General features: G+C 39.7%; 6 protein-coding genes across 9 annotated transcripts; all 6 read left to right on the top strand.

Moving 5' to 3' along the window:
• The first annotated feature begins 567 nt into the window (after nt 1-567).
• Nucleotides 568-25253, top strand: LOC130163800 (mucin-2-like). Its single transcript, XM_056368190.1, has 48 exons — nt 568-823; nt 1286-1353; nt 2009-2113; nt 2847-3000; nt 3203-5655; nt 6854-7034; nt 7850-7894; nt 8266-8491; nt 8934-9063; nt 9221-9284; nt 9584-9666; nt 9904-10099; nt 10202-10327; nt 10419-10539; nt 10639-10774; nt 10867-10944; nt 11042-11111; nt 11231-11368; nt 11489-11638; nt 11846-11940; nt 12035-12167; nt 12485-12728; nt 12892-12932; nt 13313-13401; nt 13730-13884; nt 13972-14110; nt 15020-15124; nt 15264-15458; nt 15585-15657; nt 15741-15910; nt 16214-16370; nt 16614-16724; nt 16887-17028; nt 17132-17160; nt 17311-19404; nt 19700-19941; nt 20111-20297; nt 21199-21406; nt 21823-21995; nt 22187-22256; nt 22388-22497; nt 22601-22632; nt 22730-22883; nt 23487-23524; nt 23674-23781; nt 24109-24148; nt 24601-24709; nt 24908-25253. The coding sequence occupies exons 6-48, from the start codon at nt 6986-6988 to the stop codon at nt 25080-25082; spliced, it is 7230 nt and encodes a 2409-aa protein (XP_056224165.1). The 5' UTR covers nt 568-823; nt 1286-1353; nt 2009-2113; nt 2847-3000; nt 3203-5655; nt 6854-6985; the 3' UTR covers nt 25083-25253.
• Nucleotides 25254-26326: 1073 nt separating this feature from the next.
• LOC130163766 (solute carrier organic anion transporter family member 1C1-like) lies at nt 26327-39963 on the top strand. 2 transcript variants are annotated; one of them, XR_008826520.1, is made up of 16 exons: nt 26327-26551; nt 26870-26976; nt 28938-29079; nt 29777-29909; nt 31046-31170; nt 31324-31470; nt 31680-31778; nt 32705-32965; nt 33779-33943; nt 35201-35396; nt 35519-35684; nt 36327-36511; nt 36677-36741; nt 36823-36940; nt 37791-39098; nt 39530-39963. XR_008826520.1 is itself a non-coding variant. In XM_056368131.1 (15 exons), exons 2-15 carry the CDS (start codon nt 26926-26928, stop codon nt 38002-38004), a joined length of 2067 nt encoding a protein of 688 aa, XP_056224106.1. In that variant the 5' UTR covers nt 26327-26551; nt 26870-26925; the 3' UTR covers nt 38005-39963. The 2 variants fall into 2 exon arrangements, 1 of the variants encoding a protein (XP_056224106.1); XM_056368131.1 differs by having other exon boundaries at nt 37791-39963.
• Nucleotides 39964-42245: 2282 nt separating this feature from the next.
• LOC130163865 (solute carrier organic anion transporter family member 1C1-like) lies at nt 42246-53043 on the top strand. 2 transcript variants are annotated; one of them, XM_056368301.1, is made up of 16 exons: nt 42246-42379; nt 42559-42682; nt 43608-43769; nt 44552-44693; nt 44831-44963; nt 45051-45178; nt 47020-47166; nt 47363-47461; nt 48454-48687; nt 48803-48967; nt 49691-49886; nt 50067-50232; nt 50510-50694; nt 50902-50966; nt 51182-51299; nt 51461-53043. In XM_056368301.1, the coding sequence occupies exons 3-16, from the start codon at nt 43668-43670 to the stop codon at nt 52020-52022; spliced, it is 2442 nt and encodes an 813-aa protein (XP_056224276.1). In that variant the 5' UTR covers nt 42246-42379; nt 42559-42682; nt 43608-43667; the 3' UTR covers nt 52023-53043. The 2 variants fall into 2 exon arrangements, with proteins under 2 accessions (XP_056224276.1, XP_056224277.1); XM_056368302.1 differs by having other exon boundaries at nt 51182-51361; nt 51461-51598.
• Nucleotides 53044-55831: 2788 nt separating this feature from the next.
• Nucleotides 55832-58399, top strand: LOC130163726 (calcitonin gene-related peptide 2). The gene is made up of 4 exons (XM_056368081.1): nt 55832-55906; nt 57022-57117; nt 57577-57717; nt 57815-58399. The coding sequence occupies exons 2-4, from the start codon at nt 57038-57040 to the stop codon at nt 57987-57989; spliced, it is 396 nt and encodes a 131-aa protein (XP_056224056.1). The 5' UTR covers nt 55832-55906; nt 57022-57037; the 3' UTR covers nt 57990-58399.
• Nucleotides 58400-61984: 3585 nt separating this feature from the next.
• pyroxd1 (pyridine nucleotide-disulphide oxidoreductase domain 1) lies at nt 61985-68884 on the top strand. Of its 2 annotated transcripts, none has more exons than XM_056367012.1 (13): nt 61985-62289; nt 62424-62504; nt 62670-62789; nt 63273-63401; nt 64277-64350; nt 64614-64810; nt 64938-65035; nt 65192-65294; nt 65412-65524; nt 65961-66083; nt 66750-66887; nt 67083-67172; nt 67671-68884. In XM_056367012.1, exons 1-13 carry the CDS (start codon nt 62212-62214, stop codon nt 67827-67829), a joined length of 1503 nt encoding a protein of 500 aa, XP_056222987.1. In that variant the 5' UTR covers nt 61985-62211; the 3' UTR covers nt 67830-68884. The 2 variants fall into 2 exon arrangements, with proteins under 2 accessions (XP_056222987.1, XP_056222985.1); XM_056367010.1 differs by having other exon boundaries at nt 65409-65524.
• A 1242-nt stretch (nt 68885-70126) lies between these two features.
• On the top strand, nt 70127-85818 carry etnk1 (ethanolamine kinase 1). The gene is made up of 8 exons (XM_056367150.1): nt 70127-70421; nt 71930-72189; nt 72841-72981; nt 74809-74951; nt 81210-81293; nt 81385-81545; nt 82443-82516; nt 82781-85818. The coding sequence occupies exons 1-8, from the start codon at nt 70275-70277 to the stop codon at nt 82851-82853; spliced, it is 1083 nt and encodes a 360-aa protein (XP_056223125.1). The 5' UTR covers nt 70127-70274; the 3' UTR covers nt 82854-85818.
• Nucleotides 85819-121896: the final 36078 nt, after the last annotated feature.

Genomic DNA, 121896 nt, shown 5'->3' with positions numbered 1-121896 from the left:
TCAGACCAACGTTTCCACATAATCATACCCAAGGAATATGTAAATTATATTGGCAGGTTTCCATAAAATTTGTTGATCAGATTCATACTCCTCAAATGATGAAAGCAAACTCTTTACACTTTAACGGTGTCACTTGATATCCCATTGCCTCATAACCTTTCATTGCTAGGAAATTTACTGAGCACATTTTATTTTTAAGATGATAAAAAAAAAATAGTATAGGCCTATTGGAGGAGGAGGTGCTGCTCTATGGCTTCATACACTTGCCCATGAAACACGAACAGATCTGTGACTGCCCCCTACTGGCTATCTCTGGTAGTATACATGTTTCAACAGGTAAATTCACATCTGCCAATTTGAAAATTTACCCTATGCAACAATGTAGGGCAGACGTCCCTATAGCACGGACCCAGACTATAAACTAAAACTTATTGAGAATTATTCAATTCTGTTTGTTTTTTATTTTGTTTTTAAAATAATATATTTTAATTATTGAAGGAAGGTTTTAGGATATAATTGGAAAATATCTTTTTTCAGATTGTGTCATGAATTTAAATAAAATAATACCTCCTTAAAGAAATACTTAAATTAATTAATTACTTAAATGCTCAAATTGCCAGTCCCGTTTGGATTGGCAGCTGGTCTTGGTGTTGACGTATGAAGCTGGTTGCGTTCTCAATCCGCCATTTCACTCTGAGACCCTGGAGGGGAAACACCGAAAAACTTTCACTCGACGATTTCTGGAAAAGGCAAGAAGACAACAACGATTAAAGGAGCCACGCGCACGACAGTTGACCTCTGTCACCTTTTTATCTTGGAAAATGTGAGAATACGAGGAGTTTAATATAATTTAAACCACTTTTTTCAAACCGTTTTTTTTTTCGACGCCTCGACGAATTTGAGGCATCGATTGTTCGAGACATCCATGTAAAACCTTCAGTATTAAAGTCTTCGGTTCAAACTTGTTTAATTAACAAAATATTGCAAATTGCACATGTTTGCATACAGCCTCAATTGCTCGTTTAAGATAAAGTAGTTCCCACTTTGAGTTTTTTTCAAGTCATACCCCACATTAATTACTCTATTTACCAGTACAGTGATCCCTTCTTTGTTATTGGTGTTTCAGTACTGTCAAGTTTAACGTGATATTACAGCAATAAATACATAAGTACATAAATTATAAACGCAGGTTGAAAGAATTAACCAGTTTGTTCAATGTTCACTCAAATATGGTTGTGTTGGTTTAAGCAGAGTCCCATCCTAAACTGTATGTTAATGGTTACAGATGGGTGTTGTGCCACCTCAGCTCCACGACCATAACCACTGGAGAGAGCCCAGCACGACACCTACAGGGTAAAGCACCTTTCTTTTGCTATCTTGGGATGCAGACAGTGAAAGTGTGTCCAGTTACATTTTGAGTTTGCAGTGATCTGACATATTATTTGGGAATTGTGTCTAGAGTTATGTAGTGTTTTTATACCTGTTTTTTTTAAATGACTATAAATGTGAATGCCCATAACCTCAGCGATTACAGCAGCTAAGTATATTTTATCAATTGTTAATGTAGGATTGAAATAAAATCAACACTCACAACCACATGTGGCAGAGAACTGTCATGTTTGTGGTGCTGGGACAAAGATGACATGACAAGTAACAGTGTACAACAGTTGGAAAAGTTTAATGTAGAAACATTATAAAAAATATAATGTAAATAATTATAAAAACTAATGAAAATGTACCTGGGAAGATCTAAAGTCTTAAAGGATTTGTTTAAGGTGCATCAGTGGCCTCTTGATTTCAAGTCTGATTTTAATTATGAACAAATGGTCAGACTAGAGAATTAAAAAAAAAAAAAAGATCTTTCCTTGTTTCTATACATAAAATAGTTTATTTGTATTTGGCCTGAAGGGCATCAGCTGTAGTTGTACTGTGGAAGTCAGGGGAGATCGGAGATAGTAGAAATTCTGAAAAAGAAATTCTGAAAAACTGATTGTTTGTCTTCTTGCAGGTCTTCATGTGCGCCCGGCTGACGATTTCTCGTTCCGCACCTCGGTCCGTGCGATCAGTCCGGTCTGATCAGTGAATTTGACGTGTGGCTGGCGTTCAGAGACCGGTGGGTGCGGTTGTATGATGAGAGCTGTGGATAGAAGTGTGGAGTGGAGGTGTGTGCTGGAGCGTTACATGTCTGATTACCTTTATTACTGCTGTCAGTGGTAGTTTTGTAGAGTGGGCTGTAGCAGCTCACTGTTGGGCCGAGGTGATAACTCTGACACATCTCATGATCAAGTGAGTCAGTATCTGACGTCCTAAACTTAATACTATCATTAATCACTGGATGTGCTATTTCCTGTATGTAATAGTTTTTATTTTTATGATGCAACAGAAGTGGTCTATGATTGATAATGTTGTCCACCTCCTCCATAAAACAGTGGGAAACCCTGCAGCTCTTGAATGTCCACCAAGTGGCTCTGAATATTTTAGTAGGTTATGTTGGGATGTGCGGCAGTGGACTACCTACAAATGATTTCAATTTAAACTGTTTATTTCTTCTAACTCACTAAATGTCAGTTTCTACCAGTATATATTATGGAGTTGTAGTATTCCTGTAATAATGCTGTGTATAGTAATCATTAAGTAACTACTGTGACCGGTGTTCACACTTTGATGGCGCTGTTTTAAAGCAGAGAAGCGTTACACCCAGGTCAGTAACAGAAGCCATTTTGGATGAAATGCAATGATCCATTCTGTGAGACAGGAAACACAGACTGAATCCACTGATGTTACAGCAGCAGTCTGAGAGTCTGAGCTGGTCCTTCACTTCATCCCTCTGTGCATCTCTTTAACAGGCTGCTGAGAGCAGGAAGAGGAAGAGAAAGCAGGAGAGCAGCTCCGGAGCCCTCCAGGAGCCTGCAGAGAGAAGACTCCGTCAGACTGCTGCTGCTGCCCCGTCAGACCGGAGCCTCAGCCCCACAGGCCAGACTGGAAGATGTCCAGCTGGAGGTGAGTACTCCAAATGTATACACAAGTGGTTGTTTTCACCTTCCGCCGGTTTTTCTATCGGTCAGAACCGCTCTTATTTGAGCTCAGTGGTCACCACACACATTTCTCCCGCTCTGCTGCATCAGTCTAAAGGGTGCAGCTGAACCAGTCTTACATTCCTTCTCCTCCCCTCTCTGTGTCTCTGAAATGTTCCGGAGACAAGGCTCTTTCAGACTGCTGCTGCCCCGTCAGACCGGAGCCCTGTGGATGACGATGATGTTCATGGCCTGGTTAAATGACTGTCCGTACAGCCTGGAGATGTAATCAGTGAGATGCAGAGCTCCATGGCTGGACCAGCCAGTAGTTGAAACAGTAACACACACACACACACACACACACACACAATTTTTATTAGTTGATAAGTTTCCTTTTAGTTGGTTGATAACTTTTATTTCCTCTTTTTTCTCAGTCGGTAAACCTTTTTTATTATGTAGATAAGAAGTTGACAAGAAGTTTCCTTGTTAAAAAGAAAAAAAATATCTTCTAATTGGTAGATAACTCCTTTAACCCTTTTTTTTCTTTTCAGTTTTTTAAAAATATTTTTTAATTCTGTATGCCTCCTTGTTCTCTTAACTCCTTCATTTCTTCTTGGAAAAGTTTTAAGTCATTTCTTTTTAATTTGCAGGTAAGTTTTAACTCTTTGCTTTCTTATTAGTTGGTTAAGTTTCCTTCTTAAAAAAAAAAAAAAAAAGAATTAGTTGGTAGATAATTCTTTCATTTCCCATTAGTTTGTAGATACATTTGAACTCGTCTCAGTTTGTAGATAAGTTTGATAATGACAGACTACAACTGAATTTCCCAATTTTTGCACTAAATTGATATTTTTAATGAAGTGTGTTTCATTGAATCCTGCCACTAGAGGTCAGGAGTGCACAGTTTCAAAGTGCTCTGATGATGTTAGTTTACTGTATGAATCTCACAGCCTCTACTTAAGCAACCAAACTTTCATATCTCCTGAGGCTGAAACCAGTGGATCTCACTTTCAGTGTAGTCCCTGAAAATTATGTCATGGGTTCACAAGTGTAGAACACATAAATAAATAAATAAATGTAACATTTGAGAATAAAACAGTTGTTAAGTCTTAACATTGTAATATAAGTAGGAAACATAAATGTTGAGGGAACATTGTCAAAGGGTTTGGGTTAGGGAGGGTTAGACCCTCCTAAATGGAGGAAGTCAGACATCATCAGTTTTATTATTTACACCTGTACTTTTTCTTCTGTTACATGTCAAAGTGTATTTTGTAATACAGGCCTAATGAATGAGACTTGGATGTGCTAAGCCCCACCCCCCCAAAGGCCACTATTCATTTTGCTTTTCTGATATTCAATATAATATTCTATATGTTTGTTTGTCGTGTTGAATTTTATCATTTCATACATGATGACTAAAAGTGAGGCTGATATTAGAAGTACACATAGCAGCATACGCACAGCAAAAACTGTTCGGGTGTGTTTCTTTATTGATCTGCTGTAAAGCAACAGCTCCCATTGTCCGACGGATTGATTTAGCCTCTGTATTATTTGCAGCCGGATATAAGTGATTAAGAGAGGCACACCTTAAAAAAAAAAACCAGAGTAGAAATAACAAATCCTGATGCATTGTCAGATTGCCAGGCCGCAGGTTGCAGCAGCTAGTGGAGTCACAAGGACAGGTCTACACTGTGTTTTTTCTTTTTTTATTGGGTTGTTTATGACATTAGAACAGGATCATTTCTTCCTTTTAACCAGGACTCCACAATCTGATGTAACTTGTGAAATCGAACACATCACCACCAGGACCATTCCAAGGAAATATCAAAATCAGAGTGTCAGGGCAGCTGATTCACGCATTACAGGGCGAAAGTACATAAGGAAGCCCTGGTTTGTGAGGAGCATAAAAGCAATTAATATTATTAGATCAACCTGTGTTTTTTCTTCTAATTGGGTAGGTCAGTTCTATAAAGCTTTTGAGCCCATTTCAGCTCATTGTTTTGATTTTAGAGCACTTTAATACTACAGTTTTACACAGTTATCCCTGATAAACCTTCAGTATGCTTCCTGTCCAGCACAAAATGGTGGACAATTTTTGCAACTAGCTAGCAGGTGAAAAAAAATTTAACAGCCAGCAGCAAATAACCCAAATATTTTTATAAGGAATTTGCCAAAGCAGAGCAAAAACGAGAGTGAATATTGTACTTACTTGCTCCATGTCTGCTGTTTGTGTCAGTAGACATTAGCCATAATGTTTTGAAGAAATAAAATGTGTCTCCTAGTAACCAAAAAATATCAATCTAGCATGAAGACATTAAAGTCTAATAGGTTTTGCAATGTTCAAAATGGTAAAATGGCTCTCTCCATCCTAAAATCAAAGTATGTAGTAGATTTTAGCCCCTTTTAGCTCATTGTTGAAATCTCTTTAACTCTTACTAACTCCATCTCCAGCTGCAACAGGCAGCTGTTTACACAAACAAACCTCTGATAAACCCAGTGTGCTACCCGACCAGCAGCCAACAGAAGGCTGACAAAGTTGTTGGCAAGTTGGTGAAGAAATACGAACAGCTAGCAGGCAAAGGACTCAGATTTTGTCTTTGTTTGTTTTTTCAGGAGTTGGTGGAGACCAAACCGGTGTTAAAAGGTGAGTGAATATTATAAACATGTATTTGCCAGTGCCCAGACACATGACCACAAAGGAATGATCATCATGCTCCATGTCTGTTGGAGGAGTAAGAACACAGTTGTTTGCTAACAATACCAGCAATGGACAGGTTTGATACACTACATGTGTATCAAACCACTTAAAACACCACTTCAATTTGAATTTAGTTTTATCTTAAAGCAGTACCAAGTTCCTACAGTTATAGTTTAGTGATATGCTGTGAATGTACTCTTTAGTACACACACTAAGAATTTTATTCAGAAAGTGTCTTGACTGACAGGTGGTGAGTTAGGAGATCTCAGGTTCAATATAGCCAGCTGATGTGTTGATAATTGCCACTTAATCCTTTTACCACCTCACTGATTTAAGCTCATAAAGCTAATTTGGCTCAGTTGTCGGCTCTGAATAAAATATTTGCATGAAATGAAATCAAAACAGCTGCAGGACGTATTTAAGTCATCTCACACGTCCCCTTACTCAAAAATAACTAACTACATCCTGGTTCATGCACCCTGAGCTTTTACCAAGCCTCATTAATTATTGCTCAATTCACCTCCCTTTGCCTGCAAGACATTATCTAATTCACCAGTGTTTGCCAAAAGTAAGCATCCCTCTTTCTCAATACAGGACTTAATATTTTAGCCATTAGGGTGAGGTCGGTGACACTTGACATATTGCCTTTCTCTGGCTGTCTCACTTATTACTACACAGTATTTTGGTTCCTTCTAAAAACCAATATAAGAACTCCCAGATATTAACCAGGTGCCATTTCTGGTGTTTATTGTATCACAAAACAAGAGGTTTAAAGAAATAAGAGCGCAGGCTCAAGTTTCAAACTCTCCTCTAGCAGTTGTTTTGATTTTGAGTTTTTTAGACTGTGTTTGTGCATCCATTCGTGTGTGGATTTCTATTGAGAGGTTTTCTGACCTCATGCAGCTTGAGGTCTCCCTTTGTCCTTCACACACACATATAGACACACTCACAATTTCCCACGGGAGTATATAGCACAGGGACTGTTGTTACCATGAAATAGTGTAACTAAATGCAACATGATAAGCAGGATATACTTTAAAAAATAAGCTGGTTTTCCAGCATTGTGTGATCTTTATCGTGTTTCTGCCCAATCTTCATTTAGATTAATGTTTAATCTGTTTTTTGTTTCCTGGTATTTGCTCAGAAAGAAGTTCAAGTGTGTTTCGGGCAGTGTGTGTGTGTGTATGGACACTGCATATATAGCCCCTGTGGTGGGGTGGTTGCACAGTGCCACTTGGTTCACCTGCTCTCCTGCAGTAAGGGAGCATCAGGCAGCATGTCCTCGCAGAGATGGATGCTGGCTGTCTACTTCTCACTGGCCTCAGGTACCATGCAATATTTCATTTAACCATTTGAATATGAAATACTTCTTTTTAGTAGAAAATGTGCCATGAGACATGGATTTAGCAAAATCAAATTTCTACAAGGTGGACAGAAATTACTATCAGATTTTTCCACCTTTTCATTTTTTATCTATTTCATGAGTTAAATCAGAGAAAATGTCTTTCATAGCATTTGGCTGACAAGTAAGAAAATGAATTTGCTTTGTTGTTACTTTGAATGGTGGTTTTATGGTGCATTTATGTAGTACGAATTTGAGGTACGAGTAACTTATTTCTACTACAAATAATCTTTTCTGTTTTATTCCACTACATTTTTTTTGACAATTTTAGTTTCAAACTTTCAAAAGATTTTAGACACAAAACATGATGAGCTTAAAAAATATGATGCACTGTTGTAGATTATACAGTACAATGCTACTTACACTTTAATGCATCATACATATTGTCATATAGAGTAATCATCATATAATCATATATGACACAATAATATAAAATTTGAGTCATGTGGATATTACAAAGGCAGTTTTTTTCTGAATCCCTGAGTGCTTTACTTTTGATACTCAAAGTATAATTTACTAATAACACTTTTGTACTTTTACTGAAGTAACATTTCCATTGCAGTTTTTATATTGCAGTATTCCTAGTTTTACTTTTGCCCCGCTTATGTGTATCATGTATATTTGATCAAATGCTGTATTTCCCGTATAATTATAGGATTCCTGCAATATCCAGGTATTATGTGGTACTAGGTGTTATTATTCATAGTTTTAATTATTTCTATTGTATTTCTGTCCTAGTTTTAGGGACAGTTGAATCAGTCACAACAACAGAAACTCAGAAATGTGAGTATTAGACAATCAATGTTAATTTTGATTTTTGATATGATTTTTACATATCTTGAAATAATAATTGGTCTGTATGTTTATTGATTTATTGATTTTAAAATGGCTTATATTAAAAAAAAAAACCTAAAATCACATACTAATCTGTAAAGTAGATTTAACTGATTTTGTTTGCATTGTTCCAGCGTAATGGGTGCATTAGTGAATTTAAGTTGTGGGCTGTACTGATGATTACATTTTACACTAACATTTCAAAGCATAAATCAAAATTAATGAATCATTATTTGATTATGATTAACCATTAATGAATTCAGTCATGTCTTCAGCCATTGTCCATCATGAATCAGTAAAAAGACTTTTGTTGTGATCAGACACTTGCAGGACGTTTGGCAGCGGGGTTGTCCAGCCTTTCAACGGATCAGGTTACTATGTGAGATCCAATTGCCCGTTCACCCTCACCCGCTTCACCCACAACCGGGTTGAATGTGACATCACCACACGGCGAGGTGACAGCGGGCTGCTGGTCCAAGTCGAGATCATCATCAACAAAGTCAGGACTGTTGTGCAGAATGGAAGCATCCAGGTGGAGAAGAAAAGGTTTGGCCCTGAATCCTAACCCACCATGATACTCCTGACACTCCAGGAAAATTGCAGCTACACAAACTAAATAATGATTAGTGCAAATCTGATCAAGTATCTTCTTAGTCTGTATTTGTTTTAACACTTCACATCAGTCAACCTGCTTCATATTCAGCCGCACAGCCTGGTGGTTGGAAGCTTTATGCATTCTTAATGGCCTCATTGTTAGTTTATTATTAGCTCTGATTCTGGGACACTGTGCATTATTAATTGAAAACAAACAATGGTAGGATCACTGGAGGTGGTCACAATCTGTAAGGTGACTTTCAGGCTGTTTTGTAGGAAGTAGACGGTGAAATATTTTACCAGTGTTATCATTTAGTATTTATTTATAAACTTTTTTTTTTTTTTAACTGTATGATCTCTGTACTGATGCCTCTGTATGTTTATTTGTGGACAGTGTTTCCCTTCCATATGACCACACCTACCAGCACATTTTTCAGTATGGCATCTACACTAAACTGAAGAGCTCGCTGCTTCCTCTGTCTGTCACCTGGCACAATGTACCTGGAGGAATAGACACACTGAGGGTGAGAGGACACTAATGCTGCACATCTTACACAGGAGAGCATAAAATCAGGCACACAAATGCAAACAAAGCGCGCATACACATCATATGACACATTTATTGGAATATTTACAGCTAGTTAAGCGCCAACATCAACCCTTTTCTCATGACTTGTTAAGGTGGAGCTGGAGCAGGAGCTGAGCACTGACATGACCGGACTGTGTGGAAAACACAATGTTCCAGGTACGACGGCGATATCAGTAGTTCTTGTATTGTAGTAATAGTAGTAACATTAGTGGCAGTACTACTACTAGTGGCAAAAACTGTGGGTAATAAATAAGTGTTACATGTAATTGGTAAACTTTTGCTTAGTGATTATTTGATGTTAAAATGAGATGTTCCTTACAAAGGTTCTTAAAATGTCAGTTTCACTTGTAATTTTTAGAATGTAGATGATAATACAAACAACTTTTGCTTTTGTAAATTTTGATAATCGTGCACATGCAGTTTGCTATAACAGTGTAGCTTTTCTATGAAATTAGGCAACAAGGAGCAGTTTATTACAGAGAGCGTGCTTTCTGAGGACACATGTCAAACCAGAGATCCTGGCTCTGTCATGAATCCAGTAAGTCGAATGATTTAATCACTGTTTCAGTTTCAAACCGAACCGAAGGATTGTTGTATGTAGGATGTACACACCATATAAGTTTTAAAGTACTGTACGGTAGTTCTACATTTCTTTCACTAAACTTACATTTTAGATCTCAATCCATTCAGCTGTCTTTACATTTCAAACATAAAATGAAACTAAACACACGTCAGAGCCTAGTTCCAGATGTTCAGATGGATTCTCTGATTGCAGAAATGCGGACTGTTCTTTTCCTACGCCTTGGACTGTCTGCAAGCCAGGTTGCCTCATTATGTCCAACTCTGTGAAGAGAACATCTACAGCTATGAAAACAGCGAATACATCAGCTGTGCTTTCTTCAAAGAAGTTGTCCAGCAGTGTGGAAACAACAGCTACATCTGGAACATCTGGAGATCTTCAACCGGATGCAGTAGGTGACATTTTTATATTAAATAAAGATTTCATAGACTTCACTCGACTGTCTGTCCGTTAGTTACATTGGAGTAATGTGTGTTTCTGTGGGTGAATGCAGCTCCACATAGTTGTCCAGGAGACCTGCTTTATGTAGAACAGGGTGACGCCTTTGTTCCCAGCTGCTCCAACCCAAACCCCAGATTCTCCAACCAGGAACTCACGAGCTCCTGTGTCTGCCCGAAGGGTGAGCACTGTCTGATTGTACGATCTAGTTCCTCACTGTGTAAATCTGCTGTTAAGCTGCTGGTTAAGGCTGCACTGAATTTTGTGTGTAGGTACGGTGCTTAATGATCACGCAGATGGCTTCCACTGTGTGACTGTGTCCAGCTGCCCCTGTGTGTTTGCCGGCAGCAGCTACGTAACTGGAGACACACGTAACACCAAGTGTCAGTCGTGGTGAGGAGGCAGAAACGAAGCTGATCATACTAATTGAATTGGGAATTTCCATATGAAGTTTTTTAATACGAATTTCTTTTCTCATATCTGTTTTCTCAGCGTGTGTGAGGGTGGGAAGTGGCGTTGCTCTGACAACTTCTGCCCAGCCAGATGTCTCATTGAAGGGCATTTTGTGACGACATTTGATGGCAAACAATATGTCGTCCCTGGTAAATGTACATATGTGGTGTCACAGGTAAAGCTTTCCCACTACACCAACATCTAACATTAACCAACATATGTTGCCTTTTTTGTGATACTGACCGTCCTTTAAAATTCCTTTCCAAGGGTCTCAACTGGACAATAACTATTCAGTTTTCTGAGAAGGCGGTGTCTCTGAAAACAGTTGTCCTTCAGCTTTTTCAGGTACAGACAGTCTTTGAGGATTAACTTTGAAACCATATAATCTATCAAACAAATGTCAATATCATAAGTGAATATAAATGTCCTTTGGGATTTGTAGGATGTGTATACATTCTCATACAACAGAGTTAAAGTGGGAGAGGAGGAGATTACTGAACTTCATCAGTCTGGTAAGAAGTAATTGAGAGAAAAGACAAAAACAGACAAAGAGATTAAACTTTTAGGTCAGATTTAACAAAGTGTTGTCCATCATCTACCGAGTCACTTGCTAATCTCTGCCACTTGTCAGATCATGCCCTGGTTTTCTGGCAGTCCTCCATGTACGTCCAAGTCCAGACATCCTTTGGTATGAAGATCCAAGTCCAGATGTCTCCTGAGATTCAGCTCTACATCACTCCACCAAGAAACCACACTGGCATAATCTCAGGTGAGGATCTCAGTCTACAAACACACATGTCAAATATGTTCAATTGATTTTTTTTTGTTTTGTTTTGTTTTATGAGCATGGTCCAGTTGGATGTGTTCTTAGAGTCAGTCTGTCTTTCAGGTCTTTGTGGCAACAGCAACAATGACACCACAGACGACTTCACCACCAGCAGCGGGATCATCGAGAACTCGCCACAGCAGTTCGCTCTGTCCTGGACCGTGGGCACATGTGCAGTGAACATACCCCCCACCTGCAGCAACACAGACAACGGTACCAATGAATGATATAAATGTACCTGTTAAATGTGTGGCTGCCTTTTAAAAATAGACATCACATAGAAAACAATGTTTGGATAATAAAACACTGGCTTGATTGCTTCTCCGTGATATTCGTCAAATACTTCAACTGCAAGGAAAATACTTTACCTCCAGAGGGTTTTGCAAACAGATTTCATTATCTTAATATGTATTTTTGCAGAAATATTTGCTGATGAGAAGTGTTCTGTGTTGAACCACCCAACTGGGATATTTGCCAAATGCCATAGTCATATCCCAACAGATCAGTTCCACACCGTAAGAAGACTTTCACACACCAACCAAATCGTTAAATAAATCGTTTTCAGCTATGATGGACTCCTGGTAACCTGAAACTGACTATTATTTTCAGGCTTGCATCCAAAGAACTTGTAACTGTGGCAGCAATCTGCAGCAGTGTTTGTGTGTTGCTCTGGGCAGCTACGCCAAAGCCTGCGCCGTCCTGGGTGTTGCAGTTGGTGACTGGAGGAAAACTACCAACTGCAGTGAGTCCAGCTTTCATAAATGTGCAAATATATACAGTAAATAAATATAGAAAGCTCATCCCACCACTGGACTAATGATCAAACTGTCTGAAGCTTAAATTAGATCATTACTGCTTCCAACAATGTCTTATTGTTTTTGTTTTGGCAGTAGTGATAAGAGGTCATTTCTATGGGATGTTTGCGTTGTGTAAACACCTCTCAGATACTCTACAGTAAATATAAAGCAGCAAAAGTATATGTGTGTTTATGAAAATGTCAAAAATTACTTTAAGAAGACCAAAATTTAATTGTATGTTAATCACAATGTTGTGTCACAGCTCTTAAATGTCAGAAGAACCAAGAGTTCTCCTACGACATGCTGGCCTGCAACCACACATGTCGTTCCCTGTCTGGCCCTGACCCTCGCTGTTGGGTGGATGATGCTCCTGTGGAGGGCTGTGGTTGTCCGGAAGGAACACACCTGAACCAAGGAAACCTCTGTACCCCAAAAGGAGAGTGTTCATGTCACCACTATGGTGGGACAACGCCGCCGGGGCGCATTGTTATCGACGGACGACAGTGGTGAGCTGATCATCGACGTGTTTGTAACTATTTAAGATGCTCAAACACCTTTTTGTATTAACATTTTTGCTTTTGTAGATGACCACATCTATCATGTAGATATATTGTGTGTCAGCAAAAGTGATTGTTTTGAATCTCAAATCCAGCATCGTGTCTTCTACAGCCTCTGTGAGAATGGAGAACTGCACTGTTCCAAGGATTGTGGTAACTAAATATTCTTTTATCATAAAGTATTTTGTATATATTTTCAAAAACACTGACAATCTGCAACTAACAACCTTTATTATCTCTGGAGAATTAACCAAAGCTAATGTTTCAACTACATAAATTTGAATTTTTCCTGTAATACAGGAAAATCTAATGGAAAAACAGGCCCATCTCACACAACTTTGTTACTGTCTTTTTTTATACAACCACCAATTTTCTAATTTTATCTACAATATAGGTTGAGTTTGTTTCTCAGAAAATGTATTTACAGTAATAAACAAAACTAACTAAAAATATTTATGCTAATATCATGTCAAATTGTCAGATATAGTTAGCACACTAATATGTTTTGTGTATTTAATGATTGTTTGCATCAGGCTGCAGAAACGGGAAGGTTTGTGTTCACTGCTCCGAGTTCCCAGTTAACACGGCTCAGAAAACCTGTGACAGTCTCAGGAAACCACTGGTAGGTCAACAGATTATACGTTTATTCACAGGGCTCAACATTATTCATGTGTTAGTGTTATTCATTCTTCAGTTGAATTCAGTAGCTAACGAACTGTCTGCCATAATTGTAAGATTAATCATATGGCCTGTTCTATTTTGTTAACGTTAAGGGAATATATTTCTTGTTCTTGTGTATTTCTTCTTCAAATCTGTCATTTTATTTTAAAATCTTTCTGTCACTGAATTGCAGCGCTATAACTTCCACTTTGTACAAAACAGATTTCTTTCATAGTGATCGGTCAAATGTGTAGTTGAGCTAAAAGACTTTGCTTTGGTGTGATCTCCAGAGTGCCAGTATGACCTGTGAGAGTGGCTGTTACTGCCCACATGACCAGTATCAGGATCACCGTGGAAACTGCGTTTCTCTGGACAACTGCACCTGTGTGTACAGTGGCAAAGTGTTCAGCGCAGGACAGCATGTGAAAACCAACTGTAAAACATGGTAACTTCTGCATTACTGCTGCTTTACTACTTGTCGATTCAATGTCTTATTCATCCATGAGCTAAAATACTTCCCTGTGTCTCCCAGTGTCTGTGGTCAGGGTCAGTGGCACTGCAGAGACGAGCCATGCCCTGGGAAGTGTCAAGTGTATGGAAATGGACATTATCAGACCTTTGACTCTAAGTGGTTCCGCTTTGACGGACACTGCCAGTACACACTTGTAGAGGTGAGACCAAACTGGTGTAAAGATATGACAAAATACAGGAAACATATACAATTATTATTGTTCATTTGTTATTAACTGTTTTTATTATTATTAACAATGAGCTAATGGACACATGGATTTCCTCTAAGGGATAATAAAGTATCTATCTATCTATCTATCTATCTATCTATCTATCTACAGTATCAATTAGTATTGTGTATAATACACAAATATTATATTTTTGAAGTCCACAGATCACATATATTTTTGTTGTGTTTCTGTGATGTCTGACAAATAAGCAACTAAGCTCTGTCCCACATTATGGGGAGGACAAACCGTACATGCACTTTGGTGGACTGATCAGTAGTTATTCTTAAGCACCTCAGAGATTTATTACACTTACTCTGGTTTACATAGCTAATTCTTTTAAAAATCTTAATCTAATAACAATCATTTACTTACAGATGTCTTTGCTAAGGCTTTGTAGACCTCGAACATTTTGTCTTCATGAGACATGGTACATTACCCAATTACCTGATCCATAGTATAGTGCATTTTTACGCCTCTGTACCGGCGACAGCCAAGGCCACCATTCTTGTGAACACGATATCTCTGTAACGCTTTGAGGGAATTTCTTCAAATTTGGCACAAATGTCCACTGGGACTCAAGGATGAACTGATTAGATTTTGCTGGTTGAACGTCAAAGGTCAAGGACACTGTGACCATACAAAACACTTTTTAGACATAACACATGACTTCATGCAGCAGTTATGGTAAAATTTCACACAAATGGTTCATATTTTATATGAGTCTGGATAAACAGGGATGTAATCTGAAACTAGTCTGAGTGGCAGAGCCTAACAACTTAGTTGTAGTTTAAAAATAGGCTTTTGTTTGTCACATTTTGAACTCTGCTGATTTTACCTCAGGATTACTGTGGAAATAGAAACGGCACCTTTTCTGTCAGAGTGGAGAGCGTACCCTGCTGCGATGAGGCATTGACCTGCTCTCGCTCCATCGTCCTGGACCTGCAGGTGGGTGACTCTTCACAAAGACCCTCAGCTGTTGACCATGTCGCTGTATTCTTTTCATTCATTCATTTGCTTATTTATTCTATCTTGTTCATCAAAATGTTTAAATAATCTTGTAACTGTCCTGTATTGTCCCATCCAGGGCTTAGTCACCCTGACCTTGAGTGATATGAGAGTGACGAGACGCCTCCAAAAAGGCTGGACTCTGCAAGAAGATTCACTTTACACCACACACACAGTGGGACTCTACATCATAATCTCAGTGCCAAGCAGAGGGATAACTCTCATCTGGGACAAACACACCAGGATCACCATGGAGCTGCATCCAAACTGGAGGGTGAGTGATTGGGATGTTTTTGGCATGATTTTGAAATGCACATTTTGTAGAAATATTTATTATACATTATACTTTTTATACATTTTAAATAAATTTAAAAAAAAAAATTTAAATTCTCTCCTTTAGAACAAAGTGTGTGGCCTCTGTGGTAATTTTGACTCCAATGAGATGAATGACCTACAGATAAGTGGCTCAGCTGGTAAATTAGCTTTGTCTTTATTTCAAGATGCACAAATACTTCTGTCATGATGGTCAAAATAACCCCAGAAACGCTGTGTTTAGTGGTTTCCAGTCCCATGGCCTTTGGCAACAGCTGGAGGGCCGCCACACCTCCTTGTTCTGATGTGACCACTGAGATATTTCCATGTGAACGCAACTCCTACTGCTCAGCCTGGGCCCAGCGCCGCTGCCTGATCATTGCAGCAGACACCTTCAAAGACTGCCACTTAAAAGTATGTTTTTTTTTTTTTTTTTTTTTTTTTTTTTTTTTTTTTTTACACATATTTAGCAAACCACTAAGACCAGGGTCTGGATTTCTGTTCAGGCCCCCTACTCATTTGGTAGGAAGGGTGGCATAGAGTGTAGGGGTGATCAACCATAAGCTTAAACAGTCATCACTGAAGATTGTTTTATCCAAGTCTGCTGCAATATAAGACCCTACAGTATCTATTTGCATTAATGGACATCAATAAATTCCTGAGCCCTTAAACATGTTGATAAAAGCCCTATTCTGCTGGATGATCTACAATCCCCAGGTGGACCCAGAACCGTACTACCATGCCTGTGTGCAGGAGTCTTGCTCCTGTGAGTTTGAAGGCAAGTTCCTGGGCTTCTGCACAGCAGTGGCAGCCTACGCAGAGGCCTGCAGCGACCAGGATGTGTGTGTCAAATGGAGAACACCTGATTTGTGTCGTAAGTTAAGACCACCCTTTTTCCCATGTAACATTAGTTTTACTTAACTCTTTTTTTCAGATGGTTTGCGGTAAGGTAGTATTTCTTTGTCATTATGCTGAAAACTGACACTAGACGTGAGGTAATCAATCATTATAGCCAACAATCCTTATGATGAAAAGTGTTCATTATTATTGGAAATTTACAAAACATAAGGCGTAAGTAAGACTACATTGACTTAATCTGTGATCATTTCACCTTTAGCGGTCTATTGTGACTACTACAACGAGCAGGGCCAGTGTAGCTGGCACTATGAGCCCTGTGGTGAGATGCTAACCTGTGGCAAAGGCAACTACTTCACTCACAAGCTGGAAGGTATCCAGGTTTTCTGAGTTTCATTCAAATATAGCAGCTTCACTTAATTCTTACTCAGTTGAATCTGTAAATATAAATAATGCATTAATGTAAATTAATTAGGCATTGTTAACATAAACTGTAACCCTGTGAAAATATACATTCAATTTGCTCTTGGATAAGGTTGCTTCCCCAGATGTCCAAAAGATGCACCATACTATGATGAAAACACTGGGGAATGCACCAAATTGAGGAACTGCTCCTGTTATTTCAATGACACAATTATTCAGCCTGGGGCAGTGGTGATGATACAGTCTAATAAGTGGTAAGATGAGCCATTGGTAATGTACACTGTCAACACATTGTAACATCGTGAAATGTAAAGTCATCACATTCATAACTGGATATTTCTTTATTATTCTTGTTAGCCCCTGTGAAAATGGAACAATTAAGTGTCGTAAGTATGAATTCTATTCACATCCCACTACATTTACTGCTAGATTCACAATTGTACAAGAAAGTTTGAAAAAGTTGTAGATTATTTCTTAGTGTTTTACAGAACCAATTGTGAAAACACCAGAACTTACTACCACTTCTACCCCAACAGCACCTCCACTTACAACTACAACTATACCTGCCACCACCTCTACATCAAGCACTATCATCCCAACTGCTTCAACTGTGCCCTCCACTACCCTAACAACTACATCTGTTTCAACTACCTCTGAAACATGGTCAACAACGCCTTCCACTACCACCACACCGTTGACGACCATTACCAATGTTTCAACTACATCTGAAACATGGTCAACAACGCCTTCCACTACCACCACACCGTTGAGGACCATTACCAATGTTTCAACTACATCTGAAACATGGTCAACAACGCCTTCCACTACCACCACACCACTGACGACCATTACCAATGTTTCAACTACATCTGAAACATGGTCAACAACGCCTTCCACTACCACCACACCACTGACGACCATTAACAATGTTTCAACTACATCTGAAACATGGTCAACAACGCCTTCCACTACCACCACACCACTGACGACCATTACCAATGTTTCAACTACATCTGAAACATGGTCAACAACGCCTTCCACTACCACCACACCACTGACGACCATTACCAATGTTTCAGCTACCTCTGAAACATGGTCAACAACGCCTTCCACTACCACCACACCACTGACGACCATTAACAATGTTTCAACTACATCTGAAACATGGTCAACAACGCCTTCCACTACCACCACACCACTGACGACCATTACCAATGTTTCAACTACCTCTGAAACATGGTCAACAACGCCTTCCACTACCACCACACCACTGACGACCATTACCAATGTCTCAGCTACCTCTGAAACATGGTCAACAACTTCTTCCACTACCACCACACCACTGACGACCATTACCAATGTCTCAGCTACCTCTGAAACATGGTCAACAACTTCTTCCACTACCACCACACCGTTGACGACCATTACCAATGTCTCAACTACCTCTGAAACATGGTCAACAACTTCTTCCACTACCACCACACCGTTGACGACCATTACCAATGTTTCAGCTACCTCTGAAACATGGTCAACAACGCCTTCCACTACCACCACACCGTTGACGACCATTACCAATGTTTCAGCTACCTCTGAAACATGGTCAACAACGCCTTCCACTACCACCACACCGTTGACGACCATTACCAATGTTTCAGCTACCTCTGAAACATGGTCAACAACGCCTTCCACTACCACCACACCGTTGACGACCATTACCAATGTTTCAGCTACATCTGAAACATGGTCAACAACGCCTTCCACTACCACCACACCGTTGACGACCATTACCAATGTTTCAACTACATCTGAAACATGGTCAACAACGCCTTCCACTACCACCACACCGTTGACGACCATTACCAATGTTTCAACTACATCTGAAACATGGTCAACAACGCCTTCCACTACCACCACACCGTTGACGACCATTACCAATGTTTCAACTACCTCTGAAACATGGTCAAAAATGCCTTCCACCACCTCTACACCAACGCCTACAACTACCTCAACTACCACTGTAACCTCAGTAAACCATACAGAGCTGACTTACACAACAGGTGTTACCAGCTCACCCACCACATCATCAACAACTAGAATGAATACCACATATACAATGACAGCTGCTACCTCAGCACAACCTACAACAATAACAAATACCACTGGATACACCGTGGTTATCGTAACAGGGCCAACGTCGACACAAATATCACAATCCCATGTAGTAGATACATCCACACTTACTTCCTCAACTCAGCCAACAACAAAACGTACAGAGCCAACAGTAACACTTCAATCAGCAACCACCTTTGCGTCAAATGCTACGCCTGCTGAAACCCCAGGTCCAACTAAAGTTCCTTCAGTCCCTACAGCCTCATCACAGTCCACCATCATAACAGTCAGTACAGCATTGACAACTCACACAACAGTGTGCAATGAGTGTACAGACCTGAAGAGGAAAAAAACCTGGACTTGTGGTGAGATGTGGACAGAGGACTGTTTCCATAAGACCTGTACAAATGGGAAGATAGAGTTGACTCCAGTGGTTTGTCCAGAGCCTAAAGTTCCCATCTGCCCAAGAAATCAGGTCGCAAAAGTGTCGGATGGATGCTGTGAAACATGGAAATGTGACTGTAAGTGTATCCTGTCTCTCTGCCACAGCTCTTTAGCCCTCAGTTATCCATCCCATTTTCTCTTCATTTATGTTTTCAGTAACATTTAGTTCTACACATTTATAGTTTGTTTTTTATGTGGTTAGGCAGTATATTGTATTCTGATTCTTAGTTATCTTGGTGGTTTGACCTAAATGCTAACATGCTAACAATGACAACGATACCATGCTGATGTGTAGCAGGTAATGTTCCGATGTCTTGTTTTCTGTCCATATCTACTAAAATCATCTTTCATCCTTTCCCACATCCTCCCTAGGTCGCTGTGAGCTATATGGGGATCCCCACTACATCTCTTTCGATGGTGTAAGCTTTGATTTCCTGGACGAATGCACCTCCATCCTGGTGGAGGAGCGGTCACCACAACATCATCTTTCTATTACTGTGGATAACTTCTACTGTGTGCCGGGCCTCCACGGCTCCTGTGTTAAAGGCATCATCCTTAATTATCAAAACAACATGGCTACACTCAATATCATTCCAGAGTTGTTTGCAGTTCAGGTAGGATATCGTACAACTCTATATATTACTTACACCGTAATACCATGCCTCATTACATATTAAGGATGCTGATAATCATTGTCCGTGATATAGGATATTTTTACTCAAGTATTTTGGTACCATACTAAGATTGTGACAGTGGGTTTGATACTGATCTAATTTGCCTTAGGCCACTCTGAACAATGTGACCATACTGCCGCCATACGAGGAGCATGGGTTGAGGTTTGAGACCACAGGGTACATGGTGTCAATCTATCTCCCAGAGATCCGCTCTTATATCTCCCTCAGTCCGTCTTATACCCTGGTGGTCAATCTGGCCATGGAGCACTTCCACAACAACACCCAGGGACAATGTGGTGAGTAACAGATTAAAGGGAATGCTCTTCAGGTGTGGTTAAGTGCATACTGTACTGTCTATCTGTTTCCACAGTGTGTATTTGTGTGTAGAGTGGATTTCAGGTAAGGCAAAAACCACAAACCTCTATGAATTTATTAGCTTAATCTTGTCTGTCAATCCTCTGTCACTGATAAAGGAGACAACATGTTAGGTGCTTCACTAAATTAGCTTTCAGGCTAGTTATCTAGCTAACAAAACTTAATAGTATGTGTGTTGCTTAGTGTTATAAACAATTTCTGACTGCCAGACAACAGAAAGACTCAACAGTCCCAAAGAAACAGTTCTGTGATACAAAACTACAATGCAGCAGACATAAGGTGACGTGAGCATCCAGATGTTTTGTGTTTGGCTACCTGGTAAATTAATGTTTGGTTTCCCCTATTTTTTTTATTTATCTACCATCTCCTGACAAAGATATGCTAGGCTGGATCTTCAGCTCACCTCATGCACTATTATTTTCACCAGCCGGAAATGTCTATATACCACTACTACTGCTACTACTACTGTATGTGTGGGCCAGAGAACCAAAAGAATGTGCTGAAAGTGGCTAAAGCTGTGCATAGAGTTGGGTTTTAATACATACAGGTCTCTGACATCTCTCCTCTCAGACATGAGGCTACTAAAAAACTAAAGAAGACCAGCTAACTGTGTGGCATTACCTTAAATCTGGTAACAACCTTTAGGTTACTTTTATCAAGTTGTTTTTGTCATATAATGCCAAAATATTGGAGATACAACTACAAACCTGCCTGTTTAATGTAGTCAGTCCTTAGGATGGATGTTTATGTCCATTATAATGTGTATTAGATATCAGATCACACATCTTCTTAACTGACCTCACCTCTCCATCTTCTTTCCAGGTGTTTGTGGTGGCGGATCATGCATCCGTAGAGGGGGGCAGATCGAGGACAACAGCTGCTGTGATAAGACAGCCTATGACTGGGTGTACGCAGACCCTCTGAAGCCAGCCTGTGTTTCTGCACCAAAGGACATACCCTGTCATTCTGGTACAACTCCAGCACCCACCAGCTGCCCTGCAAGCCCACTGTGTGAGCTGCTAGATCACCCGTAAGCTCCACACACTAACACACACTACTGTTGAGGGAATTGGTGAAGGAGTTGGTAATTAGTGCGTTTGCTACGTATTGCTATCACACTATATGTCATAAAAGTGAGGCACAATGGTTTTACTTTACTTAGGAACTACTGTACCTTTACTGACCCATAGTAGCAACCACCCAATGTCACCATAGCTTATCATCTCATATACTCTAGCTGCTATTGCTCAAGCTGTCATCCACAACAGTGATCGAGCAACCGTGTGCAACACTTCAGCTAGTTTTCTCTGTATCTAGAGTCTGTGTTTTTATTTTTCAATATTTCAATGGTGTATAACCTCAGCTGTTTATCTTTAAGTGTATGTTTTACTTGAGAGTATCTTCTTTAACTATTAACTAAAAATCTAATCTATTCTGTTTCCTCAGAGCATTTTTAAACTGCAGTGATTATGTCGATCTGAAGCTTAAAAAGAAGAACTGTGAGTTTGATTCATGCTGGAACAAAAACAGCTCTTGCCCTTCTCTAGAACAAGCTGCTGAGGAATGCAAGCATGTTGGTATCTGCATTGAGTGGAGGAAACTGACTAATGGAAGCTGTGGTATGTTTTTTTTTTTTACTACACTCAGCAAAACAAAGTCAATCAAACCAAGGATGAATTATTGTCCTAAAGTATTTGCACACTGATTTATGAACCTGACTGTAATGATGTTTTTGGTTAAAAATGTTGTTGATAAATTGTTCTTTAAACCGATATTTAATTTAATAACCTTGTCCTCGTTCATGTTTCAGATGTGCCATGTCCAAAAGAATTGGTTCACAGAGAATGTCATCCTAAGATGGATGACTTCTGCTTTGGAGGGTTTGGAGACTTTACTTTAACAAATAATGTCTTTACATGTTTTTTTCACATCTTTCTAAATCCAGAATAATCATGACTGTCAGGATGTTCATCATTTCCATCCTCACCATTCATCTGCTTTGGTTACACAGAGTGCGCTATCTAGGGGCCTCCCTCGAAAAAAACACTTCAGGTTGTTTCTGTCCCAACGGCCAGTTCAGGGCAGGAAATCACTCGAACAGCTGCGTGTTTGACTGTCCCTGTGAGTGACATGGTCTATAAGGGTGACAATGACTCCTAGAAGACTTTTGTCTGACCTCTTACATGGATAAATTGTCAGTTTCTTTACTTTTCTTTCCACACAGACTGTAAAGGACCACTTGGAGAGCCCAAAATGGTAATAGTTGTCTCATCAATGTAAAAAAAAAAGAGTAATATTTGTAACTGTAGATTTAACTCTAGATTTAAAACTTATATCTATACCTGTTTTCCAGCCTGGTGATGTGTGGGAGTCCAACTGTAACCTGTGTACGTGTAACAACCAGACTCAGACAGAGGAGTGTTTTCCAAACCCCCCTCAGTCAGCTCCTGTCTGTAGCCCCACTGGTGTTTTGGTAAACACCTCGTGCTGTGGTCATCAGATTTGTGGTAAGCACTGGCATTTCATCATATTTTAAAATGGTGGTTTAAAGGTACTATATGTAAGTCACAGCCAACTTTAGCATTAACAGCTGTTTACTTACCAGTCTAGAAGAAATGTTGCAAGTTCAGCATCAAACTTCATTCCTGTACTCACAGCAGCTGCCTCCAGAGGTGGAAAGTAACGCCAGCGTTAACTTTTTGGTTTGTTTGTATTTCTATCACTTCTTTTATTTGTCACTGAATGTGGTTTCCTGCCCTCTGGGCAGTGTAACCTCTTCATCCTCTCATGTTGGACTGAGAGCAGACTGGACACTACAGTCACTCACTATCGCCTCTTGAGGTACAAAGTGGTATTGCAAGACAGGACAGGCTAGCTGGTTAGCAGGCTAACTTATCTAAATATCGCTGCAACACAATACATAAATGTCTTTTGAATGTTATTTCATCACATTCTGGTGATTATTTTACTTAATTTTGGAAGGTTTTAAAATCCTAACATATAGCACCTTTAAGTACTATCTCAGAGACTTTCCTTTTCCTCACATGAATACTAATACATATTTGGCCTTTTGTACCAGGACACTTTTTACTTACTGTGTTATTTTTCAGTTGAGAAGAACTGCAGTTATAATGAAAAGACATACAAGGTATGTTGTGTGGATCTCACATTAATATAGGTACAAGATGATAAAGAAAATAGTTTATTCTTCCTTGGGGAAGAATTCGATTTTTGTATAATGTGAATCAATACATTGTGTTTATACATATCTTGATGGTAGTACCTTTGTCTGTGTAGGTGGGAGACACATGGAAAGATGCCACCCATCCCTGCATGTCGTTCAGCTGCAGCAAAGAGGGCATTCAGACTGAGACTAGAGTGTGTCCCAAGGAAAACTGTCCTGAGGTACAGGACACCCCTCCTCTACTCTTTAAACTAATAAATCTAACATCTCATGAGCTTTATTCTAGTGTGTGTTACTGCATTTTTCCCCAGCTTTAGATTTGTCTTATTATGAAAATGTATTGGTGGTACTACTGAAATAACTGCACAGCAAGGTTAGCTTTTCATGTAAAAGTAAACCTGTTGTATATAAATGAAAAAATAAACTCAAAAGAAATTCACATTTCATTGTGACTTTAAGATTTCAGACAATACACCTCCAAAGCTGATGCACTTGGATCTTAATTAAGTATTTCTTTAATCATGAGCTCTTGTGGATTTGTTCTCCAGGAGGACAGGATTTGGGATAACCAGCACTGCTGCTTTACATGTAAGTTGAGAACCAATAATGTGCTGTTAGTCAAAACCAATCAGCTGGCTGGAGAAAGGTCATTTCACTATTTGTTTTTTTTAATTTCAACCTTTCAGCTCATATACCTTTCTGCATTCAAAATAAATGGGACAACTCAGCTGACAATGTTATTTTTAAAAGCTATCATAAACCTAAATTTGGCCAAGTGACTTCTTTGATCTGGCAATTTAGATGATATTAAAATGATGCTGTGAAAAGCAAAGGACCCCAAGAAGCCTTGGCTTCAACTCTGTGTCAACATTAACATTACCCAAACAATACACTAACAATACACTTGTCCAAACCCTGACGCAGTACATGTATATGGTCCTATTGGACAATTAGTAGCTGTACATTCAAATTGTACAAATTAACAGCCATGACTGTTTAAAATTTCAACTTTACCTCCTATACATCTCCTTCACCTTTAGGTAATCAGAGCTGTGCTCCCGAGGTGTCCAGCTTCAACATCACCATAGACAACTGTACCACCATCATAGAAATGCCTGTGTGTCAGGGCCAGTGTGTGTCTCAGCCCAGGTGAGAAGAAATCTATCACTGGTCAATAGAAATAGTTATCACAGAGTAAGTGAACACATTCTCAGGTCTGTTATGAGTGTCCACACTAAGGACTCAGCAGGAGATGTGTCATTCCTGATTAAGTCTGATTAAGCTTACAATAACACATTTCTCCCCTCCTTCTTGCTTCCCTTCCTTTCCTCCCCACTCGGTCCACAGCATCAGAGTGGTGTTGCATGGTGACCTACAGGTGGAGCAGAAGAGCAGATCCTGTCAAGAGCGGCGCTCAGAGAGGAGATCAGTGACCCTGCAGTGCTCCGACCACACTACCAGACACTACGCTTACAAGCATATCACCAGCTGTGAGTGCAGAAGCTGTGGTATACTGCGCTGACAGCACAGACCAAAGACAAGAATATATGATTATGTAACGTATCCATTACATTTCTAAATCAAAAACGAATGTATCTAAATTTAGTAGATTATGAATTGATATTTGATGGTTTTTGTTCTCGATTCAAAACTAATAGTATCAAATAAAGTGAATCATTAGCTAATCACCAAAGGTTGTAGTAAGCATCTTCTGTCAGTGCAGTAAGTTCAACTTCATAAAACACAATGTGCCTCCCTAAAGTAAATTTACTTTACTCTCACTTTTTCACCGGTCGGCAGCAACGCTGCTGTAGCTTTGATCACTTCTGTGCCAATGACATTTCGTCTGGAAGTTAGGGTCGTTTCATTCAAGTGACAAAAAATAGCTTCTTGATAGTGGTGATATTTAGCCAAGCAGACAGGTTTTGGTTTTATCTATGCAGGTTTTGAAATACTCTTGTTACTCTAAATAATCCAGAACTTCACTGTAAACAGATTTCCATGGAAGACGCAATCTGTTAAAACCATTAACATTGTGGTCCCTGGATTATCTGCAGTAACAGGGACTCTCTTCTGTCAAAAATCTGTATTGACAAAGAAAATAAAAAAAAAATAACATTTAAAAAAAACAGTTTGGTGAACTGGCTCTTTCAGATTCAACTCTAAATTTGTCTTTATTTCAATGAATTTATGAATTACAAAAAATAATTTACACAAAAATGATGACTAACAATTTGGCGGGCAAAGAATCCCACATTGTGGAGCTGCTGCAGCTGTAATGTCAAAATGAGTATTTATAATGAATATCTTATATACTGTGTTTATATTTTGATGTGTGTTTCTCGGGCATTGGGACACACAGAGAAAGCCATTGTTTGCGGCTATCAATAGGACAGGAAGACTTTGATCAAGCCAAGGAAACACCCAGTCTTACAAAAGCTGAGTTTCTCTGGAAGAGGAAAGCATTTCACTCTTTGAAAACAGCAAACGAACAGAAACAGCAGGCTTGTAAAATAAGCTTTGGCCAGCTTCACGCTGCTGCTGTTTGTTGTGCATTCAAAAGGATGGATACTCAGGAGGCTTATGATGTTCACAGAGGAGGATGTGCGAGTGTGCGCAAACTGTGAATGCCTCTGTGTGTGTTTGCATTCAGTGAACCTCTGAACCTTCCGGTGCTGGTCAGACATGCATCCTACTGGACCTTACCCAACCAGTTCAGTCACGTTTGGGTTTGTGACTGTGTGTGTGTGTGTGTGTGTGTGTGTGTGTGTGTGTGTGTGCATGTGTGTGTGAGGACTGGAGGGGTTTCAGGGTTTTTTATTGACATGATCAACAAGTGCACGAGTAGATGGGTTACTGATTACAGGTGATGTTGTAGTTTGTTTGTGATAAGGCGCTTGCTTTAAGCACAAAGTCCTGCCAGGTACAACAAGCCCTCAGCTACTTTACCACATCCCTCCCATCCATCGTAGGACCACCGCTGCCTCTCAGGTAATTACTTTTACTGGTTTTTGAACTCTTCTAATTCTACACAAAGTTCTTATTTAAGATGAAACTTTTTAGTATTTACTGGTGCTGTAGTGTAAATTACTGGTATATTTTGCCTAAAAGAAAGCTGGGGACTACATTTTGTTATTATTTACAGTGCTACACTGAGATTTGAGTCTTTATGCATATCCAGTAACCTCATTTAAGAGTAAATCTAGTAGATTGGTAATAAGACATTAGTTTTTTTCAGTTTTGCAAATTTGAATCAGTTGAATTGAACGTAATTTTCCCCAAACTCATAATCTTGGTGTCCGTTTGCAGGTCCTTCGGTGCTGTGTTTTCTGCGTCTTTGCATCTGTCAAGCACACAGCAGCATCATGAGTGTAGAGTCCAAAAAACCACGTGAAGCTTGCTGCTCCAAGCTCAAGGTTGGTCAAATGTTTTTATTTTTCCCAGTATTTAAATGTTTGAGAATATCACTTATTGCTCCATACATATCCAAGTCTTAATGACTGTGTTGTGACCATGGCATGACTTAGTCTTAGCCAAACATCCAAAAGCCAAGTCAAATGTGTTTCTTTCACATTACCTCTACACATTTGTCTTGGTATGGCATTTTTATGTCAGTATTATCTGTGTCCTACAAATGCTTACCCTAATTGGGCTGTAAAAAGGTAAAGCATTAAGGGATAACTTCATGACTTTTGAACTTTGGGCTTATTTTCCCATGATTTTGGGTGTAAATGATTGATATGTTTATATTATTATTATTATTATTATTATTATTATTATTATTATTATAAGTGGCAACATTATTAATTGGATTCCTAGAGAGATAGACCTTTTTTGTTAGAGAAAGATCATTTTTGTTTAACCAGAGGCAACTGTTACATCACTACCAGACTCCATTGACAAAAACAGTAATTTTACCTTGCAGATCACCGGACTTGCTGGAATATCGCTGCCTTGATCAGTTAGTTAGTTTGTGTTATTCTTCGGTACTTTCACTTAACTGACTTTCACTTGATCTGAAAACTTCTTCCACCACGGAAAGTCACGCAATAACACTAACAAACTAACTAACTACAACTTTAAGTACCTATATCATTCTTGCTTAACAAATTGTTCTCTTGACCAGATAAAACTATTGAGGCTTTGACACCAAATGAGACATTCAGTCCATGAAAAGTGGGTTTGCTTCCTCATGCAATGGGAATAGTGGTATGGTTGCAGTGACCTGTGTACATACAATGTAAGAGCTGTGTTTATTGGTTCACTTTGTCAGGATGTTTGCTGATAACAGACTAACCATACTAGAAAGTGGGGCATTATCAGCTCTACTTAGCAAGTAATATTGGTTTGACGATTTTGATTTCTTGCAAAATGTTACAGGAAAGTACGAAACCTCTCTTCTTGTTAAAAAGTAGAAACAAGTTGAACTCTAGAGGAGCTTTAATGTCACCTGTGGAGCTGTTAGACAAGTGGGTGCAGTTATCTAAGAGTATTCACAGAATCGTCTGTGACCTGCAGCCCAGTGTGAATCCCTTTAATCTTTAACTGTCTTTGGAACAATTTGAAGGCTGCACACAAGTAGGATTTGTACTGGTAAAGCAAACAAACTCCAAAAAAGTACTAGAATTTTTTTTATTCATTACAAGGTGTGATAAGATATATGTCTTTCTTTGTCCTTCACAAACAGGATGTGGAAATGAAGATAAGATTGAAACATCTATGTGTTGCTAATGTAAAATTGTATTTTTGTGTAGTAGGTTAATATTTTACTCATTAGTTTTTTCATAATAGTTTTTAATTAAAATGAATATGCTTGTCAAGCTTTCCATTCCTGACAGGAACATATGCAGTTTACAAAGATAACGGTGGCAGATGTGCCACTCAAGTCAAAAGCAGGATGCAGCATGCTAGGCTGTGATTGGACAGTCGCTGATCAAGGGAGGGATTTAGTAAATGAGTAACTACTCTGTTCTTATTCAAATCTTTAAAAAAGCTGTAATCTAATGTAAATTAATGTAATCAAATCAACGTTGAAGGCTGGTGTGAAGTACTGTAGGTCTTTAAATGTTAAGTGTTGTGTGTGTGAGCCTACTCTATCATGGGAGTCTGTGTGATAATATGGTCATTCACACTTTCCCTGTGCAAGGTGCAATTACATCCTTTTAGCTTTGTTGAGAAAAAAGGCCTCATCCAAAAACCTTTTATTGCATTACTGGAAGTGCAAGAAAAAAAAAGGAAAAAAAAAAAAGAAGCTTAATCCTCTAACTCAAAAACCTTTGAGGAGAGCCAACACGCCTAATCAAATCAACATCCCCTAACCGAACCTGTTTCTCTGAAGAATGGCTTCAGCCAAAAACTTCTTGTTTGTGTTTTCCAGCTCTTCCTGGCCTCTCTGGCATTTGTATATTTTTCCAAAGCCTTTGGTGGGGCCTACATGAAGAGCTCCATCACCCAGATCGAGAGGCGCTTTGACATCCCCAGCTCCCTCATTGGGGTCATAGATGGCAGCTTTGAAATGGGTATGTGAAGTTTTTGGATATTGGATCCAATCCTCCCTATTAAAAGAATTAACTTGATTTGGGGACATGCGCTTACTTGCTTTCTTGCACTTGGACCTATACCACTTTTATGTCTGCATGGTAGCTAAATATCAAGCTACCATAAAATGGTTAGCTTAGCATAAAGACAGAAGCAGTTGGCTGGAGGTAATGAAATCTGCCCACCACGACTAACTATATTTAGTATGTTAAGAAAAAGCCCCACAGTTTTTTTTCTGTTGGAAGTGGAAACACAAGATTTGCTGTTGAAACTGTTGAAACACATGGCTACACATGACAAAATCAATATGTTTTTTCATGCCTTAATTGTTAGACAAAGTTGATTTTCTTTTATACACACAAAGAAAAAAAACACAAAAATAATTTTAACATTCATTTGACATATTAAATATCAGATTTACACATTATTGAAATTGAATTGAATCCAGTGGCACCAACAATTTGATATAATTCCTTGTAGTTTTTGAGATACAGCCATTTCTGTATCATACTACATGTAGCCGTTAGTTACAAAGGGTTACTCGTTTTATCATTTCTCACAAAAACACCAGTTTTTAGAAGTGGTGGTTGGCAGGTTGTGTTACCTTTGAACATAGCTCCACTTGCAACAATTCATTAATTCATTCATTCAGTCATTTTTCATCTTTCTGCTTCCCAGGAAACCTCTTGGTAATAGCCTTTGTGAGCTACTTTGGTGCAAAGCTCCATCGTCCCAGGCTGATTGGTATTGGCTGCTTGATCATGGCTGCTGGGTCTTTCCTCATAGCCCTGCCTCACTTCTTCCAGGGACCGTTAGTACACAGTTTTCTTTGTATTATCAATACTCAACTTTTTCTTATCTTACACTGTGGCCTTGTTAAGGTATATCCTGCATCAATTATAATTGGAGTAATACAGTTATAGAAGTTTTAATATTGAACTGAACCTCAGTGGCCTGAATCAAATAACAATTAATTCTGTGAACGTTATATTAAACTGAATTTCCCCCTTGCAAAATACAAGTAAAAGAAGAGGTATAAAATATCATTAAAACTGTGGCTAATTGTTCTAATGTGTACACTGCAGGATTAATCTGTTTGGGGCCCCGGGGCAAAGATTAGGGCCCAATTTGAGCCCCCTACCCAGTTTGTATATGCTTCAGTTTATATGCCCAATGACCCAAATTAAACCCCCTACCAGAGGCTGGCATAATACAACCAGGCCTCAGGGTTTTTATGTGTCAAAGGTAATTTGATTTAACAGAACTTAATTTAGGCAAATGTCCCATATGAAAGCAATGTAAATTAAAATAAAACTAAAATTTGACATAAAGCTCCTCTAGAAGGCAGGGCCAGACGTAATGCAGGCCCCACTTTAGTTGTTATTGTCCTTTTGTGGAACAAATTCCTGAACAAGCTTCATTAAATTCCCCTAAACCATCTGATACACAGTAAACCTCGGCTTCTGGGTCATTTGCCCGTTTGATAGTCAGCCATGGAAGTGTATCTTGCAGGTCATTTTGAAAGTTGATGTTAAAAAGACATTAGCACTTTACTTAGACACTTACATTTGGTGGCATGTTTTCCTGGATTGACATAGGTCATGCCACTTGCTCAGCCCAGCTAAACTCCAGCTAGTCTCTGCCCTGTAATCCACATTTGAATTATCTGGCGTCGGTCGAGGGCTGGAGGATGGGAAACCCAACACTGGCCCCTTTTTTAAACATTTTCTAAAACTATACTACATCTATGTTTTTCTGCCTCCATGACATAAATATGTAGTCTATAACAATGGGCATTTGTAACATGCGAGATACAGTATAAACAATGATGCTTTAAAATTAGTTGAAAGCTTCTTTAGTGTGGTAGATACTTGGCAATTTTTAGAGAGGACATAGCTGTGTAATTTTGGACAGGAGAGTCCTGTAATAATTTGTGATGTTTTCCAGGTATAAATACGAGACGAGTGTGTCTCACAGCAAAGACGTCAACAGCACTGAGAGCATCCTGCCCTGTCTCTCCAACCACAGCATGACTGACGCAGAGGAGACACCTGATTTAGAGGCTATAACAGGTAAATAGCAAATCAATTCAAACCTAAGATCCCTCAGGTTTGAAAACCACTTCTGTCACTGTAGGCAGCCTGTTGTCCATATTAAATATAATATCAAATCAATACATTTAGAGGAGCAGAAGTTCACATTCTAAGTCTATTTCCCCCTTTTAGCTTGTGAAAAGGCGACTGGCTCGTCCATGTGGATCTATGTATTCCTGGGCAACATGCTGCGTGGGATTGGAGAGACTCCCATCATGCCTCTGGGAGTGTCCTACCTGGATGATTTCTCCAGAGAGGAGAACACTCCTTTCTATTTGGGTCAGTCAGTTTACAGCCGGCGGTCTCTGGTTTTTATGGCGTGTTTCACGCTTTCCTCCTGCTTCGGTTACTTAATGCTGCTTTGGAGCTTAACTACATTATCCTCCATCTCAGATCACTTTGATCTTTAATTTTTACCATTTGTACGGCTCGATTAATGTCACAGCACTCGAATATGTAACCGTTCTTTCTGTTTCTACATTTGCCAGCTTGTATCCATACAGTGGGGATCCTAGGACCTATGTTTGGGTTCATGCTTGGGTCCTTCCTTGCCAAGATCTATGTGGACATTGGATCTGTGGATTTAGGTAACGTACCAAATGTCTTAAAGGAGCTATTTGTAAGTTTTGCTATTGCTACATGGCCAACGTTAGCATTAGCAGCAGTTTACTTATCACTGTTGGTAAGAGCTTCAGCCACTGTTGCAGGTTATAACACGCCGTCTGAGCAGCACTACTTCTTCAGGGCAGACTGGACGCTACAGTGACTTGGTATCAGAAAGTGATGAGGCAGGGCTAGCTGGTTAACATGCCAACTTCAGTAGAGGAAAAGAAGTGATAGAAATAGAAGCGAAACAAGAGAAGACCCCTGGAGACATATCTGGGCGAGTAAAGGAATAAAATTTAATGCTGAAGTCACAATGTTTCTTCTAGACTGGTAAGTAATCAACTGTTAATGCTAATGCTGGCTATGTAGCGATAGCCACATTAATAGTGCCTTTAACGTGGCACTGCAACACTGCACATCACTCATACTAAACTGTACTTTGGTTAATTTTGAGTAAAAATCCCACTTTGCACCAGTAAGGTTTACATGTTCATTTCATACAAGTGTTATCCTTGATTGATAATAATTATACTGATAAATTGGCAGTGTACAGACCTATTTTTTACAGAGGCAACACCTGGTTGATATGAGCAACACAATCTCCCTTCTGTTAAAATCTGCCATCAAAGTGCCCTTCTGCAGAACAGTTAACCATTCCTCCCTTTGAACCTTCAAGGAAAAGGTTGTAGTTAAAGAGCAAAACAGTTTGTCATTGAGTGATTGCAGGTCTTCCAGAGTCCACAGAATTTCCCAACGTCTCATCTTGTTGACATAGTTGGAGTATTTCAGTATTTACTGCATGGATTAGAGTTTATGACACTCCCCAAGCAAGTGGACTGAATGCTCCCATCTTGCTAAAAACTATCCCCTTCAAAACCTGTTGTCTTCACCTTTCTCCTTCTCACAGACACTATCACCATTAACCATAGGGACTCCCGCTGGGTGGGGGCCTGGTGGTTGGGCTTCATAGCAACTGGCACTGTGATCCTGCTGTCCAGTATCCCATTCTGGTTCCTGCCTAAGTCCCTGCCCAAGCAGGGACAAGAGCAGAGCCAGAGTAAGAGCACAGAACTCACCACAGTGGCAGAGCAGGAGAACTTCCTCCCAGAGGAAAACCAGGACCACGAGGAGAAAGAGGGGCCAGTCACGTTCAAGCAACTGGCTAAAGGTACCACGCAGCCTGTTGCATTATTATTTCATGCACCACAGTTAATCACAGAAATTTAGCATCAAGCTTACTCTGAAGATCAATGTCCACAATTCAACTACTTGTTAAAATACTCAAAAGGGCTTCACCTACTCTGGGACTTTAAACACCAAGAAATGTGTCAGACAGGTTTTAGAGTGAAAACGTGTAATCATTAACTCGGTATACCCCAGAAAAACCTGAGCCAAGACCAGTAACACTGATTCCTGAACTTACCAACATGCGATCTGGAAAAGAGGTGAATGACATATCAGGAGAGAGAAACATGTGGAAACAGTTACCTAAGCAGAGGCCCACTCATGCCATAGTTCATTACACAACATTGCATAATAACAAAATGTTCGCTTCCAGCAAAACATAACTAAAAGAAGTTTATAACAAACAAAAATGACAGAAATTTAGCAATACAAAAAATATGAGGTAGGTGGACGACATGAACATGTCCAGCAGTTAAACTAGAGACGTGTAATAAATGTAAACATAAATGGGCATAAGCATTTCTTATTGAATCTATGTGTGTAAACATTTGCCTTGTCAATGTCTATAGATATACTATAGGTATATGAAATTGAAAAGTTTATTAATATTACCATCTCAAATATACAGTAATGTTATTGAAACTGCTGCTATTTTGTCAGCAAAGACCTGAGGATACTAAATTAGTTAATGAGTTTGACTGTTTATTTTTACATTCGCTCATTATAAGGAAGCCATTGTGTATGTCAGTAAAGCTGTTGAGCCATAATCTCTCTTTGTGTTTCTGCCTTTCACCAGATTTCATCCCGTCTCTGAGACGACTCTTCAAAAACAGCATCTTCTCACTGATGATCCTCACCTACCTGGTGGCCGTCAACGGCTTCATTGGAATGATCACCTTCAAGCCAAAGTTCTTGGAGCAAATTTACGGTCAATCAGCCTCCAAGGCCATTTTCCTCATAGGTACTGAGCCCCTGAGTGTACTGCACTTTGTTGCCAAAAGCAACTGAAACAATGATGTTGTTGAAGAAGGAAGGAAGTGTGATTGTGAGAGATAAAGTTAACTTGAATGTGAGCACTAAGTAGCCCACTGTGGGCTGTCCTTTTGTTTGTGTGTGTCTGTAAAGTAGCACCTTGAGCTATGATTAACTTTTTATGACTGTTTACCTGCATGGCGTGATACCAGGGTTATTGTTCTAGTTCTACCTCCCAACCAGGATTACTTGTACTCCCTGGGGTATTTCTGCAGTTCCAAGAGGTACATGGGAAGATTATGTAGGTGATCAACTAATTTGAAAAACAACCAACCAATCAACCATCAAACAAACATACAAACAAACAAACAAACAAACGAAGACAACAACAAAATATTTTTTTTTAAATCCACAAACTGAGTTAACAAGTGAGCAGAGAATTCTAAATAGTTTGCTGAAAAGCAATCAATGAACTATTCAAATAACATAATTTTGTAATTGTTAAAATAGTTAAATAATAAAATAGTATTGGATAAATGGTTGAAGAGTTAAGTTAGTGTAATATTTATATTTGAAATAGATGTAATGGTAGGAAGAAGTAATGGAAAACTGCTAAACAAGATGGCTAAAGGTTAAAATGGCTAAAGGATCAATAGTTAAAATGTATTGATAAAAGTGTTGGATCAATGGTTAAAATAGTAAGCTAAAAGGAATGAAAAAATATCAACAAGAGTTAGTTAAAAGTAATGATTAAACAGTTAAAACGGTTTGATAAAACTTGCTAAAATAGTTGTACAATGTAAGTATTGCAACTAACCAATAAATTGATAAATTGCTGAAACATCTAGCTTTTGCTTTTCCAGCTGGTAACAGTATGAATTCAAACTAGATCAAACTGACCTTGTCATTGACATTTCAATTGTATGGGGAAAAATAGTGTTAAATAACTTCGCATTTGGAATATGACAGGTGGTGCTGATGGTGCACCTCAGTTCCATCTGAAAGGACTGTGGGAGTACGTCTGGGGAATTGTGGCACAATATAATGGATTTCTTTGAAGATATGTTATTTTAGCTTAGGTTCCAACTTTTCCTGTCAGTCTCCTTTGTATTTCTGCTCTCCAACAGCTCCTATGCTTATGTGCTACCCAGTGTAAATAACATTTTTATTACAGTTTGGCCAAAAAGTGTGACCAAAATAATAATGTCAAAATAATTCCAGCGTATTGATCCACCCATTCCTCCAGGTATACTGAACCTGCCAGCTGTGGCTTTGGGCATCATCACCGGTGGTTTTGTGTTGAAACGTTTCAAGCTGGGCGTCGTCGGAGCCGCCAGGGTGTCGATCGCTGCCTCTCTCGGGTCCTTTTGTTTGCTTTCCATTCAGGTCTTCATCCACTGTGAAAATGCAGATGTGGCCGGTCTCACCGTCTCATATCAGGGGTGAGTGGCATGCAAACCATCCTTTTTACTTAGATACTATGTAAAGGTCACTGAAGGTGTTTGTGCATTGCAAAGATTCCTATCACTATGTCTGATTTGATATCTGTTGATGTGTGCACCAGAGCTCGTCAGGTGTCCTACAACCAGCAGACTTTGGTGTCACAGTGCAATATGGGCTGCTCCTGCTCAATGAAGCACTGGGACCCGGTGTGCGCCTACAACGGCATGACATACGCCTCGCCCTGCCTGGCTGGCTGTCAGACCTCCACCGGTATCGGCAAGGAAACGGTGAGGCAGCAGCTGGCGGGCCCTGACGGAGACAATAAAGCTGGTAGATTAAATTGGCCAAGATGTAGATAACGTGGTCACAGTTACAAGACAGATACGTTTGACAGCTTTACTTGTCAATGACACTGAGTAATCATAGTGGAAAAAGAGAGGGAAAAAGGACAGAGAGCACAGATACCCCTTTCTGCACTAACAGTACTTTCAAAGACCAGAATGCAATGTAACCAGACCGAGGACATGTTTATACTTGATGTCTGGTTATATTTTTGTAAAGCATATGGTCGTCAGCCCACCTTTGATTGACAGTTACAAATTTAAGCACACTCTCTGCTACATTTAGAAAACTACATCTTCAAGCATTAACCTGTGAAACAAGCAGAGTCAGAGCACTGACACTGATAAAGTCCCACTCACATCTCCTACAGACCGTTCATTGCCCCACCCACAACATCAAACCGTTAGATTGAACTCATAACATGCTGAAAAAAGGCAATGGGATCATTAAAATCAACAAGTTTTGTCCATTTGGAAGCATGAATTTACTCATGAACCCATATCAGACAAACCTAAATGGAAAATGAGCACTTTAATTTTAGAAACCAAAGTCTTGATTTTCACATTTTTTCTCCTCTGGCTCTTTAGGTGTTTCATAACTGCACTTGCATTGGGGATATGATGACTCCAGGCATGAACATGTCTGCAGTGCTGGGGCAGTGCCCCAGGAAGAGTGACTGTGAACGCATATTTAAAATCTACATGGCTTTATCCGTAGTGGGCTCCTTCATTTCTGCCTGCGGGGGCACGCCAGGATACATTGTACTGCTCAGGTCAGAAACACTAAAACTACTAAAAACACTGGCTCCACTTACATTTGTTCAAAGAGTTAATCTCTGGTTTTCATGGTGGCTTAGTTTCAAGAAGCTACTATAGTGTAATATTGCATCTTATGCTCATATTAACATCTAATACGATATCTTCTGATCCATGTTCAGGTCCATACAGCAGGACCTGAAGTCACTGGCTCTGGGTATGCAGACGCTGATAGTAAGAACTCTGGGTGAGTACTGGACTACAGACAGACCAGGCCTCTAATGAGACCACTGACACTATTTACACATGTGACTGTGTTTGTTTTCAGGTGGGATACCTCCGCCTATTTATTTTGGGGCACTCATTGACCGGACCTGTTTGAAGTGGGGCACCAAGCAGTGTGGAGGCCGAGGAGCGTGTAGACTCTATGACGCTGATGCCTTTAGGTACAGTGAAACAAGTCTAGCCTACTTGTAGTACTCCACAGCATGTCTAATTAAAACATTTAAGCAGGATATTTAGATTCAAAAAGTGTCTCTAAAAGTTGAAAATCAAATTACGTCAACACATCTAATGGAACTATATTATTTTATTGCAGTCTGATTTGGTTTTATGCCTCCATGCCAGCAACAGTCAGAGCTGGAGGCATTTTGTTTTCGGATATCAGTCCGTCCGTACGTACGTCCCATTCTTTTGGACACGATATCTCAGTAACGCCTTGACGGAACTAATTCATAAGGATAGACTGATTAGATTTTGGTGGGCAAAGCTCAAAGGTCACGGTCATGCTCACCATACAAAACGTGGTTTTGGCCTTGTGAACGCCATGTCTCCATAACGCCTCGAGGGCATTTCTTCAAATTTGGTAGAAACGTTCACTTGGAATCAAGGTTGAACTGATTAGATTTTGGTGGTCAAAGGTCAAAGGTCAAGGTTAGTGTAACCTCGCAAAACACTTTTTAGCCATAACTCAAGACTTCACACAGCAGTTATGACAGAATTTCACATGAATGGTTCATATTTTGTATGACTCTGGATAAACAGGCATGTAATCTGAAACTAGTCTGAGTGGCAGAGGCATACAACCGTGAGGCGGTAATTTGAGTTTTACATTGATAACTATGAAAATATTAAATTATGTACATGTTTAACAACCACATGAGTGACAGAAATGTTGAGGACTTTGTGCAGCAGTTCAAAGTAAATTTAGACATGAACATAGCCTATATTCTAATACACTTTCTGCACATAGAGTAAATGTTTCACCTAACCTGCTCCAATATACTGTACTTCCAGAATGACATTCATGGGGCTGATTACTGGACTCTACTTCCTGTCCAACATGCTGTGGGGAGGTCTCTACCTCAAAATTGTCAAGAGACAGAAGAAGTTAGCGCTGAGGAATCAGGCCAAAGAAAATGAACTAGAGAATAACGGAGCGGTCAATGGACATGCCAACATCAGCATTGCCAAAAACAAAGAAGACGTGGACAGGGAGAGCACAATCTAAGGTGTTTTTGGAGGGAAACACTATTGTATAATGCAGGTGAAATGACACATACACCATTTTTCATTGCCTGACTACTGTGCTGCACCCATACTGGACCAAATGTGGTAATGGTACAGTGTCAATGCTCTTTGGTCTTCAAGCAGTATACCTCTTGTTTTTTAACACAGATATTGTTCCGAAATTGTCAGTTTCTTTTTTGTTCACTTCAAAGGTCAAAGGTCCTGATAAAGCAACAGATCAGCCCAGATTCAGATGTGAGAATATGTCAGATATTTGGAGAACGTTTGGCTTGTGTTCACTATTTATACTTGAATAGCATTAGGTCAGGAAATGATTGTAATGTCTCACCCTACAGCTTTACATTCAGAGTGATGGTGCAGTGACAGTCTGGCAAACACGTATACAATATATGTACAGTATATAGTTTCAAATTCTTGTACAAGACAACTTAAGTGTTGTTTTCAGTTATTGACAATGTTTTCTTTCACTTTTTTCAGTTATAGGTGAGAGTTTGTGAGATAATACAGCTATCCTCATTGTCCTCAATGAAGTGTGTTATGATGAAGACACTGAGGATGGTTAAGGTATGGAGAGAGAGTGTAATAGGTTATAAAAATTTAAAAAAGTAGTGTAAAGTATAGACAAGATGAGAAAATGAATCAACTCAAATACACGAGGATGATATATGAATATAGACATATTGGTTACTATTATTGTTGCAAGAAATAGCCCCTTTACTTCAAGATGAGATACTGTAGATGGTACCTGAAGAAGTGCAGTGCTTTGCTTTGCTTTTGCCAGTTACAGCATGTGCTTCAGATTTGCAGAGTCACTGTCAGTGAAGTCTGTGATTCCTGCAGGCTGATCCAGTTCATGAAGGCAACACAAGTGTTCTCAGAAAGTCAAAGTAATACTTTATTACAGTAGGTTGGCCAGAGGAGTAATACCTGACAGTGTGCCTGTGTCCGGGTGAAAGACACAGACTTGACTGTACCATGTTTTGCTCTGTCTGTGACCCAGACGGACACAGGCAGAACCTTTTTCCTTGGTAGTTTGTGGCTCCAAGGTGTTTGCCATGGGGTAGAGTCAAATGAGTAACCTAAGAAAAATGTTTTGTATTTTTATTCGTATTTCCTTTAAACCAGGAGGTGGATGAGAGATTAAAAACATGAGAAGGTGGCTAACCGTTAGCTTAGCATCGCACAAAGATTTGAAACAGCTAGCCTGGCTAGTTTGTTTAATCTGTTCAAAAACCGACAAAACAAAAAAATTCTTTTCACGGTGAGGTTCTGAAGATCACATTAGATTTAATGTATTAAATAGTGTTTATTGTACTTGTACTTGTGGCTCAACCTCACGAACATTGTCTTATAAAATAAAAGGGATCTTAGTTTCTTTTAAAAATGTGACTATCGTGATATCATCTGCCCTTGGAGCCTTGGATACATATTTGAGTTCCGTTTTATTTCAGACACAAGGGTCAGGGAAAGTGAAGCAGGATGAGGGTCAGTAAATCTATAAAAAGGTTTTATTTTATGTCAGGCTGATAACATTATTCTTACTGTTCGCAGCAACATTTTATGTCAGGATAGCTCACCTCTCTGACATTTGACACACTTGTTGTTACATCACATCACTTCACGCAAACCCTAAAGGTCATGAACATTCACATAATCCTCAGACTCACCAGTGTTTGTCTGGAAAAGTCCACTGTAGCTTGCACAGTGGACTGTGAGCGAGTGGAGTGTAACTCAGACTTGACTATCATGTTTTACTCTGTTATACACTGTAGTTGTTGATTTGATATATATAATTATTGTTAATAATACAGATTTATACATTGATTTAGATATGTTTGCGTTGTGTCCATATATTTTATCACTATTTCTTCCTTTTTTACAATTTTGTTGATTGTCCTTGAAGTATATCTGTAAGCATTAAAGACAAACTTTCACAATATATTTATACATTGTTTATATTAATTTTCTTTTTTTAACATGTTCTGCTAATGCTCCAATACGCCTGTTATCATGTTGTCTCTCCTGCTTAACTTTATAGCTGTCCTTACTCTTTTCCTTATGCTACGTTTGTCCCTCTATGCTGCTATCGTCCTCTTAAAACAGCTATAAGCAAGATTTTAATACTGAAAATAGATCACATAACTACTTATAAAAAGGTATCATGTAATGCTGAGTCAGAGAAATATCACCTCACTCTATAGTTACCCTCAACTAAACCAAAGCTAACAGTGCTTTTTTTTAAATTTTTTTATCATCTTTCAGCTACTGTTTTGGTTTTCTTGCCTGCAACTTTTACTGTTGTGGTTCACTCTCACTACTCTCATGGCGTCATGTTTGGCCGAAGTAGGTCAGCAAAAAAGCCCCAAAAACCCACGGGACACTATGTTCCCAGTAAAGTTACTGACTAGCTAGCAGGTGAACGTAGTAGAGCATTAAAACACTTAAGAGATGGATATTTCCCTCGTGAATTAAATCAAAAGCCAAGTTGACTACATGACTCCAAGTGAATGTTTCTCCATAACTTTGCTACATTGGATTAAAGGTGACAATATGTTTCTGCTGCAGCCAAGTTTTGTAAAAACCATTTAGAGAACCTACATTAGCCTAAACAATTACAAACAAGAGTCTTTAGCCATGCTAACAGCACTTGGAGGATGTATGTAGGTACAGTGGTGTTTTAACCTAATTGCTAAAGTCAACATGCTAACATTGTCACAATTACAGTGCTAACGTGCTGATATTAAGTGGGTATAATGTTTGCTGCTTTGAGTTCAAGGTTATAGAAGATTACATAAACTGGTCTGATCAAACTTTGGCTCGACTGTGTTTACTTTGTGCTTCACTGAATAGGTTTTCTCTTTCTTTTCAAAAGTGATTGGTTCATTTACCTTCACCATATTATATAATGCATTATTATTGTTATGACCAGTGATAATGATATTTTATGATTGGTAGTCCTCTTTATTAGTTTTATGACACAAATTGAGCTTTGCTTTAGTGCAGCCTAGGTAAGATTTTAATTAGCAACTTTCCTATTTTATGCTTTGAATGGAAATTATATAATATCCTAACTGCATTTATGATTTTAGTAATTCACTTGCAATTTAATCAAATGTCTTGTGTGAATGAACCTGCGAGGAAGCACAATGTCTGGTTTCACCACTAGGTTGTTCTCTATACAACAAAAATATCTGCTGCACGGCCACAGCAAGGCCACTAAGAGCACCTCACTGTTTTTATTTTTTTTACAAACTAAAGTCAGTCTCAATTAGAACATTTATATTGTAGAGTTTAAAAAAATCAATTTGCTTGAAGTCACAAAAAATAGTGATAGTAAAAACCTGCATTCCTGTCTAGATGTACCTGAAACTAGATACAGTGACAACAGGCATGTACAATGCACCGACAATTCAGGAGCTGAGTATAATTTTTCAGAGAGTGAAAGTGGTAAACACCTCCTTCACTGTTGCTGTGCAGGAATGTGACAACTCTAAATCTTAATCCTTGGAATTTGTGAGGGGCCAAAGCTGATTGTGTGACCTGCTGCCCGGCTCCCTGAACGCCCCACAGGTTACTGGACTAAAAGAGCATTACCTGACACGTTTAGGCGAAACACACTGTTCCACCTTTGAGGTCAAATCAAGGCTAGTTTTATTTATACAGCTCCAAATCCTCATCATCAGAAGTTATCCCGGGGCACTTTTTTATATTAGATTAATATTATAATTTACAGAAACACAACATTCCATCATGAGCAGGCACTCGGTGACAGTGGCAAGAAAAAATTCCTCCCTTTGAACAGGTAGAAGTGTTGGACAGAACCTGGCTCATGGTGGGCGGCCGTCTGCTTTGACTGGTGGGGTTGAGAGAGGGGCAAACGGAAAGCTAGAGAGGGGAGTGGGGGGGGAGAACATAGCATTATGTAGGTCTTCATCAAAGCTATCCAGTCAGCTGATGCATGAAAGGCAGTGTGGACATTCATGACACTGACTAGTTACTTTCTACACAAACATAAAAAGCTCTGTCTTAATCCTGTGTAACAGCAACAAGCACCTGCTATTTTACCTTGTGAGAAAGAAAAAAAAAAAATCCAAAGGGCCTAGTTTAGAGTTACTAATCTGTCTCCCCCTCAGCCCCTCAGCCCTCCCCCCTGCTCTCTTGTTGCTGTCCCCCTTCTGGCTGGCATGTGTGTGGAATAAAAATGTGCGAGGCCTTTTGTCCCGCTGGTTCCAAGTAACAGCTCTGCCCTCGCACAGGAGAAAAGGAGCGTGGGGAGAACAGGTCTGTCTCCCGCTAAAAGAGGAGCAGAAGAGGAGAGGGGAGACTCCAGCCCCCTCGGCCTGGAGATGCACTAGGTATTTTATTAAACTTCCTCAGTAGTTGTTTTGCAATAGATTTTTCTATCTAGGCCAAATCTCTTGTTTACATGATGTATGCCACTGGGTTTGGCGGGGAGTATTAACCAGGCTAAACCTGATGCGGATAGTTGTAATTAGGAGGTGAAAATGTCTTTCTGTTGCTGCCTCCAACCCAGGACAAATGAAAACAGAGCTGTCATTGGAAGCCGGTTTTTCTCTCTGATATGGACTCAACCTGAAGCTCGTCACGTTTCCTGAGCTGAGAGGACTGAAGAGAGGGCGCTGGTGGAGTTTACAGAGGTGATGTCTGGTTCTGTAGCTCCTCTGTTTTCACTCACTTCACACACATGAGAGTCTGAACTGACAGGATTGGCTTTGCACTTGAGGAAAAGTGTTTTCAATGACTGAATGGTTCCAAGAAAAACAAGTCAATGCATCATAATGTTTTTCTCATTTTTAATCATTACTGAAAATCTGAGGTTAAGGCTGTGATACTTTACCAGGGTTGTATTAAGGATGGTGATGATTGTAAATATTGCTTAGCAGTGATGTCTGTTAGAAGTTAATCATTAATCAAATAACTGCCAATTCACATAAAAATATAATTATTAATATATTTTCAAAAAAATAAAAATAGTTTGATGCCACATATGATGTGAAAGGTTTAAGTGTGTTGACATCACCTCACCTTCACTATTGAAGATATAAGCTGTTGTTCCTTGGGAATATTTTTAATCATAAACACATGATAGAATTAAAGATGATTAAAAACACATTTTCCTTTTCTTTAAATCAGCCTGACCTGCCCTTGTTAAACATCTGGCTTCTAATATTGTCAGAGCTGGAGGAAGCATTCACAACCTTTATTGAAGTAAAAGTATAGCACACTGTAAAAAACACTACATTACAAATAAAATTCCTGCATTGAAAGATTCAAAAGTTAAATTAATCATTACTGTTATAGTGTTAAATATCATATTAATGAATAATTATGTGCTTATATAATAGTTGGTCAAGGTGGTGCTAGGTATTTTAATTTCTAACCATGTTTACGTATATTCATCATATGTTTTGTACTGTAATATCTTTATCTAAAAAGTAACAAGTAACTCTAGCTGTGCTGAGGTAGAAGTATATGGTAGTGTAAAATGGAAATAAAAAAAGAAAGTACAAGTAACTCAAAACTCTTTTGACTACATACTGTATTGTTTATGCCTGCTCACAGTGCCCTGGGGGGCTGGTACCTGTAGATACACCTGCACACAAACACTGAGGGAACAGCAGGATGGAAGAAGCAGCAGAGGACGGGGGCAAGATGACCAGCCAGCAGGCTCTGTGTGCCGCGGACCAAAAGACAAGCAGACGTGCTGGCATCTCCACTCTCAAAGTACTAATGCCACCTGTATAGTCAACACTTCTCTGCTGGTTATGTGGATCTGTTTTTCCTCACTGGCTGAAATTCATTCTGAATTGTAAATGGCACTTGATGAACCCATCAGTTAAAAGCCTAAAAGGCAGCATGGTGGTGCAGTTGTGAGCACTCACTCCTGGCGGCAAGAAGGTCCTGGGTTCAAACTTTGACCCTGCTTGCGTTCGGTTATGGAGGTTTTAGTTTCTAGGTTAATCTGTGATTCTAAATGACCCATACTACTGTGTATACTGTGTATATGTGTCGGCCTTATGTTAGACTGAAAACCTGCCTACTTCTCACCAATGTGGGATTGATAGGCGCCAGCGCCCCCTTTGACCCTGCAGGCTGAGCTGGTAAAGATGATGGATGTGTATTTGCTTAAAATATGAGACTCACATCTGTTTTGGGGGCAATTTGTAGAGATATGCTTTCCCAAAAAGTAGTCATAATCAAGCCAAGATATACTGTATATTATGTGCTTATGAATTAAAGCCATACAATGTAATACATCAAACTGTACATAGAAAAACCTGCAGGAGAACTGCAATAATCCCTGATGGGAATGAATTTAGTTATAAAGAACCTCCAGGGTGCCAACACACACAGCAGTCAAGCAGTGGAGGCTGCAATGTAATAACATCTGTACCCACAGTCAGAGCTTTGAAGTAAAATCATACCTTGTATAGTGCATAGTAGATTTATAGTGTAGTATTCAGGTGACAGTATGCTAATATTTCTCCTTCCTCTTTGTTTTCTAGTTGTTTATTGTGGCGCTCTCCTTCGCCTATTTCTCCAAGGCCCTGACAGGAACCTACATGAAGAGCTCCATCACTCAGATTGAGAGACGTTTCGACCTCTCCAGCACCCACATTGGACTCATAGATGGCAGTTTTGAGATGGGTACCATGTAACTCTAACTCTAATCTTTGCTCACTTTTGTTCTCCACCTCCTTTTTTTCAGTTTAACTCTGTAGCTGATGATTTTCTAAATGTTTTTTTTTTCTCCCGTTCTTTTTGGGTCACCTTTTTGGAGGTAGGCAACTTGTTATTCCTTGCTGTGGTCAGCCATTTTGGTGCAAAGCTGCATCGGCCCAGGCTCATCGCCGTTGGCTGTTTCCTCATGGCGGTGGGGGCCTTTCTCACTGGCTTGACCCACTTCTTCATGGGACGGTACACTTAAACAAACACTCGACTCAAACAATAATGCTGAAAAAAAAAATCCAATTGTCTAATTGTGGCACCGCTGTTTTTTCACAGCTATAAGTATGACACGATCATTCAGGTTTTCCAGAATGACAGCATGAACATCGCTGCCTGTGTGGACCCTCTGAAAACACTGGAAGTACCAGAAATTCAGATAGAGCCTTCTTTAGAGGACAACAAAGGTAAGACTGTGGGCTAAATGTTGGGATAAAGTGAAGGCCTTCATCATGATTTCCATTAATTCTAATTGCTGTTTAATTATTTACATCTTAACTCTGCAATAAGCAGTATTTTAATGCAAGAAAATACTCTCACACACTTATTTCTGTGCCATTTGGCGCGACTTCAGCTAACACAATCAGTTTGTAGTCTTGAAGGCATTTCTCAATAGCAATGTTGGTCGGTCGACCACTTTGGTCTGTCTCAAGTACTATCGGATAGATTACTGTGAAATTTTGTGCCGACATTCATGGTCCCCAGAGGATGGATTATTTACTTTGGTTATCCCCTGACTTTCCCTCTAGTCAACAGGGACATACATACAAAGAGTCCTGGTTAAAACCCTTAACAACAGGCTTTGTTTAAACCATCCCTGGAATGCACTGATCCTGGTGTGACATTCAAAGCCGTTCACCTCCTGTGCAGTGTACATACTGCTCGACAACTAGAACCGTTGAACGTAACAACCGCAAAGCAACTCTCCCTGGGTGGCTGAGAAGTCAAAACTTCCAGAATTCAGCGTATTCACGGCCTCACGTCAACAGCGCTAGTGATCAGTCTGCAGAGCAAGCCAACAAGAGCTCATTTGGAAAAGAGAAAGAGAAAGGGAGAATAATATGTGAATATGTGTTATCATCAGGTCTTACAGCGAAAGCAGACATCTCTAATATATATGGTAATAAATCCAACTTGGATGCACATCTGTTCAGAACTGTTTTGCTCCCATTAATTGTTCTTCCCTGAGATGAGCTTCAGTTGAAATTGTACTTCAGCCTTTCTGCTGCTGAGCCATAATTAATTCTTATTCTCACAAATCTGCAAAGATGACTTCTTGTGACTGAGAGATGGAAAAGTGTACAAATCAGACCCACAAGTTAACACTTCAGTTTGGCTGGTTTATTCGTGCACGGAAGATCTGGTGCTGGGTACACCAAGTCTCTCACTGAATGACAGAACTTGAGCTGCTTATATCTTAACTTGATCTGGGCATGGTAACTATAGTCTGTTAACCTCAAGACCTTTATCTTACTGTTTCACTTTTATTTCTTATATCCTCCTGGAAGTGAATGCATCACTGAATCTCTACAAGGATGTAGATAAACTCCTAAACACCAATATAACCATGAAACTTAGATGTGTGACGGACTCCTTGGTATCCTGCTCCCCCGAAGGTCAGCAGCCTACCTAAGGTTCACATTCTTAACGTCCTTAAACCAAAGTTGCCAACATGCAAAACAAATACAAGCTTACAACATCTCATGCACCCACAGAATGCAACGTATAGATCCTGTTCAGCCATTCAGATGAGATGCATTTAAAAAGAAATACAATATGGAAGTTGCATCCAATTCGGGGGTATTTAATCTTAAAACCACGTCCTCTTAAAACGATTTTGAATCAACACCAAACTGTATTCATACCTCTGGTTTAAGGTAGCCGGCATCATTTCCTCTTTCTGAAGGACACATGAGGGGAATAAAGAAAGTGGTTCTCTAAGTTTGATTTAGTTTTCTTTTTTTTAATTAAACCTTTAGATAAACATGCAACAATTTTTTTTTATTTAGATGCAGAATTTCCATATGAATCTGTGAATAATGCAGTCCACACACACTGAAGTGGCTGTTTGAAACAACTACATGTATAATATAAAAGCTTATGTGATGATAGAAGATTTACCTGTTGGTATGTGACCGTTTTTAGATTAAACATTGTTGTTGATTAAATGACCATAACAATCGTAATTTACTAGATCTGTGTAACAGAAGAAATATCATGAATCCTTAGTGTATATGTCACTATGCAGCTTGTGTGAAAGAGTCTGGTTCCAATATGTGGATCTACGTGTTCCTGGGGAACGCTCTGCGGGGGATTGGAGAGACACCAGTCACACCTCTGGGCATCGCCTACATCGATGACTTTGCTAAAGCTGAAAACTCACCGTTCTACATAGGTAAGACCTTATTGCTTATTAGGGGTTTCCTGTGGGCTTATGAAAGGGTCTGACCTGTACAATATTCCCTCAACAAACTGTTCATTCCTTAAAAATGACACATTAATGATATAAAAAGTCGCTATCAGACAAAGGTAAAGGTATTTTCTAGACCACATTGTACCAAATGTTAATCTGATTGTTTTGTGATTGGCAGCATGTCTCCAGACCATTACTCTCCTGGGCCCCATGTTTGGTTTCCTCCTGGGCTCCTATTGTGCCAAACTATATGTTGACATTGGATATGTTGATATGGGTGAGTATAAAGTGTTTGTTAGGTGAGATGAAAGAGAGGCGAGGTCTAGCTTTTTTCTTCTGTAAACTGATCTCATTTAACATTTATTTCAGCAGCAACTGCTGTAGTGGATGTCGTTGTAAGAAATTGAAACTTTGTGATTTTAACAAAGTAAAATAACATTTACTGTGTGAGCACAGAAATAACTACAGTTCCTATAAAAAAAAAAAAAAAAACCTTCTAGCATAGCAGCACAGGTGCCTAATTCATTGCGAGCTTGGTTTCGTGACGTCAGGACTTCTGGTTAGCTGTAAAAGCTAACATAAGATTGATTAGCTAGCTAGCTGACCGACAGTCGTCAGCTTTAAAGGAGAAGCCTTCGGGACACTGAAAAGAAGGCCTAGTTACAAAAATGACTAAAGATTCATAGCGGTAAATGTGCCACCATTATTGGTGTAAGCCAGTATGCTCTATTCAAGAACGGAAAGCTTGACAAGTGTAGCGACAGTAACAAAGAGGGTAGTTCAGTGGTTTTATATTCAACGTTGGTGTACTGGTTTGGAACCCAAAGAATGCTTTTTGCCTCAAAAGTGTTTTTGACAGAAGAGACATGGTGACTCTGGCTGGAGCTTTGGTTCAGCCTCATTTAGACCAAGCCTACTGCTTATTGCGCAAAGGTCTGACATACTACCATAAACATTGGCTGCACACTTGTAAGAACAGGTTACACACACCTCCCTGAGTGTCCTTGTGAGGAACTGTCCTGACTCTCATGGGTAGATAAGGTAAAATTGGTAATTTAGGTGTCACACAAGCTCAATCAATCCACCTTAAATGCGCAGTGTGGCTACCAGACAGTGTCCCATCCCTACTAATTAAGACGAAATTACTCTTTCCCAAATAAATGTCTGGTGTCCAATATGGTTACTGAAGTGGCAGATTGAAATTACAACACATACACACATATGGGGCTTCCTCCTGCACTCACTTGAAAACTTTTCTTTTTCTTGCAGAAAGTGTGACCATCACTCCTAAAGATGCCCGCTGGGTGGGAGCCTGGTGGATGGGCTTCCTGGTGTCCTCTGCTCTCCTGCTCATCTCCAGCATCCCGTTCTGGTTCCTGCCCCGCTCACTGCCCAAGCAGGGGGGAGATGAGGGCAAACCAACACTAGTACAGGAGACCCTGGATGGGACAGATGATGCCCTCAACAACAACCACAACCTCAAGTTTACTGAAATCGCAAAAGGTGCAGTAGAGAGTCTTCCTCTTCATGACAGAACACTGTTGACACATTTCCTGCTCAGTTTTAGAACAGATTTTTTTTTACTTTGCTTGTATTTTTACTGGATGTCTGTTTACAGGGTTTCTTCCCTCGCTGAAGCGCCTGTTGGGAACTCCTGCCTATTTCTTGCTCCTGTGTGGCAGCGTCCTGAAGTTCAACTCCTTCATCGGCCTGTTCACCTTCAAAGCCAAATACATGGAACAACAGTTTGGACAGTCTGCATCCAGAGCCAACTTCCTTATAGGTGAGAAAAATGTATGTGTTGTTCCAACTGTCCTCTTCTCACACTTTGAGGTATACTGCACAATCATACATGGTTTTGGGTGTTTGCTTAATTACTGATATTACAGTGAAAATTATGGTGGATTTACCACTTGTAATTCTTTGTAATCTTAGAAGCTATGGATTCTCCAGCTTGGGAATCAAAAACTCAAAGACATCACACAAGTTTGATTATAGTAAATATTCATGTGCATGCTAATACAGTGACTTCCTATTGGTTACTGTGTACAGTGGATCAGGACTCAAACCAATCAAAAATGTGTTTAGGCATGTTAAGAAAGGGTGAACACTTCTCAATGGAGAGCCAAGAACTCATTAATTCACTCAAGGCTAAATGTCTGATTGTATTTAAAGGTCCCATATGTTACACATATACTGTATATATTTACCAAATCTGTGACAGTGACTGTAGAGTTGTGATTTCACAAAGTTACATCCCATGACGGCTCATTTTAAAAGTCCCATGTTTTACATTTTCCAGTGTTTTATTCATTGATATCCATAAAAAAAGATATTTGTGGTTTTAAGTACCAAAAACCATCTCTTTGATGAAGTTATAAAGGTCAAAAGTCATCAGTCAGAACTTGAGTCGGCCGTGCCTGATGGCTCATGACGCTGTCAGACCTCATACACTCACATACAAACAGCCTCCCAGTGTCCAGACCCCTGTGAGTTTTTCTTCTAGGTGTGTTGAACCTGCCAGCGGTGGCAGTGGGGATCTTCCTGGGAGGGCTGCTGATGAAGAGGTACAAACTGAGCGTGGTGTCAGGAGCTCAGCTCTCCTTTGCCACATCCTTCATGGCATACCTCCTCCTGCTGCTACAGTTTGGCACCAAGTGTGACAACATTCCCGTGGCTGGCCTCACCATTTCATACAATGGGTGAGTGCTGAGACATGAGGGGTATATGGAGATGACTACAGCTTTAACAAACAAAAATAATGTAACACATGAATCTTCGAGCTTCAAAATAAATGTGCATTTATATTTTCTTCAATTGTTCTTTACTGTCAACCCTTTTTATTATTCTAATATAAAATATAAATGATCTTCGGCCTGCAGGACGCCGAGTACATCATACGAAAGTGAAATGCTCTTCTCAGAGTGTAACAGAGACTGCTCATGTTCGGCAGAGGAGTGGGACCCTGTGTGCTCAGACAGCGGCATCACCTACATCTCTCCGTGTATGGCTGGCTGCCTCAGTTCCAGCGGATACGGCAAGAACACAGTAAGGCCACACACAAGAACTGAGTATTTAGGGGTTTTACTTTACTTTATTTACTACATTCCAGTAAAGACTTCAATTTAATGACTGGGCACATCAGTTATTCTTATTTTATCTTCTTTCTGCAAAGTGTAAGAAATCAGTGAAAGGGAAAACAACTCTTCTAGTGTTATCCAAATTATGGTATAAGGTATATTGCTGGATGGTACTTTACTGAAGTGATTTTGTAGTGTCCTCCCACTACATTGCATTTTATTGTTTGTCCTTTTTTTTTTACCAGGTCTTTCACAACTGCAGCTGCGTGTCTGCCTCCTACCCAGCGGGCAGCAGCACATCAGTGAAGCTGGGCCAGTGTCCCCATGCCAAGGACTGCAGCCGCAGTTTCACCTCCTACATGGCTGTATCTGTCCTCAGCTCCTTCATCAACTCTCTGGGAGCCACACCTGGATACATGGTCATCATACGGTCTGTGCACCTGAGAGGGAAATGATGACAGTTTGAAATATTTTTCTTATAATTTCAGCCTCAGTGATCACATGGATCATTGTTTTGATGGGATTACAGTGACATAACAAATTCAATGCATATTAAAGACTCTTATTGTCGAAGGGAAAAAATAGTTTTCTATATATTGATCGATATAAGTGACCTTGTGTTGTTGTGTAATCGCAGGTGCATCTCACCAGAGCTCAAATCGCTGGCGCTGGGTATGCAGGCCTTGGTAACCAGGACTCTTGGTGAGCCTCACTACGCTCAGTTGCATGAAAAGTGCAATTCTTTGGTTTTAATCTGTGGATTTATTTTGGTTTTCAGTGTCAGTACTGCCTCTGTCACCTTTATTCTTTTGTGAGTGCAAAGTTTTGTATTAGTTTGGTATGTGTTTGAGGAACACAATATTTGTCTGTACTTCAGTGTTGTAACAGTACACATCTGGGTGATACTTTGTCTGTAGGTGGAATTCCTGCACCAGTGTATTTTGGGGCCCTGATTGATTCAACTTGCCTGAAGTGGTCGATCAAGAAGTGTGGGGGCAGGGGCGCATGTCGCATTTATGACTCTGAAATGTACAGGTACACCACGGACTACAAATGTGGAAATAGAACGTGATTGCTAATATGACTTTTGCTCAAAGGTGTGTGGTATTATTACTATTTCCACCACTTAAGTCACCATAACAATAAAGATTTCTGCCCTTTATTGCCCTCTGTTCATCTTTTGTCTCTATTTTCAGGATCATTTTCCTGGGTCTGATCACCTGTCTCAGCGGTTCCTCCTATTTCTTCATCATTGCCGTCATCGTTCTCCTCAGAAAACAGTTTCGAAAGCCAGAGCGGGAAACAGCGTCACAGCAACCGAAAGCTTCAAAGGAAATCGAGCTTAAGGCCCCATCGAACCCCACTAAGGACCAGCCCAGCGCTCCTAAAACTCCCAAAGTGCCTCATGCCCCAAATGTTCAGGTAAGGACTGCGACAGAACTGGAGGAGGGAAGGGAGGTTTGTAAAAGAGAGCAGCCCGCTGAAGATGGCAAACTCATCTCCACAAGTAACACACAAGAGAAGCAACAGTCCGGTTCCCTGACACAGATCACTGTTGAGCTCTCTCCACCTCCTGCTGATGGAGCAACGTCAGAGCTGCACAAGCTGACGCCAGAGGAGGAGGAGGAGGAGGAGGAGAGGAAAGATGAAGTCTGCACGGAGTCGAACGTGCAGGTGGATAAAGAGAAGCCGGACCCTCAGAACGAGCTAGAGGAGGAAACACATCACAGCAAAGAAACTGACGGCCAACAAAACTGAGGTGTTCATGTCAAACAAGGCCTCACGGGACTGCTGTAGAAATGTTTGGCCAAAAGTTGCATTTGCTTGGATTGTCGGGAGGGATTGCTTCTTCCTCTGGACTATGGCGTGCTCTATTCTGTAACAGTATTTTCTTTTTCTTCTTTTATTACAGGATAGAGCTGTTACATCTTATACCTATCACTTAGTCATGAAGAGACATTTTCCACAATTCAAAAATACTGACTCATGCTATGGACGCAACAAAGTTTCTGTTTGGTCTCTTCCTTGCAAGTGGCTTATGTGCTAAAAGTGCAAATTGAGAACAGAATTTTCAAATGTGTTATTTAAACCTGCAGTAATTCAGTTTTTTGGCCACTTGGGGGCAGCGCAACAAGATGCAAATACAATCCTGCAATATTCTCACCTTATAAAGTTGAGGGGCAAACATGCTAACTAAGAGTGGCTTATTTAAACCTTGAGCAGACACAGAGCAGCATTAGCATTCATTTGGAGTCGTGTTTCTTGGCACCTGATGATCACAAGTCAAATATTCACTCTCCTTTTAGCTCCTGAGATTTAATCCCCAACAAACCTGAAGAAAATATCTAGTCCTTTAGCTGCTAAATCCTGCACTATGTTCACCAGCTAGTTGTTAACTTTGTTTTTCTGCTGTTGGACAAGTAGTGTACAGTTTTATTGTTTGTTTATTTTTTTTTGCTGAAAGCAGCTGCCTTTGAAAAGACACTGATTAGAGCTGTGAGAGTGAACCAAAACAGTACAGTTGTAAGACCAGAACAATTATATAAAAGATGATATAAAGCTCTGTAGAATGGACAGTAACTGCAGAGTTAGGTGATAATTCTCTGTGGGTTTGAAACCTTTCACATCACACATGCTGTAATGTGAAAGGTGGAGCTTTCGCTCCTTTGTTGACATAAAAAAATATTGATTTTAGCAGCTTTAAGTTTTGGTAAAAGGTTGTTTGTCTAGTTTGGAGATGGTATTAAAATTGACATTATGTATACAATATCAAAGATTACTTTCATTTCTCTCTATTTGAATGCTTTCTTTCAACCAGTACTGTTACTGTATGCACATATATGTATTAACATATATATATATATATATATATATATATGATCTCATGAATATTAGGCTAAAGGAAAAACTACATCACTTTTCACACACAACACTGAAACAAACTTCCAGCCTTGATGGACAAAGAGCTGTTCATCTTCATGCATTAATTAAACAACCGGCATCTGTTTTCCCAGTACAGGTAGGTGTTGTAAATATTACCAGTTTATTTCTGTGTACTGTATTGATGCATTATGAGCCTGAGACAGTACAAAGTGTGTGTGTGTGTGAGTACTTGTATGGAGCTGGACACGTTCATAGTTCACTACAAACACTGTAAACCTCCAGGTGTGGATGCTCTCAATATGAGCAGTAATCATTCGAGGCCACATCACCATTACCTTTACTGGCACTGGCTATTTATCTACTAACCATTCCCTGGTGACTTTTGATCCCTCTCATGTCCACTGCTAGAGGAATACTAATAAAGCCATGTTAAGCTTGTGTATTGGACCTTACAGCAGCACTGAATGCCAAAATGTGAACGGTAGCAAAGCCGCGCCTGAAGTTCAAAACAAGAAAGTAACACAGTGTTTCTGATACTCTAAAGATCACGTACGTTCATTCAGATTTCTGTAAATTGAGGATTATTTGTGGTACATTGGAATGATTTGAACGACATGTTCCCTTTGACTATAACATACAAAAATAGATTATGTCCTACACGTCACCACCCACATTCTTTCTCTTTTCTCCCCCTTACTTTCCTTTTTCTTCTCTTTCTTTGCACCTTGTCCTATTTTTCAAGATAGTGCATATTAACAATTCTAACCACCGCCCTCAAATCCACTGGAGTTAAATATTTATATGTTAATTTCATTTCTTTAAGTTGACCAGCATTTGCCAATGACATAAGTGCATTGATAAATCTGTGGCAAAAATTGATCATTTTTTGCCTGAAATAGTTGTTTGTTACGTGTTCATCAGCCTTTGAATAACTAATAACTAATAATCCTTGTAAAAGTAAAGAAGAATATCCTGTCAGCCTGTCTCCGTCTGTCTGTCATCTGAAGCTTACAGGAAACACAGGGAGGTGTTCACAGGACCTTGGTGGTTTTTGGGGGTGTTGCAAGTCCATTAGGACTGCACTGCATCTCTGCTGGCTCAAAGCTGTGGTGAAACCCACCTGCACTTACCAGCGGCCTGCAGCCCGTGGTGGGATGATCTCTATGGGCACAGACTGTCAGAAACAATAATCACAACATTAAGAATCATACAATGTGATACATACATTATGAAAGGGATGGTTATGGTAGTCAATTTGAATACAGTGTGGTGGGTTTTTTTTTTTCCTCGCACTCTCTAATCATTACATTTTTATGAGCACTTCTCTTTCCATGGTGATACATCTGCAGTATATCTCAAGTAAACAGTTCATTTTCTATTCAGTCCTGACAAAGCCCTGTTTCTGTTAAAAACACCTTACAGCAGAAGATTCTTCGAGCTAGAAACCAAGAGTTAAAGACCCTGAACCTCTTTTGTCACTCAGCTTCTTAGTGTGAGTGATGAGATCAGATGGAACAGATGTGGCTATTTCTCATGAGAGATTCTGTGTTTGAGTTTTTGTCCTTGCCTTTCTCACAGATTTAAAGTAGATGAGGCTTGGAAAGGGGTGACGCCATGTTTTACAGTCAGAGTTTGGCAGCCTTTGAAGCGACGTCTGCTTACAGTCATGGGGTTGTTCGTTTGTTCTTGAATATTGAAACCTGTGGTAACTCATTTTTCAGCCAATTGAGGGAAGACATATCTTTTATGTTGCTATGGCTTGTTAGCTGACAGCTGCCTATTTTTTTTTTACCTCCAGCAGATATGGAGCAACTTTAGCTTTTATCTGGAATTTGTTCATGACGACCTGTTGATTTTAAATCCAATATTCACTCTTTTTGGTAACTGCTAACTCCTGAGGGAAATATCTGGTTGTTTAACTGCTAAACGCTCCACTATGTTCATCAGTTAGCCGCAAACTTTGTCTGTCCGATTTTAGCGGACAGCTGGTTTTTTTTAGAGCGTGTGACCTAAAATAGCAATAATGAGAGTGGTGAGAGTGAACTAAAACAGTAAAGTATTTCAAATGAAGTTTTCAGGAAACTATTGCTGAGAGATATGATTGCTAATCCACATTTAAATTCACATTCCCAGGTCAAATGCTCGTAAAGTGTTAAACTTCATTAATTAGTACTTTCTCAGTTATTTGTGACATGTCCCGTCAAAATAATGAGACCGCATTCATTATTAATGATAATTAATCTTCAAATTTATTATTCATCATTGATGAGGTCCAGAGGGAGGCACCAAGGTCAGAGCCTGATGACCCAAAACTTCATTATGTGTCTCAAGGTACATACGAAGACAGCTTCCCACTTTGACAGTGTTCCTCTCCCTGGTGTGGTCTTATGGCGGGTCAGTCCCATCACGGACAGTGATGACAATGATGACGAAGGTGATGATGAGGGAGGTGACGTACAGACGTGTGTATGTTTATGTGTGTCTTTTCTGTGAGTGTGCATGAGTTTAAGAGCACACATGGTACAGCGGAGGGTGTGTATGACATGCATAAGACCCTCTGGGTCTTCCTTACACACCCCCACCCTTCCCATTCTGTGTAAATGAAAATGCAAAGCTATATTTGGAGCGAGATGATGTCACAAGTGGTTTGAGCCAAGAGCCTATAACTGTTGGAGTCGGTTTGTGTGACAGCGAGACAAACCCTGGACTGCTCCATTGACAGACTGGGATCTGCTGGCTGCTGGCTAACACAACACAAAGTAAGTACTCTTTCACTTAAGGGCTTACGTGTCTTTCTCACAGGACCTGTATCTGAGTCTTATATATACTATATAAATGGGGTGCTACAACAAAATGGACAGTGTTTCTAGTTTGGATAATAATAGTTGTCTTGTAGGTTTGAATGGAATATTTTCCTAGAGGTTTACCAAACCAAATATGTCTTCATCAAATGTCTGCATCACAGGGAAATGTTCACAACATGATGCAGGAGTAATTTGGGATTTTCTAATTAATCCATTAAAAAGTGGTTGTTATTCAGAAGTATGATGTGCAGAAACGTCAATAAATGCTGACAATTAGCATAATGGAGTGGAAAAAATATATGCATGGCTGCAAAATGCCAACTAACAGAAAATCATCTGGTAATTTTACAAACAAATGACCAAATATTCTCTGATTCCAGCTTCTCACTTGTGAGTATTTGCTGTTTCTCTTTGTCTTATATGATAATGAAGTAAAAATCTGTTGGATGGATAAAACAAGCATTTTGAAGATATCCCCTTGGCTTCTGAGGAATTATGATTTTCATTTCATTTTATGACATTTTATAGACTTAAAGATTAAGTGATAAATTGCAAACATAAACAGCCAATTAATTGTTAATGAAAATAATTATCAGTTACAACCCTAGCTGTAACTTTTCAGCCATGCAACAGGAAATTACAAAACAAACTGGTTAATGTTTGGTAGATGCTTGTGTATTACTGCCACTGAATCACTGAGCATGGCTTCAAATTAGACTGTAGGTGAAATATAGGTTGTATAGATTTAACAATACTTTTCTTTTTTTCTCACAATGGTGACTTGAAATACAGAATTTCCTCAAATAAGAACAAATATCTACTAATATTTACTAATGTCTTACTCTCTCATTATGTTTTAACCTTTGTATTTTATGCTTGGTTTTATGTGTTAATTCTAACATTAGGTATTGATTATGTACTGATGATGAGTTTCTGTGCTGCTGTTGTTTTGGTCAGATCTTTCTAGCGGAATAAAGGTTCATAACTGAAAAATACTGCATTCACTAACTTGCCTTATAGCTCTCCGTAACAATAATTCAAACTTTGTTGCATCAACTGTGTTGATCCAGGTAATCGCCCTACACTATGTATCACCTGAAGGTGCCTGTGCTTCTTCTCATGCTGCTTGTGTTGCTGCGCTGTGTCACCGCTGCCCCAAGCAACAGGTAAATTAATATATTACAAGAAGCAATGATCTCTTTGGTGTGACTGGCGATATATACAGTACATATATGTATTCAATTTTGCAAGTTTGATAAATAGTTGAACTATTGATTGTGTCAGATCAGATACCAGTAGAATTTGTAGTTGCTCAAATGGTATGGTAAACAACCAGAAAACCAATACAGCAGTTTAACCTGAGTTCAGCAGAAAAGCAGCTGAATATTATGGATATTGTGCGAGTAATAAGGGCTGTTCTGTATGAGGAGCAGTAGGTCACTGATGTATAACTCTGGAGGTGGAGGCCGATTGTGCTTGTCTGTATGAAAGTGCTTCATTGTGCATCTCGTGGGGAGCTAAGTGGCCACTTCTCCTTCTTGCTCTTGGTACTAGAGGATGTTCTGAAGAGGGTATCATCAGCTATCAGTGTGAAATGGTTGGGGCCTTTTCTCTCTGTGATTCAGGTACTTCAGTCCCAGCTCATCCAGCGAGCAGGAAAGTGCTCTCCTAGACAGCGAGGGCTGGTTAGCACCCGGGCTAGTCTCTAACCCATTCCTCAACCTCATGGGTACACGGCTGCAACGGGGGCTCACACCCATGAACAGGTAGCAGAACTTACATGACATGCAAAAAATGCTATCATGGCTATGAATAGAGTGTCTAACATTGCTCACTTTGTGTGCTTTTCTCTTGTCTTCCCAGCCACAACATACAGAAGAGAAAGTGCAACACAGCCACCTGTGTCACCCAAAGGCTAGCAGACTTCTTGGTCCGCTCCAGTAACACTATTGGTACTGTCTACGCACCGACCAACGTGGGATCTGCCACCTACGGCAAGAGGGACCTACTGCAGCCTCCCAGCTATCTGCCTCTCTAGTACCGACTGTGGCAACTCCACCAGCACTCCCAGTGCTCTGATGATATAACCAGTCATCTTATGTAACAATGATTGTGAGAATGACGTTAATAATGACGACAATGATGGGGATGATTAAGAAAAGAGTCTTCTTGTTCATTTTAAGAAACAGTGCCTTTAATTTAAACCATCAAACTCAGTGTATGTTTTTCTGGATCTGTGTGTGCTGTGGCTCTGTTAATAATGTTCCACAATGTCATGATGTGAATATAGAAATACATAAAAGTAATTAATCAAACAATAAATAAATAAAAGAAAAACAGATGTACAGCCATATGAAATAAATGTTATCATCTGTTGCTTTGATAATAAAATTGTAAAGAAAAAATATCCATGTTTTAAGCCACGTTATTGCATATCATGACAGCTGCATGCGGGAGCTGTGAGCTATTAACATCTGTTTGATGAGTTACATCACATGTAATACTTAAAGAGTTGTCCATCAAAACAATCACAAGTATTTTACTTTCAGTATCAGCTCCAAACTTGCTTATCCCTGTCCCACACATAGTTGAAAATAAAATGATGATTCTCTTCAATCACTCTTTGTTTCACACAGCTTTACACAGCTTCATAATTTGTCTCTAAACATCCACTGAATCAGATTTAGAAGCTACGGTCAGTAACCAGATACTATAATGTCAATTGCAGGGAGTTGTCACGGCACAGTAAAACTAAATGTTTAGTGCTAGAAACCATCACTGAATGCTTGAGTCATTGCCTGGGAACGTACGACATTAATATTATTTCAAAGGGATAATTTAGGGAAATATGCCTATGAGCTTTCTTACTGAGAGTGAGGTAAAAAGATTAATACCACTATCATGTCTGTCTAGTAAATATCTGGATCCAGCAGTTGGTTAGCTTAGGTTAGCGTAACAGCGGGAAAAAGCTAGCCAGGAAGTTACAGGCGCCAGTCTGACACACATTCAGCTCCTTTTTGTACAGCTTAAACAAAAGATAAAGGCTATAATGTGTTAACTGGTGAGTTTAAAGGGGTTGATTATTTAAAGCAGCTATTTGTACATTTTGATATTACTACGTAGCCAGTATTAGCATTAACAGCTGTTTATTTACCAGTCTTGCCAAGAGCTTCAGCCAGTGTTGCGTGTACAATACAAGAGGTTATAATATGCCCTCTGAGAAGCACTATACTTCATGGTAGACTGGATGCTACACCATGTATTATAATAATGTATAAATATATAATTATACATCCATGATGCTACACTCACTTGCTCATCAAATAGTGTTCCTGTTCTCAAATTTTCCCCACCTGTATTGGCACACAGCAAAGTACCTCCTATTTCTGTTTCGAATATTTTACTTTCCTCAGTAATAACTTTTACAGGATTCCCTTTAGACTGAAAGTGTGTGATTTATAGTCCCTAAAACTGCAAATCTTTTAGGATTTCTTTATAAATGGTGGAATAATTAGTACTCAAAAATACCCTTATTCATATCATTTACTATATAATCTCCTTCACCAGGACTGGGTAGGTAAGGTTTTGGCAGATTTAACCATCTAACCGCAATATTGCTAAACCCTGATTGGTGCACAGAAATATATGGCTATCACCCTTTTCCCAACTCCTGTTCTTCCCACTTCAGCAGAAAAGCAAGGACAGAAACAGAAATACAAAAATCTCTTTGTGAAGTACTCACCCTTTAAAGAATTGTCTTTATTTCTTATCTCATGTGTACCTCTACTTCATTAAAACCATTAGCATTTACAGTCCAATACATATAGTCAGGTTAACTGTAATCCCAAATGTGATCACTAATGGAGGCTATCAACTTCCAGAGTTCCAAGGTTCCTCTTTCAGCTCCTGTATACGTGTAATGTGCTGCAAGTAGCTAATCAATGCATTATGCAAACAATTTAATGGGCAATTTGTGACACTGGCTTGGATTTCAGTAGTAAGTAAAAAATTGCTTGATTAATTTCAGAAGCAGCATGGTTTCAATAATATGGTCAAGAGGTCCATAAACTCTTGAAATGCATTCACAAAAACATAAACAAAATGAAAAATTATGTTGCATACATTGAATGCAGTCAATTTTTAAATAAACAAACACCATTTGCATCACCACCAACACCAAATTCCATTTCATGGCAGATTTGTGATCTCAGTGTATTCCACATAGTCATGTGTTGTCTTCCAGCAGGGGTTATTCAGGGTAACGTAATGAAAATCAAGAGGGGAAGTATGACGCACAGCATTAACCCACGTTTGATTACCAGTGACCCGATCGTCTCAGACACTGACATCAATACTCCCATGCATGGTTAACACTGGCATAAAAGGTTTTTCAAAAATAGAACAAGTGCAGGCTTTTGCTGATGAATCCAAAAACAATGCAGCCATTATCCGCCAAACACCCTGACAGAGAATGGGGATCGTGTCAAGATCTGTTGATTATTTAATTTAAAATCACAAATGGCACTGTACTTCAGGTGTTATCTGGTGGTGAGTTGTTTATCACTGCAGTAATGACGGTTGATGAATGTTTTGATGGAATTTTTAGGTCTGATTCATGACCCGGTGGCTGCGTAAATCTCTGACATTAAAGGTACCATTGTGATCCAAAAATAAACAAGAAGGTCATCCTGCCACCAAAATTCAAAACAAAGGACCTGTAACCTGCTGTCACTGCTAAAAGGATTTACAGGTCTTTTAACACAGGGACTAACATTATAGACAACAATTAAGGATAAAAATGTTTTGTGATGTTGACAGCAGCATGTAAATATCTTTTTACAGTATCTTACTCAAACATACTGTATATACTGTACATACACTCTGCCCATCCATACATGCACATAAACAGCCTCTGTTTACACATTATCCATTCAGATTAGAAAACTGCATGTATTCAGCACATTTGGCCAATAAGGTTGATTCTGTTTGCATTGGTTGTAACATCATTTTCAATTATTATTGACTAACACAGAAGGTTATGACATTTTAAATCTTGCTTTGATATGACATTAAAAAAAGACTGGGCTTCTAAATGCTCATAAGTTTATGTAAGTAGTGTGAGTACAGAGGGAAAAGACTAACTTTAACTAGCACTGCTGATATGTGAAAAAAACAATGTTGTCTTTTACATTATTAAAAATTAGGAGACGCACCAGCCTTGCACAGGTGGTACAGAAATCGAATGGTTGGGAAGTCCAGCTTGTTCTGCAGCAGTGACAAATTAAAATAAATGTAGGGAAAATTTTGACAATTGTCCACTAAAAACTACATTACATTTTGAATGAGAGTTCATTCTTGACCTTGGAAACAATAGTTTGACTCTTACATAATATGTTGTAGCCTACATATTTATCTTTACTTAATTGTATCTACTGTTTTCTTGTTTTGTACCTATTCTAAATGAATTAAGGACTACAGTCACAGTTGTTTGATGTACTGCAAACTATGGTAATAAAATAATAATTAAAATACAACCACCACATGTCTAATAGAGACATCTAATAGTTTACCTTTAGTCTTACCTAACACATTGACACACAATCAAAAGAGCATCAACATGAGGAGCAGGTAATGAAGGTACAGGGCTGTGCATTTACATCTTTAGCCTACATGACAAACAACCCATTATAATAAGACAGAATAGGCTATTTATGGTATACCTTGCGGTTTGTTGGTGTGTACCTACTGTACTGACAACATCACTGAGGGGAAAACCTTCGTATTAAATGTTTCCACTTCCCGCCTGAATAATAGCTATTACCCTGTACGTGCCTTTTAGTCCAGAGTGAACTGACATATTAATTACACACCTCCACTTGTTATATTATCGTCACTATGGGATAGTCTTGTAAGTACTGACACTAAGTGTCAAAACAAACGCGCGTTGCGATTAATTAAACACTTGAAGCGCGGGACCCTCGGTGCATGCGCTTAAAAAAAATTTCCTGCTGCTTGCCGTAGTTATTTGTAAACACGGAAGTTACTTTATCACACTCGTCGGGCTCATGTGCTTTAGAAACATTTGGCCGGTTAGCCATCACAAGAGTTTGCCATAAGTATTTTGACCCGTACCAGTAACTAGCTGGGTCTTAAATGTTTATCAGCGACAGAGTGACAAAGTGTTTTTGCCGTCGGAAAATGTACGGCACCTAGTGTTAGCAAAATAGCGTAACCAGTTAGCTTAGCATCGTATAAAGAGAATGGCACATAAAGTGGAGAAAACGTTTAAGTTTGTGATCGTTGGAGGTGGTATCGCGGGTGTGACATGTGTTGAACAGGTGAAAATTAGCTGATAAAGAACATGTTAGCTCTGCATAAAAATAAATGTATTTATTAACCTAGATACACAGGCTCTACTACTGTGATGCATGTAATGTAGCTACTTAACATAAATCTTAATCTTTATTGACAGCTGTCATCCCAGATTCCTTCAGCTGAGGTGGCTCTGATCACAGCAGGTCCCCATATCAAAGCAGTGACCAACTATAAACAGGTTAGGGTGATGATGAAGGTGATATTGTGGCTTTGTTTTCCACTGAGTCTCACGCTCTGTATGCACTCATGTATTTGAAGTGAGCCACCAAATAATTAAAAATTGCCACACAGAGGAGCAAGAACTTCAAATCATTCATCATTTTCCTTTGTCATTTTTGAGAAGGTGTCAAAGGTGCTGGAAGAGTTTGATGTAGAGGAGCGACCATCCAGTGTTTTGGAGGAGAAATTTCCCAACCTGATGGTCATCCACTCTGCTGTTAAATCACTTCACACACAATCACATGTAAGTAGCTGTTTTGCTGAGAGTAAAAAAAATTGATAGACTGTAATGATGTGTATAAAGAAGGAGAATTTTATGTTAATGCTGCGTTTATAGAGAATGGCATACTATTTCTGGTTTGGTAATCTGGATATAATAAGTAATTTGGACTGCCTGTTAAAATACATACAGTGGGGTCCATAAGTCAGAGACCAGTTTCTCAGACTTTTGGACCCCACTGTATGTAACAGCTGTAAGTAACTGAAGCAAAAGCCATATATGCTTTAATTCTCAATTAGCTGTTCGTGTGTCACTGTGACTGTGTACAGTGATTCCTTGAATTACATCTCAACACAGGCTTTTTGGTGACTACCATCTGTCTACTATTGCCACCTTGTGGACATGTGGTTACAGCATGCAGTTTAAATACAATGTAATAGGTATGTAATTAAAGCTTGGTGTTAAAATGAATCACTATTTCCCATGATTTCTACTTTCTCTTCTCAGTCTGTGGAAACTGCAGATGGCCGGGTTTTTGGTTATGAGAAGCTGTGTATCTGCAGCGGGGGCAGACCAAAGCTCCTAACCCAGGAAAACCCTTATGTGCTGGGGATACGGGACACAGACAGCGCCCAGGTACGACCCCATCCCTCTGGATGTTTGTGTTGTCATTGATATGGCAGTCCGAAATTCCTGAAGACACTGAACTATTAAGAATTTCTTACAGTAGCAAGAAACCATATACCCAAAGAAAAAGCACATCCTCCAATTATATTTTGTTTTTGAAATGTGTCATATATCAATTTGTTTCTTTCTTCAGGGAAACAGTCTCTCAAACTACAACAGATGGAGAAACTGCTACCTTGGGTTCTTTCACCCTTTTGTATTTAAATTTTAGCCAGATATGCACAGAATAAATGACTGGTGTACCAGACCCTTGCTTTGTGTACAAAGAGTGTATCCAGCTACTGCAGTTACAACAGTATGTTGGTAATGTTGTACTGGGCTGCATTATATTTAGAGGTGTTTCTAAAATTCATATATGTAAATTGGAAGAACAAAGATTTCAAAACACATCTCTATAAAGTGTGGTTCATTACAACACCACCTTTAACTATGCCGAGACTACTAATTGAATTTACACATTCACGACAATGTCACCAAAAGCTGATCATTATAAATTTGATAAAGGTAGAATTTATTGCACAGCTCTTGTATGAAGTAGATTGTAAAGGTGTAACTAATATAGTGACTAGTGAGTTTAAATGTTCAAAAAGGCCTCACTTAGTGAAAAATCCTGGATCCTGGACATAAGATCTATTGTTTTTCCTTTCCTTTCCTTTCCTGTTGCCTAACTTGCAGCCCATATGCTAGTTTTTAAGATACTGCGTACTAATTTACAAACAAAACAGCCAAAAAAGTTGGACTGAAAAAATAACTTTCAGGTCAGAGGTTTTAAAAAGATCTACTGTATATTGATGCTCATCAGATTTCTTGTGTTTGTTTTTCAGGAGCTTCAGAAACGGTTATCCAAAGCAAAGAGAATTGTTGTTGTTGGAAATGGTGGAATTGCCTTGGAATTAGTGTGAGTAAACTATAGCCAAAGAAAGTTTCACTTAAGAAGGGTCACTGTTTGGACCAGGACAGTGTGGATTTTGCTCTTATTTCTTTGACACATATTCTTTTAAATCAAAATTAAAATGTTTTTTTGACTGAAGAGCATTAAGCCTATACTGTATGAAACCCCTTCATATCATATTACAAGCATGTTCAATGAGATTATTATTATATGAGATTATTTACACTATCCAGTCATTCATTCACTGCTAATAAATGTGCACTGTGCAGGTATGAGGTGGAAGGCTGTGAGGTGATCTGGGCTGTGAAGGACAAGGCCATAGGAAATACGTTTTTTGATGCAGGAGCGGCCCAGTTCCTCATCCCGTCACTGGAGGCTGACAAACCAGAGAGAGCTGCTCCCTGTAAGAGGCCTCGCTACACCACAGAGGAACCAGCAGCTGGAGCGTCACAGACCTTCACTGCAGGTCTTCATCTTGGAGTTTATCTCATCTTCTCTTATCCTGCAGTGGAATCTGCCCCTGGATCATCATGCTCTCATTTTATTTTAATGCAGACATAACTGAGCTGTGCAATGTGTCTGTCCACTCCCAGATAGAAATTCTCGAGGGCGCAATTCTGGTCCTACAGAGCCCGGTAGTGCCCTCGGTCCAGATTGGCATGAAGGAATAGCTCTCCGAGGAGCGGAACAGGTGAGATAGTGCGTGCACCGTTGTTACCTTAAGCATGGAGGTCAGCTTGAGAAGTCTTGTTTGTGTTAGAAATACCTGCTGCCAGTAAATCTGTATCTGTTTTGACCTTCCCTTCCTGCTCTCCTGAGTCTCTTCTCTCATCTGGCGTGTGCTCAGTTGTACCGCAGAGTTTCAGTGGAATACCAGTGTGAGGTGGAAAAGATCTTCACCTCGGAGGAGCTGCTCGATTCCCAACAGCAAACACTCAGACCTGAGAATGGTGAGAGCTAGATTTACTGCTCGGACTTGTCGTCTAATCTTTCATTTTCTCCCTTCGTTTTTTTTTTTTTTTTTTCTCCACCTTTTCATTCCCTAAACTTTTCTTCCCTCTCAGTAGGATCCTGGCCAGTTTACATCCAGCTGACCAATGGCAAGACATTTGGCTGTGAATTTGTTGTCAGCGCCACCGGTGTCGTGCCAAACACTGAGCCATTTCTCCATGGCAACAATGTAAGAAAACCCATCCACATGCAAAATAACCGATTAATGTCAGTCTGCCGGGGGGTGATCAAACATTGGGAGCATAGTTATTTTGAATTAGATGCATTCCTGCTAAACATACAGTGACATGTCTGACCAGCAGATATCTAGATGTACCAGTGCCATGTAAAGATCATCCCTGTCCACCTCTGCTAGTGATGGTTGAACTCAAAGAGTAAACTGTTGGTAAATAGTAAAACAGACCCAGTCATGTAAAATTCTCAGCAATTGGGTTTTAGAGCCTCTAGATGTCACTGAAGGACAGATGAGCTTTCATCACTGTGGCCTTCAGCCTCTGCTAAGATTTTCCACCATAAAACCACATTATCAAAATTAGCAGAACAGAAAATATGAATCATTTATTGGCCTTTAATAATGATCATTACTTTTGTTTGTATGTGGGAAGTTTGCACTAGCAGATGATGGCGGCCTGCGGGTAGATGACCACATGATGACATCAGAGTTAGACGTCTATGCTGCAGGAGATGTGTGCACTGCATGCTGGGAACACAGCCCGCTGTGGCAGCAGGTAATCTGCAGAGAACGCCATTTTCTCCTCTGGCTTTGCATCTTTAGAAACCATATTACAAAGGAGAACATAGAGGGACAACTGCCTTCAGACAAGATTATATCAACTTCCACATCTGATCAGTTTCAATCATTTCACCAAAGCAATGATTATGTGCTTCATCAGTTCTCACATACTGCTCACAATTCACTTTGAATTCAATTTTGTTTAATTCATTTCTTACATAAGTATAACAGCTCTACAAATGTAACTTACTAAAAGCAAGTAATAATAATAACCATCCTCAATAATTAAATACATGAGCTGTTAACCATTTACTAAAGCTGAAGGACAAACTTGTGATCCTTGACACCAGTTAATGAGTCTGTCCTTGAATTGACACACAGCAGGATAAGATATTGGTATAGAAACACACTTCTGAACATATGTTATACGAAATTATAACTTATTTTGTCCTGTCAACAACTGGGCCAGACGTGTTCTGTGTGCAATCAGAAGAGACTAAAAAGTACATTTCATGTACTGCGTGTCCTTCTGTCAATGGCAGACTGGTCAGGGAGTTAGAAGGGTACATTTAGAAGCTGAAAGGCGTAAAAAAGTGTTATTTTTCTGTCATGAATTTAAATCTTACACTGTATGTACGTGCGTGTGTGTGTACATGCGCAGATGCGCTTGTGGACCCAGGCCCGTCAGATGGGCTGGTACGCAGGCCGCTGCATGGCAGCACACGTCCTGTCGGAACCAATAGAACTGGACTTCTGCTTCGAGCTCTTCTCACATATCACCAAATTCTTCAACTACAAGGTGCGTGACGTTTTACTGCAGATGAGTGATGTTTAATAACTAGTGTGTTAATCATCTACCATGCAAATTATAACTGTTTTCCATTACTTCCAAGAATCCTCAAGGTCATTTCACAGTGCCACATAGTGTTCTCTGTCTCTCTGTGCTTACTCACACTGCATTTAAACAACTTCCTGTCTTCTGGTCATTCCACAGGTGGTCCTGCTGGGAAAGTTTAATGGGCAGGGGCTGGGGCCCGACCACGAGCTGCTGGTGCGCTGCACCAAAGGCCGGGAGTATGTCAAGGTGATACTTGACAGAATACAGAATACTTTACAGAATAAGGATTAGAGCAGAATGAAAGATTTCAACAGTGTCAGTGTATTTCTACTGGTGGCTCATAACCCAAAACTGATTCACTCAGATGTACAAAACATTAGTTATTCTGCACACAAACTTAGTGACTGTGATTTATTTGTAGACAGTATCAAAACCTCAAGTGCTTTGGACGCTGTAAGCCATTCTCGTAGTGCCAGTGGCATCTGGAAAATATGCCATGTGATGCATTTTTTAAATGTTTGTCAGTGTGTGAAGGGGACTGTTCTTCTATGTGTGTATGATCTAATGCCAGATTCGAGTCCAGAGCAAAGGAACTTCAGACTTTTGATCAGTTGGTAATTTGCTAAAATTGTGGAGATAAAAGAGAAGATGTCTTTGCTTGCACATCACCAGCAGGGGCAATCCTTCCTTCTAATTTAGCTTAGCTTGGTTTTCTCACATATTACTCCTCGATTTTTGTTCCAGGTCGTTCTCAGCGGAGGTAGGATGGTGGGAGTGGTGCTGATCGGCGAAACAGACCTGGAGGAGACCTTTGAGAACCTGATCCTCAACCAGATGGATCTGACACCGTACGGAGAGGAGCTGCTCAACCCCAACATTGATATAGAGGACTACTTTGACTGAGCACTGGACCTATGATTGAGACTTTGGAGAACGTCCAGCAGTACAACCTCAAAAAGTCATGCAAGGTTGACAGCATTGATGAGGAAATCATGCCTGAAGGTGATGTCTAAAGGCATGGGGAGGAGTCCTGCATTCTATCATGTTCAAGCTAATGGATGTGGTAGATATTTTTTTGGCAATGACAAGGACATAGAAAGGTTATCTTTGTCCATACACACCTTTAAATTTAAGACTATGTATTTGTTTTAAATTAAATTATTTTCAAAACCAAGTATGCTAAAGTAGTACTTGAGTGTTATGTTTGGAAAAGGCTTTTTTCATTTACTTGTAGCATGAATGCAAATTTATCACTTGACATTGTAAGAGTTCTGGGTGAATATGAAAAACAATAACCGCCAACATGACCCACTGTTTTGATAGGCAAACATTTTTTTTTTACACAGAACATTATGGGATATTTTCAGTGATACTTGCTAGTAAAAAAAAAAAAAGGAAAAGCCTTGTTGCTATGTTGTCTTTGTGACTCAAATTTCAACCTAAACAGCTCCTCCTGTGCCTCAGAAGGCATTACAACAATAGATTCTCAGGCTGGTATAATGCTGTCTGTTGTTCCTAGGATACGTTGCTCTTGGGGACGTTGCTATTTGAAAATCCACTTTTGTGAGGACAAGAAACTTTAGAAGTGAAGTGGAAAGAGTTATGTACACAAGGGGAATTTATAAAAGAAGCAAACCTCCCATTTCTATTTATTGATTTTTATTTGATAGATTTGTGTTTTTTGGGTCAGTGGTTCACCTACAAGAACCTGCCCACTTTGATTTAGCTGCTGACATTGTCTTGTAAACGTTGATATGACAGCCTTGTGTTTTTACTCACTGAGCATTATGTAAAATGTGTGTAAGGCAACAATAACTGTGTGACAAGCCTCCAAGCCGTGAGGGGTGAATAGGGACATGTTCCAATTCTTTTGCCTAATTTACAATTGGGGAAACAAGTCATGATTCTCCAGAAGAGACTTATGAGAAATAACAGTAATAAATGTGAATTAAAAAGCACTCATGTTCCTTAAGAGCTGCTGATAAAGTCTCCCTCTGTGAGAGAGATGACCGTCTCCATTCAGCTAAACTGGAGCTGCACCAGTGGCCACCAGGAAATGGCTTGCTGGCTGGCTGAATGCACTGGGGGGTTGCACTGTTTACAGGGTGAGTCAACACTGAACTGACCGGCACATGTATGAAGATAAATTTCAAATCCCTGTTAGATACGGAGGCTTTCAGAATAGAGGGCAGGACAATCAGTGCAATGAGATCCCATGCACTGTTTTTTATGTAGTATGTTACAAAGCAAAAAGTCACATCTGGTATGAATTGTAGAAAGCACTTTGCACAAAATGTCTTACAGTCAAGATGGAAATACACCATGGGTGTCACCATTGATATAATGTGTTTATATATTTAGAGGGGCTAAGCCTCCTGCATGGGGGGGGGGGGTTGCTTCCTCAAGTGGACTGCCATAAAATAGCTGTTCCTCAGCTGGTCGCAAGTTGTACTATTGTCTATATATAGGACAAACCATGGTGATGGTGATGAGCATACAAAACCAGAATTGCATGTTCTTCCACTGTCTGTCATTCAGTCCAAATGTAACACAACAAAACCAAACAAATGTTCAAGTTTAAGTTGAGAAGAGTACAGGGTAGGCTTTTCCAATATGTTGCTATTAAATATTCAAGGCTGTGGACTCGTATCAATCAACGGCTAATAGAAACGGAAACAGCAAAATCAGCAACTTTCTCCTTTTTACTTAATAACTAGCACACCACTTGTGTGCCTTTGAGACCACAAAGCCGGATTAATTTGAGTTAAGGTGGATTTGCCCTCCCTGCGTTGGACTACTGGCCTTCACTGCAGTGACATTTAAAACACTCAGACTTGACACAAAGCTCATTTCATTCAAGTAGGTTACGGACGTGACGCCAGCAGCATAGTGAGCTACGTCTGCATTAAGTGTGCGCTTGTATGTATTCACCAAGGACCACCGACTTGAATTGCTATTGAGAGGTTTGAGTAACAGCTTTGAACTGACGTTGTATATCTTACGACTTTGTGTGTTTGTTTGTTGGTAGTGTTAAGCATTAATATTACGAAACATATTTAAAAATTACTGTACACATACGGATATTTTTAACGATTAAGCTCCGCCGACGGTGCACGTTGACAGAATTAACACGCGCTTCTAGTGAGTCACTCGACTACCAGCATGCATTGGGTGAACTTTTTTTTTAATGTGGGTGGGATTTTTTTGAGAGGCGTTGCCGCACACCGAGCACTTCAGGATTATATACCCGCAGCAAGGCACGCATTTTCATACATTGCGCATTTTACTGCTGCGTACATCACTGCAATTTTCAGAGTTTGCGATATTCCGAAAAATAAAGATTTAACTATGGCTAACTACATTCACGTACCGGACGAGGCTCCAGCTGTGCCCAAAATAGACGTGACAGTTGACGAGAGCGACTACAGACCCGGTGCACTGAAACTGATCAAGGCGCTGAGACCGAGCTGGAAGCCATCCGAGGTCAAAATTAAGGTACCGTTTATAGTATAATTTTTATAATTTTACTGTTAGTCTGTTTTTGTATGACATGTCTTCACATTTCTCGTGCTCAAATGTACATTTATTCGTAGTTAAAGTTGTTTAGCAGGCAAGGTGCTCCCATTTTAAAACTCAAGTTAGCTAAAAGTAACGTTAATTCATTCCATGAGCTAATATCGGCCGATACTAGCTAGCATAATGACATCACAGACAGCTCAAATGCTACGTTAATGTCACTGTTAAACTGCTGTTTACATCCTCAGACAAATGGTAGATAATTTCCTCGACGTGTTACGGCTCAGGAGATGCTGCTGTAATCTTTCCCCGTTAGGGTTAATGTTTTGCCTTTGTAAATAGTATCTGCGTCAGCTCAGGTCATGATCAAACAGAGGGAGTCTCTTACCGCTTTTGGCGCAGTCAAGCCCGCTCCCTCTGCGTTACTTGAGCGGCGTTATAGTTAACTTCAGTCTTATGTAATCCGTCTGAACACTGTACCGGACACGAACTGTTCGAGACTTGCATGGAGCTGGTTAAACGCAGATAGAGGAGAGGTGTTACCTGTCAGTTTAGATTTTAAATTATCATCATGATGCGCCCCAATGACCAAGTTTCAGGAATTTAAGAAATTTGCAGGGTGTTTAGTATAGGCTAGAAATCTCTTGTCTATTCTTGTAAACTCATGGAAGAAACAGATGACAAATGGAGCATGACTAAAGAGTATTTGCATTTACTTTTTGCAAAAGTCACTTAATATAATCCTACAGGTTTCCAGTTTGATCTGCCAAGGCAGAGAGGATTATTTTTTTAATAAAACAAACAGAAAAGGGAACATTATTTCTAAACATTACATTATTTTTTATCGTAGACAAGCACTGTAAGAAATGCACTCTGACATTACAGCTTGGCTAGATATACTGAAAGTGAATTATTCTCCTTTGCAATTACAGACTGGGGTTTTGGGGGTGTGGCTCTGCGTGGTAAACACAGCGAGCCTGAGAGCTGATCACATGCTCCGCCACCCTTGCCTATATTCATCAATGAGTGCAAAGTGGGAACTCAGCAAATGCCAGTCATTGCTTCCTCAGGCAAAATAAAATTCCCCACAATCCTGTCGTTCTCAGTCAATCCCTTCTAGAGTGAACAATTAGTGCTGGTATGTTGGCACCCTGCCCACCCTCCACCCCCCCCAAAAACAAAAATGCTCCCAGTTTCACAACAGAGACAGTTGAGCGTAAATCACACAGACAGGCCCAAATTGTTTTATGGCGACGTTAATTCCTCCTCTGTCTTCTGTTCTTTGCCAGACCCTTGCTACCCTCAGAACTTATGTAACACTCAGAATAATGTAGGTGTTCAGACACAGCACTTAAATAGCATAATGTGGAGGATCGTCCCACTCTCATTTAACCGTAGGCATCAAGCTTGGTCGTTAAAGCATCGCATGAATCATGATTTTTCCCTGATTCACCTGTTTTTTCTCTTTCATCTATTTGTCTCCACAGTTTTTCACAGATGGAATAACCAATAAGTTGCTGGGCTGCTATGTGGGTGCAGTTATGCAGGATGTGGTTCTGGTCCGTATTTACGGCAACAAAACAGAACTGTTGGTCGACCGGGAAAATGAGGTGAAAAGCTTCAGAGTACTACACGCACACCGCTGTGCCCCGCGCCTCTACTGTACCTTCAACAACGGCCTGTGTTATGAATTTCTACAAGGAACTGCCCTGGAGCCTGAACACATTCGCAGCCAACCTGTTTTTAGGTAAAGCTGCTTTGTTATGCAGTCACATGTCTTGATGAGTGTTTTCAGAAAGACACCTGACTTGAGAATTAGGTTTGTCACCTGTGACTGCCCAGAAGCTAATCATGAATACTTGACAGACACACACACACACACACACACACACACACACACACACACACACACACACACACACACACACAGACACACACACATTCACTAGCCTCTAACTTGCTTTATACTGCATTTATTTGCATATTTTAGGTGGCCAAGACTTGAAGGGCCAATCCTGTTTCTTTTTTTTCCTTTCTCCTCTCCATCCTTTCTTTCTCTTCTTTCCCTTTTTCCTTCCTCCTCCATATGCCTTCAATTGCACTGCTGCCGGATACACAGCATGGAACAATCCTCATAATGGTGGCGCAGTAGAAGCTGTCAAAATTCATAAAAAATCAGTCGTAGTCATACCTCATAAGTTATTATATGACTTATGATTAACTCTTTTATGCTTTCACCTAAATTGTCATTTACCTGATCAATTGAGCAATTTTTGTGTCAGATTTGAACTTTCTTTTATCCCTTTATGGCTAAAGTGCAAGACTGGATCCTGGTTGCATATTGTTGCTTAATGCTCTAATTCAAATCCCCCCATTTTCTGTCTCTTCTACCTTCCAGGCTCATTGCCAGGCAGCTGGCCAAGTACCATGCCATCCATGCCCATAATGGCTGGGTGCCCCAGTCTGACATGTGGCTAAAGATGGGCAAGTACTTTGCTCTCATCCCCAAGTACTTCGAGGACCCTGAGCAGAACGCCAGGTGAGACCTTGTCTTAGATCAGAGTTACTGAAGTCTGCTAGGACCTCAGATGTGGCTGGTTAATTGTCACAGTTTTTCCCTGGCGCCCTTAAAATGTTTCAGTATATCTTAATGCCTAATCCAGCTTCACTTTTCTAAGTCTAAGTCTAGAAGTAAAATGTATGGAGCATAACTTGCATTACAAACCATTTAGACTGCCTAAAAACAGTATAATAGTATCATACTCAAATTCACTACTAATTTAAAAGACTAAATAAAGAGGAAAACACAAAGCAATGACCAAAGTGTGCTGATTTAAAACATGAATTTGGAGTATAAAGAGACTTGCCATCGATGTGCCCCATAAAGTAAGCATGTAATAAATGTATCTATGTAATTTTTTTATTTTTTAGACCTTTTACAGTCTTTTTAAGAAGGCTGATTAATAAAAAACTGAGCTGCAATTACGCTGTTTGGAGACATATGGCTTTTTCACTTGTATGTTTGTGTTCTCAGTCATCTTCACCTGGAACTATGACTCCCAACCTCCCTTATCAGTGAGTCACAAATATGCCAACCAACCACAAGGTGCAATTGCACAACACAAGAGTATTGATTATCAGTTCTACATGTCTCACATGACTGAGGAGGGTGGAATTTCTTTCACAATATCAACAGGAGTGACTTCACTTTGCAACTCTGTCATTCCTAAGATATAACACCAGAGAATATGAAAGGTTCTCTCTAAAATGTGAAACTTAAAAAGAGAACATGGAACGAGTTGTAAGTATTACATTTAGTCAGCACTGTAACTCTTTATTTCTTAAACTTAAAACCTTGTATTAATCTTGTATTATCTAAAATTGTTATTACATGAATTAACCATTAATATCTCCATCTAAATATTTAGGTTACCTAAGTTTCAGATTGTGTCAACATTGACACAAAAGAAAACAGGTGTGCTGCATCACAGGCAAACTGAGTTATGATTATCATGCATCTCTTACATGCTTTGGATACTTTGGCACCATTGAGTCTTGATTGTTTGAAAATTATATAACAACTACCTTCATGTATTTTGGCACCCAAAATGAATCCAAAACAAACATTGACTTTTACAGTCATAATAATGTTTTTATTTCCACAGAGGCCACACTAATATTAACATTGTAAGAGAAACGCTGATAAAGACTCAGGAAAGACTGCGACACTCACAGTATCTCAGAGTTCTTGTGTGTTGAAGTCAAAAATTAATAGGTGGAGTTCTTGTGACCACAAGGATTGAATCTTGGTTTTTCCATTTTGTGTTGCACCAGATTAGGTCCTACAAAATGATAGTTAGCTGTGTAGTAATTGTCTTGTAAAATAAAATGTTAGCACAGCATATTCTGACAAATGAACTAATCAACTAAACTAAACTGTTTATGTGAAACACAGCTGTTGTCATGTTGTCAAGCTAAGCATAGTTGAGAAATGTTGTGTGTGTGTGTGTGTGTGTACTTGCACTTAAGTAAATTACATTTTTCATCAACAGTAGGTCTACACCCAGATCCTGTGGATTCATTTTGTGCTTTCACTTAGACTGCAATTATGAGTGAATCACTTTTACCTTTTCTCCTATTACTGCCACATAAATTGTTTTGCACAGTGCTGGCTTATGTAAACTACATGTGGTTTCTTTTCTTCTCCTTGTTTTGCTTAATTTCAGTTTCTATCTTCATCTTTGCTTCTATTTCTAACTCTACTTCCTCATACTGACTTTACCTCCATCTGTCTTTCCATTTATATACCTAATTCTCCTACCTTTTCTCAGTATTCTCATCATCTTTGACTCTCTTCCCCCTCCAGGTTGAGCATGGAGGTGCCCAGCCCACGGTGCCTCCGAGAAGAGCTGCTGTGGCTCCAGCAGACCTTGTCGGTGCTGGGCTCCCCCGTAGTTCTCTGCCACAACGACCTGCTCTGCAAAAATATCATCTACAACCAGGTGGAGGGTGAGTATAAACCACACAAGTGTAGTCATAGGCATTACTGTATGACTGATTTGTGTTGTAGTGTGATCTGCATTGGTCCCTACGCTCAGGTAGGATTGTATTACCTGCACTTCCTCAACCCTAGTCACATGCTTCACTCATTGTCAGTGTTTGCGTTGGGCTGCAGAATTAGAACGGTCAGACGAGACAATCCAGTTGCTATTGCTCTAGGTGAAATCCTTATTTGAAACAAGGCAAACACAGCAAACATACAGTGGTATGTTAGGAATAAATTGTGTTTAACTTCCTCCAATAAATTTCGTCAAAGCCTACTGTTTTTGTGAATCAACACCTCATCCATCACAGATTTCAGTTATTGCACCTTAAATCCTGGCCTTTGTGATGTTAATAAATGAGTGCACAGTGAAGCCTGTTTCTAATTAGGATTTCATAGTTATTCCTAAATTTAGTCTGATCTGTCGTTCTAATTTTGTGCTGAAAACTTAGAACGAAAACCCACTTTTATCAGCCTCAACAAACAATGCCATTACTTCATACCACATTACCAAGTCTCAGTTTTATTGACAGCACATGTGTTTGGTGCTTTAGCAATGTTGCTGTATTTTGATGGTATGAATGTCAAGCGACATGTCGTCAGGCAAACTTATTAGCTTACTTTTGCACTGAGTGACTTTATCATAGAGGTCAATGGGAGTGTACCAGTCAGTGAAACTGTTCTAAGCATTGTCTTAGCAGAGGAATGGTGGGGTAATTGGGCGAGAAAGAATAAACAAAGGGGGGAGGATAGTAGAGATTATTTCATGTATGTGGGAGGTGGGGTGGGGGTTGTTTAAGAGCTGTCAGCCCCCTTGTCGGTTTGCGACGAGGGGCGGGGCCATTCTCACAGCTCCTTGTGTCTAGCCTTTCTCCCCTAGGATTGACAGCTGAGGGTGTGGCTGCCCTGCGCCGCCCTGCCCTGGGGAGGCAATGGAGAGAGACAAACCTCACGCACAGTCGGCTCTGAGGGCCCACACGTAGTCTGCCCACTGCTCAGGCTAATCGGGATGAGTTCATGGCAGCAGTAGGAGCCACGTACCTATTTATTACCCTCCAATGCTACTCGGTCACCAGTTCCCTCTGACATCTTATTGCTAGGCTACTTTCAATACTGACTTTTAAACAACTGTTTTTTTATGTGCACTTGCTTTAAGTCACTCTGAGCGCCAGACAAATGCCTAAAATATAAAGCTACTTTCCATCACTGCTCCTCACGCCACCATTTCCATGTCAAAGCACTGAGATCGATGACTGGGCAGATCACAGAAGTGAAAGCATACATTATGTCCAATGAGGAGATCAAAACCAACAATGAATTTATCTGGTTTACAAGTATTGCCTGTGTCAACAAAGCCCGTTATATACTTTATATGTAGAAAGAAACAGTATGTGAACCCTTTGGAATTATCTTCATTTATGTATAAATTTGTCCATATGGTCAGATCTTTATCCAAGTTAGAATTATGAACAAGCACTGTATTTTAACTAATGACACACAAACCATTGTATTGGTCTTGTCCATACTGAAAAATTCACAGTGTAAGTTGTAAAAAGTATGTGAACCCCTTGGCTAACGACATTAACAAAAGGTAACTGGGGGCAGGAGTTATCAAACCTGGAGTCCAGTCAATGAAACAACATTGGAGGTGTGGGTTAAAGCTGCTTTGACTTATAAAAAAAACTCCAATATTTTGAGTTTGCTGTTCACAAGAAACATCTGCTGATTTGAACCAGGCCTCATATAAAAGATTTCAGAAGACTTGGGTTGAAGAATAGTTGATTTCCATAAAGCTGGAAATGGTTACAAAGTCCCCTCAAAGAGTTTAGATATTAATCAGTCAGATGATTCAGTTCTGTGCCTACTCTCCATAGAAGTGGGCGTTTATCTAAGATGACTCCAAAAGCACAACGCAGAATGATCGGTGAGGTAAAATTAATGTCCAGAGTAACAGCTAAAAGGTTGGAGCTGGTTAACATCTCTGTTCATGAGTCGACTATATGCAAATCATGGAGCATGGTCTCCTGTCATGGACGCCACGGAAGAGTCTGTTGCTCTCCAAAAAAACAAAACAAAACATGACTCCACCTGAAGTTTGTCAAAGAGCAGCCTGACACTCTACAATTCTACTTGGACAATGTTTTGTGGACTGATGAAACTTGAATTGTTGTGGAAGAACATGCAGCACTATGTATAGTGTGAATTGGGCTCTGCACACCAACATGCCAACATCATCCCAAAGTAGGGTGGAGGGAGCATCATGATTTGGGGCTTTGCTACCTCTGGGTCTGGACCGCTCGCCATAATCGTCAGGAAAGTATTTTCACAAGATTGTCAAGGTCTCTTACAGGATGATATCAGGGTGGCTGTCCACCTGCTGAAGCTCAGTAGAAGCTGGGTGTTGCAGCTGAGGAATGACCCTAAACATCAGAAAGTCAATCTCCTACAGAATGACTTAAGACAAAGAGAATCCACCTGTTGGAGTAACCCAGTCAGAGCCCAGACCATAATCCTGTAGAGATGTTATGGAATGACCTCAAGAGAGCTGCTCACACCTGACATCCTAAGAAAATGGCTCAGCTGAAGCCGCTCAGTAGAAAGACGGTACCAAGATTCTTCCTGAACATTGTGCAGGTCTGATCAGCAGCTACCAGAAGCTCTTGTTTGAGGTGAATGTTTAATGGGTGTGTTCAATAAAGGCACGCAAGATTTTAATTGTTGGTGTGATAGTAGCTTAAGCACATTGTGTCTGGCTAAACTTGTGACTTGGATGAAGATCGGATCACATTTTGTCATGAATCAACGCAGACAACCAGCCAGGTCATTCCAAAAAGTTCACATACTTTTTCTTGCCCCTGTAATTCGTCTCTGCAGAGCTCCAGTGTTTCCTATGAGGAGCTATCAAAAACACACCAGCCATACAATTTCACTGGGTGTTATGTTCAATTACATTATGAATGCACACAATGTAGACTATTTTGAGTCAATATCACACTGAGTATTGAGTATACTGTCCTGCTACTATGAATACTCATTAGTCCACCAAACGTGTATTGGGCTGCAGCTGAAAATAGTCCTCAATGAAGTGTTTACTCCTGCTTGAGTAACATTTATTAAAAACTAGCGTGCAGGAAATTAATCTTTTTTTAAATTGAAAGAATACATATGTGACCATGTTTTTGGAAATTTTCAGAAAGAATGAATGGGCTTGGGGCTGGTAGCAGCAGACAGTATGGGGATGTTGGAAAGCACTGAGAGACGGACTAATACATTGTTGGATTTAGTCTTTTCATAGGATTTGTTGGGAACACCAATAATACAGAATATCATCAGCCTTATCCTCTACAGCTGAAACATGCTTCTGAAAAAAAGGGGAGGGGGGGACCTCTTTGCCCTAATCATGCAGGCAAGGAGTGTATGTGGTTCTGCATATCAAACAAGTGCTGGGCCAGTGTCCACTGTGTAACTCCCTGTATGTACTGGATGTATTCCTGTACATCCAGTATTAAAAATGGAGCATTGTCCAGAGGGCAGATGTTGCTATAATAGTCAGTTGGTTTATAGGGTAGATCTCTTGCATAGACATGTAAAAGTCTGTGCAGGGAATTCATGCATGTTTGCACACTTGCAGAATCATGTTTCATGCTTCAATAAGTAAGACAAAAGGTTATCAGTACTTCTGTTTGAAAATACTATTGATTAAGAGCCAGAATAGACAGGAATTTTCCTTTATCCCAGTCACTCCAGTCTAATGATATATAACTTAACATTGCAAACGCGACTAGACCACACCTACAAATGACAAACACAATGGAACGGACACCACAATAAAGTCCAGGGACTTGATCTCCAAGCAATAATTACTGCATTTCTGCCTGCGCCGACTCAAGCTGTCTGAACCGTCGTGCTAGTAATCCCTGTCTTACACTGCACTTAGAGCCTTTTGTTGAACTGAAAAACAAGAGTAGGCATGAAAAGAAACCCAACATCTACCACGCTGCTTCCTGTCACTTCTGCTCAGCTGTAGTTGCGGAGTTGAAACCGCTTGTCTGCCAAACATGACAGATGGGAAACCACCACTTCCTGTGTTGATAAAACTGTTAATATAAATGGTGGACACTCTCTTTACCTAAGATTCTGTTAAAAAAAATACTCTCAGCAAGTGCAGCATTGCTTTTCTTCTCTCTCTTTGTCTCCCTTTGTCTCTCAACCTCCGTCACAGGCTTAGTTCCCCTGCCCTTTTCACTTTACTTAGATGTTTGCACAAAAAAAAAATAAATAAAAATTTGCACACATTTCACTTGGTCCCAAGAGCCACAAAATCTCCAGTTCAGCAGCCAACAGGAAGCCTCTTAAAAATTCTGTCATTTGCAAAAGCAGCAGAGGTGTCATGCTATTGGGTTCGCGGCAGACCAATGGGAAGGGAGCATTGGAGGGGAGTGTTGTGAGAAGGGGAAGTGAGGTAGCATGTATGATGGGGGGGGGGGGGGGGGGGGGGGGGGGGGGGAATGGGAGTTTGGCTGCAAGGCCTGATATTTCGACACTGTGCGTGCGAGCAGGAATGGATAAAAGACAAAATGTGTCAGTGAGAGAGTGAGCATGTGTGAAAGATGTGTTTGCCCCAACCTTTTCATCTGCTGCACAGGGGGCTATAGCCACTGCCCGGAGGTGTTCAGTTGTGTCCCGCTAGGACCTACACGCCGGCTGGTAACCCACCTCAAAGTGTCTTTCTTGTAGTCCAGCAACACCTCAAAAAACATATGTTCCATTTGTTAGGGCAAAGAAATTAGCTAAGGCCAAAACAAAGCAAAACATTAAGAGCAGAGACATTAAATTAAATATATTGTTGTTATTTCTTTTTTTGGATTTTGGTTAATGTCACAGTCACAACCGGGCTTGTAAAAGTAAGGGTTTGTATTTTGAGGGCAGCCACTTCATGACTGAATGCTTCCCTCTGTGTTCAATATTAATGCAGGCATCTCATGTTTTCATTGACCTACAAACGCAGAGAGACATCAACACATTCTTCTAACCACAGATTTAAAGTTATGATCGGCTTTAATCTTCAGTTATTTTCACCCATATTTCATGGGCACTAAAAGACTCTTTTGTAGTTGCTGTGAGTGTATGTTACAAACTTTATCAAAGAGCTAAAACTCCTGTTGGTTCTTAGTTACTCTGTTAGCATGGGGTACATTGTTTGCTGTAAGTCAACAAAGTTGTGAGAACATTTATTGAAGAGTGTGTTGCTGTACATGTGTTTTGGCTGAGTGCACTTTTCTAAAATCCACTTGAGTGTCTTTGTATTTTACAGTCTTCCTTCCTTCCTTCATCTCTGCTTTTTTTTCATTTTAGTCTTTTTTTTCCATCTCTTCAAAATTTTAACTGACCTTTTTTCCTTTATTCTGTGCATGTATCCAAAACAAACACTCTGTGAAAACGCAGCTGTACTGCTTTACCCCCTAGACTTTTGTATGTGTTCCATGTCTTGCATCAGGGTTTGCACATTTTCATCTCTGCTAATGTATCCCGGCTGCCTGTTTTGTGGTTTCTTTGAAAAAGGCTGATAACTCAGTTACCAGTATATCTACTCTGATAACTAAGATACAATTGGAGACTGACCGCTCAAAGTCCCTGAGGATGTTCAAGCTATCTATCTTTTCTCATTTGGTTTTCTTCCCTTGCAGTTATTAGGTATACCTATTTTATAAATAGCAAAGGCAACACAAAGGCATAGAATTTCCCATATTTACTTAATGGGAGTTTTTATTCTGAATATTTTGAGGGACAACACACATTAGTCAGCAGTACTGTAAATGTGTCCAGCTGGGACTTCCCTAAATCTTAACAGCCTTTGTTTTTTTTGTTTGGTTTTTTTTTTTTTTTTTTTTTTTTTTTTTTTTTTTTGTAGGAAGTGTTAGCTAGAAATTATTTTCAGATGAATACCTCTTTAGTCTAAATGTGTCTCTCTTTAATTCTCCTTATCCCATTTTTTCTGTGCTAAAGTCTTCTTCTGTCTACTTTCCCTCAAAATGCAAACTCGTACTCCTTGCCCCAAAATCGGCTATAACTAGCCAGCCAGTCCATTCAGACAGGAAATAACAAGAAAGTTACAGTTTGAAATGAAAGGCCTTGACATTCTGAGTTATCAAAGGGAAAACACAACATAATCATTTCATCTGCTTCCTGTGTCTCTGTCTAAACAACACTCCTTCTCTTTCCAGGCAATGTAAAGTTCATTGACTACGAATATGCTGGGTACAATTACCAAGCCTTCGACATTGGGAATCATTTCAATGAGTTCGCTGGTAAGTGAACTTCCTGGTATACATACAAAAATGCATATATGAAATGTTCACTGAGATATCAGTCTTTTAATTGGGTGTTTATTTGTCCCAGGCCTGAATGAGGTGGATTATAGTCACTACCCACAGCGGGCCTTTCAGCTGCAGTGGCTCCGCTCCTACTTGGAGGCCTATAAGGAGTACAAAGGCCAGGGCAGTGATGTGACTGATACAGAGGTGGAGATTCTTTATGTCCAAGTCAACCGATTTGCCCTGGTAAGCATTTGAGCACATGTAATTTAAACCACAGTCAATTTAGTAAAACATATCTGCACCAGGCTAGCCTGGTCAAGTCTCGCATTTATAAGAAAAAGATGGTCAGGGTCTCTGATTGGCAGATAGCAGGTAGTTGACTTTTAGGCTGCGTGACTATGAGTAAAAGAATTGTCCTGGTTACGTCTGATAAACTTGTATCTTCTGTTTGCCTAAACATTTCTCCACAATGTACTTTCAGGGTAGTGAATGCTGTTAAGAAACAGTTGACTCTTTTCTCAGCGGTTAAAAGTTAGTTAACAATCCAGTTATATGTTAGTCTTGACATACACCATGTGGTCAAGGACAAATATTGCTCTATGCTGTCTTAGTAGTTCTAACTACTGTACTGTGCCTGTTTCAATAACATAGAGCTGAAAATTGAACACTTGTAGGATGAAATGCCCGGGGGCTTGCTGTGAGTTGATTTTCCATGCCCTGCTGCCTCAGGTGTTGGGCCAGCGAACACTGATTATAGTGCAATGTGGGTTAAACAGATTGCTGAGTGATGTGGGCTTTAACATGCGCTACCTGGTCTGAATATGAGATAAGGATATTTGTGAGGTGCTCTCGATGCAGTCAGTATAACGGAGACAGTTTGTAACCCTTGTGAGGCTCCGCGCTCTCCCCTGAGCTGCGTTGCTTTGTTTACTGTCAAGAGGAAAAGAGGGCAGAGTGGAGGATGGGCAAGTGAAGCAATTGTGTTTCTGTGTCAGCTATTTGTTGTAGTTGCCATAGGGCTTCTGCTGGCTCAGTACATGCTCGTTGGGCGATTACAAATGACATTTACTTTTAGACAGCGAGTACATGTTAATCCTTTGTGTCTCCCTGTTGCTCTCTCCCTCTCTCCTCTGTGTCTAGGCATCTCATTTCATCTGGGGTCTCTGGGCTCTGATTCAGGCCAAGTTCTCCACCATCGACTTTGACTTCTTGGGGTATGTTGCCATCTTGAAATAAACCAGCAAGCACACTTAATCATGAGCTATTTTATTCTGCTCTTGGCAGCAGATTTCAGGCATTTAATCATTTGTTTAAGAACAAAATGTTAATCATCCAGATTAATATTGTTTGTGTCATCTCAGTTCACAGTGTGTCTAAGCAGTCTGATATTCTTGCACTGATATCCATCTATCTAACATGTCACATACATTGTTTTATCTTATTGCTGACACTGCTCCTCTGTCTGTCTCCACTCTCAGATATGCAGTCCTGCGCTTCAACCAGTACTTCAAGATGAAACCAGAGGCAGTTGCACTGAACTTACCCGAGTAAAAGCCCCCACCCCCTCATTCTCTCTTCCTCCTGCTCTTTCTCCCCTCCAACCCGCTCTGCACCTCACATGCTGACAGCCGAGCGCCCTCTAGAGGTGTGTGTAGGGAAGAGCCAGACTGAGAGTCTGTCCTGTTCAGTGCCTACAGGTCCCCTCTCTACTGTCCTTATCTCTAGAGATTGAATGGAACACAATCATAACCATCATCTACAGTCACGCCTGTTTTAACCAGGAGTTAGCTCAAATTTGTAGTGTGGGTGTGTATGAAGGACTGACTTGAGACCTGCTATAATGTGAAGTTCACATGGCTAAATTTATTGTGGTCATTTCAGTTATTCTAATATCAATTAGGATATTAACATGATATCAGCATATGTATCTGTAAGCAGCTATTCTCATTGTTGAATCACTAAAAACAGTAAGACGGAGGTGGAATGTCACCTCATTCACAACCATTACATTGCAACCACCTACATGACAGACAGGTTGCCCAAACACTAATCTGATTGTCTGGAAACACGTTTCGCATATGCATGGGTAAAGGGAAACACCCTTTGGGCCATTGTAGCCAATGACCAAATTTATGACATACAGTACAAAGCTTGCTTTGTTTGCAAAGGAACCAAGATTTTAAAAAAAGAAACAAATGCCAAGTTGGAAAGGCCAGTGCTACCCCCTAATCCCATGTGATATGAGCCTCACCACAAAAAGGAAAAAGGAAAAAAAAAAACTTGTGGCCTGTCTTGTGACTCTTGATTTCACCCTTATTTTCTCCAGTATACTGTGTATGGGTGGTGCGCCAAAACAGCCATGTAGTTATTGTTGCTGTGTAGTTTGGTGAGGGTTTGTGTTTTGGCTTTCTATACCGAAGGTAGAAACACCAAGTTGTAGGAGAGCATCTTATGTTTACATCTAACCTCTCCCTGAAGTTAAATAGTTGTATATCACTGAACAGCCATTTGACTTGAGAGAGATTTTCACTGTAAATGAGGTTTCAGGTTTGTTTTGACACTTAGTTTTCGTCTGATTCATAACTGGGGATAAAAATACATCTCACTGTAATTTGAACATTCCATGTTCATAATGCTAGACAGGACATTTGGTTGTAGGTCACATGATAAGTCAGTAGTGTTAGGGACTTTCATTCACTGTGACATCGACTGTAAGCCATGCTGTACTAGACAAGACCAAACCATTACATTGTCTGCTCCATTTCAGGGAATGTTTGGGAATCATCTTTAATATTACAAAACACTACTGTTCAGTCCTGATGAACTAAGGTCTGATCATTTTATTTACTTGTAGATCAGTCTTCATTCACAAATGTGTGTTATTAAGATAAGTGTGATACGGCCTTGCTTGACTGTCAGATTGCTGAGCCACTGTTGGCATTCATCACTTTAAGCGCCCAATGTTGAAATGAAGGTCTGTGGAAAATTGGAAAAAAAAGAAAGTGAAGTTGGTTATCTCAAATAGGTGATCTGTGTTGAGATAAAAAAAAAAAAAAAAAAAAATTAATGAAAGCTGTTAGTGGGACTTGAAGAGCAAGAGCACCATCTGTTGGAGAGAAAATATAATGGCTGCTGTCAGTCATCATTCTTAATATTCACCTTCAAGACCTTCATGTTAAATGTAACTCTTTTTAAAAAAAAAAAAAAAAAAGAAAAGAAGAAAAAAAAAAGAAAAAGCTTTAGGAAGCCCTTTAAAAACTAAAACAAGTTCATCTCTTGGTTACTATAACAAGCCTACACCAAAGTGCTGACATCTGTTTGTTTGCTTTGTACATAATGCACACATTTTCCATGTAGCACTCAGAGTATTAGAGTGACAATTATATAGACTTCTTAAAAAATGACTGTTTTTATACTTATTTAAATGGCAATGTTGAGTTTGAGGTCTTTGAGAGTATGTGGATGTTTGCTGGTGCAGTAACACATGACACCTGGGCAAATAAAGTATATTCAAAAAAGAATACAAAAATTTGAATTGGCAAAAGAACATTACATGTAAAATGTGATGAAACAAGTTTTCTTGTTTACTCGAAAACAAATTTGCTGATTACATATTTTCCCAGGTGCCCTCTTCTGTACCAAGGTTGCAAAGCTCTGTGAAAAGACTTGACAGATGAGGCTGGATTGTCCGATCATGTATACACTCCTGCACAGTACTGGCTAAGGAGACATTGATTTGTTAGTCTGCCTGTGGCCTGTGAAATCTCCTACTTTGTACTCTACAGTTTTGAAGTTTGAAGATTAGTCTGTTACTTCTCTTCTGTCTAATTTAGTGCTGTGTCTTCAGGCTGGTGAATTAAGATGGAAGAATTAAGAAGACCTAAAAATGTGTGTATGTTGGGTTATAACGTGAAAATCTTCCATAAAAGTGTACTTGATGGCTGGTTTGATTAAGTAACTGAAGTTGTGTTGGAGGAACACGTTATGGTTCTGTGGAAGATTGTTTTCTGTTTGGTGTCCATTCAATACACCGTCACACCACGTTTACACATAACATGTACATGCATTAACGCAGTTGGTTATATTTGACTGCCACATAATCAGAATAGTAAAAATGTTAAAAACTATACTGCTGAAATATTTCTTATAGGCTTTATTTCCCCATCCATCTGAAAGAAATAAATGCATTTTCACTGTATATCAAAGGTCATCTCAGTTCTGATTATAACATGAACCAGCACTACATTTCCTAAGTGTTTGTATTTAACATTGTAAAAAAAAGTGTATCTTTAAATCTCTCTGGCCACTGTAGCATATGTTTATATGTACAGTAAACAAATGTAATAATATCTTTGCTTGTTTTGAAATAATGTGAATGAATGTACATAAAAGGAGTTTTTTTTTTTCTAAAAGTTGCATTAAAGTTAATAGTTGCCTGGGGTAAGAGGTGAAATTTAAAAAATGACATTTCCAATACTGTAAACATGCTTTAAAAAATAAAGTATATTTACCCTTATCTCTGTTCTCTTTCATCTTGTGTCTCTTTTGGTGTTTTAACAGAAAGTTCAGGGACAAACAAATTTCTTAAACATCAAACATAATTGGTAAATCAAATGTATGAATTTTAACCAAAGTAGCCCTTTCTTGAATTTTATTTAAAAGATTTCACAATTTTTGATAACGGAGCGGCCCACTCTGAACTTTAAACTGCTCTTCAGAAACCTATGGGTGACGTCACGTAGGCTGTACTGAACATGTCTCTGGAATTGCGACACGAGTAGTAAATGACCTCACAACAATAGAGTGTCAACATAATTGCTAATCTGCTAAGCTACCATGTTTTGCTGGAAGCAATGTCAGAGGAGATGAGGAGTTTTGTCAACAATCAAAGGAAGTAAGTGACCATAAAAACAAAACATGCAGTGGGACGTTATCACACGGAACTTAATGAAAAAAAGAAGAATGGGTTTAAACATCATAAAACGTGAGTCAAATACACCCAATGCCTGTCCGTCTCTTTGCTAGCTGGTTTCTGTCCAGGTGTTTAAATGTCTCTCTGTGGCTGTGTGTAGGCCTACCTCCTTGTGCTGTTGTTTCAATTATTAGCTTTTTTCACTTGTTCGGTACATCTGCTACTATATATCAGAGTACAAGCTTTGCAGTTTATGTACTTTTGTATGGTAAGAAAATACGTGAAAATGCATAAATAATGTATGTATCCATAGTTTCTTTTTAATATGAACAAAGTCTGTCTTTCTAAAACAGATATACCAGTTGAATGTCATATGGTTTGTTATATGACACCATAATAGAGCGCTGGTGTATCAGTGCCCCTGCATAGCAATGCACCAGACCACTGTTTTACTGTAGATATGGGTGCAGTGCATGTGACAAAATAACAGGTTCAGATATTTAATGGTGCCAAAATGTTGCTATGAAGTTTCTTTGTGTCTGAGAATACCGTTTTCATCAGAATCACCTGGCCTAGGACTGAAAAAGCTAATGTTTTGAGGACAAGTTGTTTGCCGAGTTGTAACCAGTCATGACCACAAGATGGCAGTACAACCTACAGAAAGAGATTATTATGCGCACAGGTCCCCAGACCTGGCAGGAAACTCACCACAGCGTACAAAAATAATCCTATTCGACATTTATTATTTGTGATATTAATGCTTATTAACAGAGATTTCTATATTTAAAATAAAGGCAGCTTATTAATATGCCGTGTATTGAACCCCCCCTATTCAAAGCAAATAAAATACTGAATTTACTGAAGAAAACATCACATTGAAATAGGCTTTGCGACATTGAGCTCTTGGCCAGTTTTCCTTTGTAAAGGACCAAATTTGGTTTTACAGCCTGGATGTAAAAAGTAAAGCCTAAATAAAGGACCTATGGCATCAATTCAAGTGACTAGGTGAGCTCTAGGGGGCTCGAGCCTGATGTCAGACAAAACATAATTTGTTAGATCTATCACTCACTGAAAACCACTGTGAGATGGGATCGTGTGATATGTTAGTTTGCCTATGTGCTGTAAAAGTGCAGTAAGTAAATAACAAGTACATAGACAGGCTTTAGCAGTGCATATGTTTACAGTGTGCCATCCCAAGGGTTAAATTAGAAAGCCATTCATGCCTCACACCCCCAAAACCAAACAAGTAATTTCTTACCATTCTCTAGGAGCAAATCAGGCCCGCCTTTCGTCTCCCTAATGCGAGCACTGTCTTATACAGTCGAACAATTACAACAGTGCATTATCCAACTCACTGACTGTAATTCAATTAACTTCCTCCCCCTGGCTTCATCCACCCGGATAATACACACATTAATTAACAACGGGATCCAATATCGGCTGTTCTGTGCCTCCACTTATTTTCATTTCCCATAAAAAGGTCAAAGCAGCCACTTCCAACTGAAGACAATTGGTAGAAGTGTGTAGTAATGGATTACACTTATATATCACCAGGGCTCAGTGTGTGTGTGTGTGTGTGTGTGTGTGTGTGTGTGTGTGTGTGTGTGTGTGTGTGTGTGTGTGTGTGTGTGTGTGTGTGTGTGACAGGGAGCAGTGTTGACGTTAGCCTGTTGGTAGTCACAGGCTGGGGCCAAGAGGAGAAGTGTTGACACAGCTGTAATGCACATCCATCAGAGGTGTCATTTCACTAAACTCATAAGGTGAAATCCCTGTGGAGTGGCAGCAAACATTTCAGGAGGGCAGAACAATCTCACTGGTCTAATTTATCTGCAGACAGAACAGACTCTGGCTAGTTAAACCTAAATGGATAGACTCTGATTTATTTCTTCATCTTTTCTTTGGGTTTAAAAACACTACACTGAAGCCTAGAAAACAGTGGCAAGGCACTAAGTGAGGTGGAAGCCACTGTGAAGATGACTATTCAACTTACAGCATCTAACCACATGCCCAATACCTTATTTGGATGTGTTAGGCTACTTGGGATCTAAGGCCAAAGTAGCCATACTTTTAAGAAGGTAAGCTAGTAATCCACGTTATTTAAATAAATCTGACGATGACAAATCATGTCATGTCTTGCAGAATTACAAATAAATCCAGCATCCTTTGGTTCTGCCGGGTCCTGCTGAGACTCCAGGCCTGCCTCCTCCATGTGTTGTATCATGCAAATCTCTATTAAGCTGAACACGATTCTGACAGCTGGAGGGCAAGAAAGACAATGGACATGAAGAGATATCAAATCAGGCTAATAGAAGAAAGCAATTGATAATTAAACAAGGATGCAGATTAGAGCCTGACTGAAAAATTAGCCAGGCCGAAATATTGTCCGATGTTAATTCATTGCAAAAACATTGGTATCCATACATGTCAGCTAATAAATAATAAAGAAGCTGAGGAAAGTAATCATTTTATGATATGCAGCAGAGAAGCTTTAATTGAAATGATAGTTTTACATAGAAGATCTGTCATCAGCGCTGAGGAAACCGCACACCCTGATGGCATTTTCATTGTTGTGGGAGACTTGAACCACTGCAGTCTATGAGATTGTGCTAACATAATATTACCAGCATGTGAATATCCCCAGAATCCCCTGGATCATGTATACAGCAACCTCCGGGATGACTACAAAGCTGCCCCCCTGCAGCCACTTTGGAATCTCAGACTAAATCTCTCTCTTCCTGCACCCAGTCTCCAGAAAAAGAGTCAAGCAGACTTCCCCAGTCAGTAAACAAGTCAAAATGTGGTCCCCACATACTGAGAGTATTATGCAGGACTGGTTTGTACACAAGGACTGGGATGTGTCTAAAGCTGCAGCTACACAAGAGGATCCTTCTATAAATGTGGAGGAGTACGTTGAATGTGTGACAGGTTACATCAGTACCTGCATTGACATTATGGTACCCACCCCACAGGTCAGAAAGTTTCCAAACCTGAAGCTCTGCCAAGCTTCACAGTAGAGTACGACACACGCATCTTGTGTTTAGGTCAGGCAATGAGGTGAAATACAAAACAGCAAAGTATAGACAGTGTAAAAGAATTAGAGAGGACGGGAGCTGGAAGGCTACAACTCTCCTGCTAATGCCAGATGTACAGATCACAGACTATTAGGGCACGGAAATAAACAACCATCTCCCTACCTGAACAGCTTCATAAATTCTATCCCCACTTTGACACCATCACCACCTCCAACGGTGAAACACAGAGGAGGCTCTCACACTCAGAACATGCAAGAACCCCCACTAACTGTCTCATCGGCTGTTGTACATAAAGTCCTGAGGAGAGTCAACCCCTGCAAGCCCTCGAGACATCTGCTACAGAACCTGCTGATGTTTTCACCTCCATCTTTAGCCTGTCCCTTGCACAGGCCTGCTTTAAAACCACCACCATCATCCCATTCCCCAAAAGGAGCCCAGTCATTTATCTGAACGACTACAGGCACTCACTCCAATCATAATGAAGTGCTTTGAGAGAGTGGTTCTGGCCCACATCCAGGGTAATACACCTGAGTCACTGGTCACCCCTGCAGTATGAGTACCGCCCCAGCAGACCCACCGAAGACACCATCTCTGCAGCTCCACACATTCAGTATGTATCCCTCTCCTACCTGGAACACAAAGATTCTTACCTCAAAATGCTCTTCACTGATTACAGCTCAGCCTTTAATACAGTCCTCCCACACAATCTCAGAAACAAACTGTACAACCTTGGCCTGAACCCTGCACTCTGCGACTGGCTAGTGTTAGATTTCATCACTGGCAGACCGAATTAGAAATCCAACCTCAAACAACGTGATAATGAACACTGGCACCCCACAAGGATGTGTTCTCAGCCCCATGCTCTGCACACTATTCAGCTACGACTGTGACGCCACGCACAAGGACAACACTATCCTGAAATTTGCTGAGGACACCACAGTCATTGGTCTGATGACTGGGGGCGATGAAACAGCGTACAGGAGAGAGGTGGCAAGCCTGGTGACCAAGGAGATAATGGTGGACATGAGGAACCGCCGCCAGCCCGTGAGTCTGAGGGGGAGAGGGTCAACAACTTTAAATTCCTGGGCGTCCACGTCAGTGATGACCTCACCTGGACATGTAACAACTAACCACAGAAGAAGCTTCACCCAACAAGAGCCAATCCTTGTAAGCAGGACCACGATCCAGAGTTATGACTGGCTGATGATCACACCTGTCCATCATATATCAAACAAGCCTGACATGAGAGAAAGACAAAGGGAAGAAGAGAGACAGGAACACCACATACAAACACACCCACATCCCACTACAATCACATACAAGAGCAGAGAGCAAAGCAGAACAATGGCAGGGTGTGGGGGGTGGAAACGGGGTCAGGGCACTCTCGTTCATCCCCATTCAACGCGCCAACCTAATTACCAGAGGAGAGGGAAACAGTAATTAGCAGCGAGTCTCACCTCGTTAATCACAAAGGGCTCCTTCGCTCTATTTATATCTGATTAATGGCTTGCTTAAGCACAGCGAGATATTTATGTTTCTGTTAATTGTCTGCAGCTTGTATCCGCTCCGCACACCCCCAACTGACACACACAATATACACCCGCAGACACACCTCCACTACACCTACCTCATCTCATTACAGACTACTACTTACTGTTTTGGTCAAACAGTCAAAGCTGTTAAAAGACTGTAATTTATCTCGTAACTGATTTGTTTCTTCGTCATAATTAGCCAATTTAGCTTGGATCCCTTGTCTGCCATTACTCTGCTTCAGGCGAGGGGAAAACCTTTTTTTCTCACCTTTTATTTCTTGTTTTGAGTATTTTGGTGAGTCTCAGTGAACTTAACTGCACTTAAGTGGGCGAAGAGGCACAGCAGAATAATGAAGCGGTGCAGGAGTGTCGGAAAGCGTTTTGGTGTTTTTGCACTGGCATTGCTTGTCTGATCAGAATATGTCGAGAGAGCAAGGTGCTCTTGGCCTACAAATTATTGAATATTTTCAAGATTAGGCTGTCCTTGCCTCAGTTTGTGCATTACTACTGTTTTACCACCCAAAATATGAACACCTTATCATGCACAAATAACTGATAATAGGAAATACGATAAATGTAGATAAATAAATCTGACAAAAAAATTCACAGTAAGAAAAAGAAAACCAAATAGATGTCACCCTCCCCCTGGTTTCCACCTGGAGGAATGAAGTCACATTGGGAAACTGGATAAAATCTGGACTGAATATTTATGGTTCTGGCAGGATAGATGAGTCTTTGAGGATGTTGGAACTGCTCAAAACTGTGAGAAGTTGTGAGAAATATACCTGCCAGTATTCCCAGGCAACTGGAAGTATCCCAGGAACTAAAAGGTTCCTTTAGCGCATTGGTGGCTGCGTTTCCACAGCAGTCTAAAGGTCGCTCAATCAGTTGTCAAATTTCTTCTGATTATTTTAGTTAGTTAGAAACTTTACTGTCCACATCATGGAAAATGATCTTCACCACATAGCATTAAAAACAAGACAACTGATAATACAGGACAAACAGTGAAGACAGAGAAGCAACAAACACATAAATACAGTAAAAATAAAAATCAGAGAAGGGCTAGATTTTTGTGAAATTCAGAGTAGGGGTATGCATTCATTCATCATCCTAATTGCATTTGACAAGGACTTGTACACATTTTTTGTAGCTCTTCCTTACAGTATCTATAGCACCTCCCTGAGGGTAAAAGCTTAAAGTGTGGTAAACCATCACTTCTAATGTGCTATAAAACGCTGCAGAAAAACACCCGCATACTTGACCCGTCAGCATCGCACCCCAGATTTTCCTGGACATCAGACAGCACTAACCCCGAGCAGGGAATTTTAGGCGGTAAGAACTAAATAAACCATGGTTCCTTTGGTGGAAACCAGGTTAAGTTCCCGAGTTCCCCAAAAAGCACCTTGGGAAAGTTCCTGAGGTGGAAATGGCCTATGAAAATTAGGACTCCGTGACAGGAGTGACAGTAACCAGATGATTTATATATTTACTTGTGATTGAGTTTCTTTTTATGACGACTTTTGACTCATGACTCCTGAACCTGCAGGGTTTAGCGAACCGTAGCACAGAACAGACTTTTAACAAATAGTAAAAGAGGTAATGAGATGTGTACTACACCCACTAACAATGTAGTCGTCTTTTGTAAACGTACACGCTTTGCTCCGTGCACCACTGATTCGCCCAAATAAGCTCCTCAGTGTCATCCACCTGCCTCGCATGTCTTTGAGCAGTGGGAGGAAACAGAAAAAAAGCGGGGGCTGGGATTTAAACCACGAGTTGAGGTGATATTAACCACCGAGCTCTCATGCCCAGTTGTGCCTCGAGGGAATCAAAACCTTGCTCCTCACCACAACCTGAGTGAAAGCCTGCACAGAGTGATGGAGCACAGATGAAGGGTTTGGCAGATCTCTGTGGTGTTTGAGAGGAACTGTCTTCTCTATCTTGTCCTGTGTGTCTCTGTCTGACTGGCTGTGACAGGTGTAAAAGCTCACGGAGAGACACAAATGGAAAAACAGTACGAAACATCTGTTAATAGACGAGCCTCTGATGGGAGCGCTGTGTGTTTTTCCCTCCTCTTCTCTCTCTCTGTTTCCTGCTATCTATCCAACATTCCAGCACAGCTTTGCCAAGCTCAGTCGCTCGTTGTGATGGGAAGGGAGGCATAATGGGAGAGGATCAAAGAGCTAAACGAGGGGCTAAAGATACTGAAGCAGATTAGCAGCGCTTCCAACAATGCCGACAGCTGCTCATAACCACGCTGGGCCTAAAGATATTGTTTCAGATTAGCTGCAGCGCTACAATGCCCAGGCAGCTGCCGTCTGCTGCCCATAATACAATAGGAGAGGGAGGATCAGCGCGCACTCTGAAAAACATGTGTTATCATCACAAAGGGATTGTCAGCTTCAAACGCCTTACATCCCTCCGCCATCCCTCAGGATCAAACAGGCTGTTGGCTGGCAGTTATCACAGAGCTCTCTTCTAGTCTAGTCACATCCCTATTCTCCACTCTTCAGTCTTCTTCCCTTGCTCTTTCTCTCTCCTCTCTTTTCGCCCCCTCTCGCTCTCTCTCTCTCAGCAGGGCCTAATCTCAATCATTGTTATCCTCGAAGCCATCGTTGTTCATAATATGCTCCTGACATCGCTGACGGACAAATAATCAAGACAATCCCTTTTGTCTGGAGTTTGTCTGTGTCTCCCTCTCCCTCCCTTTCAAAATGATCAACAACACAGGATCTTATTGTGGAGCTCTTGATATATCTCAAAGCGAGACATTGTCTGCCTGAATTCTCTGACAACCTCAGAGCCATACTCAGCATCATAAAGAGCGAAATGTCTGAAACAGATAGGGGGGCGCTTTGTTCGTTATTGTAATGGATGAACTCTCTAACTCAATCCACCGTGTCCTAAACAGGCTGGAGTTGAATGCATTTGCTGATATGAATGTGTCATATTATGAGGCAACAATTACAAGAATTAGATGAGAATTGTGTTTGGCAAGAAAAAAAAAAAGAATAACAGTAATCACATTCCTTCACACAGGAGATCTTTTTCATCGCAGCTCTCCCCACGCTGATTGTTTTTGCCTCTCCTCAGTCAGGAGTGATTTCCCCAAGCCACACAGACACATAAAAATGAAGAAAGAGAAACAATAGAAATTTTATTATACTTAAATCATCTTTAATTTTTCATTTTCACCTGACTTTGTGACACTTAAATTGACTAATTCCACAGTAGACTTAAAGTTGAGAGAGCTGAGCTGAGAGACAGGCAGATTCTTTCTTAGATATGACAATTTATCTTTATTTAAAACGTGTCATATCTTATTATTTATGGTCTTTTAACTCCTACTTTCATGCGCATCATAAGCTGCTTCGGACTTTAGAGAGAGAAGCATTTGTAGCAGCCGGATTTGCCGCCGATGCTGTGGTAAATAAACACGAAGTTCAGTGTGTGCCTGTATGTGTCCAAAATACATAACCGCATTGTACAGACATTTGTTGTATTATTCCCCCTTGGAGAAATCTGAAGGATTTTGAGTTAATACATACATGTGTTTGGTGTCTGAGAGACTATAGTGCACCAGTGAAAATATTTTATGCTTGAAATGTTCAGGGCAAATACGAATGTGCTTGTTTAAGTCGTGCAATTTATTTCAAGTTTCAATTTATTTTTAATTTTTCAAATTTTGTTGAATGTCTGTCTATTTATCGTCCCAGCGTTCCGTCATGTCTCCATCCCGGGAAATTATAATGAACACAGAGATGGTCAAATACCTGAAAAAGTGAAATATGATTATTTTATAACCAATATATATATATATTTTTTTTAAATGTTGACTTTAACAATTAATAAGAGGAAATAACTGTACTTTTGAGCAAAAAAACTGAAAATACATAAAACCTGAAATACAAGCTATAGTTTAACACCTTACATCTAGAAAATCCAGGCAAAACTAATTTTCTCTTATTGCTTTGCTTTATTAAATCTATACTGATCAGGTGTAGATAAGGATGGGTGGGATGTAAATGAAGATGAAAGGCAGTTTTTAAAGTGTTCAAAACACTGCGTATTTCAGTGGTTTTTTCAATATCAGAAAAATGTCCCTCATGTACGCTCAGCAGGGGACAAGATACATACTTGAGATGTATACTAGTGTGATTCATCAAGCACAGTTTTACTTCATAGTTGAAGCTGATCCTTCATCAGAAAACCTGTCAGTTTTGGCTAAAAACATTGATGAAATAATTTTTTTTCTTTGCCAAACCACATAATATCTGTTATTCATGGTGTGTTTGATGCTGGAATTGGAGGTGATGCCTCATCTGCGGAGTTAATCATCTACTTGGAAGAGAAGAGCAGGGAGAGGAGAGAGCGAATGCCTCTCTTGAGTCCGTCAGCGAGGGGTCCGTCGAGTTTGTCTCGGCGCCGGGATTTCTCCCTTCCTCCAGTAGATGCCAGCAGTGAACCATTTAAAACGCCGCCACGTCTCTCCCCCTCTAAATTGAGGGTGTTCTGCATCTAACTGCTTTGGAGTTGGAGATGGTACAGATGGCTGGCCTAAACGCAACACTTATCCAGACATTTCACTGTTCGCAGAATGATATCAAAGTCAACTCAAAATGGAGGCTGTGCCATCAACTTGAAACAAATTCTAACACTTCCAACAAAATTGTATTGTGAGTAAAGTCGCTGCGGATTTGGTCAGTGTTCAGCACAGATGTCCCCCCTGTGTGTGTTTGCGTTAAATAAAAACTAGTGCTCACATCCTCTTAAAAATTCAGCTGTGGATTTTCAGGGATAAATGCTCACAGTTATAATGTTTTAATCCAGATTGGATTCAGACACATTTATTTATTTCAGAGCGTGAGAGTTTTAAAAATGCTTTAAAAAAAAAATATAGAAAAAAACAGCACTAGGACAAAAACAAACGCCCTAAATTATGATAAATGTGGTAGAAACAGCAACATGTATTTGATTTTGTCTTTTTTGGGCGCTGAAGAAATGTCAAACTGATTATTAACATTTAGATAATTTTGCATCTAAATTTAATAAAGTACTTACTCTAAAATACTCTTTTTATTAGCCTGCCCTTTGTTCTCATCTTGACACGGACCGCAGTCACACAAGCTCTGATCAAAGTCGTCAGTTTTCCCACACGGGCGTGCAGACCTGCTGTCATTTTGATGTTACAGTACAAACTTCACATCGCATTAATACGCGTAAATTAAAGAATACAAATTTATCCCCTCAATATTGTTTCCGGTGCAGCGTAAAGATGTGTCAGAGGGGAGGAAATACATCTTCGTAAATGTGATATTACATTTGTGTAACTAAAGTTATCGAGGAGAGCTCGATTTTTATCTGCTCGCAGCCCGTTTGCCCCCTTCCTCATCTTCTTTCTCTGCTCTGCTTTTTACTCTGATCTACTAGTTTTCATTAGTTTCTCATTGCAACTAGTTTTTAGGACTAAATATCTGTGAAAACAATCGCAGTACCTGCTGCTCACTCAACATGTTAACAGCTGGTTTTAGAAGTAATACCTTCTCTGAATATGTGTTCTTGTGTGTGAGGTCATATGTGTGTGTGTGTGTGTGTGTGTGTGTGTGTGTGTGTGACCACTGTTTGAGCTCCAACAATAGGTTATCTGTGCCTATTTCTAGAGGGTGGGGCCCTGGAGACCTGGCCTCCCTGTGTGATTGGCTGGCTCGCCGCTGTGAGAAGTTTACTTTGGAGGGTGCTGTATGCTGGATTTTTTCGCTTCCAATTAAATGTGGAATGCAGCACTCTCGAAGGCCATTTGAAGTGTGTTGTGTTTGTATCTGTGTGTGTTTGTGCGCGCGTGTGTGTGTGTTTCTTTGTCTCCGTACCCTCCTCTTTCATTTCCACACACAGGCGTCTTTCAGCGGAGACGAGACAACCTCCCGAGCAGGTAAGATGGGACCTGAAACCTGCGCGGTTATTTTTCCACATCGACCTTCATGTCAGTTTGATTCCATCTGTGTTTGGTGTCGTGACCTTAGGAGGAGATGAGGAGGTTACAAATACAACAACATTATTTCTCGCAATGTCAAAATCTTCTCATCCAGCGAGGAATAACACTTTCTGTAAATGCGTGTGTGTGTTCCCTGTGAGTCATAAAAGACTTCTGGCTCCTTGTTTACTGTTTGTCAGAGGTGTCTTTTGTCTGGATGTGATTAGTGCCAGCCTTTTCCTCGTCCATATATGCACAGGAGAAGATGCGGCCTGCTTTCAAAGGGCCCATTCGGACAGAAGACTATTGTCGTGGGCGGCACGGCGAAAAGAAAAAGATGTCACTGATTGCTCCAGCGCTCAGTTTTTCAAGAGAACTTGTGCACCGTGCAAACGCAGAAAAACACAAGAACACAAATATTAGCACCCGGACTCAAATGTGAAAAGGGAGGTGGAAATAAAAGAGAATTTGAACTTAATGAACATGCATTAGTGGCATAGAAGTGCTTTCATCAGACTCCTTTTCAAACGTGTTTTCACATCCCCTCAGATGCAACATCACAGCACCAGTGAATCTGACAGAGAGGCGAGAAAGTCTTTATTTAGACTCAAATGGGTCTCATCTGAAATAATGAATATGTCCTTGAGAAAAACAAAGAGCCCCACAAAACGGGCTACTCTTCTACAGAGGCAACGGAGATGGCAGATAATTGTTTTCAAGTCTGGCACTGCTCTACAAATGAGTTTGTTCTGTTCTGCGGGCGGCTAACTGTGTCTTTCCTTCCTTTCATTTCTCTCTCCTTTTCACACACACACACACACACTTTTTGATTTTCCTCTCTTTGCCTTTGTTTTCTTGTTATCTGGCCTCCATATTTACCCTCTCCTTGGCTCTCTCAATGCCCTCTCTTTCACTTTCTTTCGTCTCAATCTTTCTTTTCTCCCTCTCTGTTCTCTCAGTTCCACATTCTTTGGCACAGCAGGCATTTTACATCTTTGCTTTACTCGTTGTTCCCTTTCTTTGTTTTGTTTGCTCACTGAGCGCTAACAACAGAGGAATTCTCCATTTTGCTGTGTGTTGTTCACAACAAATAGTTTACCTTGACTTCAGCAGCCTTGTCCTGCTGTATTCTCCTCAGTTATTAGTGATCCACAACATTAAAGATTCCCACCAAACACTGTGGAGTCCAGCTCTTACCCATTGTTGACACTTTCCTTCACAAAAAAAAATAGTTGTTGAAGTTATTTGTCCCATGGGAATCAACCGGTAAACAAGAGTGATGAACATGGAGCATTTCTATAGGCAATAATAAGTTCTTAAACAATTACAAAATGGCTGCCTAGACAGTTACAGGACACCAATTTGCTTTCATACATAAACAGTTAGGGAATAGTTCACTTAATTTTTCACTCTCAAGCACCTGCTTCCTGTCTATCATAACTTTCTCTGTGAAAGATACCAAACACAGTTAAGATTTAGATTTCCCATACAGGCAAACTGCTGTTTAAAAGCTCCAGCTAATCTAAATTCTCCACGGCAAGTTGCAATGATTGCGGTTGCATAACAAACTTTAACCATTAAGTGCTAGGTCTCCATAATTACAACCAAAAGTGAGTCAAAAGGTAAGAGACAAAGAGTGATGACAGCAGGTGCAGCATAGTGTGTGTGTGTGTTTCTTTGTCTCCGTACCCTCCTCTTTCATTTCCACACACAGGCGTCTTTCAGCGGAGACGAGACAACCTCCCGAGCAGGTAAGATGGGACCTGAAACCTGCGCGGTTATTTTTCCACATCGACCTTCATGTCAGTTTGATTCCATCTGTGTTTGGTGTCGTGACCTTAGGAGGAGATGAGGAGGTTACAAATACAACAACATTATTTCTCGCAATGTCAAAATCTTCTCATCCAGCGAGGAATAACACTTTCTGTAAATGCGTGTGTGTGTTCCCTGTGAGTCATAAAAGACTTCTGGCTCCTTGTTTACTGTTTGTCAGAGGTGTCTTTTGTCTGGATGTGATTAGTGCCAGCCTTTTCCTCGTCCATATATGCACAGGAGAAGATGCGGCCTGCTTTCAAAGGGCCCATTCGGACAGAAGACTATTGTCGTGGGCGGCACGGCGAAAAGAAAAAGATGTCACTGATTGCTCCAGCGCTCAGTTTTTCAAGAGAACTTGTGCACCGTGCAAACGCAGAAAAACACAAGAACACAAATATTAGCACCCGGACTCAAATGTGAAAAGGGAGGTGGAAATAAAAGAGAATTTGAACTTAATGAACATGCATTAGTGGCATAGAAGTGCTTTCATCAGACTCCTTTTCAAACGTGTTTTCACATCCCCTCAGATGCAACATCACAGCACCAGTGAATCTGACAGAGAGGCGAGAAAGTCTTTATTTAGACTCAAATGGGTCTCATCTGAAATAATGAATATGTCCTTGAGAAAAACAAAGAGCCCCACAAAACGGGCTACTCTTCTACAGAGGCAACGGAGATGGCAGATAATTGTTTTCAAGTCTGGCACTGCTCTACAAATGAGTTTGTTCTGTTCTGCGGGCGGCTAACTGTGTCTTTCCTTCCTTTCATTTCTCTCTCCTTTTCACACACACACACACACACTTTTTGATTTTCCTCTCTTTGCCTTTGTTTTCTTGTTATCTGGCCTCCATATTTACCCTCTCCTTGGCTCTCTCAATGCCCTCTCTTTCACTTTCTTTCGTCTCAATCTTTCTTTTCTCCCTCTCTGTTCTCTCAGTTCCACATTCTTTGGCACAGCAGGCATTTTACATCTTTGCTTTACTCGTTGTTCCCTTTCTTTGTTTTGTTTGCTCACTGAGCGCTAACAACAGAGGAATTCTCCATTTTGCTGTGTGTTGTTCACAACAAATAGTTTACCTTGACTTCAGCAGCCTTGTCCTGCTGTATTCTCCTCAGTTATTAGTGATCCACAACATTAAAGATTCCCACCAAACACTGTGGAGTCCAGCTCTTACCCATTGTTGACACTTTCCTTCACAAAAAAAAATAGTTGTTGAAGTTATTTGTCCCATGGGAATCAACCGGTAAACAAGAGTGATGAACATGGAGCATTTCTATAGGCAATAATAAGTTCTTAAACAATTACAAAATGGCTGCCTAGACAGTTACAGGACACCAATTTGCTTTCATACATAAACAGTTAGGGAATAGTTCACTTAATTTTTCACTCTCAAGCACCTGCTTCCTGTCTATCATAACTTTCTCTGTGAAAGATACCAAACACAGTTAAGATTTAGATTTCCCATACAGGCAAACTGCTGTTTAAAAGCTCCAGCTAATCTAAATTCTCCACGGCAAGTTGCAATGATTGCGGTTGCATAACAAACTTTAACCATTAAGTGCTAGGTCTCCATAATTACAACCAAAAGTGAGTCAAAAGGTAAGAGACAAAGAGTGATGACAGCAGGTGCAGCATAGTGTGTGTGTGTGTTTGTGTGAATGATGCCTGGTTCCAGACCTCTGAAGTTCCCGCCACATCTCTGATTTGTTCAGAAATTCAAATAAGTTTGGTTTTGTGTGTATTTATGGCTGTTTTCCTGAAATAGTTGAACAGTCAGAGCCTTAAGAACGGGGACAACATCCTCCTCTGTAGCTTCATTCAAAGTTGTCCAACCTGTTAACATATGGAAATTACAAATGACAAATTTCATTGGTCATTAAGTTAACTGCTTGTAGCAAACGCAAAAGCAGCTTCTGTATCCTTTTCTTAATTTTTTTTGTTGTCTGAACGAGAAGTTCATTTTAGAAGTAGCTCAGTTTCTACTGAGTCAGTAAAAAGACAATAAAAGATGTGTCCATTTGAGTCGGAAATGTTTAAATTTGAGTTCAAATTTAGGCTAACTTGGCTGTATGTCATGGTTACAAAAATTAACACGCAGATTCTGTTGACAGTGGCGTACCTTTGTCGCCATGGTTACAATAAGAAATGGTCATGGCTTGGTTAGGTTTGGGCACAAAAACGACTTTGTTTCAGTAAAAGATCGGGGTTTGGATTAAGAAATCTACTTCCTTAACATCGATGACGATCGTTGTTGTCATGGTTACAACAATTACAACGTGGTTTACTTTGATGAACAGGTATGGATAAAAGAAACAACATAAACTGCTACGTTCACATGAGAATTGAACATCAATATTCCTGTGTTTTGTTGACCCAGCCTCCTCCTAATGCAGACTTTGTCGCTCTATATATACTACGTCGGACTTCTTCCTTTGCTCACTTACTTTGGCCGCTAGATGTCGCCTAACAACACAGCGGTACTATGGGTCATGATACCCTGCTGCACAGATGACCTATCAGCTTGATTTTTACATTCTCAAATACTTTGCGAACGCAAGTCAAATCTGCGTGCACGCTTAAGGAGGCAGATGCTATGAAGTCCTTGCTTCCTCTCTAATGGCCATATATAGATATTGCTGCCAGTATTTAACCATATCATGTCAAACAAAAGCTTAACTATTCCTTCAGCTTCCGCATTGGAGTATTTTTGAGAAAGTACTGTACTTCCTTCCTTCCTTCCGTCCTTCCTTCCTTCCCTCCTTCCCTTCTTGTTCTCTTGAGTTTTTCTATTCCCAGGGTTCCACTCTGGGGAGCCCACTGTCCCTTGAGAACCTTACTAAGCCCTCTCTGGCTGGGTAATAATGGCTTTCCAACGTCGCCTATTTAGACTGCAAGTTTCCATTAAATCCCACTATGTCATTACAGTTCATATTCTTAATTATGCAGCAAATGTCCCCAAGGGAATATGATGGAGGCCACTACTCCACAATCTGTCCATATGGCACTTAATTAAAAGTTTTCTTAAGAATAAATTGCATTCAATTCAATTAAAACTGTAATGTCATACCAAAATAATGGGCATAGCCTCCTACAACGTGCTGCTCAGAACACACACAAAAAATCTTTTCTGTTTTTTTTTTTTTTTTTTTTTTTGCAATGTTTGCAATGGGAAAAGTGCATATCTCCCTTCCAAAAAAGCCCCCTAGTAGAAAATATGCAAAAAGCAAATATCACCAAAGCCTCCTACATGCCACCGAGCCCCAGGCAACAACCGCGCTTGAACACTCGAGCTATTTCTAGATTCCACTCTTGGAATTCACACCATGACAAATGAACCATTGGAGTTTGGAATTCCTATTTATCTGCTGCGCACAGAGGCACTTGATTTGGGTGTGAAGAATAAAGGAATTATACGGACAAAAAAACAGACGACTTAAAGGATAAATGATAAAAAATAAATAAATAGATTGTGTGTGTGTTTTTCCTCTGGAGCCAGAGTTGTTTGTTCATCTGATTGAGGGCGTTTAGGTGGGCGTGTCCTTATCATCTGGATGCTCTGATCTCACCAAAGCAAGACAATTTCAAATAAGCAGCATCTGATATTAAACATCCCCTGCCACAGACACACTTCCACCAAGCCCTGCAGGATTATTTCCAAGAAAAGACATTTCCTTTTGAACAATAAATTATATCTTTTTATTTTTTTCATCCACCCAGCTCTGTGCCACATTGAGTTCAGAGCTGACACACACCTCAAATAATCGCGCCTTCGCCTCAACCAGCAACTTCCTAACCTTCCGCCTGCAGCTCTAGCGCCGTTTTCGCAGACGACAAACATTGATTAGTAGATTGGGAAACAGGGAAAAGAAAAGTCCATTTGGTAAAGTAGGCTGCTGTTCTCCGCGCCCCATCTGTTGGGTGTGAGATGCTGACTTCATCTGTTGACGACACGGCGGTGGCTAGGGAACCAGGGATGAGTTGATTTCCCTCTTTCGCTGGTTGAGCAGTGAAGGGCCCTAAAGCGTAAACAAAGTGTTTTTCTTGTTCTAAACACAGAGTCTTGGCTCGGCTCAGGCTTGGACTTGGCTGCTATGTGGGTGTGTGTGTGCGTGTGTGTGTGTGTGTGTGTGTGTGTGTGTGTGTGTGTGTGTGTGACTCTGCTGCTCACTCAACCTTACTCTAAAGGCCTGTTTGGTGCCCTCAACACAAACGCCCCCCAACCAGCAGCCTACAGGTGATTAGCACGCACATACACATAAAACTTCCACACCTAGCCATGGTCAACCACACCCACATATCCCACAACCCTCCCCTGCACACACATACACACACACACACACACACACACACACACACACACACAAACACACACACACACACACACACACACACACACAAACACACACAGACAAACGCCGTGCTGTATCTGAGTAATCATACCACTGAATGTCAACGTGCTGAAAGCTGCCTCTGAATGGAAACCCGCTTAAAAAGATTGGAAGGTTGAGGGTCAGATCGTTTTGTTCCAATCACTACATGCTGCTATTTTTCATTTGCTGCCTACACACAAAATACTCTGGCTCACAGGAAGGAACACTGGGTTTCAGATCAATCATACAATCACATCAATCCACATCTTAGGTACATACAAACATGCCATTCTATCACTGCAACCTTTCACTCTCATATAACAGGGAGGAGAGGCTATTACAGGCGACACCGAGGTGGAAGATGATAGATTGTCGGAGTTATGCGGCCTCGACCTGCCCTCTCCCCTCTGGAAATTGGGGGGTTTTAAAGAGATACCTGGACAAAGCATTTATTTCAAATGGCCACAAATATTTCAACTGCTAGAGGTATAATTGATTTAACTTGCTGGCCAGTGCTCCTCAAACGGGCAGAAGACGAAAGGAAAACCAGAGGGAGACAGAAAGCGATTGCACGAGAGACAAAGAATGACAGAGAGAGAAAGAAAGAGCATAAATGAATTCATCCTTTTTCCCCGCGCAGCAGCCTCCATGTACGATAACTCACAATGTGGGCTTGAGTGAAAACATTTGCTGTCAACAGCCAGTTTCACTGTACTAAGCCAGTCTAACAGATGTGCACTCACCCAAAGACTTGTGCAGCTGCTACTGCTCCTGCTCCTGTGTGTGTTTTCTCATTTCTGTGAGACACAGTGTGTGTGTGTGTGTGTGTGTGTGTGTGTGTGTGTGTGTGTGTGTGTGTGTGTGTGTGTGTGTGTGTGTGTGTAAGCCTGCTTATATGTGTGTGTGTTTATGGCTATGTTTACACACAGTTCAGCAGGGTTTATAGGCATGAGGGTATGTGCTTTTTCTTAAAAATAAAAAAAAATAAAAAGCACCATAAATAAACAAAAAAAACCCGAAATCTGTTCTCGTTAGATTTGATGTTGATTGCATTACCATATGAACAAATTCTTGGCTATTGTCCTGGTCCCCTGGGCTGACTCAGGCTCAGTTTTGGATCATGCTGGGCTGGCCTCCGGATCCCCTCTGCCCTGGGAGAGGCATTCAACAGACCAGGGGCATCCTGCGGCCCAGTTTAGCCTCTCGTTCTGGTTCATTCTGGTTAGATGTCTACGTTACTCTCTTGCATCTGAAGCTGTCACTTCGGGCTCTGGGAAATAATAATAATGGACGATTTTCACTATTTTCTAACATTTTATAGACAAAATGATTAATTGATCATCTCCAAACAGAAATGATACATCTAAAAAAAAAAAAAATTTGTATCAAACTAAAAGGTTTAATGAAAAGTGTGCTCCAAGTTTTTTAAGAGGCAGCCCCGCTGGCAAACTTATCTCCTAAATAATGAGAACACAGACACTAGAATCATCCATCTGTTGCTGTTAGATCGTTCACTCTGCTGCTATTGATCATAATATTACCTCAAAAGTGTGGGAAAGGGGAATGCTGAGCTGCATTTAAAATTCACTGCCAAGTCTGGTAGATTGAAGAAGGAGATTGTTTAAACTTACGCAAAATGTCATAGAAAATATGACTTTAAAGAAATACTTTTTCCTGCTTTCTAGTGGGTGTTTTGTGCGCTGCATTCAGCTAAATTACCTGCAACTGGATGACGCTTCGTAATTCCTGACATGAAATATGAGAAAAGCTAACCTGATTAAAAACAAATGTGATCATGGTGTTTGTTGCCTGTGTTTTTTTGTTGTTGTTTTTTTTTTTTGCTCCTATGAGTCATGTGCATAGGTGTCACGTTATCACAAGGCAGCCGTTTAAGTAAACGTACTTTCATCAGCTCACCAGACTGTCTCTGTAAGAACCGTACAACTGTGCAACTATCGGAAGACACTGTTGAGACACTGTTGCTGAATGCACAGAAAACCAACCACACACACACACACACACACACACACACACACACACGCACACACAAACACAAACACCGCTTTGCATGTGTGCGCGCATATGCATGACTGACACACACTTGTACGCATACACACACATACCACTCTTTCTTCTTGTCTCATTGGCAGGCTCATATCCCATCTGCTCTCCAGGGGGGCGGACAGAGAGATAGTTGTCATTGTGGAACATCTCTCAACAGAGACACACACACACACACACACACACACACACACACACACACACACCCCTCGATACCAAACTCACTTACACACACCCACACACACAAACGCACCCCATGAACCCCCATACATTCACTTTCAAGCATCTTGAGTCCGGCTACATTCTTCTCTGCTAATTGACTGTCATAACGGCTGGAGAGATTAACTTCAGCCCAATCCCTGCAAGATAAAGGATAAAGACATGGGGGCCAAACTGGGCTGGGATGAGGGTGTGGTGGCGGTGGTGGTGGTGGAACTGGGTGGAGGGAGCTAATACCACCACATCTCCTATTTGTTATTGATATTTACAGGCTGTCTTGTCCCTCCCCGCCAGCCACTGCCCCTCCTCTGCTCGTCACCCGTAAGGATTAGCGTTAATGGCAGGCTTATGGAGTAAGCGAGCCCCTGTCAAACCCATGTCCCCTCTTTGCCATCTCCCAGATTAGCTGACGCTTTGTGATGGGCTCTCTCTGCAAGACACAAGCCTCCAAGTGTAAGGAAAAGGAGGGAACTTTGTCTAAACTTCTCTTAAAGTGGGGAAAAAAGAGCTTGTGGTGAATTTCTTTTTTTTACAATGAGACGATGGTGCATGCTGGGTGGTATAAGCACATATGAAGTGTTTTTTTTTTTTTTTCCTATTCTGATACAAAGTGATTGACTGAAAAGGCTTAAAATAAATCATGGTACTGTTTTTTTTAAATATGACATTGAATGGATCATCTGGATTTAAGAGAGTATATGTCAATATGCAATATTCAGAGAGAGAGATCAGCTAATGAAGCCTGAAAATACTGAAGAGCAACTTGAGTATATGCAATGGAACATATTCACCTAAACCTGATAATGACGTTCTTTGTTTTCTTCATGTTTCTAGCATCTAATCTTAGTCTACACTGTACAGATCTTTATGCAGTAATTGACACAATGATCGGAAAATATCGGGCACAAAGTAAAACTATAAACCAAACTCAGTATGGACGCACACAAATGGGAAAGTGCTTAAAAAGAAAAAACATGATTCCTCCCAACCCCAGCATTTTTAGAGGGTGGGGGAGTCATTTACTCTCCTGGCATTTTTGCATATTTAGGCAGCAGCATATTTTATTCTGTTCTCTTTAAGTTGAATAGGGATTTCTTTATTGTATGTGGGTCTAGTAACTACACACAGTGTCATGACGTATGTGTTGCTTGTCCATTGAATATATAGTGTGATATAATAAGCACTTAGAATGTGCAGTAATATGGAAAGGGAGAATTGTTCGGTTACATAGATACCCTATATTTTCCTTTACTTTCTCCTTCTGTGAAAATTCTGTTAAGTTTCTCCTTTTTCTTCTCTTCCTCTCCTCACACCTGATCTGCTCCTCCTCACCTCACTTTCCCTTTTTTCATTACGTTTCCCTCTGCTGCTTTTCAACCACCCTTTCTCCTTTGCTTCTCTTCCCTTCTCCCACTCCTCCTTTCTTCCTGCGCCTCTCTCTCTTCCTCCGTCTCTCTCTCTCTCTCTCCATCCTGGCCTCTCCTTCCTTCCTCTGCTCCGCCTCTCCTCCCTCCATCCTGGCTGTGCGGATGACAGCCATGCTCTCATGGCATCTGTCTGCTGCTCCCCAGCTTGTCTGTGTGTGATCAGCTCCTCTCCAGCTCTCCTCCACACTTTATCTCCTCGTCTTAGTGCTCCCTTTTTTCACAGACCGCCGCTCAGCTGCCTCGCTGCCAACTCACTGTCGCTGTTAACTCACATACCATCTTATGTATTGCCAAAGCAGATTGTGTTTGGAGGGCAAGCAATTAAGGGGGAGGCAAGCGCAAAACTGTAATGTAATTTTGGCTGCGACATTTACGGGGGAGAAGGGATGGGGGGGGGGGACAAAAAAGCACCGAGGAGGGCTTAAGCGGGTCGGACATTGCGGAGTCAACACCGTCGAGAATAATGATTTTGAGCTGAGATTTAGTGGGACGGAATCTGGCACTTCCCTAATTACGAGAGGCCAAATGTCAAGCCTGCTCGCTGTCAGCTTGGTGGCGGGCGGTGCTGTTTTCTCTCTGTCTCTCGCTCTCACTTCTTCCCTCTGTTTCTTTCTCTCGCTCTCTCCCTCTCTCTCTCTCTCTCTCTCTCCTCTTTTCTGCAAGTTTCTGCGTGTTTTATGAATCTCATTAAAAGTCATTAAAAGTGTGGTGAGATTTTCACAGCCTCCGCTCCGTGGCCCTGTAGTCCTCTTTCTATCTGTCACAGATCTGAGGGGAAGAGAAACAGAAAAGAGAGATGGGGGGGGGGTAATTTAAGGAGACATTTAAGGTAAACAAGAAAAGAAAAAGAAAAAGGGAGAAACACTCAGAGGCACTGTACCTAAGTGGCTGAGCTACATCACCAAAAGGTCTAATTTTTACAGGCCTGTAGCATTATCACCACTTTTCAAGAAGCTAGCACTCTAATAAAATAACAGAATGTGAGAATGTGAACAAACACCTTGTAGGAGGGGTGTTTTCAGACAATTTGGCCTATTTGGCGAGCAACATCTTTCAGAATGCCGTTCTTTTCAATGAAAACTATTCTGCATCAACGGCTCCCATTTTGTGATGCCAGATACAACAAGGGGTCGAAGTCAAGGTCTCTCTGCGTCGCTGAGTGGGAGAAACTTCAGATCCTGCTTACAAGCCATTACAAAGACCTGCTGTTTTTCCTCGTCTCAGGGCAGGTTGGGTCGGGGTGAGAGGTCCGACCCTTGCACATACGGTACATTCTTTAAGGCCTTTCGGCTGAGTCTCGGCCAAGATGTTCGGCTGTGAAAAGAATGAGCTTCCATCCCATTCAGGAGAGACACATGGATAGAGGGGTGGGAGGTGAGAACAGGCAATGTAAAGCGATGGGGAGAGATGAAAGAGTGTGTGTGCGTGAACAAGGGAGAAAGGGAAGGAGAGATGGCACTAAAAGCAGTTGGTCTGACATATAGCGTTCTAGCCGCTACGTTGTCGGTCATGCTCCCAATTACATCAGTTCAATAGACCGGCTGAAATCACATTGGCCCCCTGTGTTTGCGCTCTCCTGCTGCAGTATCTCCTTCAGACGCACAAACACACTTTTACACCTACACACATGCAGAAAAAGCCTCCTACCTCCACACAAACACACACACACACACACACACACAAACAAAGGCACACATTGTTGCAGACTGTGTGGCTAATTGAAGGTGTGCATGTGGAGCACATGTGAAAGGTTGTAAAAGTAGTTGTGTAACAGCAAGGTGACTTGGCTCACCACACCAGCATACCAGGACTCTACAGATGGCCCTGTGCTGCTGAGGTGGTGACTGCCGGGGTGTGTGTGTGTGTGGGTTTGTATGTGTGTGTGTGTGTGTGTGTGTGTGTGCAAGGGAGATAGAGCGTTGTGAAGCCTCGGGCATCGGCGGGGGCCTCATGTGACTTGGCGGAGGGAAGCGAGCGAGGAAGAGGCCTGCGTGGGTGGGAACCGGCAGAGGTATGAAATGCTTTGGAGAGCTTGTGGGGGGTTGTCAGAGGGGCAAGACGTCAGTCAGAGGGGCAGGTGGGAGTTGAGGAGGTGGTGGCGGTGGGGTGATAAGGTTCCATCGGGCGTCCAAGAAGAATACCAAAGGGAGGGGAAGCAGTGTGGTGGGGTGGAAAAGGTGTAAAGGTAGGTATCACTCATCTGTGAAGCACTTACCATACCATAGACCAATTATTAAATAATTGTATGCTGCTCGTACTTAGTCCTTACTGCAGCGGGTTCATTCCCTTTCTCTCTCTCCCCAACTTTCCTGTCACTCTCTCACTGTAACTATAATAAAGGCAAAAAAAAAGCCTGGAAAAAAAAAAAAAAAAAAGTGTTAGCATGTACAGTAACCTACTGGCTTTCAAGTCTGACACACTTTCATAATGTTAGTGAAGATTTAGTGACCAGTTTCAAACAGGTAAGCTTAACATCGAAATATTTGTGTGTTCTTTTTTTGAATTTTGAGGCAGCTAGATGTGAATAGGAAGCAAAGGCGAAAGTGTAACTTCACTGCTCTGTTACAAAAGTAAAAACCTCATTCAAAATCACAATGATATTCAATGAAATTTACCAAATATCCAGCTTTGGAACATAACCTTGCTCGACAATAGTGTGTTGCTCACCTCACTGGTCTTGATATTTCCACTTTCTTTTGAACACCATTTCCCACAAGCTCGATACTGCTGCGGATTAAATGTCACCACCTTGACAGACTGAAGGCCCTGCCAGGACTGGAAGTGGCACAGCCAAATTTTTCCATGTGTCTCAATAGAATATGTGAAGACTCAGTGATATAGTGCCTACCGACAGTTGTTAAACTGGCAAGCTACCTGCTTACATGCTAGCCAGGTGAGGACATGCTTGAGGACGTGCTCGTCCGTCACAACAGTTGTCCAAAGATCTGTCGTTGTTCCTTGTAGTTGTTACATTTACTCCACCCTAGTTTTTTTTTTCATGATTGTGCATCATTTCATTCATTAAAGAGTTTTATTGAAAGCAGTCCTGTCCTAGCAAGTGTTGAGTTCGTCACCTGAACTCGCGTGTTGGTTTGATGAAGGAAACAGGACACTCATTCAAAGTTCAAATCCCAGCATTTATTAAAGCTAACAGCAATATAGCATTAGAAAAAGGAGATCATTACAGATACAGATACATTGTTATTTTTCTAGGGTGGCCTTCAAACAATATCATAAGTTCATTTTGTTCTTCTGTAACGTTGCACTTAGTTATAAGCATATTATGGTTACATCAACAATGCACACATTATTTTATTAATTAATATTTATAAAAGTGGATGGTGCGACACAGATAATAAGCCTATCATGGTTGCCATGACAAACATTTTATATTTGAGATTTTGTTTGGACTTTTGTCATTTCCTGTTTTATTTTGTAGCTAGTTTCCTTGTGTGTCTCTTGATGTTTTGACTTCCTGTCCTTGGCCTGTTTCCCTCCTTGTTGATTGTCTGCCCTGCCCTAATGAGTTTCACCTGTGTTTAATAACCCTTTTCCATGAGCAAATTCACTGATGGCAAATATTCCATTGGCATTAACTGATTCTGTTGTGATATTACTTTTTTAAATTGGGCTGTGACAAGCCTTTAAGAAAGGTACGGACAAACAGTTAGGATGACTGAGTTTTCTTAAAGTTTACATTCATTACTTAAGTATTGGTAAAACAAATGTTGCAGTGAACATCTCAGTGTTTTTATATCTTTTTCAGAATGAATGAGTCATGGCACTGAGTTGCACAATCTAACAGATCAGTATCTAACCCAAGTGATGTCAAAATCAGCTCTCTAAACCACACGTTACCAATAATTGCAAGACCTTTCAGCGGATATCATACTATGGCATTGAGGAGTGGTAAAATAGAGACTGAAATGGCAACTGATGAAAAAGAAAATGAGAAAAATGAAGAAAGTGGGAGGGAGTGCGTGCAAGGTTTAAAAAAGGAGAACAGAGCTAACAGCCTGCACATTAGGGGCACTGTAGGCAGCAATGGACACACTGGGGTCTGAGATGTGTGAATTTGTTTTGTTTTTTTCCTTCTCCAACAGCGACTTGTGGGTTTTCTGGATGAACTGAATGCATGCATCTGAGGTGAGTGTTGGATAATAGGCAGAATAATAAGGCAACAATAATGGGCTCTAGTGGCCTGCAGAAAGTGAAAATACACTAAAGGTACATTTTTTTTCATTTTTTTTGTCTCAAGCAATAGAAAATATATTCTTGCTGGGGCCTAATAGGTGCTTTAACTCAGGGTGAAGCAAGCAGACCTAAATAGAAGTATAGCTGGATTTTCCAGGGTCCATTAAGTGCCAGGTGAACCACTTTTCTGGTTACAACCCACCAGTTGACTTACATGTGACACACTTAGGTTTAGAAGGAAGTTTAGAGCAATTGAAAGCAGGGAAGAAGTGAAAGACACAGATATCATGGGAAGAATGAATTAAATGCATTGCCATTGTTTGCTGCTATGTTTGAACAGGAAATTACTTTATACAACCCAAGAACAGAAACTGGGACATTTTTTAACATGAAACTGCTTTATTCAGTGTTTTTTTTTTTTTGTTGTTTTTTTTTTTTTTTTTTTAATTGGTTTTAATCACCTGGCCTGCAGCTCTCTATACCACACAGGGTACCATTAATTGGAAGACCTTTCAGCAGATATCAGACTATAGCATGGAGTGATAAAATAGAGGCACAAATGGCAGCTTTTTTTTATTTTTTTTTATATATATATAAATGGGGGGGGGGGTGAAGAGGTAAAGGTTGGAGAGTAAGGCTTAAAAGGAGAACAGAGCTAACAGCCTGCACATTAGGGGCACTGTAGGCAGCAATGGACATACTGGAGTCTGAGAGGTGTGAATGTTTAATTATTTCCTCCAAATGCGATTCGTTGGTCTTTCTGGGTGAACTGAATGCATGCATCTGAGGTGAGAGTGTTGGATAATAGGCAGAATAATAAGGCAACGGAGGTATAGCTGGATTTTCCAGGGTCCGTTGTTGTTGAGTGCCAGGTGAACCACTTTTCTGGTTACAACCAACCAGTTGACTTACATGCTGCACACTTAGGTTTAGGAGGAAGTTTAGAGCAATTGAAAACAGGGAAGAAGTGAAAGACACAGATGTCATGGGAAGATTAAATTAAACGTTTGAAAAGAAAATTGCGTGATACAACCCAAGAACGGAAACAATGATTTGAGAGAAATCTATGGAGATAGATTTGTTTCAATATTATTTGTATGTACAGATTGACAATTGATGCGTAAATGTGGAATCTGTAAATATAAAAACCCCTTCCACAAATACAAATAAATTTGCAAATTCCCAAGAATATCTTGCAAATATAAAACGGATTTGCAAATACACAAACAAATTCCACAAATTATCTGTGAATACATTCAATTAATTTACAGATAAATGAAAAGCATTTGTGAATATCTTCCTAACATTTTCAACTTTCTAACAAACAATCACTTTTGTGAATCACTTTTCTATTTGTGAAGCAAAAAAGCATTTGTGGATCTCAATTCTACACTTGTGGATTTTAATTTTAGAGAGTTTTCAAACAAACTTTCCGCCAGTCTGAACCAAAATCGATTTGTATCACTCGGCCACTTTCGGAAAACGTGATCACCTGCTGACAACACATTACGCTTTTCAAAGTAAGAGCACGTAGTTTTCTGTTTTTTTTTTTTCTCCTAATGATCTTCCTTGAAGGACTCTGTTTGGACTTTTTTATTATTTATGTTTGAACACTTTTTGGACCTTTATGTATGGACTCTTTCATTTGGACTTTAGGTTTATTTCCTGTTTTATTTTGAAAATACTTACCTTGTATTTCTTGTGATAGTTTACTTCTTGTCTTTGTCCTGTTCCCTCCGTTGTGATTGTCTGCCGCGCCCTAATGTGTTTCACCTGTGTTCACCCTTGCCTGCTTTGTCTATTTAGTCTTTGTGCCCCCCTTTGTTTTACTAGCCAGGTTGACCTCTCTCTTGTTCCTGAGTTTGTAGTCCTGGGCAACGTCTCATCTGTTCCTGAGTCGAGGGCCCTGGCTGATGCATCACTTGTTCCAGCGTTCGGGTTCCCACTCGATATTTCATCTGTTCTTCACTCTGTTCCTGGGTTGACCACCCTGGCTGGCACCTCACCAATGCCCGGTGTCGGGGGTCCCAAGGGTCGACTCCAGTCCCTCGTCTCCAGTCAGCGGCCTGGCCGACTTCAGTTTCTGATCTCGAGTCGCTGGTCTGGCCACCACCAGTTCTGGATACCTAGTCTTTGGTCCAGCCGACACTAGTTCCTCGAATCTCATCGGCAGTCCAGTCGACATCGGTTCCTGGTTCCCATTTGGCAGTCTGACCGACACCTGCTCCTCGTGTCTCATCAATGACCTGGCTGACTCCAGCCTCCTGATCCCCAGTCGGCGGTCCGGTCAGCACCAGCGCCTGGTTTAAAGTCAGTGGCTCGGCTGCCTCCTACTCCTGATCCCCAGTCACCTGTTTGCCGGCCTGCTGCTCACCCTCCAGAAGGGCTCTACCTGTGTTTTCGACCTCGGGAAAGACCTGGTCTTCATCATCTGCCTCCTGCATGACCTCCAGAGAGGCCTGGGCATGGGCAAAATCTCCAGTTTGTAACAATAAGATTCTGCTTATTGATATTTGATTATTTCTTGTATAAGAAAAATAACATCAAAAGGACTTATCACTAAGGTGTGAATCCTGGACACTCTGTGCCATGCATACACACACACACACACACACACACACACACACACACACACACACACACACACACACACACACACACACACAAAAACTTTCTTCCTCTCTACTTAAGAGCCATAAACTACAACCCACATTCCAATCCTGAGAAGTGACCAGCAGAACACTCTTCACAGACACCGATCTGAGGAAGAATCTATAATTGAATATCTAACTGTTCTGTAATACTCATGTAATGTTTCTATGTACTATGTAAATCCTGAACTTCTATCCTCAAGAATGGCTGAAATGTAGGTTTAAGACAATATCTTTCATATAGCCATACTGTGAGCATCCTTCACACAAAGTAACACATTACATGACATCAGGAATGTCTTTATTATTACTATTATAGTCAAAGAACTGCTGCGTAATCCACATTTATTGACTATTGGCTTTAGGAAGAGTTTATTATGTTGTATGATCAGTTAACCACTTATTATGATTACATCCTTCAAACCTGAAATTAATTTGAAATCCATTTTTGTATGATTCCTTTCTGTCATTATTAGTATATATATATATATATATTTAGGTTTATATGTTGTGTTGTTTAATCTTTTATGGTCATGGTGGGATATGGATACATTTTATATGTAAACTATAGAATTAAATAATTCAAAATTCTATGGAAAATTACTCTTTTCTCCAAGTTGAAACAAAGAAAAGATGGGTGATTCCCCTGAAACATGCGCTAGCCCCCAGGGGATAAAACAGTTGTGACCATTTCACACACAGCTCTTAGCAACCACTCTTAGCTCTTGCTTTTAGCAACAGCTTTTTGCCACGGCTCTGAGCCATTTTGCACTTTCTCCTGTGCATTCTTTGTCCTTTGTTTGCCACATGCTCGGACTAACTTTTTCTTTGTCTACATGTGCAATCTTCTATTTTTATAGCCTAAGCCAAGTTAAAACCAACTGAACCAAAACAGCAGAAGTGCCTCAGAGTAATTTTTGTAACTTTTAATTATCACATTTGACTTTTTGAAGATTTCTGACAGTTTAGGTTAATCTGGCCAATGCCTGCCTCCTCTACTGGCAAGGAATAAAAGTGTCAAAAAACTACAAAAAGCGTCATAGTATAGTATGGCATAAAATGTCAAAAATACATAATATATTAAGGCATAAAAAGTCATATAAACGTCATAGTACGGAAAGGCATAAAACAACAAAGTATATTAAGGCATAAAAATATGAAAAAAAAGGCATAATAGACTGCTTGTATTGTATGCCATAAAAATGTCATGGTATAGTAAGGCATAAAAATGCCATAAAACATCTAAGTATAGAATGGCAGAAAAATTATAAAAAAAATCATAGTATATTAAGGCATAAAAGGTCATATAAACGTCATAGTATGGCAAAAAATGTCAAGAAAATACCACAGTATATTAAGCCGTGAAAGGTCATATAAACGACATAGTATGCTAAGACATAAAACAACACAGTAAATTAAGGCATAAAAATGCCAAAATACGTCATAGTATAGTATGGCAGAAAAATGCCAAAATACGTCATAGTATAGTATGGCATAAAACTTTAAAAAAACAACATAGTATATTAAGGCATAAAAGGTCATATAAACGTCATAGTATGGCAAGACACGAGATTGAATAATGTAATTAGGCATAAAAATGCCAAAAAACGTTGAAGTATAGCATGGAAAGAGATGTCATAGTATTTTTTTGGAGCTTTTGTGCCTTTATTGGACAGGATAGTAGAGAGACAGGAAATGGGGAGGCAAAGAGAAGGGGAATGACATGCAGCAAAGGCCGTCCGATGCGGGACTCGAACCGGGGTTAACTGCAGCGAGGACAGTAAGCCTCTACATATGGGGCACCTGCTTAGACCACTACGCCACACAACTCCCAAATATCACAGTATATTAAGGTATAAAACGTCATATAAACATCATAGTATGGAAGGGCATGAGATGAAATAATGTAATTAGGCATAAAAATGCCAAAAAAACGTCAAAGTATAGTATGGAAAAAAACGTCAAAAAACGTCATAGTATAGTATGGCATAAAACGTCAAAAAAATACTATAGTATATTAAGACATAAAAGGTCATATAAACATCATAGTATGGCGAGGCATGTGATGAAATAATATAATTAGGTATAATAATGCCAAAAAACGTCATAGTATAGTATGGCAGAAAAATGCCAAAAAACGTCATAGTATAGTATGGCATAAAACGTCAAAAAAATACCATAGTATATTAAGGCATAAAAGGTCATATAAACATCATAGTATGGCAAGACATGAGATGGAATAATATAATTAGGCATAGAAATGCCAAAAAACGTCAAAGTATAGTATGGTAGAAAAATGTCAAAAAACGTCATAGTATAGTATGGCAGAAAAATGCCAAAAAACGTCATAGTATAGTATGGCATAAAACGTAAAAAAAATACCATAGTATATTAAGGCATAAAAGGTCATATAAACGACATAGTATGCTAAGGCATAAAACGACACAGTATATTAAGGTATAAAAATGCCAAAAATCATCACAGTATGTTATGGCAGAATAATGCCAAAAAACGTCAAAAAAACAACATAGTATATTAAGGCATAAAAATGCCAAAAAACGTCAAAAAACGTCATAGTATAGTATGGCATAAAACGTCAAAAAAACAACATAGTATATTAAGACATAAAAGGTCATATAAACGTCATAGTATGGCAAAACATGATATGAAATAATGTAATTATGCATAAAAATGCCAAAAAAACATCAAAGTATAGTATGGAAAAAACATAAAAAAAATATCAAAGTATTTTAAGACATAAAAGGTCATATAAACATCATAGTATGGCGAGGCATGTGATGAAATAATATAATTAGGTATAAAAATGCCAAAAAACATCACAGTATGTTATGGCAGAATAATGCCAAAAAACGTCATAGTATAGTATGGCATAAAACGTCAAAAAAATACCATAGTATATTAAGCCGTAAAAGGTCATAGAAACGACATAGTATGCTAAGGCATAAAACGATACAATATATTAAGGCAGAAAAATGCCAAAATACGTCATAGTATAGTATGGCATAAAACTTCAAAAAAACAACATAGTATATTAAGGCATAAAAGGTCATATAAACGTCATAGTATGGCAAGACACGAGATTGAATAATGTAATTAGGCATAAAAATGCCAAAAAACGTTGAAGTATAGCATGGAAAGAGATGTCATAATATTTTTTTGGAGCTTTTGTGCCTTTATTGGACAGGATAGTAGAGAGACAGGAAATGGGGAGGCAAAGAGAAGGGGAATGACATGCAGCAAAGGCCGTCCGATGCGGGACTCGAACCGGGGTTAACTGCAGCGAGGACAGTAAGCCTCTACATATGGGGCACCTGCTTAGACCACTACGCCACACAACGCCCAAATATCACAGTATATTAAGGTATAAAACGTCATATAAACATCATAGTATGGCAAGGCATGAGATGAAATAATGTAATTAGGCATAAAAATGTCAAAAAAACCTCAAAGTATAGTATGGAAAAAACGTCAAAAAAATATCAAAGTATTTTAAGACATAAAAGGTCATATAAACATCATTGTATGGCGAGGCATGTGATGAAATAATATAATTAGGTATAAAAATGCCAAAAAACGTCATAGTATAGTATGGCAGAAAAATGCCAAAAAACGTCATAGTATAGTATGGCATAAAACGTCAAAAAAATACCATAGTATATTAAGGCATAAAAGGTCATATAAACATCATAGTATGGCAAGACATGAGATGGAATAATATAATTAGGCATAGAAATGCCAAAAAACGTCATAGTATAGCATGGCATAAAACGTAAAAAAAAAAAACACAGTATTTTAAGGCATAAAAGGTCATATAAACGTCATAGTTTGTCAAGGCATGTGATGAAACAATATATTAAGGCATAGAAATGACAAAAAACGTCAAAGTATAGTATGGCATAAAACGTCAAAAAAACAACATAGTATATTAATGCAGAAAAGGTCATATAAACATCATAGTATGGCAAGACATGATATGAAATAATGTAATTAAGCATAAAAATGCCAAAAAACATCAAAGTACAGTATGGTAGAAAAATGCCAAAAAACGTCATAGTATAGTATGGCATAAAACGTCAAAAAAATACCATAGTATATTAAGGCATAAAAGGTCATATAAACATCATAGTATGGCAAGACATGAGATGGAATAATATAATTAGGCATAGAAATGCCAAAAAACGTAAAAGTATAGTATGTCATAAAACGTCAAAAAAACAACATAGTATATTAATGCAGAAAAGGTCATATAAACATCATAGTATGGCAAAACATGATATGAAATAATGTAATTAAGCATAAAAATGCAAATAAACATCACAGTATAGTATGGCATGAATCGTCAAAAAAACAACATAGTATATTAAGGCATAAAAGATCATTTAAACATCATAGTATGGCAAGACAGGATATGAAATAATGTAATTAAGCATAAAAATGCCAAAAAACGTCAAAGTACAGTATGGTAGAAAAATGCCAAAAAACGTCATAGTATAGTATGGCATAAAACGTCAAAAAAATACCATAGTATATTAAGGCATAAAAGGTCATATAAACATCATAGTATGGCAAGACATGAGATGGAATAATATAATTAGGCATAGAAATGCCAAAAAACGTAAAAGTATAGTATGTCATAAAACGTCAAAAAAACAACATAGTATATTAATGCAGAAAAGGTCATATAAACATCATAGTATGGCAAAACATGATATGAAATAATGTAATTAAGCATAAAAATGCAAATAAACATCACAGTATAGTATGGCATGAATCGTCAAAAAAACAACATAGTATATTAAGGCATAAAAGATCATTTAAACATCATAGTATGGCAAGACAGGATATGAAATAATGTAATTAAGCATAAAAATGCCAAAAAACGTCAAAGTATGTTATGGCAGAATAATGCCAAAAAACGTCATAGTATAGTATAGCATAAAACTTCAAAAAAACAATATAGTATATTAAGGCATAAAAGGTCATATAAACGTCATAGTATGACAAGGCATGAGATGAAATAATGTAATTAGGCATAAAAATGCCAAAAAAAACTCAAAGTATAGTATGGAAAAAAACATCAAAAAACGTCATAGTATAGTATGGCATAAAACGTGAAAAAAATACCATAGTATATTAAGGCATAAAAGGTCATATAAACGTCATAGTATGACAAGGCATGAGATGAAATAATGTAATTAGGCATAAAAATGCCAAAAAAACCTCAAAGTATAGTATGGAAAAAACGTCAAAAAAATATCAAAGTATTTTAAGACATAAAAGGTCATATAAACATCATAGTATGGCGAGGCATGTGATGAAATAATATAATTAGGTATAAAAATGCCAAAAAACATCACAGTATGTTATGGCAGAATAATGCCAAAAAACGTCATAGTATAGTATGGCATAAAACTTCAAAAAAACAACATAGTATATTAAGGCATAAAAGGTCATATAAACGTCATAGTATGGCAAGACACGAGATTGAATAATGTAATTAGGCATAAAAATGCCAAAAAACGTTGAAGTATAGTATGGAAAGAAATGTCATAGTAATTTTTTTGGAGCTTTTGTGCCTTTATTGGACAGGATAGTAGAGAGACAGGAAATGGGGAGGCAAAGAGAAGGGGAATGACATGCAGCAAAGGCCGTCCGATGCGGGACTCGAACCGGGGTTAACTGCAGCGAGGACAGTAAGCCTCTATGCATGGGGCACCTGCTTAGACTACTACGCCACACAACTCCCCAATGTCACAGTATATTAAGGTATAAAACGTCATATAAACGTCATTATGGCAAGGCATGTGATGAAATAATGTAATTAGGCATAAAAATGCCAAAAAAACCTCAAAGTATAGTATGGAAAAAACGTCAAAAAAACAACATAGTATATTAAGGCATAAAAGGTCATATAAACGTCATAGTATGGCAAGATACGAGATTGAATAATATAATTAGGCATAAAAATGCCAAAAAACGTTGAAGTATAGTATGGAAAGAAATGTCATAGTAATTTTTTTGGAGCTTTTGTGCCTTTATTGGACAGGATAGTAGAGAGACAGGAAATGGGGAAGCAAAGAGAAGGGGAATGACATGCAGCAAAGGCCGTCCGATGCGGGACTCGAACCGGGGTTAACTGCAGCGAGGACAGTAAGCCTCTACATATGGGGCACCTGCTTAGACCACTACGCCACACAACTCCCAAATATCACAGTATATTAAGGTATAAAACGTCATATAAACATCATAGTATGGCAAGGCATGAGATGAAATAATGTAATTAGGCATAAAAATGCCAAAAAACGTCAAAGTATAGTATGGAAAAAAACGTCAAAAAACGTCATAGTATAGTATGGCATAAAACGTCAAAAAAATACCATAGTATATTAAGGCATAAAAGGTCATATAAACATCATAGTATGGCAAGACATGAGATGGAATAATATAATTAGGTATAAAAATACCAAAAAACGTCATAGTATAGTATGGCAGAAAAATGCCAAAAAACGTCATAGTATAGTATGGCATAAAACGTAAAAAAAATACCATAGTATATTAAGGCATAAAAGGTCATATAAACGTCATAGTATGACAAGGCATGAGATGAAATAATGTAATTAGGCATAAAAATGCCAAAAAAACCTCAAAGTATAGTATGGAAAAAAACGTCAAAAAAATATCAAAGTATTTTAAGACATAAAAGGTCATATAAACATCATTGTATGGCGAGGCATGTGATGAAATAATATAATTAGGTATAAAAATACCAAAAAACGTCATAGTATAGTATGGCAGAAAAATGCCAAAAAACGTCATAGTATAGTATGGCATAAAACGTCAAAAAAATACCATAGTATATTAAGGCATAAAAGGTCATATAAACGTCATAGTATGACAAGGCATGAGATGAAATAATGTAATTAGGCATAAAAATGCCAAAAAACGTCAAAGTATAGTATGGAAAAAAACGTCAAAAAAATATCAAAGTATTTTAAGACATAAAAGGTCATATAAACATCATAGTATGGCGAGGCATGTGATGAAATAATATAATTAGGTATAAAAATGCCAAAAAACATCACAGTATGTTATGGCAGAATAATGCCAAAAAACGTCATAGTATAGTATGGCATAAAACTTCAAAAAAAAAACATAGTATATTAAGGCATAAAAGGTCATATAAACGTCATAGTATGGCAAGACACGAGATTGAATAATATAATTAGGCATAAAAATGCCAAAAAACGTTGAAGTATAGTATGGAAAGAAATGTCATAGTAATTTTTTTGGAGCTTTTGTGCCTTTATTGGACAGGATAGTAGAGAGACAGGAAATGGGGAGGCAAAGAGAAGGGGAATGACATGCAGCAAAGGCCGTCCGATGCGGGACTCGAACCGGGGTTAACTGCAGCAAGGACAGTAAGCCTCTACATATGGGGCACCTGCTTAGACCACTACGCCACACAACTCCCAAATATCACAGTATATTAAGGTATAAAACGTCATATAAACATCATAGTATGGAAGGGCATGAGATGAAATAATGTAATTAGGCATAAAAATGCCAAAAAAACGTCAAAGTATAGTATGGAAAAAAACGTCAAAAAACGTCATAGTATAGTATGGCATAAAACGTCAAAAAAATACTATAGTATATTAAGACATAAAAGATCATATAAACATCATAGTATGGCGAGGCATGTGATGAAATAATGTAATTAAGCATAAAAATGCCAAAAAAACGTCATAGTATAGTATGGCAGAAAAATGCCAAAAAACGTCATAGTATAGTATGGCATAAAACGTCAAAAAAATACCATAGTATATTAAGGCATAAAAGGTCATATAAACATCATAGTATGGCAAGACATGAGATGGAATAATATAATTAGGCATAGAAATGCCAAAAAACGTCAAAGTATAGTATGGTAGAAAAATGTCAAAAAACGTCATAGTATAGTATGGCAGAAAAATGCCAAAAAACGTCATAGTATAGTATGGCATAAAACGTAAAAAAAATACCATAGTATATTAAGGCATAAAAGGTCATATAAACGACATAGTATGCTAAGGCATAAAACGACACAGTATATTAAGGTATAAAAATGCCAAAAATCATCACAGTATGTTATGGCAGAATAATGCCAAAAAACGTCATAGTATAGCATGGCATAAAACGTAAAAAAAATACCATAGTATATTAAGCCGTAAAAAGGTCATAGAAACGACATAGTATGCTAAGGCATAAAACGATACAATATATTAAGGCAGAAAAATGCCAAAATACGTCATAGTATAGTATGGCATAAAACTTCAAAAAAACAACATAGTATATTAATGCAGAAAAGGTCATATAAACATCATAGTATGGCAAGACATGATATGAAAT

This window comes from Seriola aureovittata, chromosome 22 (assembly GCF_021018895.1).
Source record: "Seriola aureovittata isolate HTS-2021-v1 ecotype China chromosome 22, ASM2101889v1, whole genome shotgun sequence".
Classification (NCBI taxonomy): domain Eukaryota; kingdom Metazoa; phylum Chordata; class Actinopteri; order Carangiformes; family Carangidae; genus Seriola; species Seriola aureovittata.
Note: the sequence above shows the minus strand (reverse complement) of the source record. Positions and strands in the feature narration are given on the sequence as shown.

Bases quoted from the DNA above. Each gene is read 5' to 3' on its own strand.
- LOC130163800 (XM_056368190.1), top strand. From the start codon at position 6,986: ATGTCCTCGCAGAGATGGATGCTGGCTGTCTACTTCTCACTGGCCTCA. The intron at 13,402-13,729 runs GTAGGTCAACAG...TGTGATCTCCAG, and splicing joins ACAGTCTCAGGAAACCACTG to AGTGCCAGTATGACCTGTGA. The intron at 13,885-13,971 runs GTAACTTCTGCA...TGTGTCTCCCAG, and splicing joins AAAACCAACTGTAAAACATG to TGTCTGTGGTCAGGGTCAGT.
- LOC130163865 (XM_056368301.1), top strand. From the start codon at position 43,668: ATGGAAGAAGCAGCAGAGGACGGGGGCAAGATGACCAGCCAGCAGGCT. The intron at 47,462-48,453 runs GTGAGTATAAAG...TTTTTCTTGCAG, and splicing joins CATTGGATATGTTGATATGG to AAAGTGTGACCATCACTCCT. The intron at 50,695-50,901 runs GTCTGTGCACCT...GTGTAATCGCAG, and splicing joins GGATACATGGTCATCATACG to GTGCATCTCACCAGAGCTCA.
- LOC130163766 (XM_056368131.1), top strand. From the start codon at position 26,926: ATGAGTGTAGAGTCCAAAAAACCACGTGAAGCTTGCTGCTCCAAGCTC. The intron at 31,779-32,704 runs GTAACGTACCAA...TCCTTCTCACAG, and splicing joins CATTGGATCTGTGGATTTAG to ACACTATCACCATTAACCAT. The intron at 36,941-37,790 runs GTACAGTGAAAC...CTGTACTTCCAG, and splicing joins TATGACGCTGATGCCTTTAG to AATGACATTCATGGGGCTGA.
- etnk1 (XM_056367150.1), top strand. From the start codon at position 70,275: ATGGCTAACTACATTCACGTACCGGACGAGGCTCCAGCTGTGCCCAAA. The intron at 81,294-81,384 runs GTAAGTGAACTT...TATTTGTCCCAG, and splicing joins TCATTTCAATGAGTTCGCTG to GCCTGAATGAGGTGGATTAT. The intron at 81,546-82,442 runs GTAAGCATTTGA...CTCTGTGTCTAG, and splicing joins AAGTCAACCGATTTGCCCTG to GCATCTCATTTCATCTGGGG.
- LOC130163726 (XM_056368081.1), top strand. From the start codon at position 57,038: ATGTATCACCTGAAGGTGCCTGTGCTTCTTCTCATGCTGCTTGTGTTG. The intron at 57,118-57,576 runs GTAAATTAATAT...TCTGTGATTCAG, and splicing joins ACCGCTGCCCCAAGCAACAG to GTACTTCAGTCCCAGCTCAT. The intron at 57,718-57,814 runs GTAGCAGAACTT...TTGTCTTCCCAG, and splicing joins GGGCTCACACCCATGAACAG to CCACAACATACAGAAGAGAA.
- pyroxd1 (XM_056367010.1), top strand. From the start codon at position 62,212: ATGGCACATAAAGTGGAGAAAACGTTTAAGTTTGTGATCGTTGGAGGT. The intron at 62,790-63,272 runs GTAAGTAGCTGT...TTCTCTTCTCAG, and splicing joins CACTTCACACACAATCACAT to TCTGTGGAAACTGCAGATGG. The intron at 67,173-67,670 runs GTGATACTTGAC...TTTTTGTTCCAG, and splicing joins AAGGCCGGGAGTATGTCAAG to GTCGTTCTCAGCGGAGGTAG.